At 37.7% G+C, this 134,120-nt stretch overlaps 7 protein-coding genes and 1 pseudogene across 9 annotated transcripts in view; 7 read left to right on the top strand and 1 right to left on the bottom strand.

The window, feature by feature from the left end:
• The first annotated feature begins 14,966 nt into the window (after positions 1–14,966).
• On the top strand, positions 14,967–15,740 carry LOC139137791 (fibroblast growth factor receptor 2-like). The gene has a single exon (XM_070706062.1). The coding sequence runs from the start codon at positions 14,967–14,969 to the stop codon at positions 15,738–15,740; it is 774 nt and encodes a 257-aa protein (XP_070562163.1).
• A 9,379-nt stretch (positions 15,741–25,119) lies between these two features.
• On the top strand, positions 25,120–26,046 carry LOC139137790 (fibroblast growth factor receptor 2-like). The gene has a single exon (XM_070706061.1). The coding sequence runs from the start codon at positions 25,120–25,122 to the stop codon at positions 26,044–26,046; it is 927 nt and encodes a 308-aa protein (XP_070562162.1).
• Positions 26,047–33,068: 7,022 nt separating this feature from the next.
• Positions 33,069–34,895, top strand: LOC139136102 (fibroblast growth factor receptor 4 pseudogene; annotated as a pseudogene).
• A 7,810-nt stretch (positions 34,896–42,705) lies between these two features.
• On the bottom strand, positions 42,706–115,653 carry LOC139136696 (polyamine-transporting ATPase 13A3-like). Of its 3 annotated transcripts, none has more exons than XM_070704486.1 (31): positions 115,517–115,653; positions 113,369–113,478; positions 103,031–103,198; positions 101,949–102,028; positions 98,476–98,602; positions 96,264–96,418; positions 95,625–95,694; positions 94,808–94,942; positions 94,130–94,196; positions 91,652–91,783; positions 91,059–91,235; positions 90,216–90,326; positions 89,376–89,422; positions 88,865–89,053; positions 88,343–88,549; positions 87,633–87,737; positions 86,292–86,445; positions 85,670–85,790; positions 84,250–84,374; positions 83,078–83,280; positions 82,474–82,581; positions 81,997–82,076; positions 81,500–81,652; positions 80,682–80,778; positions 80,333–80,405; positions 79,042–79,198; positions 78,364–78,515; positions 72,269–72,357; positions 71,202–71,288; positions 60,614–62,558; positions 42,706–42,919 (listed from the first exon to the last, which is right to left on the bottom strand). In XM_070704486.1, exons 2-30 carry the CDS (start codon positions 113,444–113,446, stop codon positions 62,358–62,360), a joined length of 3,648 nt encoding a protein of 1,215 aa, XP_070560587.1. In that variant the 5' UTR covers positions 113,447–113,478; positions 115,517–115,653; the 3' UTR covers positions 42,706–42,919; positions 60,614–62,357. The 3 variants fall into 3 exon arrangements, with proteins under 3 accessions (XP_070560587.1, XP_070560589.1, XP_070560588.1); XM_070704488.1 differs by having other exon boundaries at positions 98,476–98,569; XM_070704487.1 differs by lacking the exon at positions 42,706–42,919 and adding an exon at positions 58,378–59,130 and having other exon boundaries at positions 59,338–62,558; positions 98,476–98,569.
• On the top strand, positions 48,038–51,697 carry LOC139137789 (uncharacterized). The gene is made up of 2 exons (XM_070706059.1): positions 48,038–49,548; positions 51,409–51,697. The coding sequence occupies exons 1-2, from the start codon at positions 48,038–48,040 to the stop codon at positions 51,695–51,697; spliced, it is 1,800 nt and encodes a 599-aa protein (XP_070562160.1).
• On the top strand, positions 53,490–57,588 carry LOC139136697 (complement C1q-like protein 3). Its single transcript, XM_070704489.1, has 4 exons — positions 53,490–53,698; positions 54,830–54,999; positions 55,728–55,763; positions 56,547–57,588. Exons 1-4 carry the CDS (start codon positions 53,505–53,507, stop codon positions 57,044–57,046), a joined length of 900 nt encoding a protein of 299 aa, XP_070560590.1. The 5' UTR covers positions 53,490–53,504; the 3' UTR covers positions 57,047–57,588.
• Positions 65,808–70,115, top strand: LOC139136698 (complement C1q tumor necrosis factor-related protein 6-like). Its single transcript, XM_070704490.1, has 4 exons — positions 65,808–65,933; positions 67,021–67,190; positions 67,951–67,995; positions 68,783–70,115. The coding sequence occupies exons 2-4, from the start codon at positions 67,034–67,036 to the stop codon at positions 69,280–69,282; spliced, it is 702 nt and encodes a 233-aa protein (XP_070560591.1). The 5' UTR covers positions 65,808–65,933; positions 67,021–67,033; the 3' UTR covers positions 69,283–70,115.
• Positions 115,654–132,740: 17,087 nt separating the features above from the next.
• Positions 132,741–134,120, top strand: part of LOC139136695 (tripartite motif-containing protein 2-like) — a 3,107-nt gene continuing 1,727 nt past the window's right edge. Inside the window, exon 1 of the mRNA XM_070704485.1 lies at positions 132,741–134,120. This exon is cut by the window's right edge and continues 775 nt beyond it. Within this exon, the coding sequence (XP_070560586.1) occupies positions 132,768–134,120 (1,353 nt within the window). The 5' untranslated portion in view covers positions 132,741–132,767.

Here is a 134,120-nt window from a genome sequence, read left to right as displayed (position 1 = left end):
TTTGGGACACAACTCTCATTATGTGACGCTAGCAATACCGTATGATTATTCGCTATTTTAGGGATATCGACTTATTCTATTAAAAGTGATAACGATACATTCATTAAAGATAATAAAAAATGTGTGCAAAGCGGCAATATTTGCTTGTAAAAACATAGCTAACATGCATCACATAGAGAAATTAAAAATTCGTCAAAGAATTCGTATTGGAAATTAAATTCAAAGTAGCCTACACAGCTCTGTGAGTGACAGTAAGGACAATTCTTGCCAAATTTTATTTTTCCTACATGTTGAGCGCGTTTATCAGAAGTCAAGCTATACGCCTAGGTTTGTGTTGTTGACGTTATTTTCCGTCCTAATTTTCACGGTTGTTGTGTGTACATGATTTATCTGTTTCTCCACGTCCGACCTGTTTACACGGGTGTCATGACGTCATAAATCATGGTCATTCAGTGGTCAGCTGACCTTCGGGCACACCTCTTTTGATACACTCGGTCGGTCAGTAGTTTGTGTGTTTTTCTCACGGTATCTTGCACAGAGAGTAAGACGTGAAAGTTTTACCGCAATTATAAATCGAAGATTGGCGAAAACATGCTTCACTATCAGTTAGAGCGATAGTTGCTGACCTAAAACGGAAACGAGGGCCAGTGTATCGAGCAGCGAAAATCAAACGAGGCCAACAAAATGAAAGAAGCCCCTGCGCACTTTTGCTTTTGATACAAAGGTCACCCAAGGACACACCAGGTCAACAGTTCTTCGTGCGCGCATGACTGATGAAGGCTGTCGGATCGCAGCCAATCAACGGTGATCGCGTTCATCTGAGATTTCGTGACAACCCTTGACGCACAGATCACTGTCAACATTGTCAACGTTGATGTGCCATGGTTTCAGGGCCTAAACGTAGCTTAACCGCATGTCACAGGGGACCAAATTGTCCGGTGTAGGCCTATAGCTTGACACCTTAGCTCACTGTCTGTTCACTCTACCGTATATGTCTACTGTACCATGTATGTACAGACTACAATTTTACGAGACATCTATTAGAACTAGTATTAGAAGGGGTGAGTATTCAGAGAGTGGTGGACACATGTTTACACACGAGGGTCATGGCAAAGGCGGGGTATGCTTTATATATTTCATTAGTGGGATTGTATCAGAAACTTTTTAAAGTAACATTTGTACTCTACTTGTAAATAAATAAATAAATAAACAAACAAACTTCATTCTTTATTGACAAACATGAATAAAAATACAACTGTAAGCTTATTGGTTCTTTATTGTATAGTGAAATAATAGTACGTCACAAATAAAAAAATCGCATAAACAAACAAATAAGAAGCCAGAGCTCGAGTCCCTCATCGTCCGCTCGCACGGGTCCGTTACTTCCCAGCTGCCCGGACAAGAGAAGTCCTTTTCCCTGTGCTAAACCGTGGTTTACTACACTGGAACGGTTTACATGTATGATGTTCCATTCTCCATGCAGAGGTCCGAGTGGATACTTTACTTTGGCGCCCATTCCTCATATTCGTATAGGCCTAGACGTTCTTCAAAGTGCATGCTTCTGCTTGATATTTTCGTTTACATAACTTTTGTATTTTGTTTTGGTTTTGTGTGTGTTGTTTATGTATCTCTTATGTGTATACATAGGCCTAGTCATATGCATATGTTTCGGTGCTTAAAGTATCTATTTCACGATGAGCTTCCGGCTATCGTGGTTTACGTAGCTTATTGTTTGTTTGTTTGTTTGTTTATTTGTTTGGGGTCAATATTTAGAGCTCCATAAGCTGTAACTTTTGGCTATTTTTTCAGTACTTTTGTTTTGTTGTTTCCCTACACTTTCTGCATTGAATCCCTAAACTGTAATTTAATGCCAAGTATTTAGCATATCAACATAATCTATATGAGTATAATCTACACTACACACATACAAGCTGTGTTGACAAAAAGAATACGAAATTTCAGCATGACAAACGGATCAGGGTCAGAGCAGGATAGTTGATATACAGAAGCAGAATACTGAAAAAAATTGCCAAAAGTAATATATAGGCGACAGTCACCATCATGTTCGCAAACAAATAATTTAAATCTCTAATCTGGATCTTCAATACTTTTTTCCAGAAGAATGGAAAAACCTGCATAACAATATCGTAAATGGCCATTTAGGAAGTTGACATGTCGGGCAGTAACATTAACACGTTAGCTTGCCCGGTTAACCGCGATGTTCGAATGCAGTATATCCAATTTCCCTGTAGTTCAATCTTGAAAGATTGCAAAACGACCACCCTCAGCTTATTTTTGAACAGCGGCATGTCCTAGATTTTAAGTCACAAACAAAAATATGCAGTCGAAGTACAACATTTCAGTCAATAGTGTAAAAATTAATATATCCCTGCGTAAAATGGATAACTGAAAACAATCGATAGTGCAAAGGCAAATTGGTACGAGCCCGAGATCAGCACGTTTCCATCCAATATAGAATTAAACAACTCGTCCGATGGTCTCTGTTTTATGATCAGGGATAATATGTAAGAACACTATGTCTCGAAGGATAACGCAGTCGTTTAGCAAGTTCTGGTATTCAAGAGAAAACATGCCTCAATGACCTAAACTCCTCAAGACTGTGTGAATTCCTTTTTAATTTCTAGGTCGAAGAAAGTTTGTCACCCCGAAGAAAGTATGCATACGCTTGGAGGTTAATCTGTCAGTTGGAGGCCGGGCCCTGAGACCTATTTCCGTGTAATGACTGAAAGTCATAATATTTAATGATAATAATAAAACTGAATAAAAGTAAAAAATATATGATTAAGTACTTGTGTCATAAATTTAGTCTTCGCGGCCTACATACTATTTGTGCATATGCTGGGAGATACGTGAAGGAATGGAACACTGCAGCTGCAATAATTGTAGCCTTGGTTGGCCATGGGGATTGGGCTTCTGTCGTGCGGCTCGCGCCCAACTTGGTTGGAGCAAGGCGCGAGCCGCACGACATAAGCCCAATAATCCCCACGGGCAACCAAGGCTACAATTATTTGCAGCTAGTTACATTGCAGTCCAGGGGAACGGTATCGAGCAGCTGGAAGATGGAACGGAATCGGAATATGTGAAACTGAAACTACAAACTTTCAACTTTAGTATAATTAATTTAATTTCCACACCTCATCAGTAATATTCCACTCTCACCTGCTTATGGGGTATACATTTCCCAGCTTATACGATATGCAAGAGCATGCAGTTCATATGGTGATTTTGTAGAGAGACATGGCCATCTCTCTTTCAAACTGTTAAATCAAGGTTACACCAGAGCAAGACTTGTCTCTACATTCAAACGCTTTTTTGGCAGGTATCGCAAGCTGGTAGATAAATACAATATCTCTCTTCGACAAATGATCACTGATGGCATCGGTGACATTGGGCCTTAGTTAGTGACCACTACCTATCTGACTTACAGATTGATATATGGCGGGTGCCACATGTGGGGCAGGATGCGCTTACTATTTTCGAAACACCTGACATCACTTCTTGGTCTTTTGGCCAGAGGTCCATATATCTTTCTTTCATGAATTTGACTTTGTTTGTACCGTCTATTTACTGTCTGTTCTGTGCTGTTTTGTGTATATGTTTACAACTATTGTCTTACAAATTTTGACCTAGTGTTATTGGATTATGGATTGGTATGATTGCGATTATTTTTCAAATGAACTCAGAAGATCCACCTGGCTGGTAGCTTCTAGCCGGAGTATTTTTGCCTTCGGAGATTTTTTGGCCTTCGCCTATACTCCGAAGACCAAAAATCTCCGACGGCAAAAATACTCCGGCTATTAGATTAGCTGCCTAGTGGTATCGATACTACTACATATAGGAAGATGTTGGTTAGGCGCGTCATTTGTGTTGTATTTTGATGCCAGTCACACCGTCGTGACTTTCTGGCATTCATGCTAGAGGCCGTCTCCACAGGCACTTGTGGGCTGGTTCAGGAGTGCCAAACGATCAGATCGATCAAGCAGACTACCAATCCACGAGCGCCCGTGTCCGTCTCTTCTGCAAACCCCACGATTGTTCCGGGCCATTGCGTTCACCCCACGATCTACCCAACAACTTACGTGACAGTTTATTCCTTCAATTTACTCTGTTTTGATTTTTATATGCATACAGACATGGAGCAAATCTAACTCTCTATAGATCGGAGATAGTATGGGGAGTTTCTTCTTGTGTAGGGCCGGGAGTACGAGAAACTTCAAAATCTGTGGGGTTATTCGTATCAAGTTGACTTTAGTTCACTGAAGCATCAGCTTAGACCCTCGAGAAAACGTTTTTTTCTCGATGGTCTATGATTGAAGAAATAAACTTGAGCGAACACGGTGTTTTCAATCGGATTCGAACTCACAACCTACGATATATACGTCACCTAGCGGAGAAGCAACAGACAGAACCAAGGTCTGTCGCATATTGAGGCCTAGGTAAGAAATATTAGCAAAGCGTACGGTCCATATCGTCAGGATGGAATTCTAGATAGCTAAGCTACGAAGTCCCACCTATGAGATGTAAAACACAGATAGTTGATGACAAAATCTAGGTTGTCAAGACGCAATTTTGACGATTTTTCCGTCATACATGCCGTTTCAACATGGCGGCCTAAGATAACGTCGATGCGAAGGCAGCAGTCGTGGTAAGTTTTTACCGTTATTTTAGTTTTGAAGTGAGAAATCGTGAAAAAATGTATCGCCTTCCGGGTCAAATATCATGGAAAATGCCCTCGTGAAGTTTTTGTCGAACGTTTGGTATTTTAGAGAAGATAGATGTTAATTGCGGACTGCTGTGGGTCTACCAGCAGATCTGTGCGATTTTGCAAATACTAATAGGAAATAGAGCAAACTTTGCATGAGTACCATTTAATAAGCTAGACCCTGCACATACGGTAATCTCAAAGATCAGATGGTAGAAGTCGCATGTTGTATACGACCAAGTCAACGAGTTGAGATCTTAAATTGCACTGCACTGCACCATACCGTGTACCATACTTGTACTGATACGCACGTGGTTTTCTATGGATATCGCACAGATCAGCTTAGCAGACCCACAGCAGTCCGCAATAACATCTATCTTATCTAAAAATACCAAACGTTCGACAAAAATACTTCACGAGGGCATTTTCCATGATATTTGACCCGGAAGGCGATACATTTTTTCACGATTTCTCACTTCAAAACTAAAAATAACGGTAAAAACTTACCACGACTGCTGCCTTCGCATCGACGTTATCCTAGGCCGCCATGTTGAAACGGCATGTATGACGGGAAAAATCGTCAAAATTGCGTCTTGACAATCTAGATTTTGTCATCAACTATCTGTGTTTTACATCTCATAGGTGGGACTTCGTAGCTTAGCTATCTAGAATTCCATCCTGACGATATGGACCGTACGCTTTGCTAATATTTCTTACCTAGGCCTGTCGCATATTGAGTAGTGTGATCGTAGGCCAGTAAGCATGGTATAGTATACGGCCGGGGCTGCCAAATTCGCGGGGCGGCATCTTAAATTGGTAAACTGCAAGGAGCATGTATCTTTCATACAGCACACTGGGGATATTATTACTTGATTTTCAAACTTGTATCCACCTCAAAAACAAAAAACTCGTTTCAACGTACAAGTATTGTGGCCCAGCAAATCTATTAAAGCTTGAGTTGCCACAAATTGAGCAAGCAGAATGGAAATTACGTGTTTGTGGCAGGCTTTGGCTGAGGTATGAAAATCCACTGGCTAGCGCGCAGTATTTGTGTTTCAGTAAAAGTTTTCTTTTCAAGTTGCTGTTGCACAGCTGTACCATTGCAGACGCTCGAGCTTTTGCCGGGGATTGTAGGTTATTTGCTGTCCAACCCAATATCCAAGACAAAACCTCGAGCTACTATACTGCAAGCAGCGGGTCTACAGCTGTGGTGTTTTCAGACCGGATTTCTGCCTTTTATCGGTTGATTTTGACTTTTACGACTTTTAACGCCTCCAACACAAACACCACAGCTATGGCACCACAGCTACTGTTCGTACTGCAACAAAGCTGTACCATTGATATTTATAATGTATACGTTATCCAAGCAATAGATGATGAAATTTGTCTTAGGCTATAAATATGGTTTTTGTATCGTAAAAATTTAGGCCTAAATACAAAAATGTGTATTGAACACATTATCAAGAGGCCTCTAGTGCCCTTTTATTACTCCGAAGGGAATGGCCTCGCGAGGGTTAATAAACGGGCGCTATAGTTTGGATAAAAGAGTAGGTATATAGGATAGGTTTACATGCTTTATAACACTTCGCATGCTCTTTCCGTTCCGTGTAAATGTTTTTGATGTGCTTTAATCTATGCACAGCGACAACACAGTTTACCGGGTGAGTTCTCCATAAGCTTACGCTGCATGGTGGTCATACAAAAAGTTCTACTAGTTTGTTCACCAAAAGAACCAACAATGTCCGTTACTATACCAAATGACTTCCTTGGTTGCACTTTTATCTTCGTTTCAGTGAGTTCTCCAAGTTCCTCCGCTGTTTGAATAGAAAATATTGCTCTTTTTATCAGAGTTTCGCTCATTTCCTTCTTCCCGCCATTGTTTCAAAGCAGCAGACGACATTCAGCGCGTGGTCACGTGACTAAGCGCTGTTTCACAAATTTATTTTCCTAAAATGTTACGTCACCCTTTTTGAACCAGTAGGCACTAGCCACGTGACATGTTCTGGCGAATAGCGGCACAGAATGAGTATGTCGTATATTTTTATTTTTGAGGTGGTAGCCTATCACGCTGCAGAGGGCGAACGAGCTCGAGCTAGCTTTCACTCTTGTGGAACTATATCATTGGACATTCAGAAATTGCTTCAGACACTGTCTTTGAGCAAAGCACTTTCAGTTCCGGTTGATTTTCCTTTAATAAAAAAGCAGCGGATACCTCAGTAGATCTGTGTCACTAGCTAATTAAATGACTCCCAGTCTTTACTAGTGATACTGATGGTAAGGAAGTGTTCAAAATGCATTTTTTTTCAAGGCAAATAGGCCTATATGCGAAAATGCAAAGTTTTGCATGACATTGAGCCTAATAGGAATACAGAACAGAATTCTATGTACCAAAGTAAACAAGGGACAACAAGTTTACTAAGGCAACTGCATATTCTTATAAATGTAAAGCAAGTGGGGAAATCGAAGGAAAGATTTTCAGTCGTATGGAAACTGTACTTGCTGCATCACAATTAATGAAGAATTTTTCGAACCTTCTTGAAAACAGTACACTTTTAAATAGTATGCTACAAGTAAATGATCAATAAATACAGGGTCTAGGGAAAAAGTCCTTTACCGGCATTATTATTGACGTGTAGCCTTTGGCCGTCAGATGGCGCTGTTCCACATTCCCGTGTTGAAGTAGTTGAGATCACGCGTGAGAGGCTCAACCAGGAAATTGAGATAGACAGTGACAGACAAACAGAAATGTTCACTGGACTTACGACTCAGCTCCAGTAAAAACGTCACTATAGAGCTACCAGACACAGAGAACGATGCACTTTACAGAGTTTAAAGCTTCATCGACTTGAATTGTGTGATGTATTGTAACATGAGGACCATGAGGAGGCCTTTCAGTGTTTTATTTTCTGAGTGTCACGTACCGTGCATGCATGGATGCCCCGTCTTAGATGCACTTCTGTCCTCCCTCCCCACCACAACTCTTATAACAGTTATAAGGAAACTATAGTTGTTTTTCTGTTTATCCTTTATCCTTTAGGGACTGGTCAGTTTCTTCGGCCTGGGGGGGGGGGGCCGGTGGATTATTTTTGCCAACGTCAAAAAGTGGCTGACCCCCCTATTCCAAATTTTGAAAACAGGGTGACCCCCCCTATTCCAAATTTCGAAAACAGGGTGACCCCCCCCCCCGCACGCGACAACTGTAATATGTTATAATATAATACTGTAATATATATATATATATATATATATATATATATATATATATATATATATATATATATATATATATATATGTTATATTTTACATACATTTATATTTTAAGTCATTCTGTGTTTTAATGAAATTGTTGGCATGTCAGTTGTAAGATGGGAATTGCAAAGTGTCAATCTTAAAGTTTGAATACAGTACATTTTGAATGAGCTGTGAATGTATTTCACACTTTCTATGCTTAACCAGATGTCCTGAACTGTAGTACAGAAATGGATGTCAATCATTAATATCAAACAGGAAAAAGCAGTAAATCAAAAATTTTGATGGGTGTTAAGACTTGCCAGCCATCCAATTAAATCTCCTGAGGAACAATAGAGAGGCATTTTAGCCAAATCTGATGTGTGCAGAGTCTGAGATGACCTTTCTTGTAACATTGATATTTGTGCATGTTGCTTTCTCATACTGAATTCTCATAGAGAGAACAGAAAAGTATCAGGAATTTGTCATGCTTTTCATATGAAATGCAAATTTCATAATAGTACACTTTCACTTAGCAAACATCAAGATATCTCTGGCATATATCTCTGATTTATTAAAGTATGGCACCCGAAGGGCGCGGAGAAAAATATGAAACATCCTGATATCTCTGATATATATGTCTGTATATTAAAGTAATGCACAGGAAGGGTGTGCTGAAATATGTCTGATATATTAAAGTAATGCGCTTGAAGAGCACGCTGAAAAATATTGAACATACATATATCTCTGATATATGTATGCCTGATATGTTAAAGTTCGGCGTGCTGAAAAATATGTCTGATTATTAATGTTACGCGCGAAGGGCGCGCCGAAAAATGTAACTGGATGTAATTTGTGGCTGACACGATGCATTTTAGGCAATGATGAGCCTGTGTCGAAATTCAAAAACACACTGACCCCCCTATTGGGCATTTCAAAAACATGGTGACCCCCCCTATCACCAAAGTCAAAAACAGGGTGACCCCCCCCATGAATCCACCGGCCCCCCCCCCAGGCCGAAGAAACTGACCAGTCCTTTACGACAATTTTTCAGGGACCTCAGCTCAGCTTCGACCTCGCTGTTCTTCTTAATGATGATTTAGGTTGTTTGTGCACTGCAGGTACATACATATGCATAATAACGGTATATTTTTCTTTAGAGATCGCGAGATCGTCAAGCGTTCCTGAATCATTATTGTGGCGTTTTGATGATTTTGTAAATAGAATAAATCTTGATGAACAGACTTATTCACTGCCTTGGGTGTATAGTGTGCAATATACATTTGTTGAGGAGAGTATCGATAGGCATGCAATGAGACGAAGGAGGTTGAACTTTGCATATGTCTAGTCTGCAATGCCGTTTTTATGCTCTCTCTCTCTCTCTCTCTCTCTCTCTCTCTGAGGTATACGGTACGCTTGAAATATGAAACTGGACATATGATGTGTGCAATATCACCCCTCATCCGTTTTGTCACGTGGTCAAACTTCAGCCCAATAACAAAGCAGAAATTGATTACATGTCAACCATGTAAATAAGTTATATGCTGAATCTGTGCTGAACAAATACGGTCTTGTAAACGTACGTAACATGTTTCATCCTACAATTTCTGACCATAAATGTACAACTTCGTTACATTTTGTGTGAAAGGGAACGTGGTGCTCTGTTTAACCATAGACCCTCGAGAAAAATGGTTTAACTTGCACGAATGATAACCTTTTGCGTTCCAAACTATGACAATCCCCGGGGGTCGACAAAAAGTTTTTTTTGTGAAACGCTAAAAAACAAACATGTTAGTTTCGGTTTTCAAATTACATCACACACAATTTACTGAAAATGGGGAGATTTGGATTTGGCAACCTAGAGACTTTGATTTTCTTCAAAATCGTCTTTTAATTTCCGCCCGTTTCTACATCAACAAAACTCATGGTTTGGTCCGCAGGGCTTGGATAGGTCGGTGTCATCTTCGCTTGCCAAGGTCTCTTGTCTGGGCAACTTGATGCTCTCCGAAATAATAGTTAGTACCTATTTGACTACAAATATAGTCCCTCCAATTTATTTAGGGGGTAAGACTTTAAATGGTTACGTTTTTTTCTGACACAATAACAGATATGACGCAGATGTCAAGAGACAAATACGCAGATTCTATGGTCAAGCTAATTCACTGATTCGCAAATTCTCAAATCGCAATAACCATGTGAAAGTTTCTCTGTTTCGTTCTTATTGCGCTACTATGTATTGCTCCCATTTATGGTAGCTGTACACACAGAAAAACATGAATAACCATATAACAATAACATATAACAATGTTTTTCGCATTCTTTTAAGTTTACCACGTGACTGCAGTGCGAGTAGAATGTTTGTATCGAACAACGTTCCATCTTTCGATGCTCTCAGACGAAAACTGTCGTATAATTTCTTCATCAGACTGCACAATAGTAGGAATAGTAGGAATTGTGTTCTGATCAAAATTGTGAGTTCTCATGCATTCGTCGCCTCAAAATACATGTATAATGAATCGTATATGTATATAGAAAGTCAATCTACACTGTGTAATCGGGCGTACCTGCTTGGTCCTATTTAAATAATCCTTTTTAAATTTTTAAGGAGTCCCGTTTCGTGGTTTTTATCGCACTGCTTTATCTAGTCTGTCTGCTATTTGTTTGTTGTCTGTAATGTGCAAGTATTCTGACTTGTCTGTGTTCTTTTTAATTGATATTTTTATACCATAATAAGATATGTACTTTTATATGGGATTTATAGATTCCTTAACTAAATAATTAATAATAATAATAAATGATAATAATCTATGGATGGCCACAAAGCATAATATGACAGATCATGACATGATTACATTGTGACCCTTCACTAACCACTCAATTGGTAGCCAACAAACTGCATCGATCCAAAAGCTTACTTCATAAATTTGCCAAACAAATTGCAAAAAAAGCAAACATAAGCAAAAAAACTTCATAAGTTTACCAAAACTTTAAAATTATTGTACTCCAGGCCTGTACCATGGTTTTGTGGAGGAGGCCTAGGGATGTGAGGGACATAGGAATGGGTAATTTTCATAACAATTCCACTGGTGAATAAAGAGAACTACTATCAGTATTTTGGAACCCTATGACCCTAACCCTAACCAACACAACACAAACAAACAAACAAACAAACAAACAACAAACAAACAAAAAAACATCAAACCATTTCTATTCAAATATTTTTACATTTTTCGCTCACGTGTTCACACACGTGAGCATATGTCGCAGCGATGTCTGTCTGTCTGTGTGCCTGTCTATCTGTGTGTCTGTCTGTCTGTGTGCTCGATATCTCAAAAACGGCTCATCAGATCAGAATCAAATCTGGTACATAGATTCAATTTGCAAATGGCAAGAAGTGATTAGTTTTTTTTGGGTGTGGCTTGCTTACTTTTTGCTCATTTGCATAATTAATGATTTTAGAAAAAAACAGATATATATTGACAACGAGTGCACATAATTTGATGAAATGTGCTACAAATGTTGATTATACCAAGATATATCAGCTGTGAAAGATATTAAGGGGTGACATAAAAGGTAATAATTTGCATATTTAATGAACTTTCCTACTTAGGGATATATATCTGATTTGACTTGATCAAAATTGACAAAACTTGGTAGGTATATTGAAGATACTCTGATTTTACATTATTGAAAGTCATTAAAGAATTTTTACTTCATCAAACTCTTAATTTTCATATTCAATGAACTTTTGAAGTTAGAGATATTTATTTGAATTGACTTGACCAAAGATGATGAAACTTGCTATGTACATTAAATAAACTATGATATAACATTGTTGAAAGTCGTTAAACATTTTTACTTCAGCCAATTCCTCATTTGCATATTTAATAAACTTTCCTAATTATATATATATATATATATATATATATATATATATATATATATATATATATCTGAATTGACTTGACCAAAGTTGATGAAACTCGCTATGTACATTGAAGATACTGTGATATAATACTATTGAAAATCATTAAGCAGTTTTACTTCAGCCAATTCCTTATTTGCATATTTAATGAGAACATTTCAGTCGATTCTTTATTTGTATATTTTATTGAACTTTCCTGATTGGGGATATATACTTGTTTTTAGAATTAATCTGTGGTGAATATTGTTCATTATTTTGATCATAACACTTTCAATGAAGTTGCAAACATGTGGCAAAGGTTCGAATTTACAGATAAATTCAATATATAATGAATCACGTGAGCATTTTCAGTTCATATCTAGATTTTTCTTTGCACGGGTGTCCCGGACGCCAAGTTCCCAGTTCATCACACAGTTACGTGTGGTTAGATACATAGCGGCCGCCGCGTGGTACAGTATGCATACCTATTTTTCTATGCATACCACGCGGCGGCCGCTATGCGTATCGAATCTATAGAGAGGTTCGGCTACACGTTTTACGTGAACGTGAACGCGTAACGTCACAAATTTCTGCGATGATGTCATCGACTTGTGCGTACGTTCTTCACGTACACGGAGCCGGCGTCGCGTATTTACGTGGAGACAGCTGTTTTCACGTAATTTGTAAACGTGTAAATTTATTCTCATCTTTAGGTATCAAAACATGGTAAAAACTGTGAATCATTCATGCAGTTGTTAGCTGGATATATGATAGTGACACCCTCAAAGATATTCATGTATTTTCGTTATTTTTAAGTGCAATTTCTTCGTCGATTCGCGGCATACGGGCAAACCATTGAGCTATCCCTGTGATGCGGAAACAGACTACGCGGACCCAAGCCGGGCCGAATCATTTCTCGCGCGTGCCACAAGAACGGCTGGCGTAACGCGTACCCAAACGGACTTTTGCACGCGAACGTGTACGCCAACGCCAAAGTGGATTCTACGCGTTCACGTTCACGTAAAACGTGTAGCCGAACCTCTCTAATGTATCGAACCACACGTAACCGTAGTTCTTCATGTTCATCATGGCTTCCCACTGTCACCCGTTTTGCAGTCCCTCACAACCCTCGGCCTCCCCACAAAGTAATTGTGCAGTCCGGGGTACTTGGTATCGGTACCAACCGGAAGTAAAGTTTTTTGATAAAAAGAGGGAAACAAAATTATTTAAAATCTACATGTACAAATTTATATAAATTTAACAAAATTTGGGAAGTGATATTACGAACTATATTATCATAATATTTAAACTTCTATAAATCAGCACATTGCATATTTCATTGATGAAACCTGGGCTTCAAATACCAATTTTTCGTAATACGAGAATAACTTCAGCATCGTGACCGACTCAGAAGTGTACGGGTGCTATTCTCAGTAGCCTAGAATCCTATTCGTCCGCTTGCCTCCGTACCTCCGACCCACTCCCTACAAAGGCGCTACAGTATCGACAAAAGTCGTCTACCTTGTACTTGGACGTTTGTTACCGAGGTTTTCGTCAGACACGGTGTCATCTTGCAGCACGAACTGCGACCACTCGTGTTTTTTATTCAACTCCATTTTCATGGCTTTTTTAAACATAAATCTGAATCGAAGAGCCGATAGTCCTCATAACATCATAGTGGCATCTTGCGGATGTCGAAAAATGCCGAATCTAAACGATGTCACTTCCAAATTCTACCCCAGTCAGCTCATTATTCTATTGTAATTTTGCCTTTTTATCTCGAAATATTCAAAACAGAAATAGGTGAGTTTGTCTGCAATACGCAACACTGAAATTCTTTATGTTGAGGGCGATAAAAAAATCGTTCAGTCGATGTGGTTCTGCTGACATGTGCGAAATTGCTAGCCACAGAATGTGCCATAATATTAATTGGTTCTGCCCAACCAAGTCATAAGCCAATCATTAGGGACCGTCTCAGATTGTCGCAGAAGTTCAAGAAACGAAATTCCTTCGTTTAGATCAAAACCCCCTCCCGCCTTCCACTCCCCCTAAACGAAACTTCAAAAGTGCGAAATGTTCATGTCTGCCTGAGAGTACAATGTTGCATTTTGCTATAGCTACTAAAGACGTATGCCCCTTGCCACATTACAATTAAAGTAATCGATCAGATTTGAGTACTAACAGGGCATTTTACCGCATAAAAGTTTTATTTTATTTTACTTTCCCTTTTTGCATCTCTTGTGCCGTTCTTTGTCTTTGCGAACACGCAATTTGTACTTGGTAGGGTCGGTAAATAAGCGAGAAACTTTGACAAGGGGGCCCAGGCATGTTCAATCATATTAAAACGAGTATGAAAAGGTGCATAACAAGTGAGAATAAAGACATCTAGTTGGTTAGAGCAGACGCTTATATATAGCACATTTAAAAAAAATGATACTTTTGTCTTTGTATAATTTGATGAATGAAATGTTTAGGTTACAATGTTACTATCGGTAAAGTGTGTTTGGGGCACAAACGAGATGGAAACAGTTACAAATTTGTTGGCACGAGTATGCATTTTCCTTTAATTTAAAATAAACACACGAAAACTTGTGATCACAAAATAAAAGTGCGAAAGTGAAGTTCACCAATTGAATGGAGGTCAAACCCCCTCCCCCCTAAACGAATGAATTTCGCTTTTTGAACTTCTGCGACAATCTGAGACGGTCCCTTAGCTGTGATATCGCAGCGGTACTTGTGGCGTGTATCGATCGCGCGCGGGTCAGTTGAGGTCATCGCCTGTGGCGATGACCCCAATGACCCGATCGCGTTCGATATACGCCACACAACTTGTACCGCTGCGATATCACAGCTAGCCAATCATGAGAGGGTCATTTTCAGTGATTGACCTTGCAAAGGACGCTAGTGACATCACGGTCTCAGTTGGTGACCATCGACATTCAAATGAGCAGTTTTTACGACTCTGGCTTGAAATACTGCTTTATACGAGACTATAGACGGGAGTGCGTCGGAGGTACGGAGGCAAGGGACGAATAGGACTCTAGGCTACACTCTCAGTTGCTCCAAGTTAATTTCTGACGTGAGAGACTGGTGTACAGAGAACTTAAAAGATGAAAGTATATTTGATTATCGTATTCCCTGCTCTGCTATTAGTGACTGCTGGAACTGTGTACTGTGATGAGAACGACATGAACAAAGGCAAAGAAGGGCCACCAACAAGTGCGTCGCTGGCCCCGTACTTCACCTCTCCGCAGATGATGTCTCGCACCTATGTGGTCCAGCCTGGTGGTATTGGTAGTGTGGCAAGGTTTCGGTGCAATGCCGATGGCAACCCCACGCCAACCATAAGGTGGCTGAAGGACGGAGAGGATATTGATGACAGAAGGTTTGGTTTTAGGGTCAGGTACAAAAAGTGGAAGCTGATTCTCCACGATCTTGAACTATCAGACAGTGGCAACTACACATGCATTGTCACCAATCAATATGGTTCCATTGATGCCACCTATGAACTGGATGTTAGAATAGCACAAAAACCTATCCTGAACCCAGCAAAACCTGAAAACACCACAGTCATTGTTGGAAACACGGCGATTTTCCAATGCGAGGTGGTTGTCAGCGACCTGGTTCCACACATCCAGTGGTTGAAGCATGTGGACAAGGATGATTCCCACGAAGTGATACAGACTGAGCCTGAGAGAGACCCCCTGAGCTTGATTATACAAAATGTCACCTTTGATGATGCTGGTATATACACCTGTGTGGCTGGCAATGCCATTGGTATTTCATATCAAAGTGCCTGGTTAACAGTCATCCCTCCGCCAGAACCAACAACAAAGCCCGACATTACATGTCAATGTCAGTGTCCCTCCACGAAAACGCCATAATATGTGTCATGGACAGAAGCCTACAAGATAGCTGTCAAAGTAGCGGGTGTTACACTCTACATACTTGTCATTGAGATCATTGCATGCATCGGTCAGCACAAACGTCAATATGTTGTGTATATGTTGTAGGTAAACTTTCATATATTAAGTGAAAACGATAATAAATATGTTGTGTATAAAACGACAATATTTTTTGGATAAACTTTAATATGTTCATGTTATTCACCACCTTATAGATCTGGCTAAGCCCGACTTCCTAAGACCGGAGAGTTAAAAAAGATATCTTCAAGCTATGAATCACTCTCACTTTGATATCAGACAATACTAGACCTGTCAAATTGCGGGTAAGGCCAAGAAAAATAAAATTTGTTTCTCGTCCGAGACATATTGAAAAAATGATGCGGTGACGCAGTTTTTTTTCTTCTTTCAATTTTGTTTTATTCATCAACCAACAAGAACGTGCCAAAAACATGAAAACAACATGGGAATGCACGCAGATGCACAGCAGTGTTGCTTTAGTATTTTTGTATAGCAACAGTTATGCGGTTTGACTCAGTGCAGCAATGCAGTTTTGACAGCTTAATATAACAGTGACATATGTGTACAGTCCTGAATGGAATGTTAGTGTCTGTTATTTTGTTTACAGTTCTGTTTTTATACAGCACAGTGTTATGCACTATCGTCGTGTATTGCGATTTATTTTCATTTTATTTCTTCATGAGCAGAAGTAAAGGTTGACGTGACGGGTCTGAATTGACGCGCGTGAGGATGAGAAACAAACTTTTTATTTTTCTTGGCCCAAATATCAGATATATATCAGAGTTTACACCACCTCACAGATCTGACCAAAGAATTCGTATTATGATACTGTATCATCTAGTAGCTGTAAATATCCGATATCATATAACAAGTGCAATGTCGCAGTGTCCTTGGTGTCCCTGAAAAGGTCAGTTCGTGTGGGGTTTTAGTGCCTATTTAGCTCGTTTGTGGTGGCGCTTTGACTTGTCTACGTTCATGTTTGTTTTTACGATTCGTCAAACTTGGCAAAGAGGAACTGAGCTTTTTCCTCCCGTTTGCGTTATAGCATGGAGTTTACCTATCAAACTCTGCTGGATGAAGGTTTAAGGTCTACACTTCCCTCTGCAAAATGTAAATTTATATAGCAATAGCACAAATGTGTTAATGTTGCATTATTGGAATTTCACGTCGCAGAAACAGCACCACTGCAGAACAACTACATAGGATTTGACCATATACATAAATGTACGTGTTTGCGCATATACATTAAAACGCTTGAGCTCATATACATAACGTGCGAGAGCTCTATATATTAAAGATGGCCCATAACATGTTAACATTTTATATTCAACATAACAATGTTTGCACTTAAAATATTAGTTACAAAAACACGTTTCGTGTACATCATATTAACATTTTCGCTCAATTTATTAAAGATTAACCAAACTAATTAATGATTTATACATGTCATATCAACATTAAAGCTAAATATGTCAGTGTTTGTCGACAACACATTAATTTTTACGGTTAACATATTAGAGTTAGAGAGCAGAAGTTAGTGTCGGCGTTCCATACTGTATCAGTAATATCTTTATATGTAAACGTATGTTATCCAAGCAATAGATGCTTCAAATTTGTTTTAGGGTATTATGAAAAGAGGGATATAACACGTCGATGAGAAGTATCTTTCATTTTGTTTTCTATCATCAGGTGGTATTAACATTTAAATGGTAAATAATAGGTAAATACGGTTTTGTAGTGTGAATCTCCTTTAAATGAAAGTAAATACAAAAATTTAAAAAAAAAATGAATGTTTAATACAAAATATGTATTGAACACATAATACATGTCATGGGGGCCATAGAGGGGCATGGCCTCGCGTGGGTTAATAAATGGGCACACTACAAAATTTCCACAATCAAAACCATTTATTTCTATAAAATAGAGCAATAAAATAATTGTTCGTGCAGCTGGTTTACTGGGTTTAATGAACGGATAAAGTGCATAAAGGAATATTTTGATCGGACTTTGATCATGGTGGAAACACAACGTGATGTGATAAATGGTGAAATTTATGGACGCTGATCTTCCTTTATGAAAATATCATGAACACGTAATCCACAATAACTACCGGTACAGTACCTGTTCAGTCGGGGAAGGCTGTGAAGCAGCACAAATTCTACTCCATTTAATGGATTTGGACCCGGGATAGGGAGGGACACACAGCATCAGCATTCACATTCACACTGTACATATATAGTTGCTACGAGAGAAATAAAAATGAAAGAAGTATTCCTCTTGTTCAGTGAGGCCTGTGATTCTCTACATATATTTGTGTGTAGATTGTCTTGGCCTCGATCGTAATCCATGGATCATAGTAGAATTTGTGTAGCTTCACAGCCACCCCTGACTAAACCGGTACTATAGTCATTGCTGATTGCGTGTTCATAGTGATATTTAATGACGGAAGAGCACGGCCAATAAATTTCACCATGATTTATCACTTTGTGGTAGGTACTTTATATCCATTCATTAAACCCAGTAAACCAGCTGCTGTGGTCACAGACAATGGTTTTATTGTTATATTTTTTTGAAATGATTTTGATTTTTGAAATTTCGTTCATTCGTTACTTGCCCATTTCATTTTGTATCAAAAGCCCATTTTGACAGTTGAAGTTCACTATGTACAATATAGTTATGTACGTCATTTTCCCTCACCCATGACCTGAGTTTAATTGGTGTAGAACATTCTTGAGGTCATTCTCCTCCATGACCTTGAATTTCAATTAGTCATGTTTATTACAAGTAAAGATATTCTTAAACAGTAATTAGCATATCAACAGAAGTTCTGGTTTGTTATAGATTGAATCATTGAATGTAAATGCTGGGGCGACACAGGTTTTCAGTCAGACATTGAGATCGCTTTGGCAGTGTTAATTTCAGACTTTCACCAAAGCTGTGTTAATTTCAAGACTATTCAAGACCTTCCTAGCCACACTGAATTTATTCTGTGAGCTTCGCACAGATCAACCGCAAGCCAAAGAATTTCTCACTCATCAGTCTGTCTGACTCCACTCTGGAGCTTGGTGCTGTCCCAGCTGAGATAAGTAGCCTGTAAACTTTTACAGTTTGTACTTTATCACCTTATTTAGTGATTAATTTTAATGAATTTTATCTTAAAGAAAATGACTGATTACACAGTTTTTTCTTACGTAGCAAGATATTTCTCTTTTTTTCAAAATAGTTTGTACGTTTTTCGTTAGCTTTACTAACTTACAGTTAAGGAGGTGTGACATTTTATATTGATGGCAGATACAGTTTGATTGTAGACTGTTACTCTCCTATTTAGAGTTTATTGTTGTTCACGCTTTTAATATCACATTTGTAAAAAGAAAGATTTTTCTTTGAAATATGTTTATAGTCTTTTTAGGAGGGGGTGTGTTCTGTAGGTCATTTCCCCCATATGACCTGAGTTTAATTAGTCCAGAAGGTCATTCTCCTCCATGACTTTGAATTCAATTTGTCATGTTTAGAACTTTCTGGAAATTCAATTAGTCGTGTTTACTACAAGTGAAGATATTTTTACAACAATGATAAGCATATCAATAGAAGTTCTAGATTGTTCTTATACTCTCCAATATAACCATTTAAGTGCTGGGGCGGCACAGTTTTTCAGTCAGACATTTGGGATCATGTCACTGACGTGTTTACTTCAAGACTTTGGAATCACTCAAGCAGTGTTAATTTCAAGACTTTTCAAGACCTTCACAGCCACACTGGGTTTATACTGTGGACTTTGCACAGACCAACCTAAAGCCTGCAAGCTAAGGACTGCTCACTCATCTGCCTGTCTCAGTGTCTGACTCAACTCTTGAGCTTTGTGCCGTCCCAGCTGAAATAAGTAGCCTGTAAACTTTTAGTTTCTACTCTATCCCTTGACTTAGTGAACAGTTTTAATTTTTTGTAATAAATTTTATTTTCAAGAAAATGACTTCACCATTTTTTTCTCATGTAACAATATCAAAGTAATTGTTTGAGCAATAGTGTAACCCCTCCCAGCCAATAATGGATGGAAGCAAATTTTCACAACATTTGTACAAGGTGAAGCTGAGTACACTATGTAGTGCAAAGTTTTTGTGAGTCTATAATGGGCCTGAACAGGGTCCATTATTGCTATTATTTTATAGTTTTGGTGATACCACTGAATTTGTAGATATAGAAAACATCTTTGGCCACAATGCTGGGTAATCGGATACATTATCAGTATTAATCTGAGGGTTTGATCTCATAAAATTCACTGGTATTGACAAAGGTATAGTGTAATTCTGAATAAATTTTACTGTCCTTTTGTTCTTCTTATCTCTCCTTAGCTTTTTAATAGAAAAAAACTCTTTGTTAACTAAAGCTGCTTTCCTATATTCCAAAGAGTTGTAAGCAAAATATGAAGACTTTTGACAGAAATTTTGTGCAAATAGATACTGTTATGGAGTGCAGAAGACAGTGTATAAGTCTGATGCTAACACCAAAAGAACTTTGCAAAATTGTAATTATCTATGTCTAGGTGGCTGTACTCTGTGGATGGCTACAAAGCATAACATGACAGATCATGACATGATCATATTGTAGGTAGCGCCTATCGACACGATGATCGTGTCCATATGAACGTGGTTTTTCTTACCTATTGACACGACTGTCATGTCATTAAAAATGTCTTTTACACTTATTGACACGATTTGTCGTGTTGATAAGAAGCATTTCCGGTTATTTGCACGATCATCGTGCCGGTAAGCCAAAAATCCCATAATCGACACGATCGATATCACTGTGTCGATAAGAAAAAACATCAATACGATGATCGTGTTGATATGTAGTTTTTCTTACTTAGGGACTGGACATAAATTACAGGGGGGGTGGGCCGGTGTTTTTCGAAAAACCGCTGCGTAAAAAATAGTGACCCTTCAAAAGTTCATGCACAAAAATTAGTGACCCTCCGCCTTATCCGTGCATGAAAATAAGTGACCCTCCCCTGTTACTCAATACCCCCCCAAAAAACCCGCAATGTGTTAAAGACCCCCTTCTGACTTGCTATACTTTTTAAGTCGCCCTCCCGAAAGGAAGGCAAAATGTGGCAGATATAACACGTTGTCCAAGAAATATCAAATCATATGTGTGTGATAATTCATGTAAATGTACTTTGCTTGAAGTGGCAGGTAAAAAGTGCATACCTGTACAAAAAATGTAATTTTTAGATTTTATCGATAATGTTGATTCACTATACATGTAGTCGACTATAAGAAAACTACGAACGTGTATTTTCCAGTATAAAACTAGCTATATCTGTTCATATACAGATGTTTAATAACTGATATAGATATACTTGATTAGCATGGGTTGTTTACAAGTGCACATGTGAACAAGATATTTGATTTTGGAATTTCTGTCAAAATGTTGATCCACTATACATGGGAGTCTATGACAAAACTATACATGGGAGTCTATGACAACACTGTCAAAAAATTTTCAGAATTAAAAATTTGCACTATTTGTGCATATATGGACCCTCAATAATTGACATAATTGTGCTTGATTAGAAGAGGGTGGTAAAATGTGCATTTGTGTACAATAACTTTGTTTTTGGAATTTCGCATAAAATGTTGATCCACTATACATGGGAGTCTATGACAAAACTGTAAAAAAAAATTTTCAGAATTAAAAATATGCACTATTTGTGTATATATGACCCTGAATAATTGACATAATTGTGCTTGATTAGAAGAGGGTGGTAACACGTGCATCTGTGTACAATAACTTTGTTTTTGGAATTTCGCATGAAATGTGGATCCATTATACATTGTAGTCTATGAAGAAACTATGAATAATTTTTTTTAAATACAAAACTTGGCAAATCTGTGTATTTATTGCTTGATTATTGATATTTATGTTCTTGATTAGACTAGAGTGGTTACAAGTCCATGTGTGTGTAAGAAATTTGATTTTGGAATTTCACCTAAATGTTGATTCACTATACATGGCAGTCTATGGTGAAACCCTATGAATAATTTTTTTCCAATACAAAAATAGGTAAATCTGTGCATTTATGTACACTGAATTATTGGTACTGATGTTCATGATAGACTAGAGTGGTTTCAAGTCAATGGTTGTGCAAGAAATTTGATTTTGGCATATCACTTAAATGTCGATTCACTATACATGGCAGTCTATGATGAAAATATGAATAATTTTTGTCCAATAAAAAAAAAAGGAAAATCTGTGCATTTATGTACACTTGATTATTGGTATTAATGTTCATGATTAGACTAGAGTAGTTTCAAGTCAATGGGTGTGCAAGAAATTTGATTTTGGAATTTCACTGAAATGTCCATTCACTATACATGGCAGTCTATGATGAAACTATGAATAATTTTTTTCCAATACAAAACTTGGTAAACCTGTGCATTTATGTACACCTAATTATTAGTATTAATATTCATGATTAGACTAGAGTGGTTTCAAGTCAATGGTTGTGCAAGAAATTTGATTTTGGAATTTCACCAAAATGTTGATTCACTATACATTGTAGGCTATGAGGAAACTACAAATAACTCATAGGTTATCTGATCCTAAATTGTTATTCAAAAGTTGTTCGACCTGAAGCTTCCAGTTGTTATTGATGACACTATGCACTATTCTGAACAGTTTGTATTCTGTCAATGTCCTCAAAAAATTAAAAAATGTACATACAGCGACATGAACGTTTGACACCGACCTATACCCAATGTATTGTCAATGGGAGAATGATGTCAAATAAGTAATCTCCCAAATTGTTATTGAAAGAGTTATTTTAGGGGACAGTTATGCACAATAGTGTTGAATAAGTAGAAATCATGACAACTTAAATCAATGTGGCTGCTTGGATCATCAATACATTGTTAATTATACCTGAAATTTGCGCCCGAAGGGCGCGCCGAAAATGGTAATGGCAGAAAATGAAAGTGCCAGGAGGTATTTTTTCTTTTTTCAGTATTCCATAACGTGCACATGCAATTTCAGCTTTGATGCATGAAAAAAGGTGACCCTCCCCCATAGGCTTGCACAAAATTTTATGACCCTTCAAAAATGCTTGCGCGAAAAATGGCGACCCACCCCCAAAAAACACCGGCCCACCCCCCCCCCCTGTAATTTGTGTCCAGTCCCTTATCGACACGGTGGTTGTGTCGATTATGAGAATTCCCCGCTTATTTGCAAGATGATCGTGTCGGCAAGTAAGAAAAGCTACTTATCGACATGATGATCGTGTTGATAAAGAGCATGACATACTGACACGATCATCGTGTCTGTAAAGCCAAATATACAATGATCGACAATTATCGACGATGATCGTGTCGATATCAGCATTTTGCGCTTATTTTCACGATGATCTCAATCGGAAAATGTGAATATTGAATATAGAGTAAATACGTTTCATAAAAAATATGGGTGTACTTGTGGTTTTTGTTTTGCTCGGCTGACGATGTCCGCTACTCCATGGCGACTCAAACGCTACAACATTTAACCCCATAAAATACAAATAAATCCTCCAAAATACAAAAAAAGTACGCACGAAGTTTTAAACTTGACGGCCATCCTTTCTTTTGGAAATGTGCAAACGAAAGATGGTGAAGATTAAAGGACGGCTAAGTTCCATACATCCGGCAGTGCGTACTGTGGCGCTTTGTTTTGTTTTTAGAGGCAACGAATGTTAGTTTTTACTGAAGGTGGATCGGTAGAGGTTGTCAAAATTCAATGAATGTAGCGGGAAGAGAGAACAAAGGGAAAGAAGAGTTAGAGGGAAGGGAAAAATTACGAAGTAATAGAAAGAATGAAAAAGAAAAAAGAAAACAGAATCGAATCAATCTCAATGTACGAGACAATAAGCCATATAAATAAAACAAAACAAGTGTTGTTTTTTGTTGGAAGCTTCGATTTTGTTTGCCATGCTCTCTAATTCAATTTCTTTTTGGCAGTTTGGGTCTCGAAAACGTAAAATATTGAGATCGCGAACACGATTTCATTGTTTTTTTTCCCGCAGCGATTGGATTTTGGCAAGCGGTGTCAGCAGTTGAACACGTTAATATGGAGAACACACTTTTTGTCACACGACAAGGAAAACTTATTTCAACACCGAAGCCGTACATTTGAGAGCATTTGATAAAGCAAAATGGTGACATAAATGTAAAATTTGCATTTAATTGCAAGTTATGATGATCGTGTCGGTAAGTTGCTTTTTCACACTTACCGACACGGTTATCGTGTCGATAGCCACAACGCATAACCACTAACCTTCACTAACCACTTAATTGGAAGCCAACAAACTGCATGGATTCAAAAGTTTACTTCATAAATTTGCCAAAGAAATCTCAAGAAAATTAACATCAAACACACAACCTAAAACTTCGTAAGGCTACTCAAATTTCAAAATAATTGTACTCCAGGAATTACCATGATTTTTTGGAGGCCGAGGGGACAAACAGTTAACAGTTCCACTGGTCCACTGGAGAACCACCAATCAGTATTTTGTTGGAACCCTAACTCTAAGCCTAACCAACTCAACACAACACAACACAACACAACACAACACAAACAAAAATCAAACTCAAAACAACTACTATACAAAGATTTTTCACTTTTTTTCTTTGCACAGGTGTCCTGGACGACATTGAAGTTCCCCGTTCATCATGGCTTTCCATAGCTGTTGGTCCATAGCTGTAGTGTTTTCAGACGGGATTCCTACCTTTTACGGGCTGGTTTTGACTTTTACGATTTTAACCCCACAGGGTAAATGGCAGGAATCCTGTGTGAAAACACCACAGCTATGAACACACACAGCTTGGCTTCCCACTGTCACTCGTTTTGCAGTCCCTCATATCCCTCGACCTCCCCACAAAGTAATGGTGCAGTCCTGGGTAACTCCCTGGCATTACCTGGTTGTTGAAGTACAAAGTTTTTTGATAAAATGCGGTGAACGAAATTCTTTAAAATCTGCACATGCAAGTTCATATAAATTTAACAAACTTTTGCAAATGACATTATGAACTATCACAATATCTAAACTTCTATAAATATCGCATATTGCATATTTCATGGCTGAAACCTGGGCTTCAAATACCAATTTCCGTCTATGACTTGTCGTATTCGTAATGTATTCGTAATGTGATTACAAATACGAAAATAACTTCAGCATCGTGACTCAGAGGACCTGGTGCATAGTACAGGTGTCATGCTCTCAGTTGCTCGAAGTTAATTTCTGACGTAAGAGAGTGATGTACACAGGACTTTAAAGATGAAAGTATATTTGATTATCGTATTCCCTGCTCTGCTGTTAATGACTGCTGGAACTGTGTATTGTGATGAGAACGATATGAACAAAGGCAAAACAGGGCCACCAACAAGTACAAGTGCGCCGCTGGCCCCGTACTTCACCTCTCTGCACAAGATGTCTCGCACCTTTATGGGCCTGCCAGCCGGAAGTGTTGCAAGGTTTCGGTGCAATGCCGATGGCAACCCCACACCAACCATAAGGTGGCTGAAGGACGGAGAGGAAATTGATTACATAAGGTTTGGTTTTAAGGTCAGGCTCAGAAAGTGGACCCTGGTTCTCCACGATCTTGTACCAGTAGACAATGGCTGCTACACATGCATTGTCACCAATCAATATGGTTCCATTAATGCCACCTATGAACTGGATGTTATACCTAGAATATTCCATGAACCTATCATGAACCCAGCAAAACCTGAAAACACCACAGTCATGGTTGGACACACGGCGATTTTCCGATGCGAGGTGGTCGTCAGCGACCAGGATCCACGCATCCACTGGTTGAAGCACCTGGGTAAGGATGATTCCAATGACCCCAACGACATCGGCCACTTTAAAGAGATGCAGACTGAGCCTCAGAGTCAGAGTGACCCCTTTACATGTAGCTTGATTATACAAAATGTCACCTTTGACGATGCTGGCAAATACACCTGTCTGGCTGGCAATGCCATTGGTATTTCATATCAAAGTGCCTGGTTAACAGTCATCCCGCCGCCAGAACCAACAACAAAGCCCAACATCATGTTACACTTCACAAAAACACCATATGTGCCATGGACAGAAGCCTACAAGACTACTCTCATAGTACTGGGTGTTGCTCTCTTCATTCTAGTTATAGTGACCATCGCGTGCATCTGTCTTTGTGTCATGGGACAAAAGAAACGCGACGTGAAGTGGGAAATGGTCTCTACCAGTATGCAGAGTATGGTCTAATTGCTGGTTGGCATTATAAGACACCTTAAACAGGACTCAACCTCGGTAGCCTATTCAGGATCGCGTCTGACACTTAAAGGGACAAAGTCGGCCATTTTTCATGAATTTTGTTTGACACGAGATATTGTTTGACATGTTGAAAGATACTGAATGAACAGGTGACCATGCATATACCTCGGTTTTAGACACGATACATGAAACCATCACGAAAATGAATTAATGGTCATGATCATTAATTCATTTTCGCGATGGTTTCAGTTGTTCACGGGTATTGACAAGGCTATAATACAATTGTGAATAAATTTTACTGTCCTTTTAAGACAAAGGTATAATACATGTAGTTTGAGAAGTGCGAACAGAAAAGTGTGGTAGATTTGAAGTAGATTATCCATTGTTTCAGTTAGAAATAAAGCTCTGAACACCAAACTTTCACCTCTTTGTCATCTTGTTGTCACCTCTGTAAAATAGCGCTATCACCTACTGAAAATAGAGCTATGTGTTTGGTAAGTGCCGTGAGAAAGAAATCAGAAATCTTCACCTAACTCACAAAACAGTGCCATATTGAGAATGATATACAGGAAGGCACTAATTTTTGTTTGGAATTTTGTTTTGTTTGTTGTTGTTTGTTTGTTTGTTTGTTTGGGTTTTTTTTGTTCGGGCTTGACATAAGTAGGAATATGAAATACTGTCTTCAAAGGTCAACAAACTTTCGAAACATTATGTGGGAACATGGGAATAACTTGTAAAAACAGTTCATATAAAATGTTATCGGAATGAGAACTATAATAAAGCCGTTGATAAATCACACATGGACACCATTATCATCATTAACTTCGGGGTGAACCATCACTGACATTTAACCGCAAAGTAACTACATACCTATCCTCAATGCACATGACTATAGAGCTACCAGACATAGAGAACAATACACTTTGCAAACTTTCAAGTTTCATCAATGCAAATTGGTGATTTCGTTAAAATTTATCAAACCACAAGGTGTTTGAAACTATTTTCATTTGCTGATTGTCACGTATCATGCATGGATGCCCCGTCCTGGATGTACTTCTCTTCTCCGTTCCTACTACAATTGTTTATAAGCTAACTGTCCGATGTAAGCTTAACAGTCTTTCTGGTCATTCTCTACGACATGTTTTTTTTTTTTACAGGGATCTCACGTTAGCCTCGGCTTCTCTGTATCCGTCTCACTTAATGATGGTTTAGTATATGTTCATGCTATAGGTACATACATATATTAAAAGATGTATACATACGGTAAAGAGATTGTCAAGCATTCCTAAATATATTGTTGCAAGGCTTTTTGACCATTTTTGAAGTAAATAGAGTAAAATACATGATGAGGCAACTTGTTCATGGTCCCGGATGTAGAATTCTGCGATATGCATTTACTGAGGAGAGAATCAATGGGCCTATACAGCAGTGAGACATGAAGGTGGTGGAACTGAACAATACGATATTGTTCTCTCTCTCTCGCTCTCTCTCTCTCTCTCTCTCTCTCTCTCTCTCTCTCTCTCTCTCTCTCTCTCTCTCTCTCTTTCAGACTCTGAGAGGTATACCCTTAAAATATGAAAATGGAAATAAGCTTATGATGTGTGAAATATGCACTTCTCATCCGGGTCTGTCACGTGGTCAAAAGTTAGATGCTGAATCCGCGCTGAACAAATGCAGTATTGAAAACACGTTCCATCCTAAATTTTTTGACCATAAATGTACAACTTTGATACTTTTTGTGCGAAAGGGAACATGGTTCCTCGTTGAACTTGAATCAATGAAAACTTTTTTGCCTATAACTTGAAATGTCCAAGGTGTAATATTGAACATTATAAAGATTCCCTGGATATTGACAAAAAGTTATGTATTTTTTGTGAAAAGCTATGACGGGAAATATTTTATTAGTTTCCTCTGGTTCCCTGACCCACAGTCAGAGGGACTGTGCCTGACCCATTTCTACCGCTGGCTGCGCTGATATGGGTCAGGTATTGGGTAATGTTTCAGTCAGAATTTTGACTGCATGTTAATGACTACAGTCACCGGTACCTAACAAGGTTAAGCTTATGTGTTCAGAGCATCTGTACAGAGGCAAGCTCAGACAGATTATGACGAAAAAATCAAACGTTGAAGTTGTTTGCACGGCTTCACTTTTAAGTCTCTGACTCTGTTCTTCTATGATTTAGTGTTGAAATGACGATTATCATCAGTGATTTTTTTTTATCTCGGACGTGACCTGGTGACCATGTTGACCTTCAGCATGTATTGCAATGACTCAAAAATAATTCGTTTTTCATTCAATGTCGACATGGGATGCTTCGTTTGGGAAACCAAGGAGGTAAAATTACTCCACGGGCATACGAAATCTAAATTCAAAGGTTGCTCTCAAGTTGGAAATAAATTCAACGCAATCACTGCACTCGTACTATTGACCACAGTCCCTCTGTGTATTGACCAATGGCAGCCATGCTTACAATAGCCCATACCTGACCTTATTTCTGTTAGCAGCGCAGTCAGCGGTAGAAATTGGTCAGGGAACCAGACTACTTTCCATTTTCAAATTACATCACACACAGTTCAGTGACCAGATATGAACTGTAAATGCTCACGTGTTTCATTATATATTGCAGTTATGTGTAAATTTGAACCTTTGCCACATGTTTGCAACTTCATTGAAAGTATTATGATCAACATAATGAACAATATTCACCACAGATTAACTCTATCGGTCATTAAGTATTCAAATATGTAATTAGCTGAAATAAAAATAATTAATTCTTTGATGCTTTCATTGTATCACCACTTTATATAGCAAGTGTAATTGCTTGGTCAAGTCCTTCAACCTTCAAACTATATATTCCAAACTTTGAAAGCTCATTATATATGCAAACTATAAATTAGCTAACATGAAAACTTAAGTGCGAAATGACTTCCAATATTGGTATAACCTGGTATAATCATCAATGTACATAGCATGTTATGCCAACTTTGATCAAATAAATCCAAGTATATATCCCTAATTAGGAAAGTTCATCAAATACACAAATTAGGAATTGGCTGAAGCAAAAATGCTTAATGCCTTTCAATGTTAGCCTACATAATACCCTAGTATCTTTAATGTACATAGCAAGCTTCATCAATTTTGTCATATAAATTCAAATATATATCCCTAATTTCAAAACTTCATTAAATATGCAAATAAGGAGCTGGATGAAGTAAAATGCTTAATGACTTTCAATAATGTTCAATCATAGTATCTTTAATGTACATAGCAAGTTTCGTCAACTTTGGTCTGGTCAATACAGATAAATATCCCTGATTATGAAAGTTCATTAAATATGCAAATAAGGAATTGGCTAAAGTTCAAATGCTTAATGACTCTCAATAATGTTCTATCATAGTATCTTTAATGTATAGCCAGTTTAATCAACTTTGGTTCGTCAATTCAGATAAAGACCCCTAATTAGGAAAGTTCATAAAATATGCAAATTAGGAATTGGCTGATGTAAAAATGCTTAATGACTTTCAATAATGTTCTATCATAGTATCTTTAATGTACATAGCAAGTTTCGTCAACTTCGTCTAGTCAATACAGATAAATATCCCTGATTATGAAAGTTCATTAATATGCAAATAAGGAATTGGCTAAATTCAAATGCTTAATGACTTTCAATAATGTTCTATCATAGTATCTTTAATGTACATAGCAAGTTTCATCAACTTTGGTCTGGTCAATACAGATAAATATCCCTGATTATGAAAGTTCATTAAATATGCAAATAAGGAATTGGCTAATTTCAAATGCTTAATGACTCTTAATAATGTTCTATCATAGTATCTTTAATTTACATAGCCAGTTTCATAAACTTTGGTCTCGTCAATTCAGATAAATACCCCTAATTAGGAAAGTTCTTAAAAATATGCAAATTAGGAATTGGCTGATGTAAAAATGCTAAGTGACATTTAATAATGTTCTATCATAGTATCTTTAATGTACATAGCAAGTTTCATCAATTTTGGTCATGTAACTGATAATATGCACGACCATAGATTTCAAACCCCCTCCTCAATATTCCACAATCGCCCTTTGTAAATGTGGTATGGGGACATGACCCAGCAGTATGAATGGTACAGCATCCTGGATGAAACACCAATTTTGATCAAATGAAGTGGTAGACATGACAAAAAGTCCTTTATGGAAAGAAGAGATGAAAAATTTAAAAATACATACTCATCATATTTTACTTCATACCAACTTTAAAGTTGTATATTGCAGCTTCAGCTATAGGGCACCTAACACTTTTGAGAAATTTGAACAATTGAAAGATCCTATTCTCCGAAATTAGTTCCAATCGCGTTAAAATAAGCTTCTGATTCCCTCTTTGTTTTTTACTGAAAAAAAACTTTGTGAATTAAAGCTGCTACGGTATATTATTTTTCCAAAGTATTGTAAGCAAAAATTCAAGACTTCTTGGCAGAACTTTTGTGCAAAATGGTCACTGTAATGGAGTGAAGAAGACACTAAGTCTGACACTAACAATAAAGAGATAAACCATCCTACGACACCAACAGAACTTTACAAAATTGTAATGACCTTGATGGCTGTGTACTCTATGGATAGCCACAAAACACATCATTTTATATGACAGAAAATTATGGAATGCATGATGGCTGGTAGAAAATTAAAGTTAACACTTGAATAGGAAATTTTTTAGATAAATGAAGGATAGGATAAGGAGAATCAATCTCTCATGAGACATTTGAATTTTTAAAAAAAGCCATTTTGAAGAAACCCTGACGATTAAAGTCGCATGAAAAACAATGTTTGACTGAGTTTACACAAAGTATTAAAATGTCATGTTTTTTCACTGTTTCAAGAAACTGGTTAGAAAAATGCTTGCTGATGGTGAAACAGTGATTGAGGTGAGAATATGCAAACCGGTTACATTAGACTAAATATGTTTTCTTTTTCGTACACATTATTGTATGGGGAGTATTCCATTGTTATGGCAGCAAAACCTATCTCAGACACTAGAAACATTACCAGGATTTCAATCTTTGCAAGATCTCGCCATTTGGGGACACACTGGCAGCAAATGCTAGAGAAATTTGTCAATGTCATGTCAATTGTGCAAAATATCAGCCATCAAGATATGTTAAGTATACAAGCACACATAATATGACAGATCATGTGACCCTTCACTGACCAATCAGGAAGCCAACAAATTGCATTGCTCAAAAAGCTTACTTCATAAATTTGAATTTACATATTCCATATATACAAAGGCCTAGCATTCCAAAGATAAATTCAATATCTCTCTTCGACAAATGATCACTGATGGCATCGGTGACATGGGTCCTTAGTTAGTGACCACTACCTACCTGATTGATATATGGCGGGTGCCACATGTGGGGCAGGATGCGCTTACTATTTTCGAAACACCTGACATCACTTCTTGGTCTTTTGGCCAGAGGTCCATATATCTTTCTTTCATGAATTTGACTTTGTTTGTGTACCGTCTATTTACTGTCTGTTCTGTGCTGTTTTTGTGTCTATGTTTACAACTATTGTCTTACAAAATTTTGACCTAGTGTTATTGGACTATGGATTGGTATGATTGCGATTATTATACAATGACTATGTGGTTGGTAAGAATGATTTTACGATTTGGTTTTCCCCTTCAGAAAGAAAGAAACAAACTTCTTTTATACTGGAGATAAATTTTCACAACATATTAGATTTTACCAGTTTTCACTGATTTTACTCACTGTATGAAGAATAACAGAGTCTCTGAGAATGCAACACATTTGTCTCGTGTTTTTTTTCAGTAAGTAGCCTTGGATTACTGTTCCAACACACTGCATCCAAAAAAGTAACCTGACTCATTGTTAAATCCACCTTTTTAAAGATACGCTTAGAAAAGACTTTCTGGTTTTGGCATCGAAACAGGAAAAGTAAACAATTACATGTTGTGTGACCGTGACGCGATTCGCACCCACGGACCACATCCTGGGCCTACGTACTTTCTAAGCTTGTAATCTTTGATTGACGCGCGGAAACAATTTTAGTTCAATGCCGAAATTAAAAATGAGCTGACAATTAAGTTGGACTACATGAACAAATTTTAATGTACAGTGTTAATTAAAACATCAACTTCGGCAAAAAATGATATTTGTCCCTCGGGCTGAATTTCTTGTCAAAGCAAATTGAATGAGTTTTGGGACACAATTCTCATTATGTGACGCAAGCAATAAGCTTATAACGTATGATTATTCGCCATTTTCTGGATATCTACTTATTCTATTAGAAGTGATAACGATACATTCATTCAAGATATTAAAAATGTGTGCAAAGAGGCAATATTTGCTTGTAAAAACACAGCTAACATGCGTCACACTTAGAGTAATTTAAAATTTGTCAAAGAATTCGTATTGAAAATTAAATTCACAGTTCAAAGCTCTGAGAGTGACAGTAAGGACAATTCTTGCCAATTTTATTTTTCCTACATGTTAAGCGAGTTTATCAGAAGTCAAGCTATACGCCTAGGTTTGTGTTGTTGACGTTATTTTCCGTCCTATAAAACGGCAGGAATCCTGTCTGAAAACACCACAGCTATGAACACACACAGCTTGGCTTTCCAGTGTCACTCGTTTTGCAGTCCCTCACATCCTTCGATCTCCCCACAAAGTAATGGTGCAGTCCTGGGTAACTCCCTGGCATTACCTGGTTGTTGAAGTACAAAGTTTTTTTGATAAAATGCGGTGAAAGAAATTCTTTAAAATCTGCACATGCAAGTTCATATAAATTTAACAAACTTTTGCAAATGACATTATGAACTATCACAATATCTAAACTTCTATAAATATCGCATATTGCATATTTCATGGCTGAAACCTGGGCTTCAAATACCAATTTCCGTCTATGACTTGTCGTATTCGTAATGTATTTGTAATGTGATTACAAGTACAATAATAACTTCAGCATCGTGACTCAGAGGACCTGGTGCATAGTACAGGTGTCATGCTCTCAGTTGCTCGAAGTTAATTTCTGACGTAAGAGAGTGATGTACACAGGACTTTAAAGATGAAAGTATATTTGATTATCGTATTCCCTGCTCTGCTGTTAATGACTGTCAGAACTGTATATTGTGGTGAGAACGTTATGAACAAAGGCAAAGAAGGGCCACCAACAAGTGCGCCGATGGCTCCGTACTTCACCTCTCCGCACAAGATGTATCGCGCGTTTGTGTTCCAGCCAGCTGGAAGTGTTGCAAGGTTTCGGTGCAATGCCGATGGCAACCCCACGCCAACCATAAGGTGGCTGAAGGACGGAGAGGAAATTGATGACAGAAGGTTAGGTTTTAAGGTCAGGCACAGAAAATGGGCCCTGGTTCTCCACGATCTTGTACCATCAGACAATGGCTACTACACATGCGTTGTCACCAATCAATATGGTTCCATTAAAAAGACCTTTATATTGGATATTATACCTAGAATAGATCATGTACCTATCCTGAACCCAGCAACACCTGAAAACACCACAGTCATTGTTGGACACACGGCGATTTTACGATGCGAGGTGATCGTCAGCGATCGGGATCCACACATCCACTGGTTGAAGCACCTGGATAGGGATGATTCCAATGACCCCAATGACTTCGGCCACTTCAAAGAGATGGAGACTGAGCCTGAGGAGTGTGAGCCTTACCACCTGAGCTTGATTATACCAAATGTCACCTTTGACGATGCTGGCAAATACACCTGTCTGGCTGGTAATGCCATTGGTGTTTCATATCAAAGTGCTTGGTTAACAGTCATCCCGTAGCCTAGAATTCTATTCGTCCGCTTGCCTCCGTACCTCCGAGTACGGAGGCAAGCGGACGAATAGAATTCTAGGCTAGTCATCCCGCCGCCAGAACCAACAACAAAGCCTAACATGTTACACTTCACAAAAACACCATAAGCTTATGTGCCATGGACAGAAGCCTACAAGACTAAGCTTACTCTCATAGTAGTTTCTGTTGCGGTCTGCATACTTGTTAAAGTTACCATCGTATGCATCTGTCTTTGTGTCATGCGACAAAAGAAACGCGACGTGAAGTGGAAAATGGTCTCTACCAGTATGGTCTAAGTGCTGGTTGGCATTGTAAGACACCCTAAAACAGGACTCAACCTCGGCAGCCTATTCATCATCGCCTCTGACACTTAAAGGGACAAAGTCGGCCATTTTTCATGAATTTTGTTTGACATGTGCACGAGATATTGTTTGTTGAAAGATACTGAATGAACAGGTGACCATGCATATACCTCGGTTTTAGACACGATACATGAAACCATCACGAAAATGAATTAATGGTCATGACCATTAATTCATTTTCGCGATGGTTTCAGTTGTTGACGGGTATTGACAAGGCTATAATACAATTGTGAATAAATTTTACTGTCCTTTTAAGACAAAGGTATAATACATGTAGTTTGAGAAGTGCGAACAAAAAAGTGTGGTAGATTTCATGTAGATTATCCATTGTTTCAGTTAGAAATAAAGCTCTGTACACCAAACTTTCACCTCTTTCTCATATCTTTGTCACCTCTGTAAAATAGCGCTATCACCTACTGAAAATAGAGCTATGTGTTTGGTAAGTGCCGTGACAAAGAAATCAGAAATTTTCACCTAACTCACAATACAGTGCCATATTGAGAATGATTTACAGGAAGGCACTAATTTTTTGTTTGGAATTTTGTTTTTGTTTGTTTGTTTGTTTGTTTGTTTGTTTTTGGTAGGTCTTGACATAAGTAGGAATATGAAATACGGTCTTCAAAGGTCAACAAACTTTCGAAACATTACGTGGGAAAATGGGAATAACTTGTAAAAACAGTTTCATATAAAATATTATCGGATGAGAACTATAATAACGCCATCGATAAATCACATATGGACACCATTATCATCATTAACTTCGGGGTGAACCATCACTGACATTTAACCGCAAAGTAACTACATACCTATCCTCAATGCACATGACTATAGAGCTACCAGACATAGAGAACAATACACTTTGCAAACTTTCAAGTTTCATCAATGCAAATTGGTGATTTCGTTTAAATTTGTCAAACCACATGGTGTTTGAAACTACTTTCATTTGCTGATTGTCACGTATCATGCATGGATGCCCCGTCCTGGATGCACTTCTCTTCTCCATTCCTACTACAATTGTTTATAAGCTAACTGTCCGATGTAAGCTTAACAGTCTTTATGGTCATTCTCTATGACAGTTTTTTTGCAGGGATCTCACGTTAGCCTCGGCTTCTCTGTATCCGTCTCACTTAGTGATGGCTTAGTATATTTTCATGCTATAGGTACATAGTTACATATATTAAAAGATTTATACATACGGTAAACAGATCGTCAAGCATTCCTAGATATATTGTTGTGGCGTTTTGACCATATCTGAACTAAATAGAGTAAAATACATGATAAGGCAACTTGTTCACGGTCCCGGATGTAGAATTCTGCGATATGCATTTACTGAGGAGAGAATCGATGGGCCTATACAGCAGTGAAAGATAGAGGTGGTGGAATTGAACAAATACGATATTGTTCTCTCTCTCTCTCTCTCTCTCTCTCTCTCTCTCTCTCTCTCTCTCTCTCTCTCTCTCTCTCTCTCTCTCTCTCTCAGACTCTGAGAGGTATACCCTTAAAATATGAAAATGGAAATAAGCTTATGATGTGTGAAATATGCACTTCTCATCCGGGTCTGTCACGTGGTCAAAAGTTAGATGCTGAATCCGCGCTGAACAAATGCAGTATTGAAAACACGTTTCATCCTAAAATTTTTGACCATAAATGTACAACTTTGATACTTTTTGTGCGAAAGGGAACATGGTTCCTCGTTGAACTTGAATCAATGAAAACTTTTTTGCCTATAACTTGAAATGCCCAAGGTGTAATATTGAACATTATAAAGACTCCCTGGATATTGACAAAAACTTATGTTTTTGTGAAAAGCTATGACGGGAACATATTTTAATAGTTTCCTCTCAGTTAAGTCTGGTTCCCTGACCCATTTCTACCGCTGGCTGCGCTGATGAGGGTCAGGTATTGGGTAATGTTTCATTCAGAATTTTGACTGCATAATATTAATGACCACAGTCACCTAACAAGGTTATATGTGTTCAGAACATTTGTACAGAGGCAAGCTCAGACAGATTATGACGAAAAAATCGAACGTTGAAGTTGTTTGCACGGCTTCACTTTTAAGTCTCCGATTCTGTCCTTATATGATTTAGTGTTGAAATGACGATTATCATCAATGATTTTTTTTATCTCAGACGTGACCTGGTGACAATGGTGACCTTTAGCATATGTTGCAATATCTCAAAGATAATTTGTTTTTCATTCAATGTCGACATGGGATGCTTGGTTTGGGAAACAGGGAGGTAAAATTACTCCACGGGCATACGAAATCTAAATTCAACGGTAGCTCCAAGTTGGAAATAAATTCAACGCAATCACTGCACTCGTACTATTGACCAATGATAGCCATGCTTACAATAGCCCATATCTGAACGTATTTTTGTTAGCAGCGCAGCCAGCGGTAGAAATTGGTCAGGGAACCAGACTACTTTCCATTTTCAAATTACATCACACACAGTTCAGTGAAAATGGGGAGATTTGGATATCAAGGAGGCTTTGATTTTCTTAGAATCGCCCATTCATTTTCGCCCGTCAGTACAGCAACAAGCTAATCATCCGGTCTGCACGGTTCCAAGTTAGCATACTCGACGTAGAGCATGTAGAGTAGTAGAGAGGGTTCCTGCTGCAGTAAACACTAAAAATATAGTTGCAACAAAGTTTACTTTGGTGAAAAATCCATGCATTCAGCCTGTTGTACTTACATGATTTTGCGGTATCATTTAAAATATCCTCTCATATTTTCTTGATATTATGAAAAATAACCGAACACACACATCCATATTCTCTTTAATCAACTCTTCAATAAGTATGTAACATAATATGACTGCACTCACTCATTTACATGTGATCAACCAACAAACACTCAATATGACCATGTGGGGACTGTGTCATTAAATATGGACGTATCATAGTGGTAGGTGTTAATCAGGGGTGACTGAATGTATTGGAGATCCACAGGCCCCTTCTAACCAGTATTGGCAAGAAGCGAGTCTCTCATTAAAATTGTAAAAATTACTGGGTAATTAATGTTTTTTATGCTTTTGTGGTGTATATATTATCTTTAATTGCTCATCTTATTAATCCTGTGTATGAGCTGCACCATGGACCCTTGAGAAAAAACTCGAAGGTCTATGGTTGCACTGAGCTAGCTCCCATGCTGTGATGATAACTTAACCCTTTCACCACCATGGTTTGTCCCAAATCCATTGTTTTCTATGGTAAAGTTGGACCTCTATACAGGGAACTGGGGGTGAAAGGGTTAAAGGTGGAGCCTCCATTTAAAGGGCGCCAAGCTATGGCAGCGTTCATTGTGTAAGTGGACACCAAACAGGCAACACAGGGGCACATGCTTCAGAAAATGCCACTTTTTAGTTTTTCCCAGCCGCAAAAATGCAGACAGACTGCCAAGCGGTCAGCGTGAAGCTGCTGCCGATCAAACTGTGTGGTTATATTCAAATTCTAACGCGACTGGAAGGCGGTTTTTTCAGGAAATTCGACCGTTGGCGATTTGAACCGACCGTCAATCAAACGCTTGTATAAACTCTGTTTGCAGGATTAGCAAAATGTGCCAAAAGGTGGAGATCAGTTTGTGTAATGAATGTAATACAAATCAAACATCATACTGGCCAACTGTTTGACTGGGAGGAGAACTCCGCTAATGCGGAACCTCGGATTGAAAATTGCAGCTTTAATCAATCAATGACCTGACAGCTGTGTGTGTTTATTTAACACTATGCTTTGAACAAAGACAAATATACCCAAGTCTATATATTAACGATCAGGGTGTATCTTGCCATGTGGCATTCTCAACCTAATCAGTGTTTGGATTTTTCCATGAATATTTGCTAAAATTGATCCACTTTGTCAAAAACAAATTAACACGGATTCAGATTAGAGTATAGATATAGGAAGTTTCATCATCTGACAACATATTGACTGGTATTATAATGCATATGCTTGTGCCTAGCTTCAAAGCATTAAATCAGCAAGGCATGTCAGAGTAATACCTCTTGACCTGAAAAAGTCTTCACAATATGACCTCATGGTGGTCATATTTTATCATATACAAATAAATTTGTGTGCATGTGTAATTCAGTGTTGTCCTTGTGCCAACTTTGAATGAAATAGGTCCAGATACATCTGCATTATGCCTTTAGACATGAAAAATATGGAAACAAAATGGACAGTAATATTGGATTATATAATCAAATCTAATGATCTAATCTAAAGTTTAGATTCTACCTTAAGTACAATTTGTTTGATCTGTTGTTAACATTCATCAGTTAGCTATCACATTTGTTTCTGTCAATCTAATTCTAACACACCGTCCCTCCCCATGTGATAAGTCTGTTTCTCCTTTGCCACCCTCTCACCCCTATCTTAACATACATCAGTCAAATCACACATTGAAAATAACAAGACTTCACCACAGCTAGTGTACCAGTGGAGGGGTCAGATTTTTATTGTCTGGCAGGCCACTGACAGTTTCAAGCAAATACTTGGCGTTTCCAAATTCCATGTACTCTATATGAACATAGTGTATTTACCATGAGTGTAGGGTGCCCCTATATGCAAATTTGACACCCCTCTGACTTCTACAGTATTCTCTTTGACTTGATACAATGTCATATTATATTCATTGGTAGAGGGCTGACTCAAGGAGATTTCAAGAATTCCTAAATTGATTCAAATCATAATGACTTTCTCTAAGTCAGCTGGCACATGCACTTATTGTAAGTATCAGAAAATCTTTCAGAACAAGATTAATGATCTGGCTATTTCAACCAAAACATTCGGTCACACTTGATTTTCTCTTTCTGTTGCAATATCCATGACGATGATCATAAGTGTGTGGTGTTTCATCAAGGCTGCAGGATTTCTGTGATTTGGAAAGCCATGCCCCACATGGCAAACACTGAAGGGGAAATCAGTTCTAGGATGGGACAACACCTAATCATTCCCCTCCCCAATAACATACATGGCCATAGATTTCAAACCCCCGCCTCAATATTCCACAATCGTCCTTTGTAAATGTGGTATGAGGAACATTACCCAGCCATATTGGTGATACAGCATCCTGGATGAAACACTAATTCTGATCAAATTTAGTGGTAGATATGATGGAAATTCCTTTATGGAAAGAAAAGATAAAAAAAACCCATATTCCTCATATTTTACTTCATATCAGCCTTAAAGTTGTATATATTCCACACTTTCAGGTTGTCATTATTTATCCCCAAACAGGGCTCAATCCATAAAACAGTTGAAATGATGTAGATATGTACAAAACATGTGATTGGAACTAATTTGGGATTATAGGATATTGTTGTTATGTCGGTTTAATCAGCAAATTTAAACTCATCTACTTTCTTGTTTTGCAATTCACTTGTTTTCACAGATAATTTGTAATATTGCAGCTTTCAGCCATAGGGCACCTAACACTTTTGATACATTTGAAAAATTAAAAGATCATATTCTCCAAAATTAGTTCCTATCGTGTTAAATAAGCTTCTGATCCCCTTTTTGTTTTTCACTGAAAAATCTTTGTGAATTGAAGCTGTTCTATTATTTTCCATAGTATTGTAAGCAAAAAATCAGGACTTCTTTTTGACAGAACTTTTGTGCGAAATAGTCACTGTAATGGAGTGAAGAAGACACTTTATGTCTGATGCTGACAATGAAGAGATAACTCATCCTACGACACCAAAAGAACTTTACAAAATTGTAATGACTTAAGTCTAGATAGCTGTATACTTATGGATGGCACAAAGCCCATTAGGGACTGGTCAGTTTCTTTCGGCGGGGGGGGGGGGGGGGGGGTGGATTATTTTTTGCCGACGTCAAAAAGTGGCTGACCCCCCCTATTCCAAATTTTGAAAAAGGGTGACCCCCCTATTCCAAATTTCAAAAACAGGGTGACCCCCCCCCCCCCGGCGCGACATAGGTAAAACAAAAGGTGGACATAAATTTATATATATAATATATATATATATATATATATATATATATATATATATATATATATATATATATATATATATATATATATTTTTACATTTTACATATATTTATATTTTAAATAGTCATTCTATGTTTTAATGAAATTGTGACATGTCAGTTGTAAGATAGGAATTTCAAAGTGTCAATCTTAAAGTTTGAATACAGTACATTTTGAATGAGCTGTATTTTGAATGAGCTGTGAATGTATTTCACACTTTCTATGCTTAACCAGATGTCCTGAACTGTTGTACAGAAATGGATGTCAATCATTAATATCAAAGAGGAAAAAGCAGTGAATCAAAAACTTTGATGGGTGTTAAGACTTGCCAACCATCCAATTAAATCTCCTGAGGAGCCATAGAGAGCTTTTTTAGCCAAATCTGATGTGTACAGTGTCTGAGAGGACCTTTTCTTGTAACATTGAAACCATAAAAGCACAGCTAATAATGACAAAAACTGCCTTTTTTAACTGTTATTTTGTTCATAAAAAAGCATCTTTCTACAGAAAACCTGTGACACAAAGGAAAATAATTGCATCAATGAGAAGGAAAGATATCTTGTCATTTTTCTATCTCTAAAATAAGTCACTGTATCAAATATATATTGTGAAATATTTGTGCATGTTGCTTTCTCATACTGAATTCTCATAGAGAGAACAGAAAAGTATCAGGAATTTGTCATCCTTTTCATATGAAATGCAGATTTCATAATGGTACACTTTCACTTAGCAAACATCAAGATATCTCTGATTTATTAAAGTATGGCGCCCGAAGGGCGCGCCGAAAAATATGAAACATCCTGATATCTCTGATATATATGCCTTGTATATTAAAGTCATGCACCTGAAGGGCATGCTGAAAAATGTCTGATATATTAAAGTAATGAGCTTGAAGAGCACGCTGAAAAATATTGAACATACAGATATCTCTGATGTATGTATGCTTGATATGTTAAAGTTGGGCGTGCTGAAAAATAGACTGATTATTAAAGTTACGCGCCCGAAGGGCGCGCCGAAAAATACAACTGAATGATGAATTTTGTGGCTGACACTAGCATTTTAGGCAATGATGAGCCTGTGTCAAAATTCAAAAACACACTGACCCCCCTATTGGGCATTTCAAAAACATGGTGACCCCCCCTATCACCAAAGTCAAAAACAGGGTGACCCCCCATGAATCCACCGGCCCCCCCCCCAGGCTGAAGAAACTGACCAGTCCCTTATATGACAGAAAATATGGAATGCATGATGCTGCTTGTAGGTAATTAAAGTTACACTTCAGAGTAAGAAATTTAAAGAAGAATGCGACAATGAGAATCACTCTCTCATAAGATATTTGAATTTAAAAACAAATTCTGAAGAAACCCTGACGATTAAAATCGCATGACAAACAACGTAAGACTGAGTTTATACAAAGTATTAAAATGTCATGTTTTTTTCATTTTTTCAAGAAGCTAGTTAGAAAAATGCTTGCTGATGGGGAAACAGTGATCGAGGTGAGAATACACAAACTGGTAATATCAGATTAAATATGTTTCTTTGAAAAGAATTGTTTATATACACTACTATTGCATGGGGGACCATTACATTGTTAGGCAGCAAAACTCATCTCTAGACACTGAAAACTACCAGGATTTCAATCTTTGGAAGATCTTGCAATTTAGGGACATAAAGGCAGCGAATATGAAATAAATTTGTCAATGTCATGTCAATTGTGCAAATATCAGCCATCAAGATATGTTAAAGTATACAAGCACACATAATATGACAGATCATGTGACCCTCACTGACCAATCAGGAAGCTAACATTAATGCATTGCTCAAAAAGCTTACTTCATAAATGTGAATTTACATATTCCATATGTACAAACATGACGGGACGCTCGCATCTAAAAAACAGTACACTTTTTGGGGCTCTTTCTGCACTGATAATATGCAATCTAACGTAGTTATATCAGATATAATCAGACATTACATAACGCTTAGTCAACAACTTCAGATACCAATAGCTTGGCCGGTACTACTTTATGCCAAGGTATTGTACAGTGAAGCGGCACAAACTCAATCTAGTGTAAACCTTGACAACAGTATTATCATTCAGGACATCGGAATTGTTCCTACTTTTATTAATTTGAACTACATATGGCTTGTAGTATATTTATAGGTCCTAATCTGTGAAATTAGGGGTACAATGTTTCAAAGAAGTTCAAGGCGAACGATTATCTGTATGAGTGAAGTGTGTAAGGCAGAGATGTCTTCCCTGTACACCCACTTAATCGCTATCTCTAATCACATATTGCAAACAGCTTACGAGATGGCAAATAACTTTAATTAGGAGCTCCATACCCCTTCAAACCCCTATTTCAAGGGGTGAATGTGCATTGAATATGCACTGTTTTTTAGATGGAAACGTCCCCTAATGAAGGCCTAGCATTCCAAAGGACACAATGACAATGTGGTTGGTAATAACAACTTTATGATTTGACTTTCCGCTTCAGAAAGGAGGAAAGAAACTTCTTTTACACTGGGGATGAATTTTCACAACACATTAGATTTTACCAGTTTTCACTGATTTTACTCACTGTATGAAGAAAAACAGTCTCTTGTTTTAAAGTAGGTAGCCTGGGATTGTTCAAACACACTGCATCCAAAAAGTAACCCGACTCAAAATCCACCTTTTTAAAGATATGCTTAGAAAGAAAAGTAGTCAAGATAAAGAAGAATATAATTTGTACAGATATACTTATTTTAAAAAAGTTATGTAGCACTGTCCAAATAAATTGGACTTTTTGCAAAACCAGGGTGATTCTTCAGCACACTGCACTCTTTGAAAGTGACAAAATGATACATTGTATTTTTAAAATAACCAATCACATCAAAGTTAAGTCATTCAAAATAACCGATGACCAATCATCTCCAAGATCAGGTAATTTATGGAAAACTCATACTTGACACCGATCAAACCTGAATGCAGAGCTGCTTGTAAGATAATAAATATTGCATTTCTTCAAAAAAGCATCGCCACACCCTATCTCTGACTTTTTGAAAATGACAGACATGGTTTAAGTTAGTTGTGACAGGATCCTCTTCATTCCCATATGAACAAAAATAATTCATTCATCTTGCTAGTCTACGGTAATTGGCTTTGTATGTTGTTTTGAAGTTGAAACTTAAGAGTACTTTAAAAAGTTGCTGAATGAATTTGCAAAGGTTTGGCAAAACATACTGTTTATTTTTCATTATAGATCTCTATTTATCTTTTTTTTGACTAAGAAGGTCCAGCTACCAGCACAAACTGTAATTCTGATATTCAGCAAACTATCGACAAAATTTTCAACATTTCAGCACTGTAAATTCTAAATGTGGTCCCTCAGGCACTTATACTTTCTGTATTGAGAAGCAAACTGTTACAGTCAATTTTTTTGAACTAGTGGTAAAACGGCAGATATGACTATTATAGATTGATTCATGCTGGGATGATAAAAGCTCATTTTTTGGCCCACAGACAGATAACAGTTTTTTCAAGGTTCATAAACAAATATAATTTCATGAAAATAGATCAGGAAATGATGTGTCATATAAGGTAAACTGCACCTCAGGGACAGATATTCCTACTCTCATATTTCTACAATTTTTTTCTGATCTACCACTTGTGGGGGCTCATTTTAATGCTCTTGGAGAAAGAAAAACTTTCACTGTCTTAGTTTTCCAAAAATCAAAAATTTAGTTTTTCCTCCATAGAGTTAACATAGGGAAGCAGCCATTCTGAATTTCAAATATTGCAAAATGTTGCACAATTTGTCTCGCTAGTTCCAAACTTTGCACGGTGACCCCTGATTTTTATTGTTGATTTGGTAAGAGAATGGCTGAAACTTTCACTCAGGAAAGTTTTAGCAAAAGTTGAAGTCTTTCACTTTTAAGGAGCAAACTACCTTAATAATATTCCAGAGATTCCTGTTTTATTGATGGCAGCCTATTCCCCATTGTTCTGCAATGATTTTCACAGACATTTTCAGTAAATTCAAAACAACTTCAAAACTTACAGTAGTCTGATAACTCTAATGTTAACATTTTTGTTGCTATGGGAATGAAAAAAGATTGCCATTAAAACCAATCATGAGACATTTGAAGGTTTTTTGAAAAGCATCAGAAGACATAATTACCATATTCAAATAATTACAAAGGCTACAGATAAGCCTCTTCTGTTAATAATATTTAGAAATGACTAATTCTAATTGAGAGACCTTTTCTTCATTGTGCAGAATTTCATATCAAAGTTCTTAACAAATGATGATTTTTGTTTTGTAATAGAATGAATGTTGTCATTGTTAATCGTAATTCATTGCACAGTATGTAAAAATATATAGCTATATATATTGCACAGGTGTGATATCTTTCTTTCATTCTCTCATTCTCTCCACCACGTCTCAGCTCTCATCGGCCGGTTTCTGGAGTTCCTCTCCGTTCCTGATTTGCAACCCAGAGGCCATGATGTTTGTGCCGATCGGCGGCCATTCCGGATTGGAAGCTATTTCCATTTCGATCAGTTTGTACTTATTCTTGGGTTGTTTCTTACACCTGATCCATCTGGTGCAGTCTTTCAGCATCTTGCTGTCTACAATACAGTCCTAGAGGAGAGTAAAACAACAAATAACACATTGATGATCAGTATTGAACCCTTTCACCACAATGGTTTGGCCCTAACCTTTTGTTATTGATGCTGAGCATGGACCTGTTTACAGGGCAATAGGAAGAATGGGGATACTCTATGCTGCATAGACTGAACACAATTGCTATGCCTTGCATTGTCTACATGCTACCCAAGGTCTTGTGTAATCTTACGCCTTACCAGAAATGAGCAACTTGACTGTTTCTGCACAATTCAATTTGTGATACATACACGTATGTGTATTTTCTGTATCTCACCTCTGAACATAGAACTGTTGACAAATTTTGTTGCTTGGAGCTGAGATAAACAGAGGCAATGTAGATAATGGCAATTTTCCCCTGCATTATAAAACTTTACTTGTAATATGAAGTGAGAATCTATATGGTCAGCAGATTTGGAAATCAGGTAAGGTTGGAATGCACAAACTTGTGAACACACACATTTTTTATCTTTTCCTGATAAGAGCAAAACTACTTTTAATATTTTATAATATTGTTATTATTTCTTGCCAGATAATTCAAATTCGCTTACCTTAGTGTCCGTTGATTGCTCTTCATTTCTAATTCCGATAGTTTCTAAGTCCCAGAGAGTCTGAAGTTTCGTTTCTTCTTCCATAGAGTGCGTAGCGATATGTAGAATAGTCGCGTTAGCAGCGTTGAGATTGTTTCTCGCGTTTGTAGGTCCAGATAGCAGGTATCCGAATTTTGACTTCACAGCGTAAGGTCAGGGTCCTTCGATGACTTCATTTTCGATGAAGTCCCACGAGCGATCAGCGCCGATGAGTACGGAGATTTCGAAGGAGGACGCGTCCGAGGGAGGATGGGCCAACGGTAGCCCCCGTAGATGAGGAAGGTCGACAAGCGATTTCTTGATGAAGTTCTTCATGGCGGAGATCTTCTGTGCGATCAACACACTCATTTCCATTGGTCCGTCGCAAGTATGAAGCTTGAACGTAGCCGTTTTGTAGCGTTTACTTTGAGAGAGATCGCCCAATGTTTCGATACTAGTGTTGAAGTAACCGTCTGGTTTAATGTTCAGTTTCCGAATCAAGTCTCTAGCGATAAAAGAAACGGTTAGAATCTTCATCGATGAGTACAACAGCGTTGACGGTTTTCCGTCCCGATGAGATAGGAACGACAGCGGTTTTCAGAGGAGCGGTTTCTTCTATATCCAAGGTAGCGAAGTGTACTAGAGTAGTTGCTGCAGCGAGTTGAGCATCACGGGGCAAAGCGTTTGCGGTTCCAGGTTGAGGTGAAGCATCAGCGTTACGTTGAGTAGGGGTAGGATCGCGTGAAGTTTCCGAAGTCGTAGAGGTGGATCCCTGGTCCGATTTACAGAGTGAAGTGTGATGCTTTCTATCACATTTGCGGCATTTTCCTTTGGACTTACAGTCGCTGACTCTGTGTTTCCCGAGGCAATTGAAACACAGCCGGTTTTGTTTGACAATATCGTGTCGTTTCGAAGAATCGGTGACCACAGTGCAATCGTTCGGATAGTGTGGTCCTCGGCAAAAGGCGCAACTCTTTTCCTTCCGTTGAGTAGGGCGACGCGCGGCTGAGTTAGTCGCGGTACTTGAGTAAAAGGCGGCGGTACTAGGCATTGAAGACTGAATTGATTCGTCCAATTCAGCAGCACGATTGTTGGAAGACATTATCCTTATCTCGCGTTTGAGAGCCTCGCGAAATTGTTTGAACGTGTGAAATAGTTCATCCTCTAATGGACGTTGAAGCAGCGTCAGTAGATTGGCCGGAAGTTTTTCCAACACTATGATTAAGATCACCCATTCGAATCTTTCTTGTGGAACGTCTAACTGTTCAAGATGGCGAACGTACGTTTCTAACTTATTGTGAAATGCGGTCAAACTTTCGACAGTGTAAGCGGGGTTTCAAATTTGTATAAAGCTTTGACGTAAGCTCTGCGTATTTCTTCTTGTCTTCCATATTTATCGCGTAAGAGTTCTATCGCGTCACCGTAACTTTTCTTGTTTGATCTCAGTCCGTCTACTACCCCGGCGGGAGGACCGACGAGGTTTGCTCTCAAATACCGAAGTCGCTCGGTGTCATTTAGCGAGGCGTCTTCATGTATGAGAGACATGAAGTTATCGATAAAGCTTGGCCATTTCATGATTTCACCGTCAAATTTTTCAAGAGTTAGTTTCGGCAGATGATTTCCCTTGTGTCTAAAAACGGGCGCAGAACTTGGCGCCGGCGACGAAGTCGACGATACATTCGAACTAGTCGGCTCGTCATTATGTTCTCCAATAAATTGTCTATAAAGCTTCAATTTCTCTTTTGTGGGGTTTTCCTTGGAAGTTATGTCGTCCGCCTGCTTCAGAAGTGTTGTTATCCGATCGCGTCTTCCATTTCTTTGGTATTCCAGTTCTTTAGTTTCCTTGGATCCGGAGGACCCGAAGGAGTTTCCGTTTCTTGGCATCGTTGAAAGTATGCTTCAGCCTGTAGTAGGTAGTCTCGCAACCTGGTCTCGGCACCAGAAATTATGTGTGGAATATGACCAGGTCTGAGTAAGCAGTCGGGAGACGAAGTCGTCTAATACTATAAATGACTACTTTATTCTATACTATATAATAGACAGTGGCTAATACAGTGAAGCATAACACTTGGGTGAGAGACCGTACGTAGAGTCCAGTGACGTGAAGTGTCTCTGTTGAGGGTGGAAGAGTCTCTGATTAGGGAAGGCGAGGTTCCCGTAGATAAAGCACTTTTGGCGGGAAAAGTGTCAATGAGTCATGAGAAAGGCACATGATGGATTAGGCATATTGTCTTAGCAGATGGAATCTCTGGTTGGTAAAATAAACAGTGATAGGAAGCGGTGCCTCAAAGCTTAGTCTTAGAAGGAATGCTATCAGAGTATCTATAGTAAGACACTGTACTAATAATAACGTAATACAAGAATATTTTCCTAACATTTTCAATTCAAAACGGTCCTCTTTGGCGCGGTCTGCTCTCCGTTTATTCTGAACGCTGTCGTGAAAACTCACTTGGAAAAACACAACGCAACTTCGACTTCCGCTGATTTGAAAGATAATATTTACGTTGATAACGTTGTTACTGGAGTACAAAACGCGACCGACGCCGTGAAATACTACAACGACGCGAATGAAATCATGACTGCCGGTGGATTTAAACTACGCTCTTGGTCATCCAACTGTGATGAAGTACGCTCGCTCGCCAAACGCGACAAAACACTCGAAATGAACACCAACGTGGGTGTTCTCGGAATGCGCTGGGACTCTGACTCGGATACATTGACTTATATGAAGAAAACGCAACCTCCTTCGAACGACCTCGTGACTAAACGCGAAGTTGCTCAAATAACCGCAGGCTTATTCGACCCCTACGGATATCTATCGCCGGTTCTCGTAAAGGCGAAACTGTTCATACAGGAACTTTGGAAAAGAAAACTTGACTGGGATGAACCTCTGGGAGACGACCTAATCAAACAATGGTCACCCATAGCAACCGACTTACGCGCCGGTTCTCACGTTACCTTCAGTCGTCGATACTTCACTGAAGGCACAAATCTACGCGATGAACATGAACTACACGTGTTCGCTGACGCAAGCACCAAGGCTTTCGGTGCCTCGGTGTACCTACGCTACAAGGGCCAGACTGCATTAATTATGGCAAAGACTCGCGTCGCTCCTACGAAGGAACTTACGCTACCGCAATTAGAATTGATGGCCGCACTTATTGGTTCAAAACTTCTCCGTTTCACCTACGATGCGCTGAAAGATAAAGTAAATATCACACGTCGCTTCCTATGGTCGGACAATCAGAGCGTTATACGCTGGATAAGAAGCGATAAGAAACTACCGCTGTTTATCGCAAATAGAGTAAAGAGAATCAACGAATTTCCATGCACAGTTAAATACTGCCCTGGGCAAGATAATCCAGCCGACCTGGTAACACGTGGAATTTCTACACGCGACTTGGAGAAGTCTACTCTCTGGTGGAAGGGCCAGATTGGCTCAAACGTGGTGATTGGCCAACTTTGCCAATTATCTGACAACGATGACACCGCTGTGTTTCTCGCAGACTCGGACAATAGTGATAAGGCAAATAACGGACATGCAAACACAGCGGCTCCTCCTGAAGACAACGCCCACTCTACTCAAATCGGAATCCAACACGTGGTTGACGCAAATAGATACAGCTCGCTCACTAAACTACTCCGCGTGTCCGCTATCGTACTACGCTTCGTATCGAACTTGAAGAAGCCCAAAGATCGCAAAACCGGATATCTTACAGCAAGAGAACTTCAACGCGCCGAAAACAAATGGATAAAAGACGTTCAACTCGAAGTATATCGCGCCGACGTATACTCACTCCTCGGAAAGACTACGAAAACTACGCTCGCTAGACAACTCGCGCTCTTCTTGGATGAAGACAACATTCTTCGTTGTGGTGGCAGGCTACATAACGCGCCGCTCGAATACGCCGCGAAATTCCCTAGTCTGCTTCCAACCCATCATCGGTTTACGGAACTCGTCATCTTAGCCGCGCACAAATGTGTACTACACGCCGGACTACAGACAACGGTTACTCAACTCCGTCAACGGCACTGGATCCCCAAGATACGACAAGCTGTGAAGAAATTAATACGCAAATGTGTAAAGTGTTGAAGGTAACTGGTAAGCCGTATCAACATCCAGTGCAAGCCCCTCTTCAGAAATACCGCGTGAACGAAGCTCCGCCGTTCACCATTACCGGTGTGGACTTTACTGGCACGCTCTACGTCAAATCGACTCATAACGGTAAGGAAACAAAAGGCTTATATTTGTCTTTTCACTTGTGCTGTAACGCGAGCAATTCACCTCGAACTTGTATCGGACTTATCAACTGCTTCATTCTTACGTGCCTTCCGCCGTTTCGCTGCTCGACGCTCGCTCCCTTCGAAGATGATCTCCGACAACGCTACTACGTATCTCTCTGCGGCTAAAGAACTCCGCGAACTCTTCGACTCATCCCATGTGAAACAATACATGGCTAACAAACGCGTAGAATGGTCCTTTATTCCCAAACGCGCTCCATGGTTTGGTGGATTTTGGGAACGCATGATCGGACTGACAAAGAATATTATCAAGAAAGTATTAGGTCGTGCATTCATAACGTTCGACGAGATGAACACTATAATCACAGAGATAGAAACTACGCTGAACGACCGCCCATCACCTATCTGTCTTCAAATTCGGATGACGCGATATCGCTCACCCCTTCGCATATGCTCCATGGTCGCGTCCTCACAAACGTGCCACGCCCATTTGTTGACGACACTGAAATTTCGGACCCGTCATTCGGAAATGAAGATGACATGAGGAAACGCTATCTGCGCATTACTCAACTACAGGAACATTTCTGGCGCAGATGGACAACGGAATACTTGACTGCCTTACGTGAACAGGCCTAGGTAAGAAATATTAGCAAAGCGTACGGTCCATATCGTCAGGATGGAATTCTAGATAGCTAAGCTACGAAGTCCCACCTATGAGATGTAAAACACAGATAGTTGATGACAAAATCTAGATTGTCAAGACGCAATTTTGACGATTTTTCCCGTCATACATGCCGTTTCAACATGGCGGCCTAGGATAACGTCGATGCGAAGGCAGCAGTCGTGGTAAGTTTTTACCGTTATTTTTAGTTTTGAAGTGAGAAATCGTGAAAAAATGTATCGCCTTCCGGGTCAAATATCATGGAAAATGCCCTCGTGAAGTATTTTTGTCGAACGTTTGGTATTTTTAGATAAGATAGATGTTAATTGCGGACTGCTGTGGGTCTGCTAAGCTGATCTGTGCGATATCCATAGAAAACCACGTGCGTATCAGTACAAGTATGGTACACGGTATGGTGCAGTGCAGTGCAATTTAAGATCTCAACTCGTTGACTTGGTCGTATACAACATGCGACTTCTACCATCTGATCTTTGAGATTACCGTATGTGCAGGGTCTAGCTTATTAAATGGTACTCATGCAAAGTTTGCTCTATTTCCTATTAGTATTTGCAAAATCGCACAGATCTGCTGGTAGACCCACAGCAGTCCGCAATTAACATCTATCTTCTCTAAAAATACCAAACGTTCGACAAAAATACTTCACGAGGGCATTTTCCATGATATTTGACCCGGAAGGCGATACATTTTTTCACGATTTCTCACTTCAAAACTAAAAATAACGGTAAAAACTTACCACGACTGCTGCCTTCGCATCGACGTTATCTTAGGCCGCCATGTTGAAACGGCATGTATGACGGGAAAAATCGTCAAAATTGCGTCTTGACAACCTAGATTTTGTCATCAACTATCTGTGTTTTACATCTCATAGGTGGGACTTCGTAGCTTAGCTATCTAGAATTCCATCCTGACGATATAGGACCGTACGCTTTGCTAATATTTCTTACCTAGGCCTGGTGAACATCACAAATTCACGGTAAAACGGACAATGACATTAGAATCGGTGATGTTGTGCTTGTACACAGCGACACCTCACGCCGAATCAACTGGGAATTAGCCACCGTAGAAAAGCTAAACTACGGAAACGACGGCATCATTCGTTCTGCAGGAATCAGGACTGCTAATGGACACACAAATCGTCCAATCATCAAGCTGTACCCACTGGAAATCAACGCCAACACAACACAACAAGCTACAGAGAACAACGATCACGTAAACACAACAGGTAACCAGGCAACCAGCAGCGAGAGGCCACCGACCAGAACTGCAGCCGCCATCGCCCGTTGCAGAATTCAAGATTTAAACGATGTGTGAACTCTTGTTGCTGAACTCGTATATATCGGACTATATATACTCTTATATATTGGACTTATTTACTCAATATTATTCCATAGAATAGAAATTCTTTTTCATTTATTACACGTTTCACTGCCAAATTTACTACTTAGTATTTTACGTTTCATTGAGATTTTGCAATCATTTGGAACACTGCTAAATTTCCCGCCGGGGAGAATGTTAGGAAATATATTCTTGTATTACGTTATTATTAGTACAGTGTCTTACTATAGATACTCTGATAGCATTCCTTCTAAGACTAAGCTTTGAGGCACCGCTTCCTATCACTGTTTATTTTACCAACCAGAGATTCCATCTGCTAAGACAATATGCCTAATCCATCATGTGCCTTTCTCATGACTCATTGACACTTTTCCCGCCAAAAGTGCTTTATCTACGGGAACCTCGCCTTCCCTAATCAGAGACTCTTCCACCCTCAACAGAGACACTTCACGTCACTGGACTCTATGTACGGTCTCTCACCCAAGTGTTATGCTTCACTGTATTAGCCACTGTCTATTATATTAGTATAGAATAAAGTAGTCATTTATAGTATTAGACGACTTCGTCTCCCGACTGCTTACTCAGACCTGGTCATATTCCACACATTTCTTGCCAGACAAGCAGTATTATTCATGGATGTAATCTATGTAAGGTATTAACAAAAACAACTTGCAGTTCTGTTGGCTGAAGTAAAACACGTAATGACTGAAAAAAATACATTATTAGTTTAATCACACCAGATTATCCCTAACATTCTCAGGTCCTCTTTACACGGGTCAAATCGCAACGTTGAACACCATATCCACTAGACTGAGGTAAACCTACTTGTGTTTAATGTGACATTTGGACCTACCGGTACATACATGTACATACAAATGAGGCAATAGGGGTTAAAGGTATACTGTCACCTGTTCCAATTTTGCCAAAGTTACCATGGAAAGAGAAAATGGGCATTTTGAATACCAAGGAACGCCCCTTTGACCATATATGGGCATATTTAGATTATAGGTGACTGTATACCTTTAACTACAGCCTGACTCCAAATGAGAAGTTACTACACCACTCTATAATACTTCCATCCACATACCTGCCAATGCTATTGCATTTTGCAATTTTTTCTGGTCAAAATATTAAAAAGTAGTTTAGATCTTGGAAGACAATATTATGCTTGAACTTATTCTGTGTTAATGATTTCTCCAGCAGCTTATGGAGGAGGGGGAAAGGAGGGTAGCATTACCCCTCCCCTTCCTGAGAATATCTGCCTTCCATCACTTGACTTTTCAAAACAAGTAGGTTATTAAGTCACAACCCTGAAGAGAACACCATCATTCACTTCAAAGGGTTAAAGATTTATTGTTGAAGTCCAGTGAGGGGATAAATAGCGGATTACCACCTCCCTAAAACTTCACTTCTTCACATATTGGTTTGGACCTATCTATTGAAAGAACAATAGGGCAAAACCATAAAGTAGGGGTGGCTTGACCAATGAGGGGACAGAATCTGAATGAGAGAGTGAGATTGGACAAGCATCTGCTAACACCTGTTGCAAATAAATCAAACAGCCAAAACCACAAGATATGATCACTATGTTGTTGAAACAACACACTCACAACCCACATACCATCTTAATTATCTGAAAAATACAAAATTTGTTCCACTACTTTTACAGGGGTGGAAGAAACAATAACACTGATGCAATTTAAAACTTCAAAATCTGAGACTGATTTTTTGAGCACAAATCTCATATAATACTTTGTAAAGAATGTAAAATGATAGATTTCACATGGATACCAATGGAGCTATACTCACAACTCCAGTAACCCTGTTGTTTGTGGTATTGCTTCTACCTATTTTGAAATGGTTTGACCGCAGACCAGATGGATGCAGTGAACAGCTCATCACAGACACTGTGACGCAGAATTTTACTGTGACCACAAACAACTTTCTACTGGGACTCTCAGATATTTTCTGCAAAAGGTAATGATAATTCTTTTACTCTCAAGATGTTTCCTCAATTATTCCTAACTGTAATGTTGCCATCTCAGAGAGATTCAAATGCCCATGCCACGCACATAGACAGTCCTTCTGATGAAGAACAAAAAGAGAACTTCTTAAAGAAAAAAAGACAGGCTAAAAACTCTTGCCAGGGGTTTCCTGTTCATGGCAGTGAGTGCATGGTGAAATCTGAAATGTTGTCTATTAACACTTGAAGCTGATCACAGAGGAGTTTTTAACTGGGGTGGTGTACATCATGAAGAAACAGCATTTTCCTGAAAGGCAAAATCAAAGATTCTGAAATCATTTGTTTCAGGCAACTTGTTCTTGCACTTTTCAAATTCAAAATTTCCAGTCTTGCAGATTTTCAGCAGTCTTTTAAAACCAAAACTACAAAAGCAGTGAATAGAAGAAGGCAGTTGCTGGAGACATTTGATTAGATAGAAAGCGGTTTTAGAACCCTGGTAATATTTTTTGTTGCCCTTGTAACCTAAGCTGTGATATACCATGGGGGAACATTGGTTAAAATAAATTGGATTATTCAAGTTTATTGCCAAAACACTGAATATCAATACTGTTTCTAACGGGAAGGATGGAGGAGATTACAGTTCACTATGACCAAACTGAATCAAGTTGAAAGTATATCCTATTTTCAATCACCTTGCAGATCAAACTATCTTCACCAATTTTCATTTGATGTGTTTAAATCATCTATTTCAATGCCAACCACAAGCCTTAATGTGCATGTTTAATTTTTGAAATATCAAAATTACACTTACAACTGCCAGTTGTTTTGAAATTGAATATCTCACCTTTTCAAAGATGTCTACAGCACTACAGAATCATCCAACAGAAAGTTGGTGAACCCTGACCCCTCCACTGTGCAGGGAGTTCAAAAGGTCAAATTATAATTTCAGGGAGCAGTAACACTGTTCTATGCAAATGGCATGCACTGGTCCTTGGTGATGTCACAGTGGAGGAAAGACTCAACAACATCATTCCATATGATGAGGAACCCTTAAAAACAAACTCTCACACTTGAAATGCACACTTACACATAGAAATTAAATATTTTCTAGTGTTTTTGATATTTCAATACCACTTTCTCTGCAGCTTTGTCAGCAGAATGGCCTCTCTGATATTGCTACAGTTATTGGCTGTGTTCATCTACACATCTACAGCACAGTCCTACAATGGTGGTGATCAGTGTCTGAAGCTGTGTGCAGACTCCTGGCCAACCATCAGTGGACCACAGGGACCCCCTGGCAAGCGGGGAACACCAGGTGAGGGAAACCTACAACAGGTTATCTGCAAGGCTGCCCTTTAAAGTTAATATGAAACTAATTGACATATTTGGGCACATGTTAGAGCAAAAAACCCATTTACAGGCACCTTTGTGCACATGTTGATTTGACTTGTATAGCTTATGGTTTGTGGTTTGTCATGCACAATGTCTGAGTTTAGTTTTTTTGTTTTATCTTTTTCCAAACTAATTCTAAATTTGCATACTTTTATTGTCCTTCTTTAATATTGGACACTCCTATGTCAAAACTGCAGTATTTTTATTTTCCAGTTCCTTAAATACAATTTTGCCATGTAAATGGGTCATACAAGTCTCACATGGTCAATCATATTTTCAATGCAGTAGATTTCTACAGGCAAAACATATACCATCACAGATGCAGAAGTAGAAATAAAGTTCTAGGTTATAAAGGAATTTAATGCCAGAAATGCCTAAAAAGATGAAAAGATGAATAAGTTTTGCCAGTTTCACAAACAAACAGAACTTTTTGCCATGAAAATAATTACATTTGCTTTAAGAGTATTTATCAGATCACCGTGTCAAACTCTTGCTGTGGGGAGAAGTCAACTTTTTACCCACAATGCATTTCAATATCATGTAGTTTGACACCCTAGCACAAGACAAAAGCTATTTTAGGTAACAAGAGTTGCGACCACTATTTTACCTACACCCAGTGTTCTAATTTATGCATATACCATATTCCTACAGGCTTTATGGGAGACCCAGGTGCACCAGGTGAACCAGGTAATTCACTTTACAAATGCATTCACAGTTTTTGTCACTGAAAGCTTATAGCTGATTACTGTTGCTGGTAGTGCGCCCTCTACCTCACAAACTCTCTAAGTCAATATAGGAATTTTTTACATTTCTTGGGGAGCTCCAAATCAATATGTTAAATATGTCAAATTTTCTTGTGTAAGAGGGAACTTATAAGAGTCATTGGCTTGTCAGGAGGAGGGTGTATTGGTTAAATGGCTTCCCCTTGGTTCACATTAGCAAGAGATACAACTTGAGAAAAATAAACTAAATGCTTCGGTTGTAAATCCAAAGCCATATACATGTACCCACATGCATGTACCTAAAACTTTGGCAAAGGTGCTATGAAAGATGACATCATTTTTCAATAAAATGTACTTTCAACTTTTTTGACCACAAACCATGTTATTGAATGGCGCATATTTTGAAAAAATAACCATGGCGCTATGTCAGAGAAGACATAGAAATCATCCTATATTATACCAGTAGCTGGTCCCTGTTCAAAAAGACAATTTTAATCCAATTCACAAGTCAAGTTCAAATGTAAACTGGGTACTAAAGAAAATAGCATGGAAGCTGCAGATACATAAAGAATTTACACAAGAAATGTGATGTCAACAAGCCTTTCTGATCACACTGGATCCCTGCCTTGCATAAACAGGGGAGAAACATCTAATGTAGGTACGGTGTTGATACATATGTCCACATGATTGTTCTGTGATGCTCAGACATAGGATACTTGTTGACAAAACTTTTCATTTTCCTATATAGGTCCCCGAGGGTTTCCCGGTGCTGTAGTTGTGAGGGATTCTCCAGAAGTCCTTGCACTGCGAACAAACCCTGACGTGACTGTCCCAACGGATAAAAGAGTGGCGTTCTCTGTCACTCGTCAGGAGCAGCTGTCAGGTGGGTACACAGAAAACAACATCACCTACAATGATGAGCTGGTTCGCTACAACGCCAACATTGACCTTGAGACTGGTACCTTCACTTGTGATATTCCCGGAATCTACCAGTTCACCTTCACCTTCTCCACTTATCCCGACAAGAAACTCTACATCAAGTTGAAGCACAACAACGCAGCCAAGGTGGGCATCTACATGTCCCCTGAGGCTGGTCAAATGACCCAATCCCAGACTGCACTGCTTCATCTGAAGCAAAGGGACACGGTACGCCTAGTGCTGGCCGCAGGCACCCATTATGCAATTCGTGATTCCGGCTTCTACCTGTCTCTCAACACTTTCAATGGACATTTGATCTATCCCGACTAAGGAATCTAACGTTTTTAGCAATATTATGACCTCTTCGCCAGAAAGCAGTGGCCCAACCCCAGGTGCTTTCTGTGGTGGGCTGGTTAATGGACTGCCATACTGAGATATCAGATCCAAAGAGATACAGCAATGGGATGCACTCTGCAACTTTTGGCATTGTAAGTTGAAATGGTTGTAATAACAGACACATGGGAGGTGTGGGAATTTCTGTGAAATACTCAGGCTTGGAGGCTTGCAATTTGTTCGCTGTGAATGTCTGACACACAGTCAACTTTGCTGCTATGGAGGTTTTTTCTGAAAAAGGAATACTGTTGTTGAATATTGTGATGCAATACCTGCAACCATAACAATGGCCATGTTCATGATCACAGCCACATCTTGAAATCTCACACTTGCTATGCAATTCTACACAGTTCAAGAATTAGCTGGCTCTGAGTGTGCTCTGCATTTATCATTCCGCCAACAAAACATGTTATTGCTCTTGCCACTCAAAAATATACTCAGTATACCGTCATTGACTTCAATGATGCCATAGGACAAACGGCAGAAAAAGTTCTTGAAGTCACACCAAGATCCACAAAACTTTCAAAGTCAAAGGTTACAGAGTGCATTCCTTTACATCCTTACATATTGAATACTACATATGAAAGTATACTCCATGTTATAAATACCATTTCTATATCTGCATCTATAGCACCAATGTACCAACACATTAACTTGTAACTACCAACTGTTTAATCCATGAAGTGTATACTCACAGTGTGTGATAGCTACATTATGGTGTAGTCACGTAAATTTGTATCATTTATTATACTTATTGTAGTTTCATCATCTGACAACATATTGACTGGTATTATAATGCATATGCTTGTGCCTAGCTTCAAAGCATTAAATCAGCAAGGCATGTCAGAGTAATACCTCTTGACCTGAAAAAGTCTTCACAATATGACCTTATGGTGGTCATATTTTATCATATACAAATATAATATTGTGTGCATGTGTAAGTCAGTGTTGTCCTTGTGCCAACTTTGAATGAAATAGGTCAGCATTATGCCTTTAGACATGAAAAATATGGAAACAAAATGGACAGTAATATTGGATTATATAATCAAATCTAATGATCTAATCTAAAGTTTAGATTCTACCATAAGTACATTTTGTTTGATCTGTTGTTAACATTCATCAGTTAGCTATCACATTTCTTTCTCTCCATCTAATTCTGACACAGCCCCCTCCTCATCTAATAAATCACTTCTTCCATCGCCACCATCTCACCTCTATCTTAACATACATCAGTCAAATCACACATTGAAAGTAACAAGACCGCGGTGTACCAGTGGAGGGGTCAGATTTTTATTGTCTGGCAGGCCATTGACAGTTTCAAGCAAATACTTGGCGTTTCCAAATTCCATGTACTCTATATGAACATAGTGTATTTACCATGAGTGTAGGGTGCCCCTATATGCAAATTTGACACCCCTCTGACTTCTACAGTATTCTCTTTGACTTGATACAATGTCATATTATATCATTGGTAGAGGGCTGACTCAAGGAGATTTCAAGAATTCCTAAATTGATTCAAATCATAATGAATTTCTCTAAGTCAGCTGGCACATGTACTTATTGTAAGTATCAGAAAATCTTTCAGAACAAGATTAATGATCTGGCTATTTCAACCAAAACATTCGGTCACACTCGATTTTCTCTTTCTGTTGCAATATCCATGACGATGATCATAAGTGTGTGGTGTTTCATCAAGGCTGCAGGATTTCTGGGATTTGGAAAGCCATGCCCCACCTGGCACACACTGAAGGGGGAAACAGTTCTAGGATGGGACAACACCTAATCATTCCTCTCCCCGATAACATACATGGCCATATATTTCAAACCCCCTCCTCAATATTCCATAATCACCCTTTGTAAATGTGGTATGAGGGACATGACCTAGCCATATTGGTGGTACAGCATCCGGGATGAAACACTAAGTTTGATCAAATTTAGTGGTAGACATGATGGAATTCCTTTATGGAAGGAAAGAAGAGGTAAAAAAAACATATTCCTCATATAATTTACTTCATATCAGCCTAAAGTTGTATATATTCCACACTTTCAGGTTGTCATTATTTATCCCCCAAACAGGGCTCAATGCATAAAACAGTTGAAATGATGTAGATATGTACAAAACATGTGATTGGAACTAATTTGGGAATATAGGATATTGTTGTTATGTCGGTTTAATCAGCAAATTTAAACTCATCTACTTTCTTGTTTTGCAATTCACTTGTTTTCACAGATAATTTGTAATATTGCAGCTTTCAGCCATAGGGCACCTAACACTTTTGATACATTTGAAAAATTAAAAGATCATATTCTCCAAAATTAGTTCCTATAGTGTTAAAATAAGCTTCTGATCCCCTTTTTGTTTTTCACTGAAAAAATCTTTGTGAATTGAAGCTGTTCTATTATTTTCCAAAGTATTGTAAGCAAAAAATCAGGACTTCTTTTTGACAGAACTTTTGTGCGAAATAGTCAATATAATGGAGTGAAGAAGACACTTTATGTCTGATGCTGACAATGAAGAGATAAACCATCCCATGACACCAAAAGAACTTTACAAAATTGTAATGACTTACGTCTAGATAGCTGTGTACTCTATGGATGGCCACAAAGCACATTTTATATGACAGAAAATTATGGAATGCATGATGGCTGCTGGTAGGTAATTAAAGTTACCATTCGAGTAAGAAATTTAAATGAAGGATGGGACAAGGAGAATCACTCTCATAAGATATTTGAATTTAAAAACAATTCTGAAGAAACCCTGACGATTAAAATCGCATGACAAACAACATAAGACTGAGTTTATACAAAGTATTAAAATGTCATGTTTTTTTATTGTTTCAAGACTAGTTAGAAAAATGCTTGCTGATGGTGAAACAGTGATCGAGGTGAGACTACACAAACTGGTAATATCAGATTAAATATGTTTTCTTTGAAAAGAATTGTTTGTATACACACTATTGCATGGGGACCATTACATTGTTATGGCAGCAAAACGTATCTCAGACACTGAAAACTACCAATATTTCAATCTTTGGAAGATCTCGCCATTTGGGGACATAATGACAGCGCATACGAAATAAATTTGTCAATGTCATGTCAATTGTGCAAATATCAGCCATCAAGATATGTTAAGTATACAAGCACACATAATATGACAGATCATGTGACCCTTCACTGACCAATCAGGAAGCTAACAAACTGCATTGCTCAAAAAACTTACTTCATAAATGTGAATCTACATATTCCATATATACAAAGGCCTAACATTCCAAAGATACAATGACTATGTGGTTGGTAAGAATGATTTTACTATTTGATTTTCCCCTTCATGAGAAAAGAAACTTCTTTTATATGGAGATGAATTTTCACAACACATTAGATTTTACCAGCTTTCACTGATTTTACTCACTGTATGAAGAATAACAGTCTCTTGTTTTTAAAGTAAGTAGCTTGGGATTGTTCAAACACACTGCATCCAAAAAAGCAACCCGACTCAAAGTCCACCTTTTTAAAGATATGCTTAGAAAAGTAGTCAAGGATAAAGAAGAATATAATTTGTACAGATATACTTTTTTTAAAAAGTTACGTAGCACTCTACAAATAAATTGGACTTTTTGCAAAAACCAGGGTGATTCTTCACCACACTGCACTCTTTGAAAGTGACAAAATGATACATTGTATTTTTAAAATAACCAATCACATCAAAGTTAAGTCATTCAAAATTACTGATGAACAATCATCTCCAAGATCAGGTAATTTACGGAAAACTAACACTTGACACCAATTAAACCTGAATTGACAGAGCTGCTTGTAAGATAATAAATATTGCATTTCTTTAGAAAAACTATCGCCACACCCTATCTCTGACTTTTTGAAATGACAGACATGGTTTAAGTTAGTTGTATCAGGATCCGTTTCATTCCCATATAAAGAAAAATATTTTATTCATCTTGCTTGTCCACGGTATTTGGTTTTGTATGTTGTTTTGAAGTTGAAACTCAAGAGTACCAAAAAAAGTTGCTGAATGATTTTGCAAAGGTTTGGCAAAAAATACTATTTATTTTTCATTATAGATCTCTATTTATCGTTTTTTCGACTAAGAAGGTCCAGATACCAGCACAAACTGTGCTACTGATATTCAGCAAACTATCAACAAAATTTTCAACATTTCAGATCTGTAAATTTTATATGCGGTCCCTCAGGCACTTATACTTTCTGTATTGAGAAGCAAACTGTTACAGTCAATTTTTTTGAACTAGTGGTAAAACGGCAGATATGACTACTATAGATTGATTCGTGCTGGGATGGTAAATGCTTATTTTTTGGCCCATAGACTGATGGCAGTTTTTTCAAGGTTGATAAACAAATATAATTTCATGAAAATAGATCAGGAAATGATGTGCCACATACGGTAAACTGCACCTTGGGGACAGATATTCCGACTCTCATATTTCTACAATTTTTTCTGATCTACCACTTGTAGGGGCTCATTTTAATGCTCTTGGAGAAAGAAAAACTTTCACTATCTTAGTTTTTCGAAAATCCAAAATTTAATTTTTCCTCAATAGAGTTAACTCAGGGAAGCGGCCATTTTGAATTTCAAATATTGCAAAATGTTGCATAATTTGTTTCGCTAGTTCCAAACTTTGCTGGGGGACCCCTGATTTTTATGGTTGATTTGGTAAGAGAATGGTTGAAATTTTTGCTCAGGAAAGTTTAAGCAAAAGTTAAGTCTTTCACTTTTAAGGAGCAAACTACCTTAATAATATTCCAGAGATTCCCGTTTTATTGATGGCAGCCTATTCCCCATTGTTCTGCAATGATTTTCACAGACATTTCAAGTAAATTCAAAACAACTTCAAAACTTAACGTAGTCTGATAACTCTAATGTTAACATTTTTGTTGCTATGGGAATGAAAAAGATTGCCATTAAAACCAATCATGAGACATATTGTTTTTGAAAAGCGTCAGAAGACGTAATTACCATATTCAAATAATTACAAAGGCTACAGATAAGCCTCTTCTCTTCACAATATTTAGAAATGGCTAATTCTAATTGAGAGACCTTTTCTTCATTGTGCAGAATTTCATATCAAAGTTCTCAACAAATGATGATTTTTGTTTTGTAATACAATGAATGATGTAATCGTTAATCGTAATTCATTGCACAGTATGTAAAAATATATAGCTATATATATTGCACAGGTGTGATATCTTTCTTTCATTCTTTCATTCTCTCCACCACGTCTCAGCTCTCATCGTCCGGTTTCTGGAGTTCCTCTCCGTTCCTGATTTGCAACCCAGAGGCCATGATGTTTGTGCCAACCGGCGGCCATTCCGGATTAGAAGCTATTTCCATTTCGATCAGTTTGTACTTATTCTTGGGTTGTTTCTTACACCTGATCCATCTGGTGCAGTCTTTCAGCATCTTGCTGTCTACAATACAGTCCTAGAGGAGAGTAAAACAACAAATAACACATTCATGATCAGTATTGAACCCTTTCACCACAATGGTTTGGCCCTAACCTTTTGTTATTGATGCTGAGCATGGACCTGTTTACAGGGCAATAGGAAGAACAGGTTAATACATGGGGATACTCTATGCTGCATAGACTGAACACAATTGCTATGCCTGCCATTGTCTACATGCTACCCAAGGTCTTGTGTAATCTTATGCCTTACCAAGAATGAGCAACTTGACTGTTTCTGCACAATTCAATTGGTGATACATACACATATGTATTTTTTCTGTATCTCACCTCTGAACATAGAACTGTTGACAAATTTTGTTGCTTGGAGCTGAGATAAACACAGGCAATGTAGATAATGGCAATATTCACCCTGCATTGTAAAACTTTACTTGTAATATGAAGTGTGAATCTTTACGGTCAGAAGATTTGGAAATCACGTACTTTAAGGTTGGAATACACAAACTTGTGAACACACACATTTTTTATCTTTTCCTGATAAGAGCAAAACTACTTTTAATATTTTATAATATTTTTATTATTTCTTGCCAGACCAGCAGTGTTATTCATGGATGCAATCTATGTAAGGCATTAACAATTTGTAGTTCTGTTGGCTGGAGTAAAACATGTAAAGACTGGAAAAATACATTATTAGTTTAATCACACCAGATTATCCCTAACATTGTCAGGTCCTCTTTACATAGGTCAAATCGCAACGTTGAACACAATGTCCACTAGACTAAGGTAAACCTACTTGTGTTTAATGTGATACATGTATTTGGACCTAAATACATACAAATGGGACACTAGGGCTTAACTACAGCCTGACTCCAAATGAGAAGTTAATACACCACTCTATAATACTTCCATTCAAATACCTGCCAATGCTATTGCATTTTGCAATTTTTTGTGGTCAAAGTATTAGACATGGATACAAAATTAAGTATTTCCTGACTGTATGAAACAATCTCACTAAGGTCATCCTAGGGACATGTAAACCAAATATTGAAGCTGTCTGACCAGCGGTTTCGAAAAAACAATCGACTCAACAGTTGACAGAGCTCTGCTGTGTTATGTAGAGAATAACCTTTTGTGACACACGTATTGATGAAGGTGGATATCTTTGATAGCTCATTTCAGGATGGCCTGACCAAAAATGGAAAAAAAATTCCGTAAAAATACAGATTTGCATATTCATGAGATTCGAGACTATATTAGTCTATAATAGCAAATAAACGAGAGTTAATTACATTCTAATTAACGTAAACAAGACTTGCTTAAATCAAGATTTACGTCATAATAAAACAGCATATCTGTCAGGTTATAAAGAATCTTGAGCGGGTTATCTTTTAATATCAGTATTTTCATTATTAACCAAGCACATTTTAACTTTCAAATTAACATTGTAAGTAAGTTCTGTTGAATAAGTTGAGACTGTACGTACTCAGAGAAAGACACTGAAGAGACAAATGTTTGTAACTTAAGAAGTTCAAGGTCATCCAAAGCATTATAAGGAATCATGTTACACTTTCATTGCACTGTTAACACAGATTGCATATTGCTATAAATAGCACGAGGAATCTTACAGCCCAGCTTTACCATAAAAACCCTATCACTTTGACCACTCTTTTAATTGACCACTCTATTTTTTTCCTCAAAAAGTAATCTTATTTTATCTTTACCAAGTCAACCATAAATGGAAATTAGAACTTTCTCTATCTCTATTTATTTGACCACTCTATCATGACAAACTATTATGAGCAATTTCTTTTAGATAACATAAATGGTGGTTCAGATTATATCAAAGTTGGGATTCAGGAAAGTTGCCTATACATGTTTTAATCCTCCAAGATGGTAAGCATTTCACTATGAACTGTCAAAAAGTGTTAAACTTTCTGATAATTCCACACTAAAATTATTTTGGCTTTGATGATTTCCTAATTAATTCAATTATTTAAAATCATATTAATTATTTTTTTCTGGGTGAATTGATAGGGTTTATACAGTACAAGAATTACATACAATGTACGTTAAATTTTGACCAAGAATGACAAAAAAATTCCTTAAAAATACACATTTGCATATTTCATCACAATTTGAACAAATCTAAGTTGGGTTATCCCTAGGAACCTGTATACCAAATAACAAAGCTGTCTGACCAGCGGTTATGAAGAAGAAGATTTTTTACAAAAAAAAACTTTTTTGGCATTAATTTGCCTATTTTCAACAATATCAAAAAATTAAAAAAACTAGATTCTCAAAATCATATTTTTCATCTACACAACAAATATCAAATCAGTAAGTACTGCGGTTCTCAAGATATTTGAGTGGACGGACGCCTCACAAACGGACATACATACATACATGTATGTATGTATGTATGTATGTATATACATACATACATACATACATACATACATACATACATACAGACTGACGCCGGACGCCGGACGGATACCCATCCCAATAGCTTCTATAGACTATGGTCTATAGTAGCTAAAAAGTAGTTTAGATCTTGGAAGACAATATTATGCTTGAACTTATTCTGTGTTAATGATTTCTCCAGCAGCTTATGGAGGAGGGGAAAGGAGGGTAGCATTACCCCTCCCCTTCCTGAGAATATCTGTCTTCCATCACTTGACTTTTCAAAACAAGTAGGTTATTAAGTCACAGTATAGAAGAGAACACCATCATTCACTTCAAAGGGTTAAAGATTTATTGTTGAAGTCCAGTGAGGGGATAAATAGCGGATTGCCCCTCCCTAAAACTTCACTTCTTCACATATTGGTTTGGACCTGTCTATTGAATGAACAATAGGACGAAACCATAAAGTAGGGGTGGCTTGACCAATGAGGGGACAGAATCTGAATGAGAGAGTGAATTGGAGAACCATCTGCTAACACCTGTTGCAAATAAATCAAACAGCCAAAACCACAAGATATGATCACTATGTTGTTGAAACAACACACTCACAACCCACATACCATCTTAATTATCTGAAAAATACAAAATTTGTTCCACTACTTTTACAGGGGTGGAAAAAATAATAACACAGATGCAATTTAAAACTTCAAAATCTGAGACTGATTTTTTGAGCACAAATCTCATATAATACTTTGTAAAGAATGTAAAATGATAGATTTCACGTGGATACCAATGGAGCTAAACTCACAACTGCAGTAACCCTGTTGTTTGTGGTATTGCTTCTACCTATTTTGAAATGGTTTGACTGCTGAATGGTCTGACCGCTGACCAGATGGATGCAGTGAACAGCTCATCACAGACACTGTGACGCAGAATTTTACTGTGACCACAAACAACTTTCTACTGGGACTCTCAGATATTTTCTGCAAAAGGTAATGATAATTCTTTTACTTTCAAGATGCTCCCTCAATTATTCCTAACTGTAATGTTGCCATCTCAGAGAGATTCAAATGCCTATGCCACACAGTCCTTCTGATGAAGAACAAAAAGAGAACTTCTTAAAGAGAAAAAAGACGGGCTAAAAACTCTTGTCAGGGGTTTCCTGTTCATGGCAGTGAGTGCATGGTGAAATCTGAAATGTTGTCACTTGAAGTTAATCACAGAGGAGTTTTTGACTGAGTTGGTGTACATCATAAAGAAAACGCATTTTCCTGAAAGGGGAAATCAAAGATTCTGAAATCATTTGTTTCAGGCAACTTGTTCTTGCACTTTTCAAATTCCGAATTTCCAGGCTTACAGATTTTCAGCAGTCTTTTAAAACCAAAACTACAAAAGTAGTAAATAGAAGAAGGCAGTTGCTGGAGACATTTGATTAGAAAGAAAGCGGTTTTAGAACCCTGGTAAAATTTTTTGTTGTCTTTTAACATAAGCTGTGATATACCATGGGGGAACATTGGTTAAAATAAATTGGATTATTCAAGTTTATTGCCAAAACACTGAATATCAATACTGTTGTGCAGAGATTACAGTTCACTACGACCAAACTGAATCAAGTTGAAAGTATACCATATTTTCAATCACCTTGCAGATCAAACTATCTTCAGCAATTTTCATTTGATGTGTTTAAATCATCTATTTCAATGCCAACCACAAGCCTAAATGTGCATGTTTAATTTTTGAAATATCAAAATTACACTTACAACTGCCAGTTGTTTTGAAATTGAATATCTCACCTTTTCAAAGATGTCTACAGCACTACAGAATCATCCAACAGAAAGTTGGTGAACCCTGACCCCTCCACTGTGCAGGGAGTTCAAAAGGTCAAATTATAATTTCAGGGAGCAGTAACAATGGCATGCACTGGTCCTTGGTGATGTCACAGTGAAGGAAAGACTCAACAACATCATTCCATATGATGAGGAACCCTTAAAAACAAACTCTCACTTAAAATGCACACTTACACATAGAAATTAAATATTTTCTAGTTTTTTTGATATTTCAATACCACTTTCTCTGCAGCTTTGTCAGCAGAATGGCCTCTCTGATATTGCTACAGTTATTGGCTGTGTTCATCTACACATCTACAGCGCAGTCCTACAATGGTGGTGATCAGTGTCTGAAGCTGTGTGCAGACTCCTGGCCAACCATCAGTGGACCACAGGGATCCCCTGGCAAGCAGGGAGTACGAGGTGAGGGACACCTACAACAAGTTATCTGCAAGGCTGCCCTTAAAAGTTAATATGAAACTAATTGATATATTCGGGCACATGTTAGAGCAAAAAACCCATTTACAGGCACCTTTGTGCACATGTTGATTTGACTTGTATAGCTTATGGTTTGTGGTTTGTCATGCACAATGTCTGAGTTTAGTTTGTTTATCTTTTTCCGAGCTAATTCTAAATTTTACTCATTTCTGTTTGCATACTTTTATTGTCCTTCTTTAATATTGGCCACTCCTATGTCAAAACTGCAGTATTTTTTCAATAAAATTTTTTAAGTTTGACCTCCCAGTTCCTTAAATACAATTTTGCCATGTAAATGGGTCATAGAAGTCCCAGGTTGTCGATCATATTTTCAATACAGTAGATTTCTACAGGTAAAACATATACTATTACAGAAGCAGAAGTAGAAGTAAAGTTTTAGGTTATAAAGGAATTAAATACCAGAAATGCCGGAAAAGATGAAAAGATGAATAAGTTTTGCTAGTTTCACAAACAAACAGAACTTTTTGCCATGAAAACAATTACATTTGCTTTAAGAGTATTTATCAGATCACCGTGTCAAACTCTTGCTTTGGTGAGAAGTCAACTTTTTACCCACAATGCATTTCAATATCATGTCGTTTGATGCCCTAGCACAAGACAAAAGCTATTTTAGGTAACAAGAGTTGCGATCACTATTTTACCTACACCCAGTGTTCTAATTTATGCATATACCATATTCCTACAGGCTTTAGAGGAGAACAAGGACCCAAGGGAGACCCAGGTGAACCAGGTAATTCACCTTAAAAATGCATTTACAGTATTTGTCACTGAAAGGCTTATGGCTGGTTAATGTTGCTGGTAGTGCGCCCTCTACCTCACAAACTCTCTAAGTCAATTTAGGAATTTTTTACATTTCTTTCGGGAGCTCTACATCAATATGTCAAATTTTCTTGTGTAAGAGGAACTTACATGTATATGAGTCACTGGCTTGTAAGGAGGAGGGTGTATTGGTTAATTGGCTTCCCCTTGGTTTACATTAGCAATGACATACAACTTTAGAATAAATAAACTAAATGCTTCGGTTGTAAATCAAAAACCATATACATGTACCCACATGCATGTACCTAAACTTTGGCAAAGGTGCTATGAAAGATGACATCATTTTTCAATTCTATAATAAAATGTACTTTCAACTTTTTTGACCACAAACCATCGTTATTGAATGGCGCATATTTTGAAAAAATAACCATGTCGCTATGTCAGAGAAGACATAGAAATGATCCTATATTATACCAGTAGCTGGTCCCTGTTCAAAAAGACAATTTTAATCCAATTCACAAGTCAAGTTCAAATGTAAACTGGGTACTAAGGAAAATAGCATGGAAGCTGCAGATACATAAAGAATTTACACAAGAAATGTGACGTCAACAACCCTTCCTGATCACACTGGATCCCTACCTTGCATAAACAGGGGAGAAACATCTGATGTAGGTATAGTGTCAATAAATAGGGTTACCATGATTGTTCTTTGTGCTCAGACATAGGATGCTTGTTGACAAAAATGTTCATTTTCCTAGGTCCCCGAGGGTTTCCCGGTGCTGTAGTTGTGAGGGATTCTCCAGAAGTTCTTGCACTGCGAACAAACCCTGACGTGACTGTCCCAACGGATAAAAGAGTGGCATTCTCTGTTACTCGTCAGGAGCAGCTGTCAGGCGGGTACACAGAAAACAACATCACCTACAATGATGAGTTGGTTCGCTACAACGCCAACATTGACCTTGAGACTGGTACCTTCACTTGTCATATTCCCGGAATCTACCAGTTCACCTTCACCTTCTCCACTTATCCCGACAAGAAACTCTACATCAAGTTGAAGCACAACAATGCAGCCAAGGTGGGCATCTACATGTCCCCCGAGGCTGGGCAAATGACCCAATCCCAGACTGCACTGCTTCATCTGAAGCAAAGGGACACGGTACGCCTAGTGCTGGCCGCAGGCACCCATTATGCAATTCGTGATTCCGGCTTCTACCTGTCTCTCAACACTTTCAATGGACATTTGATCTATCCCGACTAAGGAAACAAACATATGGTTTTTTAGCAATGTTATAACCTCTTCACCGGAAAGCAGTGGCCCAACCCCAGGTGCTTTCTATGGTGGGCTGGTTGGACTGCCATACTGAGATATCAGATCAAAAGAGATAGAGAAATGGGATGCACTCTGCAATTTTTGGTATTGTGAGTTGAAATGGTTGTAATAACAGACACATGGGAGGTGTGGGAATTTCTGTGAAATACTCAGGCTTGGAGGCTTGCAATTTGTTCGCTGTGAATGTCTGACACACAGTCAACTTTGCTGCTATGGAGGTTTTTTCTGAAAAAGGAATACTGTTGTTGAATATTGTGATGCAATACCTGCAACCATAACAATGGCCATGTTCATGATCACAGCCACATCTTGAAATCTCACACTTGCTATGCAATTCTACACAGTTCAAGAATTAGCTGGCTCTGAGTGTGCTCTGCATCATCCCTCCAAAAACACGTTATTGCTCTTCCCACCCAAAAGATACTTAATATGCTGTCATTGACTTCAATGATGCCATAGGACAAACGGCAGAAAAAGTTCTTGAAGTCACACCAAGATCCACAAAACTTTCAAAGTCAAAGGTTACAGAGTGCATTCCTTTACATCCTTACATATTGAATACTACATATGAAAGTATACTCCATGTTATAAATACCATTTCTATATCTGCATCTATAGCACCAACGTACCAACACATTAACTTGAAACTATCTACTGTATAATCCATGAAGTACGTGTCAGCTACATTATTGTGTAGTCACGTAAATTTGCATCATTTATTATCATTGTTAACTCAATAAAATTATTGTTTTCAATACTCATGGCTGAGTTTTCTGTACTTTATTGAGTAAATGCAAACATTGCTAATTCATACATTTTCACAAGTGACTTATTTACATTTTATGGGTTTCATAATTTTTGGTCAAAAGCTCATCATGTTTACATACATCTATGTCTTTCAGTGAGTTGTTTAAAATTCCTGAAAGGGAGTGGAGTAAGCTGGCAGCAGAACCTGTTCTAAGTATAAAGGATGGCAGTGTTTTCTCAACTGTATGATGTTACATCATAGACAGTAATCATGAAACGGAATGCTACTATAAATATTCTGCGTAAATTATAATCTCAAACCTCATTGTAGAAGGGCAACATGTTCCCCTGTTTGTGATTATTTGAAGAGGGATTTTGATTACCGTAGATAGGGGATTCATGCAATGGCGTGTCCTCCAGGAAACACTGGGATGGACTATGCTGTAGTAATAATAATCTTCATGCATACATTGTTGTCACGCAATATTGTCTTTATCTTGATTATTGAGACCGTACCAGATTGCAACTGATGCCAGGAGGGTATGTGTGTGTTTGTGTGTTGGGGGGGGGGGTGAGGGGAGGGGGTGACCTACCCCTGTCTTTTTCTTTTCGCAAAACCGTACACTGAAGAATGCACTCTCATTAACCAACTCTTTCGATTTGCAAATTTCTGGAAATTCATCTACATTAGCCCTACACCACACCATGTGTTTTGTAAAATTTTCTTGCAGTAGACAGAACTTTCTTAAGTCAGTGGCACGTCAGTTTGGCTCAGATGACACACTGCTAGGCAGACAACTGAAGATGTTCATACATGTCTACGCTATACCAGTAGTTTGGCCAAATTTTATCTGTTCATAAATCAGGGACTGTTCATGAATTTTTTGATAATGATGATAAACTGCATACAGATAACTGCAGCAGAAAAATTTTTTTCCTCTGAAATGAAGATAAAATAAACAATACACGTTCACCAGATCAGGTGTCCCCTTTCACCACCATGGTTTGGCCCAAACCCATTGTTATGCATGGTGATTGTGGACCAGTTTACAGGGAAATTAGGGTAAACAGGTTGAAGTGTGAAATAAAAGATTTCTTACCTCAATAAAGAATGATCCCACCACATTACCAGCAGCAAAGGAAAGTATTACACATCGGAAACTAAGTGGCATTTTATGGATCTTCAACTGCAAAACACCATAAACAGAAATTATTTTCATTCAACAAAAGCCCATGGTTAGAGTCTGTTCATGGGATTTTGATCTTCCATTAACCCTTTCACCATCATGGTTTTACCCAAACCCATTGTTATCAATGGTGATCTTGGACCTGTTTACAGGGAACTGGGGGTGAACAGGTTAAATCCAGGTATTGTAGAAGAGACATTTTTGCTGTTCTTCCACTTAAAATTTCTGAAAGTCTTCTTGAAGATTTTGGACAAACATTTCCTTTTTTCAAGCAGCCCTAATGTCATAAATATCTGATTTGGAAAAATTGACCTTTAACACATGACCTATGAACTTGCAATGGCTGCAGCAGACATGGTAATAAAGTGTAAAAATTTGTAAGAAAAAACTGGTGAAGCAACGTAATGCTTCCATGTTGACACGTTATACAATTTTCATGGCACTTCTGGACCAACTGCATCACAGTACAAAAAATGTGCAGAACAATATACTGACAGACATGAAAGATGTTCAGAAATTGTTCATAAACATGAGTCTGGGAAATAATGATGACTTGCTTGTCTTTAACAAATTTACATGTACAACATTTCTCCTTGATGGCATTATCCAATTTCATTTGTAATTCACAAGTTCCTGATTGAAGAATTTGCATTTTCTCAGTTTTCTGAGATTTTCAGCACAGGGCTTTGATCTATCCCAACCATCAGAAATCGATAAGAGAAATTATGATGCAAATGAAGAGAGAAACTGACAACAATGCAATTTACTTTTTTTAAACAACACTCTTGAAGGTGTCTCATTCTCACAACTTGATCAGAAATTCTGAACAGCGCCACCAGGAGGTATATGTATCATGATCTTTTCTTTTCTTTTGCTGACTTGCATTTATGTGATTCCTTATGCCGGACAACTAAAAATTTGCCAGTAGAGCCAAAGTGCACATTTTTAGTGTCCACTCAATATAATTTCATGTCTCTTACCTGCATAAATGATGCAATTGGCTCTGTTGGGTACAGTGTGAACCATATTGTACAGCCCGTAAGCAGCAATACAGATACAAGGAAGAGAACTGAAAAAAGGGCAGAATTAAAAATTTGAAATGAGATATTTAAATCAAAAGCATGAAATTAAACAGTAAACTTGACACTGACTAAGCAAATGGGATTGAATGCGCGAATAAACCTAAAGCACACACAGCTGTTATGCTTGTACGGGTGGTAAAATATGCACAATGATAATGAACATAACAAACTTTTGCAGACTGCTCTCGGAAACACTGTATGGCATTGACCATAACTACAGTACAGTCCACGCAGAACCCGTCACTGGTGCGGGAACAATGCCCGCATAAAAAGTGCATTGTGCGCGCACGAAACGAGCATCATTGCCAGCAGTATGCGGGCAGATAAAGTGCACTGTGCCGGCACTGTGCGGGCACGATTCGCGCATCGTCACTGTGCGGGCATTGTTGCAATGTGAGCCCCATTCACACCTTGACCTTGAATGTATGGCTGAGTTGAACGCTGTTGCATGTGAATGTAAGTTGTAAGTTGTAAGAGTTTCATTCTTGTGGACAAAAATTGCAACAAGTGGACGTACAAGTGGCTACTGTAGTGCTGGGTTTTGTCATCGGCTCAGCCGAACTTTGACCCATTGCTGATTGGGTGGGAGTTGCGACGTTTAGTGTCATTTAATAATACTAGAACGATTTTAGGCCGGGGGTAAAGTGAAAACTCTTTACGTACAACAATGCATGATCTGTTCCTGTGAAATTGTTTCTCTGACTTGCTGCGCTGTGAAGATCGAGTTCGATCGAAAATTATCGAATTTCTCAATAAAGATGACATCACTGGTCGTGAGACGTGGTGTTGAAGAAACTGAGTGAGGCTGTGATGGTGACGATAGGTACATGTAAGTTGTTGCCATAACCGTAACGCATCGTAGAAGACAAGTCAACACAACAATAAAAATTCTTGATCTGTTTTCTATTTTTCAAAATGTGTACTTTATAACAGGAAGACGATTTATCATGGCAGAAGTGAATGCCTGTGAACTTGAATCACTCTCTAGTCTATACGAGCTCATATTCTTTTTTTCAATTGTCAACAAAGACGATTTAGAACTAAAAATGCTGAACTTCTGTGACAGTTTCACGGCTTTCTTCCTCTTTTTCATGCCTAATCGTAATCGTGACACTCATTTTCGGTTCACATTATCATGTTTATTATGCCATGCAATTAAATGCAAGGAAGTCAGAAATAACGTTTCGTTGCTTACTCCCTGTAGCGCGTCATACTTTCTCGATACAGTAATCACGGTCCCTCTATCACAATGATATTACTGGTATGTACATGCAGGTGAGGTTGTTTAGTGTGACGCCTGGAAAGACCAAAATTCTACAAGACGCATACTCTTATATGGTTTAGTTTTTCCCTTCGATGTACGGAACGATTGAACTGAGAAGCACAAAAATCGCGATTGAGGTTCTGCTTCGTAAACCTGTCCTCGTAAATTTCAATGATTTCACAAGCCGAACGTCTCTATCAGCATATTTCTAGCCAACTATCACTATTAGTGGCACAAATAAAATGAATAATGTGAGTGGAGACATGAAAACAAAATATTCGTTTTGGGCGACAGCGCTCGACTTGTTTTCTTGCCGATCATGCCGATGTTTACAGAGGGTGAAAGGTTGCGCGACAGTACACGTTGGTCGAACCATTATCTAAGTTGCGGTAGGAAAATCTCCATGAAGTTTTGATACGTTCCTCGGATATTCCGTACGAAAAATATTAATTTACTGTAGTCGATGTTGAGAAAGTCATGATCATCATACTGCCAACGCAATCATACAAACTACGGTGACGCCGCGTAATTTTTCATCGCCACCGGTGCTTCACGATAAAGTCCAACATTAAAATTTGTTTCCCTGGTCATTACGACCATCTGAACAAAAAACTACCGAAAAAATACGACTTCTGCTTATATTTTAAATATGAGCTAATACCCGATAAGGTCCAATATTCAAATTGTTCCAACTCCGAATGAAATCGGGGCCAAAAATCTTGAAAAAATATCACGTCTTTTTTGTGATGATGTCAGACAATACCATGCCAAAAAAGTCCGATATTAAAAACTGTTCCAACCCAAACTTTTTAGTGACGAAAACTAAAACACTGTGCCAGTTTCTGATTGTATTTTCCGTTCGAGTCGACACCTGACGAACCGAATTTCAAAAGTTTCCCGCCCCCAACTATTTGCTGCAGAAAAATACGTCTTTTTCATGTCGTGTTTTACGTTGATCAAATCAAACTCTGTAAAATACGCGCGGTGCAGTGTGTTCTAAATCGTACTCTGAACGTTATTAGTATATCGCAGTGAAGTCTATTACGTCACCACAGGTCTTCAGTGTCGTTTTATTTTGTGACAGTCGCGTCGTTCGGGCGACGACATTCCCTCCACATCGAATAAGTATACATTGAGGTACCAGAAGAACGAACTTTCCTGGTTACATTGTATTGTGAACAAAAGCTTGGGGCCGAAACGGGAAGAGTTGCCCGGGAAACACGTCAAATTTTGCTACACTGTCGTCCAGATGACCTTGAAGACTTGACGTGGGTTGCAATCGCCACCCAGAGCAGACATTGTCCTCGGCCTATTCAATAGCGTCTACGCACTAATCAGCATAATCAGGCGATGGGTCACAAAGGTCATCGAAGTATGCAACAATTTACAGTAAAGATTCGCGTCGGCATGATTGTTTAAATAATTGCGATCACATTGCTGGTGTATACTATCAAGTTCGGAAACACTTTTAAAGGAATAAATATAATTTTTCTACAAAAATAATTCCGTAATTTTTTGAAGAAATCATAAAGCCACGAACTTAACGTTTCGAATCTGCAAGTGGGTTATTGTTTAGATGACCTCAACCACGCTGAAACAGGGGTACTCTTACCATTGGCGGCATTTTCCCCGCTGCCAACTTCAGTCATAACTTCAGTGCAATGGGTAGTCGTAACAAAAGAACGATGTCGCTTCTCGCATCAACGTGTCAAAGAACGCGACATTTTAGTGTTGAAGTAAAGCAGACGTATCACTACTTGTAGAAACACTAACGTACTGGATGTTTTTTGAAGTATCAGCCTTGATCCACGGATATATCAGCACCAAAAAATTCTCTAACATTCCGAGGTTCGTGTTACAGTCGGTACGATTTAAAAATACTTGCGATTAAATCGTTGTTTGACGCAGTTTTAAATGTCGACAATGCATTTGACTATTCAAAAACTAAAAGAAAATTAAGTTAATGTGCCACATAACAAGTTGGCCTTTTAAGGGCCACCAAATTTGAAGAAGGAATTACGAGTAAAAGTTTGGAATAAATGAGACTCACACAAGGATTTCAAAGATAATGTTTTTATTTCCACCCCCTAAAATTTAAAAAATCTGAACCGGCGATTGTCTGAATATTACACCTGATTAAAACTGCAATAAAAAGTTTTGGTCGGGGCGCTAACGCGGAGATGTATGACACCAATTTTCACCATTCGGAGAACTTCTGGAAATGTATTGTTTATGACATGTGTCGACACATTCTCAAGGGTTATGCGATTTATTGAAGAACATGTTCGTCGTCTTTGAGTTTGCAGAATTGAATTACGTTGACAGTATATAGCCTTGATATGTATGGGAAAATGTATGGTGCGTTTTTACACCGACAATGACAACTTTTGAGGTATTTTTTGCTATTTCCATCATTTTATATGATTCGAATCTTTGGTTCAAAGTGAAAGTTCGGCATGTAAAATGTTTTATTGAACAAGACCGCATCGGTCAACAGTCAATGGTCTACACGTCGCATGGTCGCTATGGAAACCAGCAGTTTCCAAGAATAGCAGGCGAATTCCTCGAAGCATTATGCTCCCATGGGACTTTGTCGGACCACGGTCCCACAGAGGGCTTTCAATTCGACAAAATGGAATTATTCACGTTTTTTATCTGTCACTTCTGAACGTCAAATACATGTTGACCAATTATTCACGTTTTATCTGTCACTTCTTGACGTCAAATACATGTTGACCAATTATTCACGTTTTTTATCTGTCACTTCTGAACGTCAAATACATGTTGACCACGAAATTAGTTCAGTCAAGTCACTTCAATTTGTAAATTTGGTACATTTACATTTCAATGTATGTTTGACTCGTCATGAAACAAAGGTCGCAGTTCTGGTCCAAGGACGTTCACGCAGGAGACAGTATCGACTCAAGTCTACCCCGAAAATTTTGAACGTTTTTTAAAGCCGATAGACGCAAGTTGCTGTGAAGACCAGCAGCCCAAAACTGACAGAAAGAGTTTCAGATTTAATAGTATGTATCGCATCGATATAACTTTCAAAATAATGTTATGCTTTTAACTTTCTACAAACTGTGGAGGGACGGTACATCGTAATACAATACAGGACCTGTATAAATGTTTAGAACTTCTGTCGTCATATCTCCCGGTCGGATAAAGCCGCTTGCTTTTATTCACCGAAACCTAGAATTTTATTTTACACGATGACTACAGAGGCAGATTCGGGCTTAGCGGTAGCCATATTTGTTTGGAAATGCCCATCGGACAGGGCATGCAGTTTGCAGTCTGGATATTTTCGCGACTTATAGGTCATTTTGGAACTGGGTTTTCTCGTTTCACATTCTGGCATCTCAGTGCCTGGTTTAGTCGTAGAGTGTACTACTGACCCTCTTTCAACACAGTGCATGCGTGATGGCTCAGATATTTTTGAAAAGGGACACGCACCGGACCATAGACTTTAAAAACGGTTTTTAAGGTCTATGACCGGACAGACCGCGGATGTATTTTTGTACGTGACATCCATGGACCACGGTGCCTCTACAAAACTCGGACTTGGCATCTCAGCAAAATGGTTCGCCGATTCGGCTACCTTCGAAACTTCAGTTCGATTTTTTTTGCGACAAACACGGCAGAATTAGCACGAAAAATCATTAAGCCAATGAAAACACTTGCATTTTCCTACGACATCACCGCTGACTTTGCTTCAGTATGATAGTGACTCGATATTGCTAACTGCAGTGTCTACTATAGACAGTCGGATCCAGAGCAAAGTCGTTCGTGTAATCGTAAAAAGTTCCGGACAAAATACAAGCTGTTGATTTCAAAAACAAATTTTATTTCGATGCTAGTTGTTATTTCCTGGGCGCTCTCGTTTCCTTACCTGTGTAAAAAGGATGCGTTGTTTCAAATACAACAAATTGACCGGGCAACAATTCAAAACTTGTTATTCTTCACCCTCCCTAATATAAAATGGTTTACAATCTGGTGCTTCTATGTATCAGGTTTCGCAATCATGCTTAGTTCATGTACGATGTCTACTCTACGGCAAATGACTGACGAATTCATTCAGAAAATTCCCCTGGCATATTGCATAACAATGTGGTGCCTGTGATATTACTAATACGTATCATGAACTTTATTTATTGTAAATGGCCACAATAATGTTCACTTGTTGCAATTTTTCACTAAGCACGTCTAACCACCGCGGTCTACACGTCCGTGTTCCAACCTTAGACCACGATCCGTGAGAGGTCTAGTGTCGAGGTCCAGCAGAGTTTGAGGTAGATTTCTTCGGAGCTCTACGCATACTGTACGCATGTGATATTATCTTACTGTGACCTGTCTACGACTAAGATTTTTTTATGGATTTTAGAGTTGCCTTAGGCAGACAAAGAGAGTTTGGAGCTGGTTTTAGGACTCAAGATTATTCAGTTACTCCCAGCCGCCGCAATTTCAGTTAGGCAAGTGTAGCAATGTTGTCACCGACAACTACCTTTTTTGAGTTCAATACCCGCATTGTGCGGGCACATTTTGTTCAGTGCGGGCACAGTGCTCGTAAAGTGCTCGCACAGTGCTCGTAAAATGCTGGCACTTCACACCCAATTGTGCTGGCATAATGCGCTAAGAGTGCTGGCATTGTGCTCGCAAAATGCCAGCACAATGACAGGTTCTGCGTGGACTGTACTGTAGTGGTGATGGGTGTGATTGGAGTGCTCACCATTTGTGTAGATGGGCTGTCTGAAGGGTTTTCCCTTGGAGAATGCAACAGCAAAGATGATGTACTGGTAGGAAGACACTAGGAAGATAACAGTGTTCTCAAAACACAGGATATTCTCATCTTGTTTGTGATGCGGTGAGAGAGGAATAAACCTGGAAAGAGTTCAAACAAACAAACAAGAATGTTAAAGGTCGATTTGTGGTCAAAGTTCATTGTATCCAAACCTGTTTTGGGATTATAAAACCTATAAATTGTCTATCAAAGATCTTTTCTCTAAAACAGATTTACGGACTACATTTCCATTTTATTGAGAGTAATTTTTGTTATTAAATAATAATGATTAATTAATGCTTTTGGCAAATCTGTCTACAGCCCAAATTAGATTGTTATTAAATAATGCAAGACATTCAATGGACTTTCGGTTACAATGGTAATGGTATGGTGTCAACAAAAGTTACACTAGGACTTCAACAAAGAAAGTCATGATGTAAATTGATAATCAATGTGTAGCTTGTATGACATGATCATTAATAAATTCATAGCAGTGAAGGGAATACTGGAAATAAGCTTTGATATTTTGACATTCACATGCTCACAGTAATACAGACATTGAAATCCCTACATGTGCACATCAATGTACACTGCTAAACACTATGTTTGAATGTCGCTACTACTCACCATGAACTTGGCTGCGCAAGCAGACAAAAGTAAGCGCCAGCTTGAATCGCTATGGTGATCATAACTTGGACGATTAATGAAAATAATATTGGTGGCGCAACAAGGCTGCCTGGCGGTCTCTCGGCAACCAGTGTGGGATAGGCCTCTGTACGACCCACTGTCAAATTGGAAAACAAAATGTGCATTTTATTATATCATTTTCTTGGATTTTCTTCAAAAGCCATCCAATAATTCCTTAGTGTTCAGCAATTTTGGAATATACCCGGTAGCTATTCTTTCCTAAACATACATGTAACCACAAATGTTTATGTCAAGGGTGGTGACATATGTAAGATTCTAACATTTCTGTCACAAATGGGATGGCCAGTCATTCCAAAACACATCAAAGAAACAAAATGGTTTTTCTTTAAAACATTTTTATATCACTGTACATTATCCTGCTTTCCCTGTGTAAAGGTGTAAACTACAATTCATCAAAACAGAGATCCAGCCACTTCATTTCAATCATACCCAAGACTTCATTCTAAAATGTGTTGTTTTGAGAGAAAAATGTTAATTATGATGTAATCAGTCATCTATGATACATGGTCTGTTCCTCCTCAAGAAAGGAATAAAACATAACATAATGCTGACAGTACAACCATGTGATACAGAGATGTCTTTACCTTGCTGATGTACAATTCCTCAGAGGCAGAGTTCACGAACTTTGTCATATTTTACGTTAGACTACATGTATGGATGCTATATGTCACTACAATCACTCTTTTTGTGTCTGAGTTTAGATTAATAGAATCTCACACCCCCAAGGACCTGGGATCAGATTTCTCACACGAGTTGGGGATATTTTGACTCACACGAGCCGAAGGCGAGTGTGAGACAAAATATCCCCAACTCGTGTGAGAAATCTGATCCCAGGTCCTTGGTGTGTGAGATTCTTTTTCTCACATGACCACAAAATGTGTTAAATTCACATTGGACATGTACAACATTATCCAAAATCGTGAAAACTCTGTCGTCTGCCACTGTACTCCGACCTGCTTACTTTGTAGTTCCGGCCCGTGTGTTACTCGTCGTGCCATTGGATAACATTTTGCGCGTGGAACGAAACAGACTGTTTATCATCCAATCAGAACTCGTGTAATATTTACTGTAGAGTGTGGGACGATTTCTGAGAGTGTGGGATCTTTTTCCCACACCATCGATCCCGCACTACCGGCGGCCAGGAATGTGAGAATATATATTCACTGCACACTATGTTCTATTATTTCATTGAGGGAGACTTGATACTTACTGAGAACTGCTACGGTTGTAGTAATCACTAAATCTACATAAAGGAACTGCATGTCACCCAAGTTGGATTGAATCTGAAGGAAGCAATATAGAAGATGTGTTAAAATTTCTTGCCAAAATTGTTGCCATTATTTTTTGCTTTTCCCGATTTTGTAATCATCCAACATCAAACAAAAACACCAAAAGTCACCATCACTTGAAAGTTGAAATAAATACCAGCATAGAGCATTCAATCTTTCTGAGACAAAAGTAGCTGATTTTAGTCATTGCTGGTGGCAACAGGGTCAAAGGTCACTGTGTTTGGGTCAAAGGTGACCATTATCAGAAAGTGAATGGAATACAGAACTTACATAATACAAAATCATTACAGACACAAATTGTACCATACTGTACAGGGCCATGTACTTGAAGACACCAAATGAAGTGATCAAAGCTGCCCGACCCTCTCTGAAAGCCAAACAAAAGATATTTGTCATTTAGAAGTATAAATTCACATCTTTAAATTGCTCTGTGATGAAATTCGAGCATGTAGTGCTGTCTTTCCATACATTGTATTTGGTAGTTACTGTAAATCTTCCCTTTACAGGCGATTTCCATGACCCCTATCCAATATGACATGAAATGCAGGGTATTTACAGTACTATTCAAAATTCAACACAAAGCTGTGAGAAAAACGGAAATGCATGTTTGAAAATAGGTTAAAGTGGTAATTCATTTCCAAATTCTCTAAATATGACTGTCTGCTCCAAAATGTTCAATGAAACTGGTGGAACAATACCAAAGAAAAAACCAGGGTCATGTAGGGGTCATGAAAAAGGTCATTCTGGCTTGTCTTTTTTATCCTACGTATGTTTGTCTAAATTTCCAGCTACACGTACAGTCATCACTCATATTTGGGATGGTTTCATATTTTCTATGATCTCATCACAGATGTCTGCTTGTTTCTAATAATTTTTCTTCATTTTTTTGGACAAGACAAGTTGTACCTTAATCTCAACTGGAGATTTCTTATATTAAGATTTGCATGATCTGTAATCGCGCACCTGGTCAAACATATACATAAACATGTGTGCCTGCTAATTTGCATTTAATCAAAATGTTGAGTGTACAAAAGAGCTTAACACCGAGCTTCAAACAAAATACAAAACTAGAGAACTGATATACTCACTTGATGACAGTTGGTACACATGAGATGTTTGGTGTCTTGGATGTAAACGGTGACGCCACTGACGCCTCAGCCTCTGACAGTGAAATACCAGCATGGGCTGTTTTCAATGCTCCACAGTCATTGGCCCCATCCCCACACATACCAACGCCGTACCTGGGGTAACAAAGGAAAGACAGAGATATTCAAGAAAGTGTCAATAATACTCCAACAAAAGCTGTGATATTACACCTTTTTTCTGCAGCCTTGGTCCAGTCCTGTTGTTTTCTATTGTATGATTGGACAGGTACACTTGGCAGAAGGGGTGACGGCTTTCACAGATCAACCACAGCCGGCATCATTGGCTGGCAACATGAACATCACTTGCAAAGGTTTAGAAATAATTTTGACCAATCAGCTGACAGTAATAAAGGTCATAACCTTTCACCTTATTTCAGTAGATAAAAGAAATATGGTAAGTGCAAAAGTGCAAAGGTCAGCTCCATACAGTCTGTTCTTACCCTATCTCCTGCAGTGCTTCAACAAGTTGTGTTTTCTGGTCTGGCGACATACGAGCAAAGACCGTCCCTCTAACAATAATCTGAAAGTGAGAAAAAATGGACAAAACATTCAGCAATAATTCCAGCTTCCATACCAATCACAGTATAACAGTTGTATATGGGCAGTTGTGACAGGATTAATCCAAGGCTGTGTGTTCAGTATGTGAAAGTCTACATGCAGATTCTGAATTGCTCTGTATAGAAAGATAAATTGTAAGGTTGTGCTTTCCAACTCATCTCAGGTCTTTAAAGCTTACCGGTACAATGATATTTTCTCATACATGTATGCATTAAAATGTTTTCTTTAGTCCTGAACTTTGAAAGTTAACTTTTCATTTGTGAGCTTGAAGAGTTATCAATAATGGCAAAATCAAATAGGCATATATATTGCATACATTCCTACCTAACAATATTGTGGAAGTGTGCTGGAAATCTCACCTTTTTCATCAAATCTGGGAAGTAGTTCTTGATGACGCCGAATGATTTCCCAGTGACAGCAAAGTGGAACTTGTGGTTGTCAATATCCACTGTGTGGTGATGGTAAGTCTGGAAAATGAATACATGGATAAAGTACTTGGCACTCCTTATTTGACTGATCACCTTTACCCATTTTACTGAATCTAATATCTGTATTCATGCACAATATTGAAGAGAATATGGCTATACAATAGTTTAGATCACACTCCATACTGTGGTGGCACTCTGACAAGGCTTCCTGTGCATAATATCATGGGTAACTTAGCAAGAAAGAGCTGCATGAATATATGTTTCACATCATATTAAGATGCTTTTATGTTGGCAACGCTATGGTCCACAATTTTTTGCAACATCATGATATATAGAACAGTAAAAACGCATTCTGTGGCCCTTGTCTCTGATTTAGAATACACACACTGTCATCTATTAATGCTTTCAATACATGTGGCACATGGTACCACTGATTGCACTATCATCTTATACTTTGAAAATCACATGTGCCATTGATTTCAGAGTTTCTTGCATACTGAGATTACATTATCACATGACAGCGGTAGGATCTCACCTTTATATCGCTGTCTGTACATTGAATACTTCCATCCACTTCAACCTCAACTTCTGCCGTTTTGGGATTTTCTTCATACTCCCATGATAGACTGGCTGGTTTTCCCTCACTAGGGGGCAGTCCATTGACCAGTATCACTTTTTCTTTACCTTCAACCATGCCACAATCTTTGGCTACACTGACTGCTGTTAGCATGTTATCACCTATCCAAAAACATACAGACAAGGTACAGTAAAATAGAATCTAAGGATGATCGATAGAGGGCGCTATTACAATACATCAATGCTGTATCACCAGAGCTAGGCCTGGGGAGAAGGGACACTTCAAATTTTCTCAATGATTTGTTTCAAATGTATTTTTAAAGCTTGGAACTTCACAATTGTAATGAAACTTATACTGAGTTTTCTGACTAAAGTGCTACCTGATACATGTAACTGTTCAGAATGTCTGAGACTTGGCTTTGCTTAAAAAGGACTGCACCTATGCATGAGAACTGGAAATCAACCCTGTATCTGAAGACAGGGGAGATTTTCTTTTACTATATATCATTTGTACCATTTTTTCAAGCCTCTTCTGATGTTACTATCCAATGGTCAAAGTGTCAAGGTTAAATAGAAGATCATGTAAAAGTTTCTTATGCTGCAAACATCTAACAGCAGCCTGGGCCTATACAGAGGCACATGAACATTACATTTAAAATCAGTATGACAAAAAGATTCAAAACAGCTACCATAATGAAAACACTGTTCTTGATACACAATGAGAAAAGTAACACCCATAACATTTAACTTTAACAAATTGTAGTTACTCTGGATTGCTGAACATGAAGCTAAAAAGAGGGGTGCCTTTCAGAAAGATTTTGCAGGAATGGTCGATGAGGGCGCTACCGCTATATTTTGCTGTTACAATACTATGAGAACCCCACCTATAGTAAAACTGTGCACAGCATTGAAGGTGTCAACCAGAATTATGTGAAAGAGTATCTAGAGATCTGTTTCAATATCACGTTTTCCAAGTTTTGTATGATTCCCTTAGGGATAAACAATCCATAACCATGGTAACAAAGCATAAAGCTTGAATTTTAACCATGATTTTATTGCGATTGTTATCCAACATTATGGAAAATTATCAATTTTGAAAACAATGGGCCTTTTTCACCTGAACTGACTTACCTGTTACCATGACTGTCCTGATGTTTGCTCTCTTCAACTGATGAATGATGGGAGTGGTTTCTGGCTTCAGGGTATTCTGCATAATCAATAAACCCAGGAAATTCAGTTCACACTCTACATCATTCCTGGAAATAAGACAAAATCATACGTTTATGTTGTTATTCAACCTTTTCATGTATCATGTTAACTTTCTGTGACCTGTACCAAACAGGATGAAGATTTTACACATGAAAAATGGATACCGTCTCTTCTGGTATACAGTGTTTTTGCTTAGGTTGGGGAACATTGGTAAATGATTTGGGAACCCCGGTAACATTTCTGCTGTCCCTAAATCTGATTGCATTGATATACCAAGGGGAAACCCGGTAAAATGACAGGGGAACCCTGGTAACATTTACTGGGGGGTACTGGCCTTAACAAAAACATGGGTATAGAACAGTATGGCTAGGACTGTAAACTATACAGTGTCGCATCAATTTGCCAATACAATGTACAACTGATACACGAGTGTTTTCACTAGCTGAGGAATATTCCAATACATTAAGTGTAATCATTATGGCTGATGTGAAGAAAGTTTTAGAAATTTCTATCTTGACTGACAGATTTCAGATTTAAAGATATCATGTGTGTTAGGTAGTACATATTTCATTGGAAGTGAATTTCTCTATCTGTCTGAGGACTACTAACACAAGATGTACATGTATATTGGTGGAGGGCCACAGTTCTCATAACACATGACTTCAGACTTGCATCATAACATGACACAACTAGGATGTCAACAGAGCAACCATGACTTTGCACTGCACAAGCTGTGGATTTGTACCATATACAAGATTGCATAGCATAATTAAAGATGTGCATCTCACAAGTACAGATTTGTATCAAACAACTGCAAATTCACAATGCATAGCAACAGATCTGCATTACACACAAAGTTATAGTAAACACCTGCAAGTTTCTGTTCATAGTATGTTGGAATCAAGACAAAACATCCTTGAAAATTTCCCATGAACTACATTCTGACACTTTCTGTAACGTCCAATTTTTTTTTTCTGTTTGCAGGAATAAAATTTGCAAAATAAATGGAACGGTAAATTACAATGATCAATGAAAACACCTTACGGTGTCAAGGCAAAGCTATTCATATCAATCATTGACATAAGACCTGTTCAACCCTTACAAACAGACTAGCCTTGGGCGTGTAACTGCACAAGACTTCTAGCAAGCAACTACAGAACCCTGGATGTAAAAGATCATCATAATTCATTCCAATACCCTTGACAAAAACAAAGCTGTAACGTGATGGATTGATGCCTTCAGTACATGGCTCTGACACTATTGCCACAATGATCAAACCCTGTGGGTATCTGAGAATCAACAGGGTAACTTTCTATCTATCAATCAAGAAACTGTTACATACCTGGCGATACGGTGAGCTTGATGCCAGGAGAATTTATTCTCCATTGACCTCCAAGCCATGGCAATCACTCGGAAACCCTGCTTAGTGTAGCTATGAAGGACTTCATGGAAGTCGGCTGGGACTGTTCAAAAGAAAACATGAAGTATTATTGACTTTCCATTGGCTTGATTTATGAAGCTATTTGAGAACAAGGTACAGACACTGTAACTTAAGAAGTTTTTTGTTTCCACCAGTTTCCCCAGGAATTTAGAGTGAAACACACTATATGTGTATCTGCCAGGATTGTTTGTATGGCAATGTGGGCACGTTTTTCATCAAAGATTCAACTATATATACACTGCCTTTAACCCTTTGAGTGCAAAAGTCAACTTTTGTTGCCTTCATAGAATAAAACATAGCCAGCGACTTCTTTCAGATCTAGACAATTTTGTAGTGTGAACACTATTGCTGGTGTGCTGCCAAGGCCTTTCAGAAGGTTTCAAATATTGTGGTACAATCTTAGCACTTTTACAAAGCAAACTTGAACTTGAACACGGTGCAATGGTGCTTTGAAGAATAAATGTCACTAGATTACACAACCAGAAATGTAGGAAACACCAAAGACAAGCTGTATTTGACTCACTGGTTTCCTTGATGGACAATGAAGCAATCATCTCTGGAGCTCCTTTCACATAGACATCCATGTGAGATGCACCAAGTGTTCTGGTAATCACACTCATTCTCTGCAAGGCTGAGGAAAACGGAAACTGGCGCACAATACCAATCTCATATGGAACCTGCCAAAAAAAAAACAAAAACATGGATTACAAAACTCTACCCTCCTGAAATCAAAAATATCAGATGCCAATAACACATTTTTTATCATGTGAAAGATTTTTAAGCCGTTTTCAGAAACCATCCTTCATGCTTGCATTAACTTACATATAAGATAGGATATTATCTACCGGTATGTATACACACAGATAAATGTGCAGTATCATTTTATCATGAGCCTTGACAACAAAACCTACCATATTGGCATTGCCAAGGGCAACAGAAATACTTGCACACAAACAATGAGAGTTAATGGCAGCCAATAACTAGGACACTTTATAGGTACTGAGATTTCTCAGTGACAGAGTGATTGAGTGGTTGATTCCTTCTCCCAAGGACATTCTGTGGTCGTGGGTACATTCACTCACAGTGATTTTGTAAACAATACCATTCATCAGACACAAGCAGGTTCACTTTAATGGGATATTAACTTGTTAGCTCCTGATGGTTCAACTCCAGAATAAAATGGATGCACTATATTCCACAAACTCAGTATGCCCAAGAGATCACGTAATTGCGTACAAACAAATCTACTTGTACAAACGTTTACGGAAATACATGTACACATATTTCTACTAGTATGTGCATTTGTTTGCACTGTTCTCCATTCCAATGCCAGGGTTAACCTATTCTGTGTAAACAGGTCCAAACTCACCATGGATAACAATTGGTTTGGGCTAAACCATTGTAGTGAAAAGGTTAGCATAGCCACTTTCAGATTACACTGAAAGTACCTTGACTTCTCCAAGACCAGATCAAGCTTTACATTTTGTCACTTTTCTAATTTACAAGAAAATGTCAAAACGAAACACTCTCAGAGATTATTCTGCTGCAAAAATGGTATCAACAACAATGGAAGTGTGCATGTACATGTGCGATGATGTCTTTATAGGATGTTCAAAATTTTTTCAAATAGTTGACACGTTGTCATTGATACATGTACAAGTAGGCATCCTTGGATGTAAGGAAGTTCAAAAGTGTTTATTTTGCATGGGTATGAAGATTATTGACAGGCAAAATAATCTGGCAAAATTAGTTACTGGTTTGTCCACTTATCCAGCATCTGGCTTATAAGATGAACACACTAGTCATGATTTTGTTTTCACACGGAAAATATTTGATAAATGGAACAATGAAATTGAAAACTAACCTCTGCCACTTCCTCAGATAGGAATGTATCCGCTGTGATTGGTTTTACAACTGTGGGCATGATACTGTCAAATTTGGTGCTGTCTTTACCAGGTTCTTCTAACAACTGCAGAAAGTGGAAAAATACAGTTTAGATACTGATTTACCAGACACATCAGTGACACACAGATCTGCATATCTGTCAGGATTGGCCTACCAAAACAAAGAATATACTGAGTTTGTACTGTGTGACTATCATTACAATATATTTGTTCTAAAAACAAGAGCATTTTCTACTTCTTCTTCTCCCCAAAGAATGTTGAAATACTCAGTATTAGCCTTGCTTACGCAATGCATTGTCTACAATATGCAATTTTATAGTTCACAAATGTATTCTAGGCAAACAAAAATTCAATTATTAACAATAATATTGGACCTCCAACACATACATGTACAGGCTTTATTAGAAGTTATACACCGGGAACTTTGAAATGATTTTACGAGAAGAACAAGAAAAAGTATTTTACAAAAATGCTTCATAAAATGGAGCATCTATCAGCTGAACGCATTGAGCTGTAACCACTGATGATGTTGCAGCAAAAGAAATGTCTTCTACCAATAAAAAGAGCCCTGCTTTCTTTTTTCTACATGGCCTTTTCACATTATAGAACATCTAACAAATTTTATCACAGTGTTTGTCAAACAGGCGATATGAAAGAAGTTGCCACTCACCCAATTTGTTGCTTCAAACATCTTCAAGTCTAGGGGGTCACCAGTCAGATTTCCTTCAATCATAGTCAAGGAGTGACACGTTGCCATGGCAGATAAAAAGGGCCCCCTAGGCAGTTCACCAACTCTCTGCACCACAGGCAGGAAGTGTTCTTGTTGAAGTGGAACTACACCCCATAGATCCATTCCATCCTCAGTTAGGGTGCCAGTCTGTGTTACAATGACAAGAAATATGCTTTTATTATAGTGTGATGCAACAGAATACTTGCTAGATCGCTTGTACAGTAAACAATGAAAAACCTTTATAAAAAAGAAGTTTAGCATCCTACAGAGCGCACAATCAGCCAGCTTTGAATATTTGCCACTGTGAATGAGCTACGATTACTGAATTTGCAATCTTGAAACCATACTCTATTATATGCTTTGCATACATGGATACTATGTTATGCTTCAAAGATGAAGTGTGGGATCCACAACAACTGGGAATTATGCAATGTCTCATGGCTACATTGTCCAATTCCATACCTTATCAAAGCAGACCAACTTGATCTTGCCGCAGACATTGATTCTGGGTGGACTGATACAGAATATTCCTTGCTTCTTCAGTCTACTCTGAGCATACACTGTACCAACTGTCATGGCAGCAGGTAACGCTGGTGGCACAGCAATGGTGAAGATATCCAGACCTTTGAAGATGATGTCCTTGATTGGCACCTGAAAAAATTACAGAAATCTTATTAAGTTTCAGCGCAGTGTCAGCTGATATAAATATTGGTATGAGCCAGGATTCAAGAACACACACCTTCAGATACAAACTAAATGTATTTGATTTTTTCAATGCAAAATGTCACAGCTGTGTATAAATCTTTTTGAAATAGAATTAAAAATTGGACACACAGACTGACATTTACATCTCTGCTGCTAATTCAGTAACTTATCAGTATAATAAATTGTGTCAAAGAAAATTTATGACAAACACTTATGACGAACACTTTTGACAAACATTTTTGTTTTTTAACGATGTAAAAACACTAACCCCATTCAAGATGAAGATAGTAAGCGAGTATGTAAGTCCAAGTAAAGCTGAAAAGAAAAACAGATGAATGTGAATCAGAAATTCATTGTCGGAATTTGATGCTATCAAAATGAAAACTTTCTATAACATTATTAAATGTCTCAGTAGTGGCTCTCTATAAAAAAGAAAGAAACTGAATTTTGAAAAGCTGTTTTACTGAAGGGACAATCCCTGAAACTTTTTTGATAATACTTCCAGATTGTCTGACCAGGAAATTTACTTACTAGATTACAATTTCAATGGAAAACAAAAGACCATGACACTTTCATAATGCTCTTACAGACTAGAACAAACTTGATCCCTGGGATCGATTCCACTACCTAAGTATTTTAGAATACAAACATTGTGTACAATGAGCATGAATATTGTTGACAAGTCAATCATTAACAGTAGAATTGGGCATTGTACAAATACAGGGTATGTTGACAATTCTTACAGACATGAGTTTGGCGGTAGAACAAGAAACTGTTTTGTATACAGAACAACAACAAACAAACTACAAATGCATCAAAAGCTACATTATGTAGTTAATAAAATTTTACAATTCTAGTGACACTGTCCAATCAGAGATCTGTGAGTGGAATTTCGGAGCATGGCAACAGTCCAATCGCACACATCCAAGTCTCTTTTGAATTAAAAAAATATAAATGGAAAAACCTATTTGACCAGATTCTGTGGATCTGAATCTGAATGTGAATCTGAATGTTAAATATCATAGAGAGCAGCTTCCATATGAAACCAACATAGCATGAGACATTCAACAAACGAATCATTTAATAAAGCAGCATTATTTCTACTCACCCAAGACTGTGAGTACGCCAATGAACTTCATTGCATCGGTGTAGAATCGGAATCCCATTGGTTTTGGATACAAGATGGATCTGACTAACTCTCCCTTGGCTGTCATGAAACCTGCAATCACAAAGGTAGAGGTCCATGAACTTTCAACTTTCTGTTATGTTGTCAAGCACATAGGTCAAAGTACACAGCGAAAGTTGGCAAGTTTTTCTTATATACAGGTGCACCATCAGTTTGAATGCTAATATCAAGTAAGTGGAAGTGGCACATTAAAAGCACTGGCAGCCATTTAACCTGCTCACCCCCACTTCCCTGTAAACAGGTCCACACTCAACAATGATAATAGTGGGTTTGGATCAAACCACAGTGTTGAAAGGGTTAGAAAGGCAGTGCAACTGAGGAACGCCGGGCCCATTTTTCATCATGAAAAAATTGCAGTTTCTTAGGGGGCCTCCAACAGCTTTTTGAAGTAGATGGACCCCCAGAGTTAGGTTGATTTTTAAATGGTGTGGGCCATGCCTTTAATTTTATCAGAAAGGTTGCCACCACTACCATGTCTGATTCATTTTCACATCACAAAGGATGAATGCATATTTTCACCTTGTATCATAATGAAATGATTTGATGTAAGAAAACTTAGTAAAAGATCTGCAAAACTTTACAAAATCATGATATGTTGTATATGAAACTAAAGTATTGTTTTGTGGATTCTTTGATTCAATAGAGCACAGTTACTTTATTTCTTCTAGTAAAACATTTTAGTACGCTGTGACATTACTGTAATGTTTTCATTGAGCTCTACAACAGAACTGCTTGCAGTATGCTGGTTGTATTGTCTGTACACACCTGTTCTGACAACTACAGCTTTGACTCTCTCACTGCCATAGTATCTTGTCTGTATCACCTGTGTACCACAGAACAGTGTGTGTCGTTTGTGTTCATCAGGGATGTAGAGCGGTGACTCTGTGCTTGAAGTACCATGGCTGTGTGGCACTGGAGTCTTAGTGACTGGTACACTTTCACCTAAACACCAATGGGAAAAAACAGAGTAATACCAATAAGTGAACACAATTTATGAAGTAAGCATTTGGTAAAAACCGCATACATACTGAAAATAATCCAGCCTTACCTAACAAACAAACACATATCGTACTCTGGCAGAGCAGTTGTAGTGTTCTAACAGACCCTTACACCATTGCTCTAGTTTTTTTATCATTTTTTTCCCTCTTTTTAATATGGTCTGCATACAATGGAAATTATGCTACTGGGATGAGAGAAGTTCACTTCCTAATTCCATCCGGGTAGCATTGAGGCTACCACCCACTATCATGGTTATACTGCATGAATATTATGCCAGTATTCAGAGACTGTTCTGCAATTTTCCCTTTTTGATATATTTCTTGGAAATTATGTTGCCATGACTACATTGCATCACTCACCAGTCAGCATACTCTCATTGACGATGCAGTTTCCACTGATCAAGACAGCGTCACAAGTCATCATGCATCCCGTAGACGGAATCAGAATGACGTCACCAGGAACTAGGAATTCTGCATTCACTTCCTCAGTATCTGAAAATGAATGGTAATCAGTTTCAGTAGTGAGCACAATTGCCAACTTGAATACATTGGAATAAATTGCATCGAACTGTTACTCCTGGCAGTTTATGCAGTACTTACAGATTCTGAGGTTGGAAGGAACAGTTATGTTATAATCTGCAAGATATCACATAGCTAATAGACACTCCAAGGAGAGATGGTGATCTAGATACAACTTGTACTGTTGCTTACGGTGATTTACCATGAAAAGCCACATCAATATTTCTGCCCCTGTCACTGTGAGATTTTTCCTGTTGGGCCAACTAGGTCTCAAATTTGTTTGCAAAAATATATGATACTATGAGGTTATCCCTCGATATCACCTGTTGGTGGGGTCGTATTGCTGTGAGTGCGGTTGTGGGCCACATCACACGAGTCGAAGACGAGTGTGATGCGGCCCACAACCGCACGAGCAGCAATACGACCCTACCAAGAGGTGATATCGAGGGATAACCTCTTTATCATATACCTATGCCCACGTTATTGAATGAATAAATCTCGTTTATTAAAATATGATATGTTTCACTGTAGTTTTTCTTGATGGACTACATTTGTTTGCGTCATCTTGCTAAGGCGGATTGATATACTAGCGTCTGACGTAATCTATCAGCTGGCTCATTGACAATTATTTTACGGTTGAGCAGAGAAATGCTTGAACTCTGTCATCAAACATGTAGGATATCTACCGAATCGGTACAGTACATGCAAGTGTTATGTTTGGTATTATTTTCCAGAACGCATTTACCATGAATACATGATATTTCTGAAAGTTGTGCTTTTGAATTTGCCGGTCCTCCGACATGTCCGATAGCACTTTTGCTTGTCGTCTGCGCGTCTGTGCTTATGCACGGACGGAACAGCTGGTCTGTCATCGATCTGTCAGTGCCCGTACAGTGTGATGCTCTGCTCTTTAATTTGTTCAGATTGGTAGCACTACTAGCAGGTTAATCTGATATCGACACATGTGTTTTATTTAGTTACCCCGCATTCCATATGCTTCAAAACCCTGCCACTTTTTGAGATCCGATATCGTAGTCAAAGTCAAAATCATAGACAGGCACCATGGTTTGTTTTGATTATGGTGCCACCATGTAGTCCGGTATGCAAATCAACAGGCCGTATCAGGCTTTGTTATGTAAATCAACAGGTCGTATCACTTTTTCATATGCAAATATTCCATTGAATGGAAGGAAGACGCGCTGATCATTCCTTTCATATGCAAATCAACAAGGCATATCACTTTATTGACATGCAAATCAACATGATAAATCATGTCACTGAACTCAGTACAGACACAATACAGGGCATAGGTATATGATAAATATATTTTGATAAAAACATTCTCTTTTGCAACTCTCTTTGCCTTCAGTCATGAATTGCTGTTTGTTACTTTCAAAAGCTATGATAATTCACCACATTTTGGCAAATTGTGTCAGTGTTTAGAGAATGAGCTATAATGTACAAAACACCTATGAAGAAGATGATGTCAGATTAAAGGGGAAGTTCACAAGGATGATTTTTACATATGTGGTAGCTCTGTGGTCATTTACCTAGGAAAAACTATTTTCACATTTATAACTCGCAGGATTTTTACAAAAACGATAAAATAGTACAGGAAGTTGCCCATGTAATTTGAATCATGGGAAAAAAAGCTCCAAACTTGGAGCTTGCATAATGTTATATGGAAGGGACCATCTTTGGGACGGGTATGGCCCCACATTGTCCACTCACAGTAACACAGTAGTAAACAGCAACACAAAATCTGACAGTGGAAAGTTTATTATAAGTGATTCATTGTTTATGCAAGAATAAACAGTATAAACAAAAATTATGTAAATACGCACAGCCTGGTTTAAGCATGGGTGAGTGGACAATGCCATACCCATGGGAAAATGGTCCCTTCCATATCACATTATGCAAGCTCCAAGCTTGGCGCTTTTTCCCATGATTCAAATTACATGGGCAACTTCCTGTACTATTTCTATCGTTTTTTGTAAAAAATCTTGCAAGTTATAAATGGCGAAAATAGCTTTTCCGGGGTAAGTGACCACAAAGCTAGCACATATGTAAAAAATCATCCTTGGTGAACTTCCCCTTTAACTATTACAGTTAACAGAAACAAAGAACTGTTTGTCATGTCAGTTTATCACTGCAACACATGTACAATGTAGTTAGAACCTTTTTTGTAGAGAATCTCTCAAGGAAAAAATGGGATTACAATAGACTGTAGAAACAATGACCTTGGAACAATGTGATCACACCAAGCTATATTAACATGCTAGCAGATTACAAGTAAAGCGAGGACAGTGGATATTTTACCTCCATTCTCTCTGCAAATCTGCACATTACTGCTGTGTGCAACCATATTCCGTAGAGTTATACTTTGCTATAAGAACAACAAATATTGCATGGGTTGAGAATCTAATGGGGAGAATGTGGATAAAATATTTAACAAATATTCACATTATCCTGTTCACCCCTACTTTTCTGTAAACAGTTCCACAATCACCACTGATCATAGCTTTGAGCCAAACATGGTAGTCACTGTAATTTTTCCCAAAAAAATTTTAGTACAACATTTCACCAATTTTTATGAATTTTTTCTGTATAATTTGATAATTTTGGACCAAACTGACATGACTTTAAGATGGCTACAGTTTTTTATCAAAATTTTGGCGAAACTCTGAAAAAAAATTGACTGGGTTATAATTTGTAAATGCAACAAAAATTGACTTTGGCGCTCAAGGGTTAACAGACACTTTTTTCCAGTTTTCACAAAACACAGTGGTCTCCAACCAAGGACGGGATTATAAAAAGAAAACATCTCATAATGTAGTCTCAGGTTGTACTAGATTTTTATACCCAACAAAATCTGGGCCCCTCATTGATTCATGAAAGATTGTATGTGATTTTAAGTTAAATTCTACTTTTGTGACAATCTTTTATGATATGTCAACTAGCACGGAAATACATTAAACCTGCAAAAATCTTACTCACCCTGCGGGTTTCATAGAGAGATATGGAAATTGAAATAGTGGATATGAAAATGATACAAGTAGCATAATAGTAATACACTTCTGCCATCCACAACACAACACTGAAGACTTGAAATATGTAGAATGGATTTAAAATCTGAAAAAAAAAAACAGAAACAGTAATAGGCATTTTTATTACAAAATGTAGCCATGGCATTGACATAAATTCCAGTAAAGTGAAATTTTATGTTGCTATTCTTCAACATTTTGAGGTTAACCGGTATGTGTGAGTATTATACACCTACTGCCGTAACCTATTGGAGTTTGACCGTCCAATAACTTTCCGTATTTTGATAGTCACGCGGAGTCCCGAATACAGGAGACGCGCGACGCGTCTCCCGTAGGGTTTGTAGCATTTTATTTCAACAATCGCGCGCATTCCACTCATATCGCGCGTGCCGCATCCCTCAAAAGTTACCATAGAATTAGTTTATATGGACGATTAATGGAGGGAGGTGTATAATAATAGGGTTATACACAAAATACGGCCCTGTATGGACTCGGCTCGTCCATACGTCACTCACTGAGTCCTCGTCCATACAGGGCCGTATTTTGTGAATAACCCTATAGTACTGCATTTCTGGTTAATGTTTCTCTATGCGTCATATCCTATTATGTAAAATCATTGCGTGTCCAGCTGCCCATGTAAAGAGACCAGGTCTGTGACAGTGTGTACATGTACATTTATATGGTTGGTAAGTACAGACAGAACAGGTTAATTTGAAATTTTCCATGAAACTTTCTTTCAAACAGCATATTTAGCATCTTTATGGCCTTACCTCTTCAAAAAGTAGTCTGCCATAAGACTTCACCTCAATATCAATGGTGTTGCTTCCATACACAGCCAATCTGAAAGACATGGAAAAGATACAAATTGTAAGAAAAATCTAAAAAAAGCAAAGTACAACAGGTGGCAAAAAATGAGGACTCAACGTACATTACTAATGTATACATACATGTAACACACGCATTGGAATTGAAAAACTTGAACTTTTGCCTGAGCTTTCCTAAGGTAACTTAATTTAACATTTCCTTTCAAAATCAAGAATAAAACTTGGTGGTCCCATTGCAAATTTGGTACCACAGAGACAAACTTACCGATATTTACAAACACTTGAAAGTTCAAAATGACATGCCATCCCTGGGTAACTCTATGGGGCAAGATCAAATTTCAATTTTCACAAAAGTAAGCCAGGGAAAGTGTGATTCACTCAATGAACTTCAAAGGAGCCCGCACGAGTGGAGAGACATAATGTATGGTAAAAGTCAAAATGTCTGTCCCTAATGTACATTGTACCTCAAACAATATGAAACCCAAATAGCTACATGTATGAACAATTAACTGCATAACAAACACAAGAGTACAATATACACAGTCAAAAATAGATCAAGAACTGAGATACAGACATTCCACTCACCTCTTACTCTGATCAGTGACACTAAAGCCATGGTAATTTTCATAGAAATCGGAGCATTTGATGCCAGAATCCAGGCCATACAGCTTAGAATAGGTACGTATGTGCTGATCCCACACGTACATCACCTTCTGATGGTAGAAGTATTTCATTCGTATCTGCAGAGAAAATGAGATATATATGTATAGATGTACATCATAGCCTATCAGCATCACAGATTCAGTACAGTATATGCTGTGTCTTGATTATTTAATGGGGTTAATGAATACTGTAGATTTTTGAATCCGGTATTTCTAACAATCCTTGCAAGAAATGCCAGAAATCCTTGTGAGTGTATTCATTGGTTACTCTACAGCACTTTGAATAGCCTGCATGCTTTTTTTGGATTTTCATTGCAAGCCGCAGTTTTTAATTTAGCTTAAATGAAATCCTGACCATAGTAAATATAGGGAAAACTAGTGAGTTGGGTAAATTTCCAGCGAAATTATCCATTCATTATCGTTTGGGTAATCATATTTTTTGCAAAGTTCTTTTAACAAGCGACCTAGCGGCCGATATAGCTCCGCTGTGTTTATGTAGAGAATAACTATTTTTGACACATGTTGATGAAGAAGGTGGAAATCTTTGATAGCTCGATGCAGTGGCCAGAAAAAAGTGGCTAAAATAAGCTGCAAAAATACACAATTGAAGATTTCATCATACTTTGAATGTATCACATAGGATCATCCCTAAGAACATGTCAACCAAAGCTATCTGATGAGTAGTTTTTGAGAATAAATTTTTGACCAAAATGCAACAATTGCCCCCAAAAGTAAAAATTGCAGATTTCATCATAATTTCAAAAGATCAAATTTAGTTCATCTATGAAACCTGTATACCAAATTTCAAAGCAGTAAGACAAGTACTTTTTGAGAAACGAATTTTTTGACCAAAAATAGGAAAAATTGCCCTAAAAATTCAAAATTGCAGATTTCATCATTATTTCAATAAATATCATTTAGTTCATCTATGGAAACCTGTATACCAAATTTCAAAGCTATCAGATGAGTAGTTTTGAATGTACACATTTTTTGACCAAAATGGTCAAAATTGCCCCAAAATTACAAAATTGTAGATTTCATCATAATTTCAATAACTATCATTTAGTTAATCTGTAGGAACCTGTATACCAAATTTCAAAGCTATCGGATGAGTAGTTTTGGAAATACACATTTTTTGACCAAAAATGGCAAAAATTGCCCCAAAAATACAAAATTACAGATTTCATCAGAAATTCAATACATATTACTTAGTTCATCGATAGAAACCTGTATACCAAATTTCAAAACTATCAGACCAGTACTTTTTGAGAAATACATTTTTTGACCAAAAATGGCAAAAATTGCCTTAAAAATGCAAATTTGCATATTTCTGCACAATTTGAACAAATCTGAAACAGATCATCCCTAGGGACCTATGTACCAAATATCAAAGCTATCTGACTGGCAGTTTTGAAGAAGAAGATTTTTAAAGATTTTTTTACCAGAAATGACAAAAAATTGCCTTAAAAATACAAAAATGCAAATTTCGCCACGATTTGTACAAATCTGACTGAAGTCACCCTAAGCAAACTGCATATTAAATTTCAAAGCAATCGGACAAGCGGTTTCAGAGAAGAAGATTTTTTTACCAAAAACACCAAAAAATGCCCGAAAAATACAAATATGCAAATTTCACCACGATTTGAAGAAACCGAAGTGAGGTCACCTTAAGTGAACTGCATATAAAATTTCAAAGTAATTGGACTTGCGGTTTCAGAGGAGAAGGCAATTGTTGACGGACGACGACGGACGACGGACGACGGACGACGACGACGGACGACGACGGAAAATCAACCTATTTGATAAGCTCCGCGTCGCTGACAGCGGAGCTAAAAAGTCCATAGTCTTGTAATTGTATTGTGCATTATTTTTGTAATAGTCCATGAAATCAAGTTTCTTGTTGAAATACCTGGTGTTGACCCTGTCAAAAAAGCCTCTGTGTGTAACATTCCATGTAACTGTAGATGGATGAACTTCAGTCTGGACTTGAATTCCGTTGTGAAAAGAAACATTCAATATTCTGAATGATAAGTTGAATTGGAAATGCTTTTAGCGGCTTCTCAAATTAGCAAGTTGACAGACCTAGCTTAATTTGCTACAACAGAATGCTAGGTTTTATTGTAACCAATACTTACCTCTGAATCACTATTGACCAGCAATGCGGCCGTCACATCATCCTCTGAGGAGTTTACACTGGCAGCACGCCCTCTATCCCTCTCAGCGGAGTGACTGGAATAATTATCGGTGTGCTGATAAGAAACCCTGTCACATGTTTTTCCCAAGCAAGCAGCATGCCGAACCAAAGTTTGCAAACAAAATAAAAATAAAGTATGCAGTAGACTAGATGAAATTACATTTAATGATATGCATAATTATGAAATGTGATGGTTAAGAATATATGGTGCAATTCCATGATTTAGATTAATTTGTATTTGCATAAGAGGAGATGATTCGCTTGATTGCGTAGCAAGCAAAGGTTGTACGAAGAAGAAAATAACTTTGATAGTCGCTTAAAGAACACAATGCTGTACACTTTATTCTGAAATATCACACTGTTACACTGCTGATCAAAGCAGTACGGAAACCTACCGTACATAATTTGTACCAAATCACTTTTTGTACTCTGAGAAATCCCAAACCATTCTGTCACATACAACAAGCACACATTTCCATGTAAACTTCAATAACTTGACGAAAGGTGTACAGGTTTCCTTACATGTAAGTTTTGGCTTTGAATATTTTATAATGTTTACCAATAGGGGCTAAGTTTATTTGAATGAATTGAATTCAGAGTGTGTAAAGTAGATATTTGATTAATTTCAAGTAGGGTTCCCCCTTAATTGCCGGTGAACAGATCCAGAATCATCATTGATAGCAATGGGTTTGGACCAAACCATGATTGGAAAAGGGTTAAATATTGAAGTGTCCTGAATTTCCTGATGACAAAGTTTGCTCAGCTCTGGCAGTGGAATCGACTGCTGTCTAGTTAGTCACAAAATTATCAGCTGAAGAAAAGCATTGATAGTCACTATGCCAGTTTATGATTTTAAAATCTGCGGAATAATTGCAGCATACATGGTGTGAATTACTGCTGAAATACATGTTGGTGTTAGTGTAAGAGAAATGTTAAGTTTAAAATTACATTGATATTTGATAGCTTGCCTAATGACATGATAGGTATTGCTGAAGGAATAGATAGCCATTCAACTGCCGACTGCTAAAATAAACATGAAAACTAATGACGTCTGAAATATTTATGTCATTTAAGGATTGTTATACAAAAATCACTGGGGACAATGTACAGTGTTTTTTTTTTAAAAGTGTTTGATAGAAAACATGATAAACAATCAAATAAACACAATACACGCCTAGGAAGGTATGTAATGGTTACTGGTAATTGAGACTTTAGATTGTATGTATTTGAATCCAAATATAAAAACCAACTCTGTGACCAACCACAAACAACTTCATGCCATTTTGTGATTTGACTCATGACATCAAAAAATATTGCAGCAATGATTGGAGAAACCATATCATTACACAAACATCACATCATGTCATAAACGTAACACAGAAAATGTAACACAAAGTTTGGTTACACATCATAATTTATGGTGACATACCACACATGGCAGCTTACATTGTAGTATAGACTGGGTTCAAGTCTGTGATTTTTGAATGTTTGAGTGGAGTGAACGCAATGATTTGTATTTTGCTTTCATGTGAAACGCGCGCGTGAGTGGACGCGATGAGTAGGGTGAACGCGATGAGTGGAGTGAACGCTATACAGCGGAGTTTCACCGGAATCACAGACTTGGCTTTCTTGCAGGTTTGCGTTGCTATAAATTATTCATGAGATGACGTTTTCTTTACTCATATATTATTCATAAGATGACATCACTAAATTTTACACATTGGGAGGAGTTACCAATTGACCCAAACGAGACGTGCATAAAACTCACATGGCGTTGTTGACAAAATGTCGAGTGCGATCACTCCCACAAAAGTCAGCACAACCTCTGTTCTATCACCGAAAACGCGTGAAAATATGTGTTGTTTGTGGGGCCCATGTTACAAAATGCGAAAATCGTGGCCGGTTATTCAAGGATGGAAAAAGACACCGTCCTTACAGTTGTAGCCTGTTCTCTTACGTGCCCGAAGCGATGGAAATCAAAACAATGTGGAGCGACTTCGTATGTCAGTGATTTTCCGCTGCCGGTTGGTGTGCAGACGAACACATCTTTCCCTCAATGTAACTCTCAACAAGCTTTCTTTGGTAATCTCGCATGATTAGCATTGGTCGACCGATCAGTTGTAAAACGCGGTGGATGTACGAACTTGATGCTATTATTCACCCAGATATAAAACGTACTCGATGTCTAGCTTTGCACGGAGATGACAACAAACTTTTTAATGCATGCAGAGGTTTATTAGCAAGCGTTCTTCTTATTGGCCAGAATAACGGCGGGGGCTGTCAATCATTTTGTATTTGCTCTACGTCACTGTGTACACAGTCCGTCTCACCGCCTGTACTTTGCAAGAAGTCCAAGTCGGTGAATCCGGCAGAAACTAACTCACTACTGCGCAGACTCAAACGTGACGCATTCAATCGCCGGGAAAACCTGGCGTGAGCTGCCAAATTCCGGATAGGTTTGTACGAAATAGGAGAGACACAAGAGAAACTATTATAAATGATTTTATTTTTTTAAAATTCACCGACTTGAACCAAGTGGCAGCTTACTAAATGTAGTACTGTGAGTACAAACTTCAAAACTGAAAGGTTTAAACTTGTGCTTGAACTTCCCACATGGAAAATTTAAACAACTCACTTTCATAAATCATCCCCAAGAAAAACAATTCAGGGGTCACCATAGAATTAAGAACCATTTTTCCTATACCGGTATTTAATGACATTTACAATTCAAAATGACGGCTATCCTTATTTTAACTCTTTGATTAAATGTCTTACTTTTCACAAAAAAACAACGTTGAAACTCAAGTTATTTGAAACTAGGAAAGTATTGTAAACATTTTGGGGTCCAAAAATACTTGAGTCACATTTTTACTACAACACCATGACATAAAGTGAGTATATTTAACATAACAAATAACACCATGACACTTTTGACAGAGTGTATGCAGTACGCAGTAGGCAGTACCGGTACATAACATTACCCTGTACACCGGTAAAGCATAGCATATCTCCCAGTACTTAACATACATGTACATTGTAGCGTGACATTACTCCATATACAGATACATTTAACATTCAACAAAGTAACCATCACTGAATATTGCAACACTAGACATACAAATCATGTAGACATACATGTAGCAACGATTGATACAACTTCAAATTGCATGTACATGTACACTACAACACAGCTTGTAGCATGCCAGCAACAAAGAGCATCACAAAACACAATGCTACATACAGCAAGCATAGCAATCTGTACAGTGAAAACACAACATCAACAAAACACTATTTATCTCACTAAAACACGATCCAAAAATGCAAGTTTGGTAATGTACCGTACTATATCCATGTACCAAACTCAAGTAGGAAGAAAAATACAAAGACATCTCATGATAAGAAATTTCAACATACCCATTCTTAATGCTGACTAGCCCAGTCTCTTCTACTAATTTGGTGTAAATATACTCTGCATGTACCTGCCCATGTACATTCTGTGAAATTAATCAATGAAGAAATATGGTTTGTGAATAAGACATGAACTATCTATTAAAATTAAAAGTATGGCTGAACACATAACACCGCTGAATATAAGATTAGCTGTGGTAATTATACCGTAATAAAGATAAAACATGACGCAAGCATTTATCCTCCATATATCATAGTAAGAAAATGCATTTTATTTGATGGTATTCTTTACTGCAAATTTGAAATGGGAAGTCACAGACGCTGTTCAGCTTGCTCACACATATAAAATATTGGTTGGCAGAGTCATGGCCAAAGCCAGCAGGTAACCTGATTGTGGAATTTTTACTTTCAAACCTGGCTTGCTATTATCTGGCACAAGTGTGATAGAGCTCCTAAGTCAATTTATATTTCAGCGCAGTTTTGTATTTGGAATAACACCACAGTTCCATACCATAACACCACAGACCCATCACACCAAAATACATGTATCTCCCACTATAAAAACAAAGATCACTAAGATATGTCCCATAAAAAATAGCACATTTATACCGTAAACTGGGTGACATACCTCAACAAGTTTGTAGTACCATAATAAATTAGTACCAGCACCTTTTTACATGGATAGCAAAATTAGATTCAGGCTGACTATCTCAGTACACTATGAATTCTAATTTTGGGACAGTGAATAATTTAATGGTCTATTTTCTTACCTACCGGTATACAGTACCACTGTATTATGGCAATTGAAGGTGAATATCAAGGAGTATCAAATAGTGTTTATGTGAAAATAATAATCTTTATGTCCATAAAATTATGGAAATTTATCTTTCAAATTCTGTGTAACTTAATTTTATCTTTACTCCTTTGTTTTTAAGCATCATAAAATCTTTTGTTGGTACATGTATGATGTGTGAAATAATTTTCATTTGTGGTGTTATCAATATATCATAATTACTAATGCTGTATGAAACCCTTTTTTTGGAAATCCTGGCTAATCCTCTTTCTACCCTCTCCTATTCAAAACTTACCTTTAGAAGCACTGCTTCGGCATATTTGAGAGGGCATTTTGAAAACCTGAACTGTAAACCCCACTCTGGTTTCCAGTGGAAAATCAACGGCAGCAGACCCAGTGAACACAACGCCAAGATATAAAATATTGCTTCCTTGAATTTGTTGGATCTATAGCCAGTACAGATCTGATAAAAAAAGAACATTAAATGAGAAAATAATTGAACATGATGAATTGGTGCAATATTAATGGAGTCATACACATGTGCACGGTGCTACATGTATACGCTGTACCCTGTGTATGGCATTGGTGTACAGCTATGCTGGTAGGTCTCAGTGATCATTTCAATGTTCATACAGTGAAAAGCTGGTACCGGTACATTTGGAAATACACCTACATGTACCATACACAGCACAGTCTTTTGAAGTTTCCCCATGTTACTAATCAACGCAAATTAATTGATACTGATACTAGTGATAGCAAATGGCAGATGGTCTTGTCAAAGTTGTTGCAATTCTCTAAATGTACAGACAGAGAAAGTAGTCCATACTATGGAAGATATATTGCAAATTATTATGTCCAAATTATCAAGGTGTTTTCTATAAGCTTGTCCAGGGCCTGGGGAACTTGTCTGTACCGTACTAGATGGATTTTAACAAGGATTTTAATTCCCAACTTTTCCACAAAACCTTCATGAAATGTCTGCATTCTGTCATGGCAAGATGTTGGGATGATTCTGGAAGAACAGTGTGTGACACTAATAATACCTGTAGGTACATGTATGTCTCTAAAATTACTCCCTCATTAAAATATTGTGGAAATTTGCATTTCACTGATGACATGAATTTATCCAAAACACAGCAACGTTTCAGTTCTTTATCCTAAAGAATGTAACAGCCACATGTATGCTTAACAAAGGACCTAGTATGTACATGAAGATGTTGGTATACATGTATATACCTACTGTAAGTGTAAAGAAGGTGACCAACACCTCGTGAGTTTTTTAAGGATTTTGATACTTTTCTCCATAATCCTTTGACTCAAAGTTCATGAGAAACAGGATTGATTAAAAAATATTTAAATTTTGAAGCTTGACAAAAATGCAGCATATGTACCGGTACAGCTGTATCCAAACCAATAGACTATTTATAGCAAGATGATATTCAGTAGGATTTACATGTAATTCAAATCAGAACAACACGTGTCCCTTTTCTGCAGATTGCATTTAAATTCACTAATCTCTGTTCTAAGTTTATCACTTCAAAATCATTTTATAATAGTAGCTTTCACGTAAATATGCAGGCACTGATCAGTTTGTGGGTGTACATGCACTAGCAATACAGATTTGAATCTCAAACTACTGTAAATTGAAAAAAAAAAAAAGCACGCATAGGTATTATTGACTCATGTAGACTCATTTGACATCACAATGTACAGTAAACAGGGTGCTCTTGAAGTCTATTAATGACATTTCTGACATCTAGGAGTTTTATTAGGAATTTTTGGATGTTGATTTAATGTATCAGAGCTGTGTAAAATTTCTTTGCATCGATAAGAATTTGGTTCGGTCACGTCAGTAGAGTATAAGGCAAGCTGCTAGTAGACATGCATACATGTACATGTACATGTACCAATATAATAAGAATCAATAGACATTAATGCTCATTACATAGCTTTGTCAATACCAGTGAATTTTGTGATCCCCCACTCTGCCATATTATTACTGATAATGTATCCCATAATCAACATTATGGCTCCAGAAATTTTCTACATCTACAAATAATCTGATATTACCAAACTGTGAAATATTAGCAATAATGTACCCTCCCTCTACCCATACAGTGTATTTTATAATGGACTTAAAGTAAATTTTGCAAAGCCTTATACATGTTGTGCAAAGTTTGCTTATGTGTATGTCCATTATTGGCCTGGGAGGGGTACATGTACATGTACATTATTGTTTGAATATTGGCATTCAACTTCATACACTATACAACTAATTCAGATACTGGACAATTTACTATATGTCTGTAATTTTGAGAAAAATCTCTCTCAAGTATATTCCAGAGATTTAAAAATTGCAGGCAAATTGACAAAAGTTAAATCTACACCTCTGGTAATGGTATCTTTTGTGACAGATCAAATCTTCAAAAATGTAACTGTGGGCTCTGCTACAGTATTAAATGTACCAGGCTGTTACAAGAAGTCACAGCTGACACACTGCATTGAAATCAGATAGCAATGGGTGGATCGTTTCCGGTGTGACACAATAATACATGTAGGCCTTGCCTTGTCTACTCATACTGGATAGCTCAATTCGATCAATAACCTGTCAAATTTAGCAGCTTTTCACAGTCATTGGTAAAAATTGCAGTGGAGTGATATGAATAGCAGTTGTCATTCAAGGTTGATGTACCACAGATGCCGGGCACAACGGTGTCTGTACAATTTTCAGAACTGAAACATGCTGAACAGATAGAATAAGAGCAATTACTCACACGAGTGCAAAATCAAAATGTTTTCCACTGAAAGATGAATTCAATGCCAGAGTATTGAAATCATTTTGTGATTAACAATCCTATGCACAGCGTCAGTATTGAAATCAATCAAATACACAACATGGCATCATACTATAAGTACATGTGAGTACATGTCACTAACAGCAAGCATTATAACAAATACAATGTGTATGTAGTAAAAATATCTCCTCATTGAATTCACATTGTATGTCGGATTGATTGTTTTATCAAGAAACAATTAAGAAGGGTAATTAAAAGTGTGAGAAAACATTATTTTTCCTGAATGTATCTATAAATCATATACCATACATACATGTATATATGCTTAGAACTTGTGAAGGGGCAGCCTGTAACACATACCTCCTGATGACAGTGATTAATTCATATGCAAATATTTCCATAACAATGGCTTAAACAGGATAGTTATGTTAATCACTAATGATTATCATGCTAATTTCACTAGTACATGTAATAATATGCAATTTAGACTTTATGAAGACATCATAGACAATCTGAAAATTGGAAATAACTAACGGTAGATTTCATTTAAGTGCATGTCAAAGTCCTAAAGTTTCTGGACTTAAATATTTCATGACATCCAACAACTTCACAGCTGACTGGCTCAGATCATAGACAATTGAGGAGGGTCTTAAATGTCTATGCTCTGATCGGTGACATCAGCAGAGCATATCAGTGAATGTTATAATCACTGACAAACTCTGATCTGTGACATCTGAAGAGGTTAATGACATCAGTTAATGTTACTGGTACAATCATTGTCTCTTTACATGATACAGTGAAGTGAAGAAGTCTATTTCCTGTCACTCTATATTCAATACCAGAGATGAAAGAATCTAACTGCATATGAACATTGTTAACCCTGACCCTGCCAGACAGTATAACTTCCCCATCAGCCAAGTCAGTAAAAAGTGGTATTGAGCCAAAACTAGTATTTTCACCCACTTGGCTTGGTTTGCTATAGAAACTTTAGTCTGTAAAAAATCATGTTTACAGTTTACAATATTTTGTTAAAATGCATCACACCAGACATGTTGTGCTTCACTGGCTGTAGCAAAGTTGAGCTGATTCTGACACATGAACTTGACAGGATAAGGGTTAACTTGACAGGTTTCTTGTCAATTTTATGTCTGAACAAATAGATTACAGAAACACTTTCAGGCCTGATTTTCTGTGTAACTTACAAGACCTATCCCTACAAACATGTACACTGTATATGGGTTTAGGCCTGAAGGGGTTTAACTCATAAAAACTGAACAATGCTTTCAAAGGAGTTCAAATGACTAAAACCACGTAAATAGTCAATATCTACAAACACTATGGTGAGAACCATGGATTGAGGAGTGCCCCTTTAAGTTCATAAATATCAGAAAGCAGATCAGATACAAGTTTCTACCCATGGGAACAGAAGGAAATTACGAACCCCTACCTCCATTTCTTTCATAGTGGTTCTAACTTGAAAAGGAAAACTACAGGACTGTTCCACTGTTTGGGGTGGGGTTGTGAGGGATGGGGGTGAAAGTTGTATGTACAGTACATCTTTTTTGTAGATCTTTGCATATTTAGGGTACAGTGTGTGTGTATGTGGGGGGGTTGGGGGTTGGGGTGGGTAACACTGAGAAAAATAAATCAGAGGTTATTAACTTCATAATTGTATGTGTACACATGCATGATAAAATTAATGCCAAAATATAATTGTGTCCCTTCCAGACAGTTGATCACATTTTTTATACAAGGTTACATACACATTATGATGTATTGTTTGATTTCTGATTGAACCTCAATGCAGAGAAAAAGGTTTGGACTGTTCAATCTATGATTCACAACACTAAATCAACAAAGATTTGCATTATTTTTCAATCTTAACACACAAATTATCACCATACATCAGATGAAACTCTGCCATACATCACCAACAGTATAATGAAAATAAAATTGCAAAATCAGAAACATTTTTTCCAAATGTGAAAGCAAATTTGTAAAAGAACACACATTGAGATAAATTCACTGCCAAGCCTCTGAGTAATATTACAAAGCTCCAAGCCTTCAACTTTTCTCATCAATCACTAAACTATTTGCATCAATTATAATCAGCGTGCCATATGTCACCAAACAAGGACAAACCAATTTCACTCTTTTTAAATATTCAACTGGGATTTTTTTTTCCATTCTCCTCATAAATTATACACTACGTAACTGTTATTGTTTGTATTAAAAGGAATTTTGCTAATGTATGGGCATTTTATGGCAAACTAAAGGTGGAATTAAATTAAGCTGTGGTGATTGTTTTATAGCACTTTCTGATTTTGTTATTTTTTGACTCAATAAATTTGAGTTATTATTGGAAAATGCAAATATAAGATTGAGATTTGAAAGACACATGTTGTGCCATTATGGATGCCATAAAATCCTACATGTAGACTTTGATATATTCAGTGTCCACTCTTTTAAGTATGTTAACTACATTATGATGATATTAATCCTTTTCCTGCCAGACAGTATCACTTCTCTATCGGCCCAGTCGGTAAAAAGTTGTATTGCACCAAACCACATGTATTTTTCACTCAATTGGCTTGGTACATGTATGTTATAGCAGCTTTAGTCAACAAGCGACCCTAGCGGCCGATATAGCTCCGCTGTGTTTATGTAGAGAGTAACTATTTTTGACACATGTTGATGAGAAGGTGGAAATCTTTGATAGCTCAATGCAATGGCCAGAAAAAGTGGCTAAAATAAGCTGCAAAAATACACAATTTCATCATACTTTGAATATCATCACATCGGATCATCCCTAAGAACATGTCAACCAAAGCTATCCGATGAGTAGTTTTTTAAGACTGAAACTTTCTGACCAAAAATGGCAACATTGCCCCAAAAATACAAAATTACAGATTTCATCAGAAATTCAATATATGACTTAGCTCATCTGTAGAAACCTGTATACCAAATTTCAAAGCTATCAGAACAGTACTTTTTGAGAAACACACTTTTTGACCAAAAATGGCAAAAATTGCCCCAAAATTACAAAATTGCAGATTTCATCATAATTTCAATAAATATCATTAAGGTGATCTGTAGGAACCTGTATACCAAATTTCAAAGCTATCAGATGAGCTGTTTTGGAAATACACATTTTTTGACCAAAAAGGCAAAATTGCCCCAAAAATACAAAATTACAGATTTCATCAGAAATTCAATACATATTACTAAGTTCATCTATAGGAACCTGTATACCAAATTTCAAAACTATCAGACCAGTACTTTTTGAAAAAAACATTTTTTGACCAAAAATGGCAAAAATTGCCTTAAAAATGCAAATTTGCATATTTCTGCACAATTTGAACAAATCTGAAATAGATCATCCCTAGGGACATATGTACCAAATATCAAAGCTATCTGACTTGAAGTTTTGAAGAAGAAGATTTTTAAAGATTTTTTTACCAAAAATGACAAAAATTGCCTTAAAAATACAAATATGCAAATTTCACCACGATTTGAAAAAATCTGACTGAAGTCACCCTCAGTAAACTGCATATCAAATTTCAAAGCAATCAGACGAGCGGTTTCGGAGAAGAAGATTTTTTTACCAATTACAGTAAAAAAATGCCCCAAAAATACAAATATGCAAATTTCACCACGATTTGAACAAACTTAAGTGAGCTTACCCCAAGTGAACTGCATATAAAATTTCAAAGCAATCAAACTTGCGGTTTCAGAGGAGAAGGCAATTGTTGATGGACGCCGGACGACGATGGAAAATCAATTTGATAAGCTCTGCGTTCGCTGACAGCGGAGCTAATAAAAACCCATGTGTACACAGTATCTCTGTTTTCGTTGGAGTCAAATTTTCTAGTTTTGGTACAATGCACCATATGAGACAGTGCATTTTGCTTCACAAATTTAACAAACTTGACCTGATGGTGAAATATGAACTTGGCGCGATAAGGGTTACTAAATCACATTCAATATTTTAACATGTATCCTAATCTAGAATATAACAGATTACTGCTGATTACGGTGACGTACATGTTTAGCAAAAAAAAATAAAAATTTCGAACTTTACAGTACTTTACAAAGAGGAACACACACAAAGTACCAACAATGTACTGTATTGAGTTGTGATCACACTAGTAGGCACACATGTTCAAAAGTAGATGAGTAAATCTGAAAAAATATAACAAACTTGTAAAATTCAATTTCGAACGAGTGAGAACAGATTGTAACTTGCCTGGACTATAATACTGATGTGTTTTTCTGTGCTCATACACCACAACACATTTTAGCAGGAAGATAATTTATATTTTAAAAAATCGATTTAGAAAAGTGCAGTGGTTTGTTCTTCAAAGAATAAAGTCAGCATAGGCAGCACTCACCATTGCCTTGACTGCTGTGAAATGATCAAACCATACAAGCCACACACCCACTGTCTATCCAATAGAAGGGATAATATCAAAATGATCCTATCCTACGATGGTACATACCTGTACATGTACATGTATCAAGGCCAGCATTTTACATTATCCCTGATTACACTATAATTGCCCCGGGGCCATCTGACGATGATTTCCATAATTTGTTTTTCATACGTTCCTTTGTTTTGGAGCAATTCACTTTTACGATGCATAACTTAGCAACTAGAGTACAATATTTTGACTTGTCTCTATGTGACCATATTGTCATGAGGAGGGTATCTTTGTAACTGTATTCAAATGGAATTCTCAGAATACAGCAGCTACCCTCATAGCTACATTACAGATTTGGATGAGTGTGCAACACTCAGCAAAATTGCAGAATACTGGCTACTTCAGTTGTATTGTAATCTGATCAGAATGGATACAAGAACCATAAAACACTTGCATGTATGCAAGCTTGCAAAATTTTTATGGGGAAAATTTCTCACATGTACATGTACAGTGCATGTACCGGTATGTGGAGGGGCCATGCACCATCCAACCATCCACACCATATAAAGTACATGCATAGATATAACACTGACTAGATTGAAAGTTTTAGAATTGCAATTGTTTATACATAACTGCAGTGTTTACCACTTGAAGCTGACTTGTGGTTTGATTATTGGTGTGATGGTGGATTTTTGTCAGGGGAAATTATTATGTTCTATGGGAGAGCATGGGTGAACTACTGGATACATACCAGACTTGTATGTCATGTGTAGTGTAACAGACTTGTCTATCATGTGCAGTCTGCGCACATCAAACATTGGTTGTGACTCATCACTACCAATTTTAGTGCATTGAGAGAGATACACAAACATGCATCATTGAAGTGTGAATACTGGTCGATGGATCTTCAGTTACCCCCTGAGTGATGGGGCTAGATTTGGACTCAGAAAATGATCCATATATGTAAGGCTACAGAGCTGTATGTGTATAGGCACTGATCAGGCAACTCAAGCCAAATGATTCCATGGCAACCAACTGCAGTTTCAATAACACTGGAAGTTTGTCCTATAATACCGGTATACTACAACCATGAAATTAACGTGTGTGTGATTCACTTCCCTTGGAATTTTTTATGGCTTCCTTGACCCCTCTCGACTGTAATCAGTCCAACTCCAAACTAGGAAATATTAATACATTGTACATGTATGAGGAACTGGACTGCCGACACTTGACAGTGTTCATGAAACTTGATAGGGATTGCATTACACAGAGAAATCATACTACCGGTAGGGCAATTCTGTTGATGAAGAGCATAAAGCAAAAATTTAACCCTTGTATTATCCGAGTACTGGCACTCTTACAAATGACAAGCGACCTAGCGGCCGATATAGCTCCGCTGTGTTTATGTAGAGAATAACTATTTTTGACACATGTTTGATGAAGAAGGAGGAAATCTTTGATAGCTCAATGCAGTGGCCAGAAAAAAGTGGCTAAATAAGCTGCAAAAATACACAATTGAAGATTTCATCATACTTTGAATATATCACATCGGATCATCCCTAGGAACATGTCAACCAAAGCTATCTGATGAGTAGTGTTTTGAGAATAAAATTTTCTGACCAAAATGGCAACAATTGCCCCCCCCAAAATAAAAATTGCAGATTTCATCATAATTTCAAAAGATCAAATTGAGTTCATCTATAGAAACCTGTATACCAAATTTCAAAGCTGTTAGACCAGTACTTTTTGAGAAACACATATTTTGACCAAAAATGGGAAAAATTGCCACAAAATTCAAAATGCAGATTTCATCATTATTTCAATAAATATCATGTAGTTCATCTATGGAAACCTGTATACCAAATTTCAAAGCTATCAGATGAGCAGTTGTTGAAATACACATTTTTTGACCTAAAATTGCAAAAATTGCCCCAAAAATACAAAATTACAGATTTCAGGAGAAATTAAATATATATTACTTAGCTCATCTGTAGGAACCTGTATACCAAATTTCAAAGCTACCAGACCAGTACTTTTTGAGAAACACGTTTTTTGACCAAAAATAGCAAAAATTGCCCCAAAATTACAAAATCGCAGATTTCATCATAATTTCTACAAATATCATTAAGGTGATCTGTAGGAACCTGTATACTAAATTGCAAAGCTATCAGATGAGTACTTTTGGAAATACACATTTTTTGACCAAAAATGGCAAAAATTGCCCCAAAAATACAAAATTGCAGATTTCATCATAATTTCAATACATATCATTTAGTTCATGTGTAGGAACCTCTATACCAAATTTCAAAGCTATCAGATGAGTAGTTTTGGCAATACACATTTTTTGACCAAAAATGGCAAAAATTGCCCAAAAATACAAAATTACAGATTTCATCAGAAATTCAATATATATTACTAAGTGCATCTATAGAAACCTGTATACCAAATTTCAAAACTATCAGACCAGTACTTTTTGAGAAATACATTTTTTGACCAAAAATGGCAAAAATTGCCTTAAAAATGCAAATTTGCATATTTCTTCACAATTTGAACAAATCTTAAATAGATCATCCCTAGGGACATATGTACCAAATTTCAAAGCTATCTGACCGGTAGTTTTGAAGAAGAAGATTTTTAAAGATTTTTTTACCAAAAATGACAAAAATTGCCTTAAAAATACAAATATGCAAATTTCACCACGATTTGAAGAAATCTGACTGAAGTCACCATAAGTAACTGCATATTAAATTTCAAAGCAATCGGACAAGCGGTTTGAGAAAAGAAGATTTTTTACCCAAAACACCAAAAAATGCCCCAAAAATACAAATATGCAAATTCACCACGATTTGAACAAACTTAAGTGAGGTCACCCCAAGTGAACCGCATATAAAATTTCAAAGCAATTGGACTTGCGGTTTCAGAGGAGAAGGCAATTGTTGACGGACGACGACGACGACGATGGACGACGGACGACGGACGACGGACGACGACGGACGACGACGGAAAATCAACCTATTTGATAAGCTCCGCGTCGCTGACAGCGGAGCTAAAAAAGCAAGGTCCCTCAAAACGAGAGGGGGTCAGGAAAGTGATATATTGCCTTAACCTTTTCATCCCTATTTTTAAGTGTACAGGTCCACACACATGGTTAAAATACAATAGGATTGGACCAAACCACTGCGGTGGCTGGGTTAAACAGCCCATTATCCCTTTGAGATCACACAGAAAGCAAAACACTTTCACACGTTGAGGTATGGATCATTTACAGTGCCACAGAATGCCACAGAAAACCAAGATATTCAAAGCGTCACTAAGATAATTCATGTATGTACAGAAATCAAAATATGGTTACATGTACCCTTTCACTTGAAAGTGACCCCTTGACAAAGTGAGAGTAGGACGTTGACAATGACTTACCAACTCATCTTCATGATCTTCATTGAGAATGACCGAGTAGTCATCTAAATGTTGATAGTGGTTCTGTTTGGAGTTCATCTTGAACTCTCAATGACTTGATGTCCTGCTATCTGCAAACACATTAAACAAAAGAAGACAAATTGTTCACACACAAGATTACAGCTTCCATTAATACTATGGTAATTCTTATCATTGATGGTGCAAATGCAGCGATCTGATTGGTCAAGACGTGAAAAAATCCATGGTACATGTATATATGCGATATATCATGGTTGGCCCACACTTGAACTCTCGGCAAGAGCAAAATCCTTTTCTGAGGTTCCATTCCAGAATTTCAATATACTGTTATGACATAATAGCAATAAAGCACACCCAGCGATGGTATACCACTCAATTTTGACCAGTTCACTTCTCGCTATCGCTTGTGCATATAAGACGTGAACTCGTCAAAATCTTGTGGTATACCATCATTGGAGTGCTTTATTGCTTAATTATACATTACTTGTTGTTTAATACAAGACACGCATAGACATGTGTAATTGCATACGTACAAATACATCAACAATGGTATCTTCCTTATATTTTTTATATTTTGATATTGCACTAAACCTAAAAAGATTACATGCATACACTGATCAGCAATTTAGTGGCTGTTCAAATCTAAATGAGATTCAATAGACAAATCATCCATTGCAGTCATCAATCTATGGAGCTTACAGATTAGCAAAGGGAATGTAGTCTGAAAGACAATTGCAAGTCCTGGATCATCCCAGTACATGTAGTAGTCACTTGGTCACCACTGTCCCCAATAGTCTTACCCTCCAAAGAACTAAATACTGTGCGTATCGCTGTGATATGGTGAAAAACTTTATTGTACATGTAACCACACAATATTCACATGCAATAATTTTTATACATGTACACCTTCACTTGTAAAAGTTCAAGGAAAATGGGAAACCTAAATGATAGAATTCTAATGCCGACAAATTCACCTTTTGAACATAAACATTTCAACACTTGCCATTGTGATTTGAAGCCAAGATGTTGGTAATAGTTACATGCAAGGTAGTAGAATGGGCCCCAGGGACAGATATTCAGACCGTAAAACCTGTACAATATTATTTTAGTCTACCACTTGGGGGGAGGGGGGGCTCATTTTGGTTTATTTCTGTGAAAGTCAGGAATTTTACTTTCCTCCATAGGGTTAACATGGGTTGGTGGCCATTTTGAAATTCAAATATCGTTCCTCTTGTAGTACCGGGTATAGTACAAAAATTTGCATGGTGACCCCTGATTTTGAGAGAGAATGTTTGAAAAAATTTCTTTCATTTTCGAGGTTTGGACTACCTAAGTTATCCTAAAGTTGATGAGAAAAATGTCATGGAGGTAGCATTGTGTGCTTCCCACATGGAAATACTACCTCTTACAATTTCGTAAAAAGTGTCTTTATTTACACATGATACATGTACATGTTCAAGAGGAACCTTACAGAAGTAAACAGTCGCAACTTGATGGTAATCTACAAATAAACATCACAGGAAGAACTATAAGACTTTCATTGTTTTACATTGCTGAGTCAGTTCAACCAAAGGAACATGAATCACTGCGGTTAAAATCAGCAGAGTTTCCACAGTTTTGGCCTTGCCTTTACAAATTTACAGATAACACAACAGAAATGTTTGCACCAGGCAATTTAAAACAACGGAATTGAATCAATGTAAAAACAGGTACGGGTCACGGAAAGCCTCAGAATTAAAAAGTCTTTATGAGTGATTTTTATCGACAATGTTTACAAAAATAGAATGTTTGTATACTATATAGTATTGGGGTGTACAGTAGACTGCAACCAATACGAAGCCAAAATGTCAAGGCCGAAAAAATGAAGACAGAAAACAAACAGTTGACGAGCTCTCGCCTAACAAAATCTGAAAGGTACACAGAAACTGGGAAAACAGAGACTGTCTCTGTTTTCCCGACAGTTTGTACACCGCGTAAACAGTACATTGCAGGCGTCTCTTATCCGATGAATGGGAACCATACAAACTGAGTTGGCAGGCGTCCCGTAAAATAAAATCCGCAGGGGAACCGTGCGCCTTCTTGACGTAATATTGAGGTACATGGACCACCATATTAAGTCCTCGTACTTACCTGATGGGAGGCTCTCGGTAGACTTGAATGACAGCTAAATCCATGATAAAACTCCAACGGGAGAAGGGCAGTCTTTAGAACTGTCAACGTCAGCCATGCTCGTTTGATTGTTTGTAGAGTGTATGCTCGGAAAAAAGGACAGCTCTGATTCGGATTCGGATTTAGATTCAGATTTCAGAATTCGAAACACAGATTCAGATTTTACCTTTTCCTCATGATATTCTTTTGTTTCTGCTCAACTCAATCAGCCGAGATTTTCTACGCGTGATAATATCCGATTGCAACTTGAATGATGTTAAATCTCCTGTCGGACTTATGGCTAAAGGGTCGGCTGACCAGTTTCTTCGGGAGGGTGCAGGTGTACGTGTCACCCTGTAGGCCCTATTTGATTTTGGTTGTTAAGGTAGAACGTGCCTTGGGGACAGAAATTTTATCAATTCTCTTCTGACCTTGCACTTGTGGGGGCTCATTTTGAAGCTCTTGACGAAAGAAAAGTTTTAACCCTCTTAGTTTTTCGAAGATTTATTTTTCCCCATAGAGTTAACACAGGGATGGCGGCCATTCTGAATTTCAAATATCAAGAAATCGCAAGTAATTTGTCTCTCTAGTACCAAAGTTTGCACGGTGACCCCTGATTTTTATTCTTGCTTTGGTAAGAGAATGGTCGAAAGTTTCACTGAGGAAAGTTTGAGCAAAAGTTTAAGTCTTTCACTTTCGAGGTGCATATTACCTTAAAGGGGCAACATGTTTGGAAATACTTTATATGGGGATAAATGTTTTGATTGTAAAAAACTGGCCCACAAAAATATAGCTATACAGACCATCATATTACATGTACAGTGTAAGTACTCGTCCTTACCTGAAGGAAGGGTTTACGGTAGACTTTAATGACAGCCAAATCCATCATGATAAAACTCCAACCGGAGAAGCGAGCATTTTATTAAAGATAATATTGACAAGTAGCTGTTTTTATTTATAATTTTTATTTTGTTGCTGCTCATTATTTTATGTAATGATTTTTCCATATTTTTTAGCGTTTTCATTAGCTTTTTTCTGATCTGTATATCTCTTTTATGAATTTTGTAGGACCCAATGGAAGATTACGGTCCAGTTGGGAAACTTTCACTCAATTGGTGTCTGTAAATGGGTTATATCCTTTAATGTGAATATAATAAATAAATAAATAAATAAATAAATAAATAAATGGATGAAATGAAAAGTGCACTGTATGCATCATGAATCGCATTATATGTTGCAGCATTCATGGCCGTCCCGCGGCCTCAATCCCCCCTCCATATAATAAACTGACGGGTCCCTAATGAATGTTCGTCTGGCACTAGTGTAACTATTTTTTCTCACATGGCAGAAATTTACTTCGGTTAGGTTTTTGAATACTTACATAGACACAATTTATTATTGCGATCCTGACTGTTGTAGCATGCTAGTGGGTACGCTTACCCGTCCAGAACACCTGGTACCATCTCTAGCACTATTTTGCGGTTCAGGATGGATTTATTCTTGTAAACAATACATATTCCATGGACCTGATTACCTTGATTGGATATGACTCCAAAATTTATGCCGTTACTTTTTCTTGTCGACAATAATTTCTATTCAATATCAGAACTCCATGGCGGACTGACAACAATGACAGGGTTCCGATGAAACCGATGGTGGTTGAACCTATGGGCTAGGTCTAAATAAACGCTATTTCACGCTATTTCAGAATGTTTGTATAATTGTGATTTGCGAGAAAGGAATCTATGATCTCGTTCCCCGTGTTATACAGTTCAGAACTCGAAAGCGCTCTTCAATAATGGAGGTAATCTGAAACTACCCAGTCAACATAATTTACTTTGTTGGAGTGGAGGTAGTCAGCTTGGAAAGTTGCAGGTTACGTCTGCATAATATTACCTGACGGTAACATCGTGTTGGGGATTATCAATACCTGGGATACAAAATTTGGATTCACAAATCATACTGTTGCAAACCGAAAATAAAAAGCAGGTAAAAAAGCAGGACTGATCATTGATCATTGATTCATCATATTCCGCGGTAAATTTTCAAAGTCCTTCTCATTTGAAAATCGCTGAGATCGTGAACCGTCGTATCCAACTACAGGTAATTGTCCAGGGACTGCGGCTATTTTACCATTATGTGGGTACTTTAGTGTCCTGCACATTTCACATGTCCAGCACATTGCTGTCACGATGTGATCTGACAGCAATTTGCTCAGCATGTGAAGAAATTTGTCAAAGTTATAAAACACTAGAAAGACTCGGCACATTTGTTTCTAATATCACCCTTGTCAGATTGTTCGACAGAGTTGCATCTATAAGACACTGTCAAGCTCCGATATTTCACTGTCGTTATCTTTATGATTTTTATTTGAAACTTAAATAATTCTCTGTTTCCCACATGTAATGACTTTAACATGTTCTCCCTTGCTGACTTCGATGTTGAATTTAAAATGATATAGTCGTCGGAACTGCGCCTGTGCGAGTTTCTTGTTTATAAACAATGTATTTCGTGCACGATATCTAGATGCACCTCATCATCATAGCTGCAACATTTAGATTATATTATGTAGATTAAGACAGACATGTTTTAACTTTCATCAATCACCATCGTACCTTGGATACAGTGTTTACATTGGTCATATGGGCCCCGTACGACCCTTTGAGCGCAGTTCCGACGACTGTATCCCTTTAAAGGGAGAAACAAGGAGAAGTGCAGTGTTTTGCTCAAGAACATAATATCGCAACCATGTCTCAGTGTCAAGTTCTTACAAGGTGAGGGGTACTCTGGCCACTGCACTCTGATATAACCCGAAGTGTATCTGACATCATCGCGTTTATGAATTCGATATTTACTCGAAGATGGTGGCAATACGATATCTGATTCATTACGAATTTCCTGACTATCTTGCTCCAACTAGTACTGACTGACAATAAAAAAGAAAACCAAAGAAACGTTTCGTTGTGTATACCTGGTTTTATCTATAAACATAAGTTTTGTTCATCCGTTTCTTGAACAAGATACAGTCCCTGTGGAGGGACTGTGAACAAATCTTTGATAATTCGCAGGATGAATTTCCAACAAACAGAGCGAACTGTTGAACAAATGTCAGGTATGTGTTTGGCATACGCAACTACACTGTGAATTGACATTGAAATTCCACCAATGTCTTGTGTCAGAAAATTCCCGCCATGAATTCACTCTTCTGGCAAAACTCACGACAAAGACAGTGCAAAGACAAGGTGTTTGACAAAGCAAGTGACAGATATCTCTCATCCTGCAGCGAAATTATTTCAGAGAATGAAAACATACTATTTCACCACCATAATGCAGTATTTTTTGTGTGAAGTGAAATAAGGCTTTTTGACTGGGTGGACGATTTTGAAATTTTGAAATCAAATTACCCCATTCCCCAAAACAACAAAAAACCACAAAACAAACAAACAAAAAAACTCTGTGCTGAAATCCAAGATTTGATCCGACAACAGATGAAAGATACTTTTTAGTTCAGAATTCAATTTTTCTCATTCCGATTTGCAAGTCATATGAATACTTTTTGTAAAGCGGCAAGACTAAGTTGTTTTAAACAATCTTTGATCCGATGATTTTTGTCTTTTTTGATCTCTCCTAAAAGTCTAATAGTCAACTTTAAGGAGTAGGCAGATTCATACAAACCTTTTTTTATTATTGCTCTGATGTTTAGTTTTCAATATAAATGCTCTCACACAAAATAAAAATTAATTTATATTTCTTTTACAATCAATATATCCAATACGAACGGAGCATGACAGAGGTGGTGTGTGCATCACAAGGAACTAATTTGGGATAATTGGATTTGCATATTTTCAAATTTCTCAAAAGTGTTAGTTGCAGTATAGCTGAATGTTGCAATATTGCAAATTACTCATAAAAACAAGTGTGTAACGTAAAAAAGAAAGCAGATGAGATTACATTTGTAGATGAAATCGACATTACTTCACCATCCAATTATCCCAAATTAGTTCCAATCGTGTTCATCGTTTATTTGTGTGTTCAATAGAATTATTCGTTTAATGTGTATCCACTCGAAGTTTAATTCCAGACACAACCTGTAAAAATTCTCCACAACTCTAACTTATCGAGGATGAACATCGTATAGCTCGTTGGTGTACACAATTTGTCATCAACATGTATTTGTTTCGGACATATTTCCTTTTCTGGTAGAAGTCACAGCAGGTGTGTGTAAAAACGGTGACCTACTTTTCTTTCTCTTTCAGTGTTCCACGAGATGTATGCCGAGAATGGACCTTATTTCTAATGTGCAACCCTGGTTGTTTTTCCTCGATGGAAGAATTTGCAACCGCATTTCACATACCGATTATATAGAGTGAGTCTAAAGTTCTGCTCTGTACTCAATTATCTGCCAATTATTATTATTATCATCTCGATTATTATTGAAGAATATGCGATTTCTGTAAAGACGCAGTTGAAGATGAGATACATTTTCTTTTTGATATCCTAAATTTCGAGGTTTTTGTTTTCAAAAGCAAGGGACTACTAAGGGGCTTCTTCTCCGGGCGGAAGCGACAGCGCCCCAGCAGACGATGCTGAAGTTATTTTCGTATTCGTTTTCGTATTCGTTTTCGTATTCGTATTCGTATTCGTATTGGAGTCACTGACAGAAATTGTTATTTTAGTCCAGGTTTCAGGTATAAACGTGCAATATACGATATTTACTGAGGTTTAAATATTGTGATAATTTGATTCGTAATTTCATCTGCCAAATTTGGTTAAATTTACATAAATTTGCATTTGTAGATTTTAAAGAATTTTGTTCACTTCATTTTATTTGAAAAAAAAATACTTAAAATCGGTTGGGATCTGGTAAGGCAGCATCTTCTCTTGCCAATGTCATATGACCGGGCAGCTGGATGCACCCCGAAATCAGGTGGTCAGTGCCAAGTGATGGGACTCGTGAGAGCCAGATGCAAAGGAGCTGCCCTGGACTGTACCATTGTTTTGCGGGGAGGGCAGATTTTTGTGAGGCGCTGCAAAACGGTGACTGTTGAAAGCTATGATGAACGGGGGACTTGTCCAGGAACAACCATCTGAATAAAAAAATGTGAAAATTGTTATATCCGGTCATCCTTTTGGACTCACTTTAGAATGATCATATCCCTTTACAATTTGTATTTCAAGTATTTTACTTGATTTTGATATGGCTCTACGTAGACCTGAAATAAATTAAATAACAATACAATACAATACTTTACAAAACTCAGGGAGTGCGGTAAGGCAAAAATTACAAAATTGCCAGTTACGACTAAGTTGTACGTGCTGCTACAGGGGAGAAAGTAAATCAATGACAATAGGTAGTTTATCTTTCAGAGTAAAGGTGTGAGCAATATTATACATAAAACCGGACCGACCGATAATTCATGTATTACATTCAATCAGGGCTCAAAGTAGCGACCATTTTCAGTAGCATAGGCGACCAAATTTTATGAGATTGCGACTGAATTTTTTTCAAGACATTTCTCCATACCGTATACGTGATCAAATACAACATATATTCGCTCAGTGTTCACGGAGCATTGTCCCGAAAGGCACGACCCCAAAATACGCATTGAACAAGTCATCGTTGATGACACAGTCCCCACTTGTTAATGGGTACTTTGATTACAGTCCTCAGAGAGGATAGAGTCCTCTTCATTAATTAGGTCTGTGATAAAAATACTTTGATACAGATGGCGCTCAATGGCCAAGAATGAGTTCCATGGTGATGAAAACATAAAACCAAGTTAGGCCACCATCCTAAAGTTCATAAAATGAGTCAACTAGGAATTAATCAACAGGGTGTTGCAAAAAATTTTTGCATACAATCCTAATACTCAATAGATTATCACTGGTACCATATTTCATAAAGTTTGATGCAGTATTTACAACAAACTATGAGATCAACATCTGTATCAAGTTTCATCAAATTTGACGTTGTATTAATTTGTGGCTATATCACCCTAATTAGGAAAGTTCATTACTTATGCAATTACAAATTAATTAAAATGACACTGATAAATGTCTTTTTCAATGTTAAAGCAATGTGAGCTTAACATCTGTGCAAAGTTTCATGAAATTTGGTGCAGTATTTCTTGACATATCAGCCTACTTACAAACTTCAATAATTGACATGTTACTGTTACATGACGTGAAACAAATTGACGAGCATATGTATGAAATAGGTCAATGTCCTTGTACCAACTTTGAATGATACTGGTGGAAATATGTCTGAGTTATGGCTCTGTACATTAGAAAATTGTAACAAAATCACCGCCATGCAGCGATATTTGATCTTACTGTTTAAAAAATCAACATGTACCGTATATGTATTACATAAGTCAATGTCCATGTACCAACTTTGAATAGGATCAGTTGAGACTTGCCAGAGTTATGGCTCTCGACATGAAACAACCATAACAAAATTGCCATCATGTGGCCATATTTGACCACCTTGTGAAACCAATCGACATACATATGTATAAATAAGTCAATGTCCTTGTACCAACTTTGAATAAATTCGCTGGATACATGTCTGAGTTATGGTTCCGGACATGAAAAAATCGGGGAAAAAATGGCCACACGGCAGCCATATTGGATTGTATCACAAAACAAATCAATGTGCATATGTATGACATAGGTCAATGTCCTTGCACTAAGTTTGAATAAAATTGGTGAATAAAATCGTACGTGTCCAAGGGACGTGAACAAATTGTAACAAAATGGCTGTCATGCAGCCATGTTGGATCATATCATGAAACAAATTGACGTACATATTTATGACATAGGTTCATGTCATTGTACAAACTTTGAATAAAATCGGTTGAGATATGCCTGAGTATCATGGCTCTGTACATAAAAAATCGTAACAAAATGGCCACATGGCAGCCATATTGGATCATATCACAAAACAAATTGACATGCATATCTATGACATTGGTCAATATCCTTGTACCAACTTTGAAAAAATCGGTTGAAACATGTCTGAGTTATGGCTCTGTACATGACAAAATCATAATAAAATGGCTGCCTAGCGGCCATATTGGATCGTATCACAAAACAAATTGACGTGCATATGCATCACATAGGTCAATGTCCTTGTACCAACTTTGAATAAAATCGGTTGAGATATGTTTGAGTTATGGCTCTGTACATGAAAAAATTGTAACAAAATGGCCGCACGGCAGCCATATTGGATCGTATCACAAAACAAATTGACATGCATATCTATTACAGTGGTCAATATCCTTGTACCAACTTTGAAAAAATCGGTTGAAACATGTCTGACTTATGGCTCTGTACATAAAAAATCGTAATAAAATGGCCGCCTGGCGGCCATATTGGATCGTATCACAAAACAAAGTGACGTGCATATCTATGACATTGGTCAATGTCCTTGTACCAACTTTGAATAAATTCGGTTGAAACATGTCTGAGTTATGGCTTTGTACATGAAAAAATCGTAATAAAATGGCCGCCTGGCAGCCATATTGGATCGTATCACAAAACAAATCGACATGCATATCTATGACATTGGTCAATGTCCTTGTACCAACTTTGAATAAAATCGGTTGAAACATGTCTGAGTTATGGCTTTGTACATGAAAAAATCGTAATAAAATGGCCGCCTGGCGGCCATATTGGATCGTATCACAAAACAGATCGACGTGCATCTGTATGACATATGAAGTAATCCTTGTACCAAGTTTGAATGAAATTGCTCCAGGCATCTCTGAGATATCTGCGTGAACGGACGGACGCACGCACGCACGGACATGACCAAACCTATAAGTCCCCCCGGACGGTGTCCGTGGGGACTAATAAGCATAGCCGTTGAGCGGATTTCACTCAAAGGTTTGAGCGCGTTCTCTCCTCTGCACAGCGCTGCCAATGTGTCTGCTGATGTTATCTTGAATGATCTGTCAAAATATCCCATGAATTCAATGATAAATTTACTACAATCCAATCAAGTATCAGAAGCAGTTTTAGTGCTGTCACATCATTTCAAATGAACCAATCATAATCCCAGCATAAAATGTCATCAAAATATAGCTGACAAGGGAAAACAAGCAACCAGTAACTGCAACATGTTCATGCGTTCCCGTGCGTAATGAATATTTGCGTTGGTGGCATGTGACCGGCTAGACCATTTCCGGAAATCGTCCTTTGGAAAGCAGATCAAATCATCGATTTCATCAAGCTTGGACTGGATTATCCTGTTTCATAAAGGTTTTTGTTTTCAGCTAGATCTAAATAGCAAGCAACTTTGTTGAAATATCATGGCAAATCTGCCGAGTAGCGACTGCAATTATGTAGAACCATGGAGGTAGTTGAGAACAGACCATGGATTAGTCTCGCATGCCAGACCTCGAAACCTGCGTGCGGCGAAGCCGCGAGCAGCGAGTAACCGCAGGTTACGAGGTCTGGCTAGAACCGACGTGCTATATATACTGTCCAATTAGGCGAGCGGCAGGCTCACCTATTTTTCACACTTAATGTACCCACCTTACATACGGCCACATCATACGTCATTTGAAAGCTTATTATCTCTACTTCAAGAAAATTGACGATGTGGAGCTGCCAAATAGGGCCATAACCCCCTAATTTGCATAATTCACATGGGTACCCAATTTGCATAAATGAGATATAAAGTTAGGAAATTCATTGTTAACTACTCTAAACATACTTTTAAACTATTGAGTGATATATCAAATGAAAGGTATTTGCATGTAGAATACAAATTGATATCCAAAGAGATATTTAAAATGGTTTTACTGAAATATTTTCATATTAACACTGAAAAATATTTTACCCTTTTGAATAACAATATTTTAAAAATTTGAACACATACAGCCACATCATACAGCCACATTATACATCATTTGAAAGTTTACTATCTCTACTTGAAGAAAATAGACAACATTTAGCTGTCAAGTACGGCCGTAGCCCCTAATTTGCATAAGTCCCACGGGTACACAATTTGCATAAATGCGATTAATATTAGATATTTATTATTCACTACTCGAAAAATACTTTTAAACTATCGAGTTATATATCAAATGAAAGGTATTTGCATGTAGAATACTAAAAGACATCCAAAAAGATATTTAAATTCATTTTACTGAAATATTGTCATATTTATATTGAAAAAATATTTTCCCCTTTTCAATAACAATATTTAAAAAAATTTAATACAAAAAGCCAAATCTTACAGCATCATCATACGTTATTTGAAAGTTTACTATCTCTATTTCAAGAAAATTGACAATGTGGAGCTGTCAAGTACGGACGTGGCCCTTAATTTGCATAATTTACATGGGTACCCTGTTTGCATAAATGCGATATAAAATTAGAAATTTATTTACTACTATAAACATACTTTAAACTATCGAGTGATATATCATATGAAAGGTATTTGCACGGAGAATACAAAATGGATATCCAAAGAGATACTAAAATGATTTTACTAAATTTTTTTCGTAATAATGTAGAACAATATACTTTCCCCTTTTTAATAACGATATTGTAATAATTTTAACACATAGAACCGCATCACACAACCACATCAAACGTTATTTGAAAGCCTATTATCTCTGCCTCATGAAAAATGACGATATGCAGCTGACAAATAGGGCTGTAATGATTTAATTTGCATAGTGCACACGGGTACCTAATTTGCATGAATACAATATAAAATTACTAAAATCAATTGTAAAGTACTTTAAACTTACTTTTCAACAATCAAGTGATATATCAAATGATAGGTATTTGCATGTAGAATAGAATCATGAACTCTAAACGTGTATTCAAAATATTCTTATTGAAGATTTTCAATTAAATCGTAAACATCTTGACTAGTTTTTAATATTCAAAATATTGTGTACTAATAACGAATAATGCTAAATTTATGGGGATAAATATCTGAATTTGTTTTGCAATTGATTTTTTGTTTATTAAGGATACGCAAACTGGAACATTTTCCTGCCTAATTCCCATATAGCTGAACAACAAGAATACATAAAACCAATTGGAACTAATTTGGAATAATTGGGTCTTCATATTTTGCAAATTTCTAAAGCGTGTTTTGTGCTCTATAGTTGAGCGTTGAAATATACAAGTTACTCTTAAAAACAAGTAAAAAGAAAAGCAGAAGAGCTTAAATTTGCAAATTAAACCGACATTACTTCATCATCCAATTATCCCAAATTAGTTCCAATCTTGTTTATAAATAGCTGTGTGTTGAATGACCCTTTTGTATTATTGATGTCATTTTTGTTTCAATTTCTCTAGAAATCTGTTTGATGGAGACATCATTGGTTACTACATCTGTGTTACATCTGTATTTTCAGTTCAGTTATGTGAAATATGTAGACGGAAGGCACCATATTTCATTTATCATATTTATTGTTATATAATGAAGGAAAAGCAATTCAACACACCGTTCATATCTTCGTTGTTTGCATTTTGTGTATGATATTGTGTATATCGTCAGTGTATATTATGTTTGGCTGTTTTATATAAATTGTTAATTAGCCATGGCGATTAATCCACTTTACAGTAAAATACTAGCACCACTTACAAGTTGGTACCTTATGCTAAAAATACAAGTGAACAAAATGACGCCCACCAGGAAAGTTCGTGGGCCGCCCAATTATAAGTGGATGATGCAGTCCAACCTTTCAATGCGACATTGGTAACACTAGAGATTGTTTCAATGTACACTAATACACAACAGAATGAAGCAATGGAATCAGTCGACAGAGCATTAAATAAGGAAAGATCATCAAATGATTGCATAATCAAACAACCAACAACAAAATACATGATAGCTATGCTGAAAATAATCTTGAAAAACAACACTTTCAAGTCAACAGTGAATTTTACCGTCATGTATTTGGGTGCGGTACGAGATCTCCAGTTTTACCAGAAATTCCCAACATTACATTTCACAAGACAAACTGAGAATAATTCAGCAACACACTGAACAAATATCGCTCTGACTGAGATTCAGAAACGATGTATGATTCTCATTGGAACTCAACACGAGCTTAATGAATTCATATCAAACATGAACAAATGCATCATACTTTCAAATTTTCGAAAGCTCTTCTCAAGAAATCATATCATTAGACCTCATTATCTATAAAGGTCATCGGTGGAACAAAGAGAACATTCTCGACTGCAAACACACACAAAACCAACAGATACATTGCGGTTCACGAAACCAAACGGCAACATTCAAGGGCCTTGTTAAACGCGAAACATTACGATACATTAGAACAATCATGCAACAACAAGGCAATAGAGAATACAAGATGTTTTCGAGATAAAAGTAATGAAATGCGACCAATGATTCTAAATCTTGTTTAATTATTACTAACTTTGGACAATCGGATGACATTTAAATGTTATTAAATTTTCATTAAATTAATATCAAACCTTGGAATCGTAAAAAGTAAAAGGGAACCAAAACATTTTCAGGTCCCCTATATGCAGATCAAAATCTCCAAGTACCCCTCTACAATCTCCCAAAATTTTCGAATCCAACCCGAATTCCTCTGCCTCTCACCGTTATTTGTGAGCGTAGCCTAATCACATACATAAGAAACGGAAATATAAGCGTTACGATGATGCCAAACTTCACAAAACCTACAACAGTCCGATCTCCGATTCAAATGAGCGTACACAAATACAGCCTGAACGAACAGTAGACATTCTAGCTTCCGTACTTGAACAAACTGAACTTCAGTGGAACAACTCGATTGGTAACACCTACAATCATTCAATCAGTGCACATGTTTCACCAAAAAAAATGAAGGACTGATGAAGACAACTCTATTCTCGAAGGTAGCATCAAAGGATATCGCATGGTCACATAAGTCTTGCTACCCCATAGGGCAGAACACGTAGATTAGGGTTACGTCTCGCCATGGCAAATCAAGACTATACATAAAACGGCCAAACATAACATAATATACACTTACAATATACACAATATCATACACAAAATTCAAACAACTAAGATATGAACGATGTGCGGAGCTGCTTTCTCTTATTACATGTCACCAATTGTGTCTGCTGTCAAATTAATCTTCCCTGCACAGACCTTTGTTCCTGCCAAGGCAGCGATAACTTTGGCAACCCTTTTACTCATGACAATGCTGGTGAAGAAGAGGATGATGAATTCCTACAATTACTAGATTTACTGGAAATGACATGAATGATTTGGATCATGAATCATGCCATTACTTTGACTGCAGCTTACTCTGACACATTGTTTCAGCTACAGAGCTACATTTCAACAACTACAATAGTGTCGTTCGTGTGGATCTTTTTGTTGCATTGATACTTTAGTTAATTTTTTAAAATACCATTATTAAAAAGAGGAAATATTTATTTCGACAGAAATATGAAAATATTTCCGTAAATTAATTTAAATATCACTTTTGATATCAATTTTGTGTTTTACATGCAAATACCATTACCACAGACCATATATCACTCGATAGTGTAAAAGTGTGTTTAGAATAGTTAACAATGAATTTTCTAATTTCATATCTCATTTCTGCAAATTGCTTACCAGTGTAAATTATGCACATAAAGGGGTACGGCCTTCCTTGATAGCTAAACATTGTCAATTTTCTTCAAGTAGATATAATAAGCTTTCAAATGACGTATGATGTGGCTGTATGATAGGACTCTATGTGTTAACATTTTTAAAATATTGTTATTCTAAAGGGGAAAATATTTTTTCCATATAAATATGAAAATATTTCAGTGAAATCAATTTCAATATCTCTTTGAATATTCATTTTGTATTCTGCATGTAACTACCTTTCATTTGATATATCACTCGATAGTTTAAACGTATGTTTAGAAAAGTTAACTATAAATTTATAATACTATATCGCATTTATGCAAATTGGGTATGCGTGTTTATTATGCAAATTAGGGGGTTATGGCCCGATTTGGTAGCTCCAAATTGTCAATTTTCGTGAAGTAGAGATAATAAGCTTTCAAATGACGTATGATGTGGCTGTGTGTTGTGGCTGTATGTGTTAAAATTTTTAAAATATTTTTATTCAAAAGGGGAAAATATTGTTTTCCATATAAACATGAAAATATTTCAGTATAATCAATTTCAATATCTCTTTGAATATCCATTTTGTATTCTACATGGAAATACCTTTCATTTGATATATCACTCGATAGTTTAAACGTATCGTTAGAGAAGTTAACAATAAATTTCAAATATTACATCGCATTTATGCAAATTTGTATCCTTGTTAATTATGCAAATTAGGAGGTTATGGCCCTACTTGGCAGCTCCACATCGTCAATTTTCTTAAAGTAGAGATAATAAGCTTTCAAATGACGTATGATGTGGCCGTATGTAAGGTGGGTACATTAAACTCCTAAAATAAGGCCCTTTTTGTGGATTCGCCGCTCGCCTAAATAGAATGCTTCGAAATCGGCTTGATGAAAGAGTACATCTATTGTTTATTCATGAATGTAGGTGGAGCGTCTAAAATAGCCTTTTGAATTTGACTGAATGATTGTGTCTTTCATCCAGAAATGTTTCATTCGAAGTAAACTGCCTTACGTTGACCTCAGACAGTAGTACAGCTTCATGAAATCACGATTACGCTATCCCAAGTAACCATGATGAAAAAAATCTGCAAAAATGATCTATGCCGTTGAAGAAAGTGGTGATGGACAGCTTGAAACCGAAGCAGGAGGTAGCCATGACAGATTATCTGGAAGGAGACGATGTTTCCGTAAATTTGCCGACAAGATATGTAATTTTAAGATTGCTCCGGCCTTGCTTCAATGCTTGCGATTGCATTTTGTTGATCGTCGACATCCTCTATGGAGTTTGCTTTTTCATTTTGCTCCGTTCAAACGAAGCTCAGACTTTGGGCCCCATTCAACTGCCGATGAGCTGGTGGTAAATGGCCTCACAAATAAATTCTCGCCATAGATTTTTGCTTGAGTGTTTTTTTCGGCGCAGATATGTGAAATGTGGTGGACAAGTACAGTGAAAATGCGTTATGGCCGTCTGTACGCGGTGGTCCAAAGTTATACTTATTAGCATAGGAAAGACAGCCCACTTTTGACGTCATCACATTCCTGAGCAGTTGGTTCTTGCCAGACCTCGTAACCTGCGGTTACTCGCTGCTCGCGGCTTCGCCGCTCGCGTCGCATGCAGGTTCGAGGTCTGGCATGCGAGACTAACCATGGATGGGACTGTGGCGATGACCTCAATGACCCGAGCGAGTTCGATACACGCCACAAGTACCGCTGCGATATCACAGCTAGGATTAAATGCGCATATACGTTTGAGTTTTGTTCTCTTGCCTACAAAATATCTATCGAAAGTTGATAGTTGCTGCATTTCTATTCAGAGTTTTTGTTGAAAAAAGTAGCTATCTACGGCTAGCGGCTTAATTGGTCCCCCAAAATAGTACTGCTGAAAGTTTTTGGAGTGACCTGCAGAACGGAGTTGTAGAGCGGGGCAAACTGCGTAACACTAAAACTGGATCGCACAGTAACAAATGACGGAAACCGATCGAGCCAGTTGCGACAGCTACTAGACTAGCTGAAGTCTATTTATCATAGAATACAGGTATTTCTCGATATTTCGCGATACAATTAATTTCCATGCATTCTGGTGTATCTTATCATAACGCAAGTTGATCAACATGTTCTGGCAATGACAGTTGACGCAAACGCAAGGAAAGAAAAGAGATGGGCCGTACTGAAATAAGGACTCTGACAACAGCTCACACATTAATTTAATCTTTATTAGGGAAACAAATGTACCGATCGGGACATAGGCCTATGATACCACTTTAGTTCATCTCGTTTTCTTTTATGACGCTTTCCCACATCACATGAGATGATATTTTCTTTGCGACAGCAGTCTAAAATATAGCATGTCATCGACTTAGGGGCATGCGATAACGTTGAGCCCTGCATTCACTGTTGTTATGACGATCACTTTCTCAGAGATATCAGTTTAAAACAAGAAAATTACCTTTTAAGTTTACAACTCGTCAAATTGGGCGGGTCAGCTAAATTTCCATTATCGATACTAGTGATGTCAACAGAATGTTTAAGTTGGTTGTTGTGATAAAGTTAATACGAAAACGAATACGAATACGAATACGAAAATGATGTTTGTTTAAAAAATCTTTCCTCCAAAGACTACTACTGGCCCACAGGCGCTAATAGCTTGGTAGTCTGCTAAATAGATCGATTTTCGGCTCGATCTATCGATCCCGTGGTCAGTATGCCCGCCACTGTAACCTAGTGAGTATTTTGGTTACAATGGCGCGCATATCGACTACGGGATCGATAGATCGAACCGAAAATCGATCTATTCAACAGACTACCCTGTGTACTGGCCGTTTGTTTTTAAAATCTCTCCTCTAATTATGGCAACGATATCTTTCAATCTAGGGCCTAAAAAGATTGGATCCTCAAAATTGAAGTATTGATATATTTAAGCAATAATGCACCCTCCCGGCCCATAATGGGACGAAAGCAAACTTTGCAAGACATAATGTACGAGGCGAAGCCGAGTACATTATGGAGTGCAAAGTTTGCTTGAGTCCATTATGGCAGGGAGGGGGTGCATTATTGCTATTATTTTATAGTTTTGGCAATGCCAGTGAATTTGTAGTTGTAGAAAACGAATAAAAAAAGGAAATTTAAACTGAGTTTGAAGCCAGTGAGCGTCGTCCAGCATGATCGGCTGCACAGTGCACTGCACTGAACACGCACGTTCAGCACAAAAAAATAACCAGCACTTTCACGGTTCATTTTGAATTGAAAAACGATGTATTTTGGAAGGAAATGAAAAGTAACCGCATCCCTACCGTCTATATCAAACTTGAAACATCACCTTTAAATATCATGCCATTCAAAAAGTCGACACGGTGAAATGCCAGAGATGAAGAAAACGGAATGTTCATGCATCGACATCACTATGATCAGCGAGCTGCATGCCATGGTATCAGCTGATCAATACGATCATTATTATGTCGCTAGTAGTACAGCATTCATTGCAATCGATATCAATAGAGTTCAACATTGTTATTCAAATGTTTATATTTCAATAATAATTGTGTCTATAAATTTAATTTTTCGATGGCTTCTTGAGAAGAGCTATTTTATTTCGCGACGACAGAACTTGACGTAAACGGGTGCTTGAAAGGTACAGTTGACAAACATATACTGGAGGGTTTCGGTACCGTCGCGATATCGAGAACAAGGCAAGGTAAAATCACAGACATGGAGAAAAAAACGATGAATGAAATTGTCTCCGATTACAGTCAGTGCATCAGAATTAGGTGGCCGAGATGATTGTTGGTAGTAGCTGACCTTGGACCGAGACTTTGAATGGCTCCGTTGTATATCCGTAGACACTTCCGGTCAAGGTTGATGACAGCAAGCTGCCGTCGCGTTGTTGGCCCGTTTACGGCTGGTTCGAGTAGCCTTTCACGCTTGCATCGTTTACATGGCCACTGACATACATAATATGCCATGTGTCAAACCCAGTATCGTCTAGGAGTTTGCAAACGTACTGAGTTCTGTTTCACCTATACGGCAACGAAGCGAACCATGTTGTAAACAAACGTAGTAGTACAACCAGCGTATCGGACGGGGACTGCATGCTGAGCGCCAGCCAGACAGACGACAAGTGCGTGCGTGAGGACTCAAAAAATGTGATAAATCGTACAGTAAGATATTACTATCAATATTGTGCACCATTATCAAGATTTATAGTTTCGTGTATTACATGGTTTATCCGATATTTTCCCTCCTTTTAAATGCGCAGTCCTTTTTTCGTTTTCCAAAAAAAAAACTTGCTCGCTGTGGGCCGCAATGCTGAATAATGGAATACATTATCAGTAATAATGTATGATATGACGTCACAAAATTCACTGGTATTGACAAAGCTATAATATAATGTCATATAAAAAGCACTGTAAGTTCTGTAAAGACAGAACTTTTATATAATACGTACGAATTTGGACTAAAAATAAAAATTTTGTCAGTGACTCCAATACGAATACGAATACGAATACGAAAACGAATACGAAAACGAATACGAAAATAACTTCAGCATCGTCCCCAGCAGAGAGTCTGGGTCACCGAGACCAGCTGCGTAGATCATTTTAATATCCTGGACAAAATGGCGTCAAGTGGATCTCAACTACCCGAACAAATCGACGAGAATTTCCTACTCTGCGGGATCTGTTGTGAACGATATAAGAATCCCAAAATTCTGCCGTGTCTGCACAGCTTCTGTGAGCCTTGTCTGGGTAAGTTGGCAGATGAGATGGGCGCCATTACCTGTCCAGTATGCCGTAGAGTTCATGAACTCACCGACGATGGCGTGGCAGGAATCCAGGTCAACATCTTCCTGAATGATTTAATCGCACTATTTGAAGAACAGAAGAGCGTAAACACTTCAAAGAAATGTGACGGGTGTGAACAAGGTGATGTGATAAAGCACTGTACCGTCTGTTCGTTTGATTTTTGCAGTATCTGCGCCACAACACACGGTAAGCTTCCCGCAACGAAATCTCATCGCCTTCTCCGCTTTGATGAATATATGGCGGCAAAGTCAGCCGACCCATCCTCGGTTCAGCCTCCTGTCTATTGTAGCACACATCTAGACTACCCAGTCGAATTCTATTGTGATACCTGCAACATGGCAATCTGTCTGAAGTGTACTGCATTAGATCATCCTCTGACAAAACACCAGTACCGATGTGTCAAAGACGCGGCAAAGGAATTCACCAAAAACTTACACGTAGTCATTGACAAAGTGAAAGTGAAAGAAACTGAAGCCAACAATAGCAAACTCAAAGTGCAGCAAATATTTGAGTCTCTACAAAAGTGTTTCCAAAGAGAAGAAGAAAGCTTGAGAAAACACATCCGTCAAACCATTGATGAAATAACGCGTCTGATACAAGAAAACGGCAACAAACTACTGACAGAGTTGAAAGGTGAATACGAAAAACGAAAAGTTAACTTGACTGCACAATTGAAAGAACTAGACATTGGTGAAAATGACCTGACAAGTACTCGTGAATATGTTGAGAAACTGGTGCATTATGGGAACGCTTCACAGCTAATGTCAGCAAAGAGGAGAGTTGATCATCAAACAGAAGAATTGCTGAAAGTACAGACACAGGTAGAGCCAGTGGAAGACGACTACATGGAGTTTCAACAATGTGATGACTTCTGTAGGGGGAAGAGTCTTGGCACAATTAAATTCATTCCGACGGTGTACAAAGTGGAGTCAGTCACTCCAACAGTTCGAGTTGGCGAAGACATCACATGCACCATTCGAAGCGCGAATGAATCAAGCCTAAACAAGGAAGAGGTGTCTCGAAGTGTCAAAGTTGAAGCTGTGATGAAGACACCTGATGGTAACACAGAGAAAGTGGAAGTCAAGGACAATGAGAATGGAACAATGACTTTGAAAACACGTGTAGAGGTAGAGGGGGAACATGAATTGTCAGTTACAGTATGTAAG

This window comes from Ptychodera flava, chromosome 7, assembly GCF_041260155.1.
Source record: "Ptychodera flava strain L36383 chromosome 7, AS_Pfla_20210202, whole genome shotgun sequence".
Taxonomy (NCBI): domain Eukaryota; kingdom Metazoa; phylum Hemichordata; class Enteropneusta; family Ptychoderidae; genus Ptychodera; species Ptychodera flava.
This window is presented reverse-complemented; position numbering and strand designations above follow the sequence as displayed.

Bases quoted from the DNA above. Each gene is read 5' to 3' on its own strand.
- LOC139137791 (XM_070706062.1), top strand. From the start codon at position 14,967: ATGAAAGTATATTTGATTATCGTATTCCCTGCTCTGCTATTAGTGACT.
- LOC139137790 (XM_070706061.1), top strand. From the start codon at position 25,120: ATGACTGCTGGAACTGTGTATTGTGATGAGAACGATATGAACAAAGGC.
- LOC139137789 (XM_070706059.1), top strand. From the start codon at position 48,038: ATGACTGCCGGTGGATTTAAACTACGCTCTTGGTCATCCAACTGTGAT. The intron at 49,549-51,408 runs GTGTTGAAGGTA...GCTTGTACACAG, and splicing joins TTAATACGCAAATGTGTAAA to CGACACCTCACGCCGAATCA.
- LOC139136697 (XM_070704489.1), top strand. From the start codon at position 53,505: ATGGATACCAATGGAGCTATACTCACAACTCCAGTAACCCTGTTGTTT. The intron at 53,699-54,829 runs GTAATGATAATT...CTTTCTCTGCAG, and splicing joins TCAGATATTTTCTGCAAAAG to CTTTGTCAGCAGAATGGCCT. The intron at 55,000-55,727 runs GTGAGGGAAACC...ATATTCCTACAG, and splicing joins TGGCAAGCGGGGAACACCAG to GCTTTATGGGAGACCCAGGT.
- LOC139136698 (XM_070704490.1), top strand. From the start codon at position 67,034: ATGGCCTCTCTGATATTGCTACAGTTATTGGCTGTGTTCATCTACACA. The intron at 67,191-67,950 runs GTGAGGGACACC...ATATTCCTACAG, and splicing joins TGGCAAGCAGGGAGTACGAG to GCTTTAGAGGAGAACAAGGA. The intron at 67,996-68,782 runs GTAATTCACCTT...TCATTTTCCTAG, and splicing joins GGGAGACCCAGGTGAACCAG to GTCCCCGAGGGTTTCCCGGT.
- LOC139136696 (XM_070704486.1), bottom strand. From the start codon at position 113,446: ATGAACTCCAAACAGAACCACTATCAACATTTAGATGACTACTCGGTC. The intron at 102,029-103,030 runs GTAAGTTTTGAA...TTAATTTCACAG, and splicing joins CCGAAGCAGTGCTTCTAAAG to AATGTACATGGGCAGGTACA. The intron at 88,550-88,864 runs GTATGGAATTGG...ATTGTAACACAG, and splicing joins AGTTGGTCTGCTTTGATAAG to ACTGGCACCCTAACTGAGGA.